Source organism: Pleurodeles waltl, chromosome 8 (genome assembly GCF_031143425.1).
Source record: "Pleurodeles waltl isolate 20211129_DDA chromosome 8, aPleWal1.hap1.20221129, whole genome shotgun sequence".
Taxonomy (NCBI): domain Eukaryota; kingdom Metazoa; phylum Chordata; class Amphibia; order Caudata; family Salamandridae; genus Pleurodeles; species Pleurodeles waltl.
This window is the reverse complement of record NC_090447.1, coordinates 552,022,125-552,166,303: the sequence shown is the minus strand read 5'-3', so window position 1 is coordinate 552,166,303 and position 144,179 is coordinate 552,022,125.

The following is a 144,179-nucleotide window of genomic DNA, read 5'->3' as shown; positions in this document are numbered from 1 at the left end:
GTTTTGTGATATTTGAATGCTTTACACTCTGTCTCCTAAGTTAAGCCTTGACGCTCGTTGCCAAGCTACCAAGGGTTGAGCTGGGGTTAATTTACTGAGACCTAGCTGGACCTTAGTGGAGGTTAGTGGCCTATTGCTAAGTGTAGGTATCTACCTACCCTTACCAATAACCCATTTTCCAACAACAACATTACATTGGACAATTCAAACTACACACACCACACCCACACATCCACACCAATATAAATCACACACACACACTACCCACAACCATTTACGACTCAAAACAATTGACAATAGAGAGAGAGAGAGACACCAAGAGCAGAACCAGAGCCACAGAACACCATCACCCATACACCATCCACGCAACTTACAACACACACCCTAACACATTACCCTACACACCCTCACACACCACACACGCTACACCCATGGCACCACAAAGACACCCAGGTTCTCAGAGGAGGAGCTAAGGGTCATGGTGGAGGAAATCATCCGGGTAGAGCCACAGCTATTCGGATCACAGGTGCAGCGGACATCCATTGCTAGGAAGATGGAGCTATGGTGAAGAATTGTGGACAGGGTCAACGCCGTGGGACAGCACCCCAGAACAAGGGATGACATCAGGAAGAGGTGGAACAACCTATGGGGGACTCCAGATAGCGGTACAGAGGACTGGCGGTGGACCCCTACCTCCTCCCCCACAACTAGCAACATGGTTGGAGCAAGTCTTAACAATACTGCATCCTGAGGGCCTGGCAGAAGTAACAGGAGGACTGGACTTTGGTAAGTCAACTCTTCACTACTTTCCCCCCCACACCTGCATGCCATCACATACCCCCACCCCTACCCTCACCCCCATCACCCTACCACCTCACATTCGCCCCACCATCACAACCCACCCATCCCAATACCAAGCCCTGCATGCATCACTAATGCATGGACATCACTCACAGCCCTGCATGGACATTAGAGAAAATCACCTAGCCTACAAAATCACTACTCACACAAGGCAAAGTTGACAGGGCAATCACAGCCATATAGGGCAACACACCCATGCACAAGATGTCACACACAGAAACAATAACACTGCATTTACACCCCCACAGGTCCCCCACCCAACGTCACCTGAGAGGAGGTGCCAGCAACATCCAGCCCCCCCCAGAAGAGGCCCACAGTGATGACAGGAGCTCTGGATGCCTAGATCTGGATGACCAACCTGGCCCATCAGGGATCTCCGGACAGTCGGTTACCCAGGCAGTCTCATACCACCACAGAGCTTCCCCCCTCAGGAAATACCAGCACAGCACCCACCCAGCGGGCCCATACCTCTGTCCCCAGAACATGTCAATCAGCAGTATGTCCACCACTACAGGGACCCCAGGCAACCCCACTAACACAGGACAATCGGGGACCTGGGGTCAGTGGCAGTGTACACACGGTTCAGGGGACAGAGGCACAGGACAACAGAGAAGCTGGGAGGACTGCTGTGTGACAGGGGGAAGACAGGCCCAGGAAATCGACTCTCCAGGAGGCACTCACCAACATCCTGGGAGCATACCACCATTCCCAGGAGACGATGGGCCAGATTTTGGACAAGTTGCAGGAGACCCAGCGGCTGCAGGATGAACAGTACCTGGGGATCAGGGAGGACCTGAAGGACATCCACTCCACCCTGGTCACCATTGCAGGGGTGCTGGCAGACATGGCCAACACCATGAGGGAGGCAGTGCCACACCACCGGGCCCCTGACACTAGCCACATCGACACACAGCCCTCCACCTCCTCTGCCACTAGTGGACAGGAGGCCCCGCCACAGGACCAACAGGCCACCAACACCCCTCCCGCTGCAAAAGAAGAACCACCCCACAAACGGTCCCTGTGATCCAGGCAGAAGCCAGAGAACATTGCCAAGACCCCTGCCAGGAAATAGGACTCTCATGATTTTCACCCTTGTTTTCCAGTCTGTCACCCTGTCCACCTTGAACTGCCATTGCTCCACTTCCTATGCCCCCTTGGACAATGCACCTGTGATACAAATAGACTGGACTCTATCCTGGACTTTGTTTACCATCACCCCAGCCCTTTGCACATACCCCTCTGCTTATTAGCACTTAAATAAACACTATTTGAATAAATACAAGTATGCAGTCTGTCAAATGAATTAACTATGTATTAGTTTAACAAGGTTTAAAAACTTCAATACAACTGTACAGTAATGTATACATAGGAATGACCTTTAGTTGGCTGCAGTCAACACACCAGGTGCCAGATTGGGGCACAGATATCTGAAAATAGAGATGCCAAAGGATACAGTAAGTGGCCATAAAATTGTGAGAATCTACCTGCCATGTACAATGTCAAATACAAAACTGTCAATGCAAAGTGAAGTTACAGTGTCTTACCTGTGTGTCACTGGAAGTATTGTTGTAATATCTGTTCTGTTGTCCTCATCCTCATCCTCTGCCTCCTCATCTTCACTGTCCATAGGGTCCACTGCTGCCACACGCCCATCTCCAGCCTCATCCTCCTACAGAAGAGGCACTTGGCGACGTAAGGCAAGATTATGCAACATGCAGCATGCCACGATTATCTGGCAGACCTTCTTGGGTGAGTAGTACAGGGATCCACCAGTTAGATGGAGGCACCAAAACCTGGTCTTCAGGAGGCCGAATGTCCTTTCTATGATTCTTCTTGTTCGCCCATGTGCCTTATTGTAACATTCTTCTGCCCTTGTCCTAGGATTCCTCACAGGGGTCAGTAACCATGAGAGGTTGGGGTAATCAGAGTCACCTGCAAATATCGAGGGCTACCTGTTAGCCAAACACTAACCCTTACGGCCAACACCATACCCATACACCAACACCAACTGAGTGGGAACCATAGGCTCACCTATTAGCCACTCCCGGTGCCTATGGAGTTAAGCCATTACATATGGGATGCTGCTATTCCTCAGGATATAAGCATCATGCACAGACCCAGGATACTTAGCATTGACATGGGAGCTGTACTGGTCCGCCAGGCACACTATCTGCACATTCATAGAGTAAAAGCTCTTTCGATTTCTGAACACCTGTTCATTTCTCCGGGGGTGGGGGGGGGGAACAAATGCAATATGTGTACCACCAATAGCCCCAATAATGTTTGGGATATGTCCCATTGCATTGAAGTCAGCTTTCACTGTGGCCAAATCCTCCACCTGGGGGAAAACAATGTAGCTGCGCATGTGTTTAATTAGGGCAGCCAACACTCTTGTCAGCACTATTGAGAACATTGGCTGAGACATTCCTGCTGCCAAGCCCACTGTCACATGGAAGGATCCAGTTGCCAAGAAATGGAGCACAGATAAGACTTGCACAAGAAGGGGGATCCCGGTGGGGTGACGGATAGCAGATATTAGGTCAGGCTCCAATTGGGCACACAGCTCTGTGATTATGGCCCTGTCCAGTCTATAGGTGAGGATAATGTGCCTGTCCTCCATTGTTGCCAAGTCTACCAGGGGTCTGTACACGGGGGATGTCTCCATCTCCTATTCATCAGCAGCGGCTGTAATCTAGGGGGCAAAACAGGGAGCATCTGGTCAGTATTCCACATTTCCAAAGACTACACTGCATGTTGTGACTGTAACAGTATATTGATGGATAGGCCCAAATGCTGCCTAGGTGTACTGTGACGCAGTTAGGTGCCATGGCCTGCCCCCCCGAAATAGCGACCGTCTGTCCTGTGTGGATGGACATATGGAAATGAGGTAATGCCGCTGACGTTGTGTGCCGTTGCGGGAGGCGGTCGAGCACCGCCGTGTAACTCCTCATTGGTTGTCATCAGGCCCTATGAGTTACAGTGGCCAATGGTGATGTACGCCGGTGGTGATGGTACGCACCGTTTCTATCTGTTCATTCACTTGCTACCTGACCTTCAACAGGAGAGGACCTACACTGCAAGTGCTGCTGTGACCTGTGTCTGGAATCGACCATGGCTCGTTTCACTGGGAAAAGGGCCCCTGCCTTCACCGCTGCGGAGTTGGATAGACTAGTGGATGGGGTCCTACCCCAGTACCGAATGCTGTATGGGCCTCCAGACCAACAGGTGAGTACACTGTGACCACAATGCAAGGGGCATGAATGCATGGAGTGCTGTGTGTGAGGGCCTTGTGTAGGGGCTGTTGGTGGAAGGGTTCTGGACAGCGTGCTGCATGTATGGTGGGCACTGTCTGTGTGTAAGGGGATGGGACGGCTATGGTGGGCCATGAGTTTTAGAGGCCGGGCAGTTGACTGATACCTTTTTGTATGTTTCTTTTCCTGCAGGTCAGTGCCCATCAGAAAAAGGGTGTATGTCGTGCCATCGCCAAGGACTTGCGGACCCTGGGGGTCTACGGCAGTCGGAGCACCCACTGTCGCAAATGGTGGGAGGACTTGAGATGCTGGGCAAGGAAGATGGCGGAGACCCAGCTGGGGATGGCCTCCCAAGGAGGAAGGGGTACCCGTCGACCCTGACCCCCCTGATGGCCTGCATACTGGTGGTGGCCTATGCAGAGCTAGATGGGCGCTAGAGGGCATCACAGCAGCCACAAGGGGGTAAGTACAGTTTCCCAATATACTACTTGCTCGTGGTGGGGTGGTCTCTGGGTGGGGGATGTGGGTGTGTGGGTGCCCCAAGGCCAGGCCGGACATTGCAGGGTAGGTCCCATGTTGGGCAGGGGCTGATGAACACCACCTCTTACCAAGCTAGTAGGCATCCACCTATTGGCATTAGGTATTCCTGTCCATGGTCTGGTGACTAGCATTGTGACTGGTAGTGCTTTGCCTAGTGCATAGGGCTGTTCCCTGTGTGTGTCCTGTATGGCAACGGTGGTGTTGTTGCTGCCATTGACCAAGTGCATCCTTTGTCTATCCCCCCTTTTTGTTTTGTCATCCTGTCCTTATGTGCATTAGCATAATCTGGAGGAGGACCAGAGGCACCGGCGACGGAGGGAGCTGCATCCTACAGGGCCCAGGAGGCCGAATCCACTGATGGTGAGGGTACCAGTTGGACGGAGTGTGAGAGGAGCACCACGGCGGAGACTGGAGGGGACAGTTCTGACAGTGATACCTCCACCGATTGAAGCTCCCTGGTGGTGGCGAACACCTCTGTGCCCGCCCAACTACAGGTACAGCCGCCACCCTGTACCAGCACCGCCCTCCCAGCAGCCCCTCAGTGTGTTTCTTGTTCCTGCTTACTCAGGAGGGTGGGCATCTCCTTCGCCCCAGGCAACTCTGGCCTGCCCCAGTGATCCCTTCAGCCCTGAGTGAGGAGGCTATTGACCTCCTGCGATCCATCTCAGTTGGGCAGTCAGCCATAGTGAATGCCATCCAGGGGCTGGCAGCCCATTTGCAACAAACAAATGCATTCCTGGAGGGAGGGCATTTACTTTGGCATGGCGGCCCAACAGAGATCAATCCAAGCTCTGGCCTCCTCCTTGATGGCAGCCATTGTCCCTGTTTTTAGCCTCCCCCTCCAACTTCCTCTGTTCTGTCCCAGTCCCCTGAACCCTAACCTATCCCAAGCACACATTCAGACCAACATGCACCCAAGAAAACACACAGGAGTGGCTCAGGCAAACCCAAGCACCACGCATCATCCCCCAGGCACTCACACAAACACCATCCAGAATCAGACATACCAACATCCACTGTCTCCACTGTGTCCCCCTCCTCCTCCTCATCCACCACCCTCCCAGGTAGCGTCTCCACTCACAGCTGCATGCACTACATCCTCATCCACTACCTCCATCACTATCACGCCCATCACTACAAACCTGTCACTAGCAGTCACCACCCCCACATCCATGCACACGTCCCCCGTGTCCTCTCCCACTGTGTCTGTGCCCCTCCTCCCAAACTACACAAACGCAAGCACTCAGACACCCAACAGCCATCCACCTCACAACAGCATCCAGCCCATGCACCTGCACCCAAACACAGCAGACTGACACCTCCTGCAACCACTTCCTCTTCCTCCACTCCCAAACCTTCTCCCTCTTCCCACCCCAGTGTCCCTAAAAGGCTTTTCCTCTCCACCGTTGACCACTTCCCTACCCCTCCCCAATCCTTCACGTCCGGCCAGGGTGGTCAGAACCCACGCGAGCACTTCAGCCACCCAGACCACGGCCACAGTAGTGTCGGCGGCTACTGCAGGTTGGAGAGGCTCCAGTGAACCAGTCATCAGCACTGGCAGTGTGCCTGCACCAGCTGCCAAAGGGAGGGGCAAGGAGGGACCACCAGCTGCCAAGGGGAAGGGCAAGGAGGCACCACCACCTGCCAAGGGGAATGGCAAGGCGGCACCACCAGCTACAAAAGGGAAGGACAAGGGGCCGGCAGGCAGGAAGGACAGGAGGCCTGGTGCTGGGCGGATTCTGAGCTCCCACCACCAACCATGGTGGTTCAGCCATCCAAGGATACAGGGGAAGGGCAGGAGCCTCCCACCACCACTGCCTGCACCGCCACCAGCACTGCCACCAGCAGCAGAAGCCCCAGTGGGCAGCCGTCCGAGGCTGCAGGGGAAGGGCTGGAGCCTCCCCCCACCTCTGCCTGCACCGCCACCAGAACCACTACCAGCAGCAGCAGCCCCAGTGGGCAGCCTTCCGAGGCTACAGGGTAAGAGCCTCCCCTCACCACTGCCTGCACCGTCACCAGCACCGCCACCAGCACTGCCACCAGCAGCAGCAGCCCCAGTAGGCAGCCGTCCGAGGCTGCAGGGGAAGGGCTGGAGCCTTCACCCACCACTGGCATCCCCGACACCAGCACCGCCACTGCCACTACTGAGCAGCCGTCACCGCTGAGGGCAGTGTGTAGTCCTGCCTCCATGGACTGTAGTGCGTCCTGGACCCTGCAAATCCTGTAGGTGTGACACCCAGGTGAGAGACTGTGACCTTGCACTCCCCAAGTGCTGCATCACAGGGCACAAGGTCCCCTCCAGAACCAGTGGAAGAAGCCATCCACTCACCCCCTCCTTTGCAGGATGAAGCACACTGGGCACAAGGCCCCCTCCAGAACCAGTGGAAGAAGACAACCACTCCCCCCCCTCTTTGCTAGGATGAAGCACACTGGGCACAAGGTCCCCTCTAGAACCAGTGGAAGAAGCCATCCACTCAACCCCTCCTTGCCAGAATGAAGCACACTGGGCACAAGGCCCCATCTAGAACCAGTGGAAGAAGCTATCCACTCACCCCCTCCTTGCCAGGATGAACCACACTGGGCTTAAGGCCCCCTCCAGAACCAGTGGAAGAAGCCATCCATTCACCCCCTCCTTGCCAGGATGAAGCACACTGGGCACAATGCCTTCTTCAGAACCAGTGGGCAAACCACCCACTAGGGAGACTGTGGCCTTGCATTCCCCAGGACCAAGCAGTGGGCAAACCACCCACTTGAGAGACTGTGGCCTTGCACTCCCCAGGACCAAGCAGTGGGCAAACCACCCACTATAGAGACTGTGGCTTTGCACTCCCCATGACCAAGCAATGGGCAAACCACCCACTTGAGAGACTATGGCTTTGCGCTCCCCAGGAGCAAGCAGTGGGCAAACCACCCACTTGAGAGTCTGTGGCCTTGCACTCCCAAGGACCAAGCAGTGGGCAAACCACCCACTTGAGAGTCTGTGGCCTTACTCTCCCTAGGACATCGCACAGGGCATGTAGCCCCCTCCAGGACCAGTGGTGTTGTACCATCTTTTGGCTGAGGTGACCCCCCATTCCCCTAAGGTGCCTGTGTATTTTCGACCTGATACCCCAGCAGTGTTCTCTCCGTGTTGTTGCAGGAGTGAGGTAGGGCCCTGGCCTATGTGATGTGGCCCTGTGACCCACAGACATTAAGGACTGGGCAGTGTCCCTCCATTTGTATATATGTATTTACTGTTTTGATTTTGAAGCACATATTTCTACTTATTTAACTTATTACACTCACTTTAATCAATTCCTTTTGTCCTTGCATTTTTCCTGAGGTGTACGGGGTAGATATGTGATGTTATTGCATCTGTTTGTGTGTATGGTGTTGGGGGTATTGCGTGTGTCACTCTCTTTTTCCTCCCCCCTCCCTTGTGTGCTATTCGGCAGTACTCACTGTGGTCGTCTTCACCGGCTTTGATGTTTGTAATGCATGAAGAGGTATAGCAGCGTGGGGAAGATGTGCAACTCGGGCTCCATGGCGTCGTGCTTCTTCCTTGAGTCTCCAGAGGTGAGTCCTTTGCCTTCTGTGTACTGTTTCCGCCATGCTTTTTATGTCGTTGGTACAGCCCCGGAAAAGTTGGCGGGTAGGTGTGTCATATTACTGTGGACGGAACATTGTCTTCCGTCTGGCTGTTGGTGGTTACTGCTGTGTTGCTTGTTGCTACCGCCGTGGCGGTTGTTGTGTTAAAGTGGCTGTATATCTGAGCGGTTTCCGTTGTGGTCTAATTCAATTTTTTTACCGCCCGCCTGTTGGCGGTATTACCGCCGCTTTATCACCAACCACCAGGGTTGTAATGAGGGCCTAAGTTTTAATGTAATATCCATTAAATCTTTCAGGCATTTAATTTATCAGCAATACCGCCAGGGTTTCTAATACTAGCCTAAACAAATTCACAGTTATAACTGAATTCTCAGTGCATGTTTCTACGTTCAAACTATTAGTACTTTGGTTAACATAATGCATATTTTGTCACATATTGATGACTTCTGTAACATGAGGGACAACATTAAATTATCAACTACATCAAGGGGTACCGTGAGAAGGATCAGGAGGGCCTGGAGGATGTGGAACAAGTGGATCTGGACCTAGTGGACAAGGGCCCAAAGGAACAGAAGGATCAGAGGTAGAAGGATTGAATGCCCTTTACTGTAATAATGAGGAGGGCTTTGAGGGCCTGTATGGACTGACAAAAACCAGAGGGATGAGGGCAACCATGGCCAGGAGTAGCAGACCCAAGTAGACAGAACAAAGAGGACCGGTACCAGGAGAACAATGGAGATATGGACCAGAGACACGAGGGCCAAAACCACAGATATCATATCAAAGAGGACCAAGGGCCAAAAGCAAAAGGAACAGGAAGACTACTGCCAGAAAGAACTAGGGCTAGCAGGGCCTGGAGACCATAGATTAGAATGACCAGGGTGCTGAAAAGGATGATAAAGTGTTGGCCCACTGGGACCAGGATTAGAAGATCCAGGAGATTCATATTCAGAGGGATTCTAAGCCAGGGTGACAAGAACTACATGAGTCAGGGTTACCCACAACATAGGAACTAGGAGAAACAGTACAAGCGGGATTAGGAAGCCCAGACCCAATAGGACCATTACTAGGGGTATCATGAAAGAAGGGCCCATGGTCAGATGGACAAGAACAAGGTAAAATAAGCAAACCAGGAGGAGTAGTTGGAGTAGTATGGGGCAGGAGGACTGGGAAGTTAGAGGGCTAGGGAAACCAAGTCTAGTGGAACTAACATCAGAAGACCTGACACAAAAGGGCCAGTCAAAGGAGTATCAGAACTAAGACCATGACTACATGGACCAAGGTGATTAGGATCAGAAGGATTAGGTACAGGCAAACGTGGTAACTAGATAAACAGAGGAGCTGGAGCAGGAGGACTGGTAGATGGGATTTACAGTGAGGAGGACTGGTAGCCAGTGAAACAGGAGACCCAAGAGCCAAACGACTAGGGTTAGGAGTGCATGGGAATGATGACCAGCCAAACCTGGACCAGGAAGAAAGGCCCAATAATGTCTTAGATTAGCATTAACCAGAGGTCTATCAACATTAGAACTAGGAAAGGCTAGGATGATCTGTGACAGGACAAGGTATTGCTGAGCCATGCAGGCAAGGAGCATGAGGATGGGGTCCAAAAGGATCAGGACCAGATTAAGAGGACTAAGAAGATCAGGACCTGAAAGACAATGGCCAGTATGTCAGGCTAAGCAGGCCAGGCATTAGGAAGAGCAAAAAGGCCAGTACCACGGGCACCAAGAAGACCGGAGTAAGAGGACTAGGTAAACTAAGAGGATCATGACCAGGAGGACCAGAAAAAGGTTGAGGGTCATTAAGATTAGGACCTAGCGGACCAGGGCTCAAAATACCAGTGGGACAGAGCAATCATTACAAGTAGCAGGACAAGGGTGAGAAGGATCTGAGATAAGAAGGATAACCAGCATCTGGAAGGCCAAGTGGAATGACAGTGATGGGTTGGAGGACCAGGGACAAAATGACCAGGCTCAGGATGGACCCGAACAAGGAGAACCTGGATCAGGGTGACCTGCATCAATGGTTGAAATACCAGTAGAACTAAATGGACAAAAAACAGATCCAGGACAACAAGGTCAATCTAAACCAAGAGGAGGCACACTAAGAGTATCAGGACATAAGAAGCAAGATGGACCAGGACCTGTAGTACCAGGCATACAGGTTGATGGTAAAGAGAACCAGGGCTGGATATCTAGGACCAAGAGGGCCACAAATGAACAGGGCCAAGAATGTGGGGACCAGGAAGGGCAATGATGGCCAAAAGGAAAAGTTCATGATAACAAGCACGTTAGGAGAAGGACCAAGACAAGGAGACTATACTGTAATAGCAGGAGGGTCAGGTCCAGGAGAACCCAGGCTATAAGGACAATGACCAAAGGGATCAGGGGCAATGGGCACAGAATCTCAAGAAGGACTAGGACCATGAAAACAAGAATTGCATGACCTTGGCCAGGGGTGCTAAGTAGCTGAGATAGAGACACAGCACCTCCACCCAGGTCCTCTGGGCGATTGTATTCATTCAGACAAATTGGTCAGGATCAGAAGTCCCCATGTCTCTCCCCTGCTGTCTGGCTGCAGCAGGGCTCCCCTCCAATGCAAATGCCTCTCTCAGTCATGGCTCCACTCCAACCTCTGGACTCAGCTCTGGTCGCCCATACCAATTGGGACTCTGGGGGTGCTGAGGCCTTGCCACTGGCCCACCTCAGGCTAAGGGCCTGGTGCCCACTGGTAATTAGGGACCCTTCCAGAACCTCCTGCATCACCAGGGAAGTTCAGCAGTCCAGATGGCAGCAGCCATGTTCTGCCAACCATGGCCGCCATCTTGCAAATGCACATCTGATCCGCAGGTTCTCAAACCAGAGCAAAGGGCCAGCTTTGGGGTCGCCTCAACAGCCCTCATGGGGCAATTCCATCCATCGGCTTCCGGTGGCCGTGTTCAGCAGGTTGTTGCCGCTATCTTGTTAATCCAGACTAAGGCCCACCATGCACTCCACATCCTCTCAGGGTTCAGGGCAGCTCCTCCATCGCTCTCCACGTATCAGTGGGGTCCTCAGCTTGGCACCAGTGCACCGATCTCTGAGGGCACCCAGGATTATGTATGATTCAGGCAGGCTTGGCCGGAGCTCAAAGCCGAGCCACCATCTTTCATTGTGGGTGGCTTCAGAACTGATTTGGGGTGTTTCTCGTTCAAATAGAAGTCAAGGTCTACCGTATTGATGGAGATATTAGAAATGGTAATTTGGGACCCTCCTTGTAATCGCTGAGAACCAGAGTGACCTTCAGGTGCATGTTACACCTGCACCTCATAGCCAGAATGGCACTTACCAAAATGGTAATACTCTGTCAAGTCCTATATTTATTTGTGCTGCTCCCATTCTGGATTATGCAGACATGGTTTAAGGCCATGAACACTGTTATAACGAAGCTATTATGGGATGGGAAAGACATAGGATTTTGCTCCCTCTCCTCTGCGACCACTTGAGGAGGGCGTGTTGGTCATACCAGATGTATAGATATATTATGCAGCAGCGCAATTGCAGTGGCTGGCTTCATGACTGAGAGGTAAGAGATGAGAGGAGAGGAGGCCCCTGAGAAGGAGGGAGCCCTTATGGCTCTGATGTTGCATAGGAAAATAGACACCATTGACCCCACCAAGATTCTCATGATCGTGATGAGGTGCTGGAAGGGGATAGTGCGCAGAACTGGGGATAGATCCATGTACACCCCAGCATTCCTGCTTGTAGGGCTCCCCACACCCAGAGGAAGCAACTTCTTTGGTCCGACGGATGACTGAGTGGACGGAGGCAGGGATACTCACCATAGTGGACTGTTATATGAATGGGGCTGCATAATTTTGAGGACCTGATAGCAGATGAGAGCCTGCTGAGGTACCAGTTTGTTCCGTAGGGAACCCTTATGGGCTCAATACAGACCATTTGGGGGAGGGCTAGATGGAACCGCAATCACATGATATTCTACAAACAATCCTCATGTTTGGGAGCAGCAGCAAACTAGTGTACTGGTTCTATGAAACTATCGTTTCTATGTCAATGACGTCCGTAGATGGAGTCAAGATGTACTGGGAGGTCAAACTAAGACATGAGCTAAGGGATGGACAACAGTGCTACAAAATACACGCTTCGTCTCCAGAAACACTAGGTTTAAAAAACACCCAGCTCAACTATTTGCATGCCACTAATCTCACTCCACATATGTTGAATGTCATAATGAGTACCACAGTACCATAGAAGCCCCCAATGCTTCTTTCTTAATGCAGGATTCTTACACATGGTATTGGAATACCCACCAATTGCCATTTATTGGCATTCAGTAATGCAAGAACTGGAATTGGTTACTGACTGCTAAAGTCTTAAAACATTAGATATTTGCCTGCTCAGTCTTTGCTCTAGATCGCTGGCTATCAAAGTGAGCTCCACGTTGATTGACCTGGGACTTGTACTGTCCAAACAGGCAATTGCTGTGCATTGGCAGTCACCTGTCACCCACCGCATAGGAGGTGTGTTGGAAATGGCATTTCTACAGGGTCACCCCCAAACTTTTTGCCTTCCTCCGTCTCTCTTTCTGACTTCATTTTTGCTGGCTTTAGGACTCTTCTCACTTTACCACTGCTAATCAGTGCTAAAGTGTGTAAGGAAATGCCTCCCTGGCATGGTTACCCCCTACCTTTTTGCCTTTGCTGATGATAATATTTGATTGAAAGTGTACTGGGACCCTGCTAACCAGGCCCCAGCACCAGTGTTCTTTTCCTAAACTGTACCTTTGCTTCCACAATTGGCACAGCCCTGGCACTCAGATAAGTCCCTTGTAAGTGGTACCCCTGTGACCAAGGGCCCTGATGCCAGGGAAGGTCTCTAAGGGCTGCAGCATGGCTTATGCCACCCTGGGACCCCTCACTCATTACATGCACACTGCCTCACAGCTTGTGTGTGCGGGTAGGGAGAAAAAGACTAAGTCGACATGGCACTGCCCTCAGAGTGCCATGCCAACCTCACACTGCCTGTGGCATAGGTAAGTCACCCCTCTAGCAGGCCTTACAGCCCTAAGGCAGGGTGCACTATACCACAGGTGAGGGCATATTTGCATGAGCACTATGCCCCTACGGTGTCTAAGCAAAACCTTAGACATTGTAAGTGCAGGCAAGCCATAATAGTATATGGTCTGGGAGTTTGTCAAACACGAACTCCACAGTTCCATAATTGCTACACTGAAATATAGGAAGTTTGGTATCAAACTTCTCAGCACAATAAATGCACACCGATGCCAGTGTGCAATTTATTGTAACATGCACCCAGAGGACATCTTAGAGATGCCCCCTGAATACCAATCCGACTTCTAGTGCAGGCTGACCAGTTCCTGCCAGCCTGCCACACACCAGGCATGTTGCTGGCAACATGGGGAGAGTGCCTTTGTCACTCTGTGGCCAGGAACAAAGCCTGTACTGGGTGGAGGTGCTTCTCATCTCCCCCTGTAGGAACTGTAACACCTGGCGGTGAGCCTCAAAGGCTCACCCCTTTTGTTACAGCGCCCCAGGGCATCCCAGCTAGTGGAGATGCCCGCCCCTCCGGCCACTGCCCCCACTTTTGGCGGCAAGGCTGGAGGAGATAATGAGAAAAACAAGGAGGATTCACCCACCAGTCAGGACAGCCCCCAGGACCTGAAGGAACCGAACCTCAGTGCAGGAGTGACCCCCAGGTGACCCTCTGCCTAGCCCAGGTAGTGGCTGTCCCGAGAAGCCCCCCTGTGCCTGCCTGCACCGGCTAGAGTGACCCCTGGGTCCCTCCATTGTTTCCTATCTAAAACCCGACATGTGCTTTGCACACTGCACCCGGCCGCCCCTGTGCTGCTGAGGGTGTGTTTTGTATGCCTACTTGTGTCCCCCCGAGTGCTCTACAAAACCCCCCTGGTCTGCCCCCTGAGGACGCGGGTACTTACCTGCTGGCAGACTGGAACCGGAGCACCCTGTTCTTCGTAGGCACCTGTTTGTTTTGGGCACCTCTTTGACCTCTGCACCTGACCAGCCCTGAGCTGAAGGTGTGGTAACTTTGGGGTTGCCCTGAACCCCCAACGGTGGGCTGCCTATGCCCAGGAACTGAGACTTGTAAGTGTCTTACTTACCTCACAAACTAACCTCTACTCACCTCCTCCAGGAACTGTTGATTTTTGCACTGTGTCCACTTTTAAAATAGCTTATTGCCATTTTAACAAAGACTGTATATGATATTGCTTTTATTCAAAGTTCCTAACTTACCTATGTGACGTACCCTTGCATTTTATGTGTTGACTTCAAATCTTGAACCTGTGGTTCTTAAAATAAACTAAGAAAATATATTTTTCTATAGAAAAACATAATGGCCTTGAGTAAGTCTTTGCATGTGTTACTCATTTATTGCCTGTGTGCCGTACAACAAATGCTTAATACTACCCTCTGATAAGCCTACTGCTCTACCACACTACCACAAAATAGAGCACTAGAATGATCTAATTTTGCCACTATCTTACATCTAAGCGGAACCCTTGGACTCTGTGCACACTATCTCTTACTTTGAGATATTATATACAGAGCCAACTTCCTACAAAGTGCATATGTTCTCTCCTTAAAACATGGTGACATTGGCTCATACCCAATTGTCTTATTTAATTTACTTGTAAGTCCCTAGTCAAGTGCACTACATGTGCCCAGGGCATGTAAATTAAATGCTACTAGTGGGCTGCAGCACTGGTTGTGCCACCCACATAAATAGCCCCCTAACCATGTCTCAGGCCTGCCATTGCAGGACCTGTGTGTAAAGTTTCACTGCCACTGCCATCTCGACTTGGCATTTAAAAGTAAATGCCAAGCCTTAAACTCCCCTTTTTCTACATATAAGTCACCCCTAAGGGTAGGCCCTAGGTAGCCCATAGGGCAGGGTGCTATGTAGGTAAAAGGCAGGACATAAACATGTGTGCTCTATATGTCCTGGTAGTGTAAAACTTCTACGTTCATTTTTACACTACTGTGAGGCCTACTCCTTTCATAGGATAGCATTATGGCTACCCTCACATACTGTTTGAGTGGGTAGATCCTGATCTGAAAGGAGTAGCGATGTCATATTTAGTATGGCCAGTAGGGTGATACAAAATCCTGCTTAATGGTGAAGTTGGGTTTTGTATTACTATTTTAGAAATGCTGTTTTTAGAAAGTGAGCATTTCTCTACACTTAAATCCTTCTGTTTCTTCCAATCCACGTCTGGATAGGTTTAGTTGACAGCTCCCTTGTGCATTCACTCAGACACACCCCAAACATAGGATACTCAGCCTCACTTGCATACATCTGCATTTTAAATGGGTCTTCCTGGGCTGGGAGGGTGGAGGGCCTGACACTTACATGTCAAAAGAGAGTAGCCTGCCCTCGCACAATGGACTACCACACCCCCTACTGGGACCCTGGCAGACAGGATGAAACTGAAAGGGGACCTTGTGCACTTTTCAGCCACTTTTTGAAGTCTCCCCCACTTCAAAGGCACATTTGGGTATATAAGCAGGATCTCTGACCCTGCCAACTCAGACTCTTCTGGAAAAGATACCATTGGAGAAGAATCCCTGAACTAGAATCTGCAACCTGCCAAGAGGAACTGCCTGGCTGCCCAAAGGACTCACCTGACTGCTTTTCTTGCAAAGGACTGCTGCCCTGCTGTTGCCCTGCTGCTGCCCTGCTGCCTTGCTGCCTTCTGGCTCTGCTGAGAAGTGCTCTCCAAGGGCTTGGACAGAGCTTGTCTCCTGTTCCTTGAGGTCTCAGGACCAAAAAGACTTCATCCTGCAAAAGAACTCCTTGTGCAGTAAATATTTGACACACAGCCTGCATCACGGTGAGAAAATCATTGCATGCTGAACCAGGTCAACGCAGCCCGACTTCGCAAGAGAAGATCAACGCGGCACCAGCATTGCGACCGGAACTTTGATGCACGGCCCACTGGATTGACGCATAGACAAGTCGGAACAACGCAGCCCAACTTCCTGAGAGGAATCGGCGCAGCGCCTGCAATGCGACAGAAAATTCCACGCATCACCCACTGGATCGATGCAGCTCCTGTTTCTTCGTCCTGCATGCCCAGGATTTCAACGCATCATCCCAGGGACGTCCGAAAACCCTGCAACTCGAAGAGGATCCAAGTCAGCTCACCGGAAATCGTTGCATCATCTATGTGCTCCCTGAGAAACCGACGCACACCTCCCCGTTTTCCACGCATCTCCTCCTCTGCGGACCCTTGTGGAGAATTTGGATGCAAACCAGTTACTTTGTGCTTGCAAGAAACACTTGTTACTTTTTAAAGACTAAAGACACTTTATATAATTTTTACAGTGATATTTCAACATATACTTATTGCTTCTTGATTGTTTTGACCTGCATTCATCCGGATAAATATTATATATTTTTCTAAACACTGTGTGGTGTATTTTTTTGGTGCTATACTGTGTTATTGCATGATTTATTGAACAACTACTTTACATATTGCCTTCTAAGTTAAGCCTGACTGCTCAGTGCAAAGCTACCAGAGGGTGGGCACAGGATAATTTGGACTGTGTGTGACTTACCCTGACTAGAGTGAGGGTCCTTGCTTGAAGAGGGGGTAACCTGACTGCCAATCAAAGACCCCATTCCTAACAAGGTGGAAGGAGGAGTTCCTGAAATTGGTGACAGCTGAGGAGGCCACTTTGTGAATGAAAGAACAAAGGTGACTTTGACACCACACCAAAACAGCTGATTAGACATCCCTTATTGCTGATTTCAATGGGTGAGAGGGGGAAGCATCTGGACCGCCATCGCCAGTGGGGGCTGCAACGCAGTCCAGCTGATGACAATCAGCTCGGGCTGGCATTGCTTTCAGTGGGGACAGGTGGCTGGGGTAGGAAACGACACATATGTTCCTGAAAAGACAATGGGGGTCATTCTGACCCCGGCGGTCATTGACCGCCGGGGCCAGGGTTGGCGGGAGCACCGCCAGCAAGCTGGCGGTGCCCCGCAGGGCATTCTGACCGCGGCGGTTCAGCCGCGGAAAACCGGCGGTCTCCCGCCGGTTTTCCCCTGCCCTTTAGAATCCTCCAGCAGTTCCTGTCAATATAGAGAGCTGTCCACAGGGCCAACAGACAACTATAAGTTTTGCAGGCAAAGGTCCCTCAGGAATTTGCCGGTATTGTCCTCTGCCATCCTTACACAGTTAACTAGGGCCTCAAAACTCAAATTCAGGCTCATAGTTTTCTTACTTCTGTCATGAGATTGGAATGAAGCATTTCAATTATACTGTGTTGGTCACTTTATAGTGGGCGTTATTAGATTGTTTCTATTTTGATGAAATCACCCTAAATAGTAGATGGCTCTATGTTACTGTGATAGATTTCCAATTCTGATTTTTGCTTTTACAAAGCATTGTTTTCAGGTGTTTTAGTCTGATGTGTTTAATTGAACTGAATCAGAATTTATAATTCCAGAATTCACTGATTTGCTGCAGGAAAGAGATGTTCTCATAACATGGGCAATTTGGTAATCCTATATCTGGGCACTGTACAGTCCCATGGCTTTGTGAGTAAGATTGAGTATGTAGCTTTAGAAGAGTAAACACCTTTTACTTGTAAAAGTTCTAATTATCTTTATCATGAGCCACATCTACAGGTAAATGGAAAGGAGTAGGCACATTTGTAGCGCACAAGACAGTTCCATTAGGGGCCTCCCAAGTTGCTATGTCTTGGTCCACAGTGTAAAGGAGTGAAAATAACTTGAAACAATTCACACATTTGGGACCTTTGAACCTATAAGTTAGTGCCTGCATTAAGTCAGAATTAGACTAAGGTGCTGTTAGACCTGACAGCCTTAGGGTAGTCACCCCTAACTTTTTGCCTGCCTCCCTCCTCGTTTTTGGATACTGTTTTTGCTGGTTTTTAGACTCTGCACACTTTACCACTGCTAACCAGTGATAAAGTGTATATGCTCTCTCTCTGTAAACATGGTAACTTTGGATCATACCTGATTGAACTATTTAATCTACTTATAAGTCCCCAGTCATGTGCACTCCAGGTGCCTAGGGCATATAGATTAAATGCTACTAGTGGACCCGCAGCACGGATTGTGCCACCCACTTAAGTAGCCCCTTTTCCTTGTCCCAGGCCTACCATTGCTAGGCCTGTGTGTGCAGTTTCACTGCCACCTCGACTTGGCATTTAAAAGTACTTGCCAAGCCTAGAACTCCCCTTTTTCTGCATATAAGTCACCCTTAATGTGTGCCCTGGGTATCCCCTAGAGCAGGGTGCTGTGTAGGTAAAAGGCAGGACATGTACCTGTGTAGTTATATGTCCTGGTAGTGTAAAACTCCTAAATTCGTTTTTGCACTACTGGGAGACCTGCTCCCTTCATAGGCTAACATTGGGGCTGCCCTCATACACTGTTGAAGTGGCAGCTGCTGATCTGAAAGGAGCAGGGAGGTCGTATTTAGTATGGGCAGAATGGTAATACAAAATCCTACTGACTGGTGAAGTCGGATTTGATATTACTATTCTAGAAATGCCACTTTTAGAAAGTGAGCATTTCTTTGCACTTAAATCCTTCTGTGCCTTACAATCCACGTCTGGCTAGGTTTAGTTGACAGCTCCTTGTGCATTCACTCAGACACACCCCAAACACAGGGTACTCAGCCTCACTTGCATACATCTGCATTTTGAATGGGTCTTCCTGGGCTGGGAGGGTGGAGGGCCTGCCCTCACACAAAGGACTGCCACACCCCCTACTGGGACCCTGGCAGACAGGATTGAACTGAAAGGGGACCTGGTGCACTTCTTAGCCACTCTTTGAAGTCTCCCCCACTTCAAAGGCACATTTGGGTATAAAACAGGGCCTCTGCCCTACCTCATCAGACACTTGCTGGAGAAGAAACCGGAACCAAAAACTACATCCTGCCAAGAAGAACTGCCTGGCTGCTCAAAGGACTCACCTGTCTGCTTTCTACAAAGGACTGCTGTCTTGCTGTTGCCCTGCTGCCTTGCTGAACTCTTGTCTGGCTGTGAAAGTGCTCTCCAAGGGCTTGGATAGAGCTTGCCTCCTGTTCCTTGAAGTCTCAGGACCAAAAAGACTTCTTCCTTTCACTTGGACGCTCCGTGCGCGAAACTTTCGACGCACAGCTTGTTTCGCGGCGAGAAAAACGCCGCACCCCGACGCTGATCGACGCGACGCCCTCGGGGCGATCGAGACTTCGACGCACAACCTCGCAAGGACAAAGCCGCTCGACTTTCCAGGAGAAATCGACACGACGCCCACCGTGAGTGCGAAACTTGGACGCACGGCCTCGCAAGGACAACGCCGCCCGACTTCCAAGGAGAAATCGACGCGACGCCTGCCGTGAGACCAAACTTTCGACGCACGGCCTCGCAAGGACAACGCCGCCCGACTTCCAAGGAGAAATCGACGCGACGCCTACCGTGAGATCGAAACTTCGACGCGCAGCCCCGCAGAACGACGCGCAGCCGGAAAACAAGCAGGAGAATCCACGCACAGACCCGGGACATCTGGTAATCCCCGCGATCCACAAAAAGAGACTGTCTGCGCGCCGGAAAACGACGCCCGACTTCCCCGCGTGGAAAAGACCGACGCAAGTCTGTGTGTGCTGAGGAGAAATCGACGCACACACCCCTTTTTCCACGCATCTCTTCTCCTGTGGCCCTCTGAGGAGATTTTCCACCAGAAACCAGGTACTTTGTGCTTGAAAGACACTGTATTGCATTCTAAAGGACTTAAGACACTCTATATCACTTCCCTGTGATATTTCTACAATTTTCCATTGCAACTTTATTCTTTTTGACCTACAATTATCCTGATAAATATTATATATTTTTCTAAACACTGTGTGGTGTATTTTTGTGGTGCTATATGGTGGTATTGTATGATTTATTGCACAAATACTTTACACATTGCCTTCTAAGTTAAGCCTGACTGCTCGTGCCAAGCTACCAGAGGGTGGGCACAGGATAATCTTGGATAGTGTGTGACTTACCCTGACTAGAGTGAGGGCTTTTGCTTGGACAGGAGGTAACCTGACTGCCAACCAAAAACCCCATTTCTAACATTGGTGATCAGCGGTGAGGATAGGACTTGTATTTGTGCAGTGACATACAGTAGCTAAGTATTTCACTACATACCCACAGTTGAAGGTCAACTTGGTTTTTATCTCTTTTTGAAAATCCGTTTTTTTTTCCTGACAATTTTCAAAAACTAAATCCTCACTCAACATGTCTCTGACTGGGTCTCAGACAGGGGACTTTGACCTAGTCCAGTTGGATACATACACGGTCAAACAACTAAGAGGATTCTGCAGGGCATTAAGGGTACCCACCCAAGGGGCCTCCAGAAAGGAGGACTTTCAAGTGGCGCTGAGGGCCTGGGCAGAAGCCCATTTAGAGGATGATGAGGAAGAGGAGCCAGAAAATGGCCCCTCAGAAGGATTTCCACTATCTATGGATGGTGTTACCACTGCAATTGTGCACCCTTCCAGACCAGGGAGCAGTGTCTCCATGCAAAGCCTGACCGCAGAGGAAAGGAGAGAAGAAAGGGAGTTCCAATTGCAAATGGCAAAACTGAAAATTGAGGCACAACAGGAGGAGAAGAGGGCAGAAAGAGAAGCCAAACAAGCTGAGGCTGAAAGAGCAGCCAAACAGATTGAAGCTGAAAGAACAGCCAAACAAGTGGAAGCTGAAAGAGCGTTGGCTGAAAAGAAACTATTGTTGGCTCATGAACTGAGTCTCAAGGAGCTGGAGATCAAGGCAAGACAGTCTGAATCCAGCAATAATGGTGGCAGCATACAGACAGGACCTGCTGGAGAAAAGAAGGTTCGTATACCCAAAAATGTGGTGCCCAGTTTTGTGGTGGGAGATGACATAGACAAATGGTTAGCTGCTTATGAAGTTGCACTAAGGGCTCATGAGGTTCCTGAAGGGCAATGGGGGGTAGCTATGTGGGGTTATGTGCCGCCATTGGGGAGGGACACACTTCTCACATTGGATCCACCGGATCAAAACACATACCCACTCCAGAAAGCCACTTTACTTGCCAAGTTTGGGCTGACCCCTGAGGGATACCGTCAGAGGTTCAGGGACAGCACCAAACAAACCACACAAACATGGGTAGATTTCTTTGATTTCTCTAGTAAGGCACTGAATGGATGGGTGCGGGGCAACAAAGTAGCAGATTATAAAGGTTTATATGACTTGATCCTGAGAGAGCATATGCTTAATGTTACTTATACCGATTTGCGCCAGCACCTAGTGGATAGTAAGCTGACTGATCCCAGGAAGCTTGCTGAGGAGGCGGACCTCTGGGTTAGCACCAGAGTGTCCAAAAAGGTACCTGGGGGGGACTCCCACAAAGGTGGTCAGGGTTCCCAACAGAAGAAAGAGGGGGGAGATAAACTTACAGATAAGGAACTCTCTAAAGGCCCCCAAAAGAATTCCCAGGGAGGGGGTGGCAACCCTTCCTTTTCCAAATTTGGGAAGAAACCAGGGACATTTGACAGGTCAGGAAAATCTAGCCCCAAATGCATGGAGTGTTACCAATATGGTCACTACAAAGGCGATCCACAGTGCCCCAAGAGGGCACCGTCCACTACCGGACAGGCGCCTGGGTTGACTAGTGTAGCACTCGGGGGGGAGATGGACCCCACTAGCTTTGGGGAGCAGGTAGAGATTTCCCTAGTGTCCCTGGGAGAAGGAGAAATGATGTCCAAGGTCCACATGCCTAAAAATACTTCCAAGTACCGGCAGTGGGTCCTCATTGATGGGCAGAAGGTGGAGGCTCTGCGTGACACAGGAGCCAGTATGACTACTATCAAGAGTCAGCTGGTGTCCACAGAGCAGATAATCCCGAATACATTCCACCAGGTCATAGTCGCTGACAACCGCGAGAGTCACCTACCGGTGGCTCGGGTTCCCTTTGAGTGGGGGGGGGTCTCTGGTACTCTGAAAGTAGCTGTGAGTCCTGCCATGCCTGTAGATTGTCTGTTAGGCAATGATCTAGAGCATACTGCTTGGAAAGAAGTAGAGCTCAGATCTCACCTGGAGATGTTAGGGTTACCTGAGTGGGTCTGCATGACCACCCGGTCCATGGCTGACCGAGAGGGAAGTCAAGGGCATCTGGAGCCTGGAACGATGGCCCAGGGAGCTGCCAAGAGGAGGGACGAGGGGCGCGGGAAACCGGCCCCAGAAGTTCCCACAGTGGCTGACGGGGCTCCTGAGGAGGAGACTCCCGAGCCAACTGGGGAAGACATTGCCACCCTAGGTGACTTACCGGAGCTTGCTGGCTGGCAAGTTGAGGGTGGACCCACCAGGGAGGAATTCTGCCAGGCGCAGAAAGAGTGTCCCACTCTAGAAGGGTTGAGGAAACAAGCCTTAAACCAGGCAGCAGGTGACGCCTCTGGCAATCACCACCTATATTGGGAGAATGATCTCCTCTACAGTGAGCCTAGGGTTCCGGTCTTTGGGGCAGCACGTGTGCTGGTGGTCCCCCAATGTTACCGAGCCTTCCTACTGGGTCTGGCTCACGACATTCCCCTGGCAGGACATTTGGGACAAGACAAGACCTTCAACAGGCTTGTCAACCACTTTCACTGGCCCAAAATGAGGACACACTCAGACAAGTTCTGCAGGGCTTGTCCTACCTGCCAGGCTAGTGGTAAAGCAGGAAAGAGGGTTAAAACCCCCCTGATTCCACTTCCTGTCGTTGGCACCCCCTTTGAAAGGGTGGGCGTCGACATTGTTGGCCCCTTGGACCCCAAAACTGCCTTAGGCAACAGGTTTATCCTGGTTTTGGTGGACCATGCCACCCGGTACCCAGAGGCAATCCCTCTGAGGACCGTAACTGCATCGGTGGTAGCCAGAACCCTGATGGGGATATTTACCCGTGTGGGATTCCCCAAGGAGATAGTGTCTGACAGAGGCACTAACTTCATGTCCGCGTACATGAAGCATCTGTGGGATGCGTGTGGTGTAACCTACAAGTTCACCACACCCTATCACCCCCAGTCTAATGGGCTTGTGGAGAGATTCAACAAGACCCTGAAAGGCATGATTGGTGGCCTCCCTGAGGCCATGAGGCGTAAATGGGACGTCCTCTTACCATGCCTTCTCTTTGCTTACAGAGAGGTCCCCCAGAGGGGGGTAGGGTTCAGTCCCTTTGAGCTTCTCTATGGGTACCCCGTCAGGGGACCCTTAAGCATTGTCAAGGAGGGATTGGAGAACTCTCCAAAGACACCCCCTCAGGACGTGGTCAGCTACATGTTGGCCCTCCGCAATCAGATGACCCGCTTCTGGAAAGAGGCCCAAAGTAACCTGGAGGCCAGTCAAGAGGTGATGAAACAATGGTATGACCAGAAGGCCACTCTGGTAGAGTTTCAACCTGGAGACAAAGTGTGGGTAATGGAGCCAGTAGAGCCCAGAGCTCTCCAGGACCGCTGGTCTGGCCCATTTGAAGTAAAGGAGCGGAAAGGGGAGGCCACTTACCTAGTGGACCTCCAAACCCCTAGGAACCCCCTAAGGGTGCTCCACGTGAACCGACTAAAAGCTCATTTTGAGAGGTCGGAGATCAACATGCTTCTGGTCACAGATGAAGGAATGGAAGAGGAGAGTGAACCTCTCCCTGACCTCCTCTCTGCCCAAGAAGGTGATGGGTCCGTAAGCGGGGTCATTCTGTCTGACTCCCTGACTCTAAACCAGAAAGGAGACTGCTATGAGCTGTTAGAGCAGTTCTCCCCCCTCTTCTCCCTTACTCCGGGACTGACCCACCTCTGTGTTCATGATATTGACACCGGTGACAGTCTCCCTGTGAAAAACAAAATTTACAGGTTGTCAGATAAGGTGAAGGCCAGCATCAAGGAGGAGGTCTCCAAGATGTTGATGCTAGGGGTTATTGAGAAGTCCAGTAGTCCCTGGGCCAGCCCAGTGGTGTTGGTCCCCAAGGCTACTGCCCCAGGCGCGAAGCCAGAACTCCGGTTCTGCGTGGACTACCGGGGTCTCAACTCAGTCACACGGACTGATGCTCACCCCATCCCCCGAGCTGATGAGCTCGTGGACAGGCTAGGCGCTGCCCAGTTCCTGAGTACGTTTGATCTTACTTCAGGGTACTGGCAGATCGCCCTGACTGAGGGGGCTAAGGAAAGGTCCGCCTTTTCCACCCCTGACGGCCATTACCAGTTCCGGGTGATGCCGTTTGGATTGAAAAATGCCCCCGCTACCTTCCAACGGTTGGTTAACGGGGTCCTGGCTGGCAAGGATGCCTTCTGTGCAGCCTACCTGGATGACATAGCTGTCTACAGTTCCAGCTGGGAGGAACACCTGCTCCACCTCAAGGAGGTGCTTCAGGCCCTGCAACAGGCAGGCCTGACCATCAAGGCTAGTAAGTGCCAGATTGGGCAGGGTTCCGTGGTGTACTTGGGACACCTAGTAGGTGGTGGCAAGGTGCAGCCACTCCAGGCCAAGATCGAAACTATCAAGGCCTGGCAACCACCTCGAACCCAGACTGAGGTGAGGGCCTTTTTAGGCCTCACCGGCTACTACCGCAGGTTTGTCAAGGGCTATGGTACCATTGTGTCCCCCTTGACACAACTCACGTCCAAGAAGCAACCTAGGTTGGTGAATTGGACAGAGGCTTGTCAGAAAGCCTTTGACGCCCTAAAGGAAGCCATGTGCACGGCCCTCGTGCTCAAGGCCCCTGACTACTCCCAGGAATTTATCGTGCAGACAGACGCTTCAGAGCATGGCATAGGGGCAGTCCTAGCACAGCTAAATGAGGAGGGCCAAGATCAACCGGTAGTCTTTATTAGCAGAAGGCTATTACCACGGGAACAGAGGTGGAGTGCTATTGAAAGAGAAGCTTTTGCTGTGGTCTGGGCCCTGAAGAAGCTGAGGCCCTACCTGTTTGGGACTCACTTCCTAGTTCAGACAGACCACAGACCCCTCAGATGGCTCATGCAGATGAGGGGTGAGAATCCAAAACTTCTGAGGTGGTCCATTTCCCTACAGGGGATGGACTTTACGGTGGAACATCGCCCAGGGGTTGACCACGCCAATGCTGATGGTCTCTCCAGGTACTTCCGCCTTAGCGATGAGAGCTCCCAGGAGGTCGGGTAGCTCTCCCCACTTTCAGCTGGGGGGGACACATGTTAGACCTGACAGCCTTAGGGTAGTCACCCCTAACTTTTTGCCTGCCTCCCTCCTCGTTTTTGGATACTGTTTTTGCTGGTTTTTAGACTCTGCACACTTTACCACTGCTAACCAGTGATAAAGTGTATATGCTCTCTCTCTGTAAACATGGTAACTTTGGATCATACCTGATTGAACTATTTAATCTACTTATAAGTCCCCAGTCATGTGCACTCCAGGTGCCTAGGGCATATAGATTAAATGCTACTAGTGGACCCGCAGCACGGATTGTGCCACCCACTTAAGTAGCCCCTTTTCCTTGTCCCAGGCCTACCATTGCTAGGCCTGTGTGTGCAGTTTCACTGCCACCTCGACTTGGCATTTAAAAGTACTTGCCAAGCCTAGAACTCCCCTTTTTCTGCATATAAGTCACCCTTAATGTGTGCCCTGGGTATCCCCTAGAGCAGGGTGCTGTGTAGGTAAAAGGCAGGACATGTACCTGTGTAGTTATATGTCCTGGTAGTGTAAAACTCCTAAATTCGTTTTTGCACTACTGGGAGACCTGCTCCCTTCATAGGCTAACATTGGGGCTGCCCTCATACACTGTTGAAGTGGCAGCTGCTGATCTGAAAGGAGCAGGGAGGTCGTATTTAGTATGGCCAGAATGGTAATACAAAATCCTACTGACTGGTGAAGTCGGATTTGATATTACTATTCTAGAAATGCCACTTTTAGAAAGTGAGCATTTCTTTGCACTTAAATCCTTCTGTGCCTTACAATCCACGTCTGGCTAGGTTTAGTTGACAGCTCCTTGTGCATTCACTCAGACACACCCCAAACACAGGGTACTCAGCCTCACTTGCATACATCTGCATTTTGAATGGGTCTTCCTGGGCTGGGAGGGTGGAGGGCCTGCCCTCACACAAAGGACTGCCACACCCCCTACTGGGACCCTGGCAGACAGGATTGAACTGAAAGGGGACCTGGTGCACTTCTTAGCCACTCTTTGAAGTCTCCCCCACTTCAAAGGCACATTTGGGTATAAAACAGGGCCTCTGCCCTACCTCATCAGACACTTGCTGGAGAAGAAACCGGAACCAGAAACTACATCCTGCCAAGAAGAACTGCCTGGCTGCTCAAAGGACTCACCTGTCTGCTTTCTACAAAGGACTGCTGTCTTGCTGTTGCCCTGCTGCCTTGCTGAACTCTTGTCTGGCTGTGAAAGTGCTCTCCAAGGGCTTGGATAGAGCTTGCCTCCTGTTCCTTGAAGTCTCAGGACCAAAAAGACTTCTTCCTTTCACTTGGACGCTCCGTGCGCCGAAACTTTCGACGCACAGCTTGTTTCGCGGCGAGAAAAACGCCGCACCCCGACGCTGATCGACGCGACGCCCTCGGGGCGATCGAGACTTCGACGCACAACCTCGCAAGGACAAAGCCGCTCGACTTTCCAGGAGAAATCGACACGACGCCCACCGTGAGTGCGAAACTTGGACGCACGGCCTCGCAAGGACAACGCCGCCCGACTTCCAAGGAGAAATCGACGCGACGCCTGCCGTGAGACCAAACTTTCGACGCACGGCCTCGCAAGGACAACGCCGCCCGACTTCCAAGGAGAAATCGACGCGACGCCTACCGTGAGATCGAAACTTCGACGCGCAGCCCCGCAGAACGACGCGCAGCCGGAAAACAAGCAGGAGAATCCACGCACAGACCCGGGACATCTGGTAATCCCCGCGATCCACAAAAAGAGACTGTCTGCGCGCCGGAAAACGACGCCCGACTTCCCCGCGTGGAAAAGACCGACGCAAGTCTGTGTGTGCTGAGGAGAAATCGACGCACACACCCCTTTTTCCACGCATCTCTTCTCCTGTGGCCCTCTGAGGAGATTTTCCACCAGAAACCAGGTACTTTGTGCTTGAAAGACACTGTATTGCATTCTAAAGGACTTAAGACACTCTATATCACTTCCCTGTGATATTTCTACAATTTTCCATTGCAACTTTATTCTTTTTGACCTACAATTATCCTGATAAATATTATATATTTTTCTAAACACTGTGTGGTGTATTTTTGTGGTGCTATATGGTGGTATTGTATGATTTATTGCACAAATACTTTACACATTGCCTTCTAAGTTAAGCCTGACTGCTCGTGCCAAGCTACCAGAGGGTGGGCACAGGATAATCTTGGATAGTGTGTGACTTACCCTGACTAGAGTGAGGGCTTTTGCTTGGACAGGAGGTAACCTGACTGCCAACCAAAATCCCCATTTCTAACAGGTGCTCATGTTGCAAAATCACATGGTTTGTGACCACAAAAGTACTGAGCATTATGTACAAATCCCTTTTATGAGTTGGACATTTCTATAGACTAGTAGATTTTTGCAGTTGTTTCTGAATTGCAAATAGGAGGGTTGATGAAAGGTGTTTCCTCCCTTTCCTTTCTAATTCGGATTGCAAACCATTGATGAGCTAATGACTTCTGAGTGGGGGTGATAATTTGCAAAGGGGAGGGAATCCTCTTAAAACAAGATGTTTGCAATTTTGTGTGTGGGTGGGGGGCACATAAGAGATATTTTACAAAAACTGCCAGCTAAACATTACAGAATTTCTAATATTTAGACAGTGGGCAGGTAAATAGTGACATTTTTCTCCTGTTTCTTTGGCTTCCAGCCCGGAAGGGTGAAATCTCTACTATTTAACCAATGGGCAGGTAAATAGTTAAGTTCTGCTATTAACACGACCACCAGTGGAACAGTTCAGAATCTCTTCTATTTAGCCAGCAGCCAGGTAAATAATGACACTTTTTGCTATTTTCATGGCCGCCAGCCAAAGATTGCAGAATCTTCTCTATTTAGCCAGTGGCTGGGTAAATAATGAAGTTTATCTTCTAGTTACATGGCCACCAGACAACTAGTGCAGAATCTCTACTACTTAGCCAGTAGCCAGCTAAATCGTGAAATTTCTCTGCTATTTTCAAGGCCACCAACCAAGTAGTAAATATTTTCTACTTTTTAGCCTGCAGGTGAGTAAATAGCACAAACAAAACACTATTTAGCTGGCGGCTGTGTAAATAGCTGCTACCAGATAAATGTGGCTGCAAAAGGAAATCATTCACATTAAATGCTTAATGTATTGATTTGCTCACTGAATTGTCAGGCTTGAGGTACTGCTTGGCTTTTTGTTTCTATAAGTGGTCCCCTTTTAAGACCCTCATTGCAACTATTATGAACAAAGAGCATCTGTAATAGTTCACCAAGACTTAGTGTAAGCATTAGGTAAAATATTTCCGAGGTGTGGTGTTACGGGAATAGTCCTGGTTCTACACTGAGGATGGAGAATGAATGTGAAACTCTGTGCAACAATTTGTGTATGTTTGCCCACATTTTTTATTTTTTTGCTGCCATCGTATTGTGTCAGGGCTTCACTGTCATGATGTGTCTGCACAAAAACTCAGAGAGTGTGGTATCACAACATATCTTGTAGTACAGAATGATGGTTCAAAACAAACTAGTGTTCCAAAGAGGAGTCAGTTATTTATGCTTAGAAAAGGGGCATTATAAAGTTGGAGCATTCATGGAAGTTTTGATAGTGGGATCAACCCTGATTAGTCAATGTTAAAAGGCATCAGGATGGACAACCTGTGTGGGGGGATCTCAGATGAATAATATAGTGCCATGATGAGCGTAGGTACAGGAATAACCCTTTTAGGGTGTAGGCCCAGATGTTCCTATACTCTAAATCTGAGTTTTAGATTCATAGTTTACCCCCTACTGAGGAATCCTCTTGTATAGCCTCCATTCTCAGAAGATGGACACAAGCTTATAACCAAAGCTATGACTACTTGGAACTCTTTACTGGTTTGGTGCAAGGTACTTTACTTGTTGGCCAAATGTGGTACTGCCTGAACCCCTATATATATATGGGAAATACACAGTGAACAGCAGCAGCAGTGGTTTAAGCACCTTTTTGTTAGTTTGAGAACGCTTTATTTGAATATTTTAACACGAAGTACATAGTAAACATCTCTATTAATTTAGACACTATTATAAAGGAATGCAAGACAGAAAAGTAAAATATGTCAAAGAGCAACGTTAAACAAGTAAAATTATGCACTGTAAAGCCATAGACATGTTGTGAAAATATGAAAGGCAGTACCTTACAAATATAGCAATTTATGTTTTATATTTTGTAAGGGGAAAGAAAAAGAGAAAAGAAAAAAGGACAAGAGAAAAAGGAATAAAGAGAAGTGGAAGAATAAAAAAGCAATAAAATCAGACAACCTCACTTGTAGCTAATCATTAGTGTGGTTGCCCAATAAATAATACAAGTAACAGAGTTGCAGTTGTGAACACAATGTAAGAAAAATTCATGGAGGCTGGAATGAAATAGTACTGTCCTGGATCTGACCGTACTTTCTGTTTAAATACGTGGTGAGAGGTGACCAAGATAGATCCTTTATAATTAGTTGTTGTATAGAAGTAGCAGACACTTTGTCGAGTCTGTGATGATAACAGAGTACGTTCCATTATCTGGTAGAGGTAACTATAGTAGCATTATTTCAATTAGACGTGATTATTTGGAAAGCAAAGACGTTATGTAAATCAACAAATGTACCCAATTTGCATGTGCCACTCTAAATAAGAGGAGAGCTGTCCAAAAACATAAGTTGAGTAGCAAATGAAAAAGAAATTGAGCACCTTGTTGAAATTGTTTCACACACCTCTAGCCAAAGAGTTGTAATTGATGGGCAATGAAAAATGTTATGCATGTATGTGCCAAGTTTTATTTTACAAGGCCAACATGTATTTGGTATGGTGAGACTGTATTTGTGAAGAGAAGTTGGGGTTAAAAACAACATTTTATAGAAGTAATATAGGGTTTGCATAGTGCTGGCAGTGCAAGAGGTGCAGTAGATTTTGGCCCAAACTAAATTCCCACAGTAACTCAATTTTAGATCTAGGAGGAGTGGGACGCGTGCAATGAAGGTATTTGTATTTGTAAAACGCTTTGACAGCTATGGGCATGTTAAGCTATTTTAGTGCCTTAAATCATACGTGAGGCAATAATACTTGGAGGACAGGAAACCTGGGCCCAGGTTTACTAATTTGTCAAGCAACGGTGCACAGAAACCACATTTGCTGCAGCGTGTTGCTTGGGGGAGAGGGACATCACAGATCTATATCTACTAAGCTTGATCTGCTGTCATACCTTCTACTGACAGCCAGAAAATATGTCTTGAGCAACTCACAGCCTTGCACCATGATGCAGAAGTGACTGGGTGCTGTCTCTAGACAAACTCACAAGGATCCTGTCAATGCTTCGCATATCAGAAAGGGCCGATCCACATGACTATTGGAAAACAAAAGTGATTGAAAAACATGCTAAAAATAATTTTCCAATAAGGCTCTCACATGTCTCTTTTATGGTCAGATTTATTCAGTGAATATAGTAAAAATTACATTGACAATATAGCCAACAAAACATACGTTACAGCAAATCAGTTGAATTAAATAAGTAACATGTTAAGCATATGTAAATTAAATTGTGTTATAGAAAGAGCCCTGCACTTGTCGAACTAGTTTGTAATGAAGCTAAATAAACCAATAGTGCAAAATGTGCCCATGTGCAAATATATAATAAAAAAACACATGAAACACTTCTAGCTACATATATCTCCAAATGAAAAAGTGTAGCGCAGACCAACAGAGATCCGTGCAAATGAAGTAAGAAAGCAAAACAAATGCTCCTGACAAAAATTCAAGCCCATTTATATGGAATCCAAACAAAAAATGTTATACAAAAAAATATTGTGACATTTTAAAATACACAACATTCATTGTCAACAGATTTAGGAAGGTGGAATTGTTACTGTAAAGTGAACACATTTCATTGCATATTCTTATTAATACGGAAACATTCATTATTAATATAATCTGTTCACCAGAAACACAATATCAGCTTTAAAATGCACTGCATCATTTCATGTCTTTGCACATCATTCCTTCTTGCACGTAACATGGAGATGGACGCTTCTTTATACACAATGAGAACCTTTCACGCCTGCCAATCTAGCCACTGAACCTTAGCCTTGTAAAAGCACATCCTTAGCTGGGAAAAAAGATACAGAGATGAGCACGACCGTTATTTGACAATGAATTCACATTAGTTTCCTGGTTTACCATGACAGAAACTCATGCACTTTGATTAATTGGGCGCATGTTAAATGTGTACTGTTAGCTATTGAAAAATTATGTCAAGTATTTTTTTTTAAATCTGTTAACTAGCTTTCTCAGCCATAGACTTTAGGATGTGTGCCATGCACTGTAGCACATATGCAATGCATTTATTTTAAGGAGGCATTTGTTTTTTGCCACGAATTCCAATCCTGGGGACAGATATACTAAAGGTTCATATAATGAAGTGTAGCAAGGCAAACAGCTGTGCTGCATTGCGAGACGAGGAAAGAGCTGACCAGTATCATATTTACAAATATATGGCACCGTTCAGCTCTTTCCCTGCACTGTCACTCTTGTGGCTGCCTAGAGCCAACGCAGGCACCCTTGCACCATGACGCAAGACTGCCTGCATTACGGGCAGGATTTTTTTGTGCAAGAAGGGATACTTTCCTGCGCAAAACAACCCACAATCCTTAGAGGCATATTCCTCTTTCCATGTGTGCTGCAGTGCGCATTATAATTTTCCATTCGTGAGACAACAACAACTCGTGACTACCAGGCTAGATGCTAATATACCACCCGGATTCATTATTTAAGGGTCAGGTATCTAAGCGACCTAACTCCAGCTATCTTGTAAAGGGGCCTAAAGTGTATCCTGCCACCAATGGGGGCCAACCTTTAACTAGGCATCCATTGATGAAAGCACACCCATGTGGTACCTATTGCAGACAAGTGTGGTCTCTCTACAATGAAGAGGTGTTGTTGACTAACCTCCAGAACTGGTATTTATTTTCTTTAGCCACATAGAATTTACAGCAGTGCTCCAACACTGCACACTTTCATTAGAATGCACGTCATGTTTTATGCACTGGTCCTGTTTTGTGCACTAGTGCACCAACTATTTGTCACACTTTTTTTTATTTTTATAGGCCTACCCGATGATCCAGGGCATTCCAAATCCTTTGATATCTCTCACCGTCCTTTTTGAATCACTTCTTTTTATTTATTTATTTTTCATCTTAAGATTGCACATTTGAACAAGGCATGTGGCAACCATAGCCAATACAGAGTGCAACACAGCAAGTCTGCATTTGTTCCATCAATTCTGAGGCATTAACAGTACCTACGATGCACCAATAATAAGTTCTGTAGTTGGTTTAGACTAGAGAACAGTAGACCATAATGTCTAAACAGTCAGGGTGGTAGAAATAGGAGTAGCAGGGTTTAGAGGGCGAGAGGTATGGGCATCTGGAGAGTAAATGCAGACCTTCTGTATTACACACCACAAATAGTCAAATGTCCCTGTGCTGCCATGCCCATGAATATTGTGCAATTGAGCATGTGGTCTACGAAATAAATGGATAGCAGGCTGTTGAGGAATGGTCCACAGTCCAGGAGTCTAATCAGTGTTCTAGACAGTAGGGCAGTGCTTACAATGAGGCCCCTAGTGGGAAGTCAACGAAAGTTCTGTGTTGATTTGTACTGAGGAAAATGATCTCCGTGGAGGCTGCATCCAGAGATTAGAGGGTATCCGGTTTCACTGTGAGTCATGAAATGGTCCCAAAATTAGTTGAATATTCATACCTGCTTATTATGGCGCAGATTCACTAAGAGTTCATGCAGCACAGCAAGGTGGGTTTCTGTGCTCCGGTGCACGAATAGGAGAGAGCAGAAATGTGCCATATTTATAAACATACGGCACAGTTCTGCTGTCTTCCAGCCCTGGCTCACTTGTGGCTGCCTAGTGCCAAAGCAGGTACGCTTGTGTTATATCACATGGGTGCCTGTGTTAAGGCCAGGATACTTTTTTTGTGCAGGAAGGGATACCTTTCTGCAAAAAACTATCCTTTAAGGATTATTCCTCTTTGTATATATGCTCCACCCATGTAACCACTTACCTGTCACCAGGTAATGCAATGCAGCACTAGGCACTTCCTTACTTTATTTTTTTTTTTAACAAAGCCATCCAAATCGGGCTTTGCATGGCCTAGTATATACAATTAAAATTTTGTGTTGGGGCTGCATCAAAAATGACTCAACCACGATGCAAACCGTAGTAAATCTGAGCCCATTTCTGTAAATCAGTCTCTCATGGCGTGCCATACTTATCATCTCTCTGAGCCAGTCATCACTAAAGAGGGAGCATTGCAGCTTTCCATCACCAGAATATACATATTTTTGCTACCACAAGTGAGGTCCCTAAACATTTACTTTGGGGTGATGTCATGTTCATTATGTCTGAGTCATCTTGCAACATCATTAGGTTTTGTGTCAGTTAGAAATTATGCCACAAGACGTATCCATAGGATTGTGTAATTGGCCAGCTAGTATGTCAGTTATGAACTAGACTAAAGTATCTATAAAATGTCACTGTCTTTCTGCTCACACCTCCAATCTATGAAAGTGAGGCTCAAGTTAGTTAAATGTAATGTTTGTGGGGAGCATTGTAGCTTAAAGAAACTAAACTTCAAGTGACCCTCTCTAAGGTCCTTGTCATGATACAGCAGTTGTCCCTGCTTTTTCTCTTTGAGTGTCTCTGCTATGGGAATGGAAGAAAAGGTTGATTATAACCCCATAAAGCCCTGAAACAACACTTCCATATTGCTTCCACATAATTTCACATATAAATAGGTCACAATTGGGGACAATGGCAGGTTATAAGGAGTAGATCGAAGTGCTGCATGGAAGCTATGTTCTAATTGTATGCACTTCCGTCTTTTTGCAAATTAGAGGCCATATTCAACTCAGGGAATGTCTTAACATGACCCTGTGACATCATACTTCTAATGACCCAGAGCCCAGTGTCAAACACTCTACCTAATGGAAGAAAGACCCAACTTTCTCATGTATGACTTTCTTCCATACTGGTGCTTTGGCATGTAAGGGGCATATTTAAGAGCCCCAAGTGCCATTCTAACACCACATTAGCGTAATTTGTTTTACGCTAATGTGCCCTTAGAAGGCCACAAATGCAGTGCTATATTTAAAAAGTGGAACAATGTATGCATTGCACCACTTTGTAACCCTTTGCTACATTATGCCTGCACCAGGCATATGTATGCACAGGGGGCTTTTCCCTGTTAGGGGGGTGAAAAAATGACAGAGGGAAATCTAACAGATTTCCTTGCATCATTGTTTAGGGACTTTTAACGCCTGCTCAGAGCAGGCATTAAAAGGGGGCATGCCATTGATTACAATGGACCCCTGTGTACTCTGCAAGAGCAGGGCCAAATGTTGGAGCTACTCCTGCAGAGTACATCAATAGTGTAAAAAAAATGATACTATTGCCCCCTTGCCATGGTCTGCAATATTTTAAATATGGCGCACACCTGGTGGCAGTAGGGGGGCGCTAAAGGGCACAAGAAAAGTGGCGCTGCACACAGTGCAGCGCCACTTTTCTTAAATATGCCTCTAAGTGTGCTAATACTGCAAGTAGCTTGTGTACTACTCTTCATGTGTGTAGTAGAGAGTATAATTGGAATGGTATTCTCTTGGGTTATGCATCTAACCTCTTTTACATAGATACTATCTATTTTTCTACTCCCACATGCTGGAGTATAACTCTTTGTGAGGACAAGATGCAACTGTTCTGTGTGCCATGTAGTATAAGTTCAGAAGTGGTATGCTGAAACCTCTTGTAGTAGTTGTACCTTATAATTTTGACATTTTAAGCCTCGACTTAGAGTTATTCCATATAAATGCATTTATTTTGAACCTAATTTCCTGTATGAGTGACCTTAGTGTTCTCAGTGCTAGCATACCAAAGACATAATTAAACCTGAGCACTATGTTCATCTTTATTACTTGCCCCTCATTACCAAAGCAACAGTTGGACCATCTTAAGAAGCCTGTTAGTGTTTTCTGACTCACAGGCTTCACATTGTCTGACACATTGTCTCTCACGCCTGATGGACCAATATGTCTAAATATCTTACCTTTTTTTGGGACCCACACAAAGGGGTAAGTACCCATCCTCTTAGGGGCATATTTATAAGCCCCTAGCGCCACTGGAGCATTTTTTTGTAACACTCCGGTGGTGCTGTGCCTTGTGCCATCTTTACAAGGCAGCGCCAATGCAGTTTTCTGTGGCAGAGGGGTGTTCAATGGGTGTTGTGTGCTCACACAGCACCCATTACATTTTGACACTGTCCCAAATTTACAAGGAAAGGTAAATCGGCATTTAGAAATATCTTCTATTTGCATACCAGTGGTGCAAATCCTTATCAACCCATGTATTTTCCTCCTGCATTCTTTTTCTGCCCTGTTTAGGAACAACAGAGTTGTTGAGTTGAACTTTTATCTGGTGTTGGAATGCAGTAGGTTTATTACTTTAAAACAAGGTGTGCCGATCAGTTGCCCAAAGGATCGGATTATAGCAACAATCAAAAACACAACACCTTTTAAGCATCACTTTTAAATAAAATTCAGTAATACCTTTCAAATAGTAAATAATCAAAATCAATAACATTGTATTGCAATTTTTGGTGTAAATGGATGATATATTTCACAAAGTAAATACATCTAATTAAGAACAACTATATTGCACAGTTTGCCAGTTTGCCAGCGTTACTATACATAATATATATATACATGTATACTTATATATATATATATATATATATATATATACATATATATTACCAAGTTGCGGTGGCACTAGGTAATTATAGTTAAGACCATGTTTCCGTATAAAAAGTGTTTTTTGACTTGCCTACATCTTTGGTACCATTTGATGAAGTTAACAAAATATATTTTTTAAAGTGGGCCAGTGATTCTTGTTGCACACAGAAAGTTTTGGGGTGATCTGTCAAGCAGGGCAGAGAAAAGGGAGGGGGTCAAAAAAGTTGTGTTTCCCATGTTAATTTCCATGGGTCCTTTAGACAAGACTACAGCCCAAATCACTGGATGGAATTACACCAAATTTGGCAGAAAGCTATCTTTTGGTTCGCAGATTGTGCTTTCACTTATTTGGTGTAAATCTGTTCAGTAGTTTTGGATATATTAAAGGGAAAATAATTTTGGATATCTCTGCCCACGAAGACCAAAAATGTCAAGCTCGTGCAGGAAAAGGCACAAATCTGATTGGCTGCCAACACTTCAAAAAAGGAAGTGTTGGCAGCTGACTCTGAGAAAAAAAATGCAAAAAAAGAAAAGGAGCCAGGGAAGGGACACCCTGACTTCTTAGGTCTGGTAGTGGGGTCCCAGAGGGGCCCTACAGAGCTAAAAAGCATTTTTTTAATGTACCGCAAAATCACGTTGATGTCTCTAATTCGCAGTGAAATGTTACCAACAAAACCAAGCACCGGCTCCTGCATTTGTTGGACCACCACCTCCTGGGGCAAAATGCTTTTTTTATGTGGAGTGCCCAATAGCCTCCCCCACAGCCCTGGGGACCACCACCTTCCTGGTGCAATATAGTAACATATGTGCAGGGGGGCTGCGTGGTTCCCCTGTGCACCCTCACCTTGCTGGGGCATTGTTCTAATGAATGCGGGGGGCCATGCAGCCCTCAACAGCCCCAGGGACCACTGCCTCCCATGGTCATTCAGGAAACTGTGTGCGGGGGTCGCATGGCCCCCCATGCCCTGGGGACAACCACCTCCCCGGGGAAAAATGCATTTATTATGTGGGGGAAGTCCAATGACCTCCCCAACAGCCCCGGGGACCACCACCACCCAGGGCGAAATATGAACACATGTCAGGGGGCTGCGTGGCCCCATGCCCTGGAGACCACCAACTCTTGGGGATATTGTTAAATTGAAAGTGGCGGGCGCATGACCTCCCGCATCCTGGGGACCACCACTTCCCCAGGTGAAAATGTTGTTATTATGTGGGGAGGCCCGATGGCCCCCACAGTTCCAGGGACCACCACCTCCCTGAAGCTATTTACATAGGAGGGGGGCCGCACAGCCCTCCTCGAGGAGCCACTGATAGCCCTGGGAACTGTTATACCCAGGGTCCGCTCCTGCTATGTCCCTCAGGGCCCACCCCCAGGACATAGCTGTTTGCCCTGGTTGGCTGCAGAGTTGACAGCTGCAGCCAAGGCACAGCAAACATAATTCCGCCTTCACTCAATCAATGAATCAATATTTGTAAAGTGTGGCTACTCACTCATGAGGGTCTCAAGGCGCTGGCTTTCTGACAGATGAACAGGTCCCACTGTCAGAAAGTGGAGTTTTAATCTGTCTTCTCTGCATGCAAATATGCGTGCAGGGACGACAGATGAAAACATTGGCCCAGTAACCAAGGAGCTGCAGTTAAAAGCAGCTGCCTGCTTGTTGGAGCAAAGGGACCAGAGGGGAGATCTCAAGACTCCCCCGGCAGTCTCAGATAGCCCATAAAGGGCCAAGAGCAGGGACCGCGGGGGAGGCCTCGAGGCTCCCCCTGTGGTCCCAGATAGCCTGTAAAGGGCAAGAACATTTTTTACATGAAATAAAAGGCTGCGGCATAATGGTGAAGGTCACAAATCTTCACACGGAGAGATGAGGGTTTGACTCCTGGTGTATCCTTATTCATTTCCCTTCTTTAATTTATTTTCAACTGCAAATGTTTAAAGTTCATACTGAAAGGTGATGTTACTGTTTTAAATTGCCAAATACATTTTTCTTTTCAATTTGGGCAGGCATATATCATTCTAAATGTAACATCCATCAAAACCTAAAAAACTCTCTATCTCCCTCTAACTCACTTTCTCTCTTTTAATCTTTCTTTCACTCACACACCCACTCAGACCCTTATGCACCACTCACAGACCCACTCAGGCACTCAAGCACCCACTCAGAGACCCACTCAGACCCTTGTGCACCCACTCACTACCCTACTCAGACCCTCATGCACCCACTCACAGACCCACTCAGACACTCACACACCCACTCAAAGACCTACTCAGACTCTCAGACTCTCACACACCCGCTCATAGACCCACTGGCACCCTCACCACCACTCACAGACCTGTGCAGACGCTGACGCACCCACTAACACATTGATGCATGCACTCTCACATCCAGACAGAGACCCTCACAGCCACCCTCTTAACACCTATTCTCACATCCAGAGAGATAGGCTTTGGCCAACTCCTGCCGTGCATGGCCAAAGAGCCATGTGTAGTATAGGGTTGGGTGGTTAGGGGGGTTGGCCGCAGGGACTGACTGCAGGCCAAGCCTCGCTGGCAACTCCTGCTGCGCACCCGCGAAGGCTGTGCATGGTGAAAGGATGGGTGCTCATAAGGGGCTGGTTGCAGGGCCTACCCGCAGGACAGGCCCTGTGGCCAACTGCCGCGACACACAGCCAAAGGCCTTGGGTGGCATTAGTTGGATTAACATATAGGCCCTCATTACAACCCTGGCGGTCGGTGATCAATCGGCGGTAATACCGCTAACAGGCCGGCGGTCCAAAAAATGGAATCACAACCATGGTGGAAACCACCAACACAGACAGCCACTTCAACACTCTGACCGCCACGGCGGTAGCAACAAACACTGCAGCAGACACCGCCAACAGACAGACGGAAGACAATGTACCGCCCACACTATTACAAGGCACCAATCCTCCAGCTTTTCCGGGGCAGTACCAACGCCCTCAAAAGCACGGCAGGAACAGTCTTTGGAAGGCAAACCACTCGACACTCAACGAAGAACCAGGACTTCATGGAGCCAGAGTTACAGGTCCTGCCCATGTTGCTGTATCTATTAATACACCACGAAGTAGAAAGAAGGCGGTGGCGATGCCACCGGTGAGTACTGCACCTAGCACACAGGGGAGGGGAGGAGGGAAAATAGAGTGACACACACACAAAATGCAACACCCCCACCCACAACAACACACACACACATATATCCAATAACATCACAGATACACCCCGTCACCCCCTGTAAGAACGCAAGGACCAAACAAAATGAATGTATCTAGTGTAATCTTCGAACAATCAGATAGCTCAAGAGAACAGCAAATAAGCAGTATACACAAATATTTACAGCAAGTACACAAGTCCGTACACTGTCCCATGAAATGTCCATGGACCAGTGGTCCCAAAAAGCATGGGTGAAGCCCACACATGACACCTGCCTCAAAACGGAGAGAACACTGCAGGGGCATCAGGTGGATAAAAAACAGGCACCTCAGGAGGAAGGGGAGGGGGGGCACCTCAGCCGGATGATGGTACGATGCCACTGCTCCTCGAGGGGGCTCCATGCCCACTGCTTGGTTCTGGGGAGTGCAAAGCCACAGTCTCTCAAGTCTCTCAAGTGGGTGCTTTGCCCACTGCTTGGTCCTGGGGAGTGCAAAGCCACAGTCTCTCAAGTCTCTCAAGTGGGTGCTTTGTCCACTGCTTGGTCCTGTGGAGTGCAAAGCCACAGTCCCTCAAGTCTCTCAAGTGGGTGCTTTGCCCACTGCATGGTCCTGGGGAGTGCAAAGCCAAAGTCTCTCAAGTCGGTGACATGTTCCACTGGTTCTGGAGGGGGCTTTGTGCCCAGAGTGCTTCATCCTGCCAAGGTCTGTGTTAGTGGATGCATTTCTCCACTGGTTCTGGAGGGGGATTTGTGCCCAGAGTGCTTCATCCTGCCAAGGACTGTGTTAGTAGATGCTTTTCTCCACTGGTTCTGGAGGGGGCTTTGTGCCCAGAATGCTTCATCCTGCCAAGAACTGTGTTAGTGGATGCTTCTCTCCACTGGTTCTGGAGGGGGCTTTGTGCTCAGAGTGCTTCATCCTGCCAAGGACTGTGTTAGTGGATGCTTTTCTCCACTGGTTCTGGAGACTGCTTTGTGCCCAGAGTGCTTCATCCTGCCAAGGACTGTGTTAGTGGATGCATTTGTCCACTGGTTCTGGAGGGAGCTTTGTGCTCAGAGTGCTTCATCCTGCCAAGGACTGTGTTAGTGGTTGCTTTTCTCCACTGGTTCTGGAGACTGCTTTGTGCCCAGAGTGCTTCATCCTGCCAAGGACCGTGTTAGTGTAGGAAGGTAGCCTCTTTATAGCCTTGTTACCCCCACGTTTGGCCTGTTTGTGAGTATATGTCAGGGTTTTTTTACTATCTCACTGGGATCCTGCTAGCCAGGGCCCAGTGCTCATAGTGAAAACCCTATGCTGTCAGTGTGTTTGATATGTGTCACTGGGATCCTGCTAGCCAGAACCCCAGTGCTCATAGGTTTGTGGGTTATGTGTGCCCTGTGTGGTGCCTAACTGTATCACTGGGGCTCTGCTAACCAGAACCTCAGTGTTTATGCTCTCTCTGCTTTTAAAATTGTCACTGCAGGCTAGTGACCAATTTTACCAATTTTCATTGGCACACTGGAACACCCTTCTAATTCCCTTGTATATTGTACCTAGGTACCCAGGGTATTGGGGTTCCAGGAGATCCCTATGGGCTGCAGCATTTCTTTTGCCACCCATAGGGAGCTCAGACAATTCTTACACAGGACTGCCACTGCAGCCTGAGTGAAATAACGTCCACGTTATTTCACAGCCATTTTACACTGCACTTAAGTAACTTATAAGTCACCTATGTGTCTAACCCTCACTTGGTGAAGGTTAGGTGCAAAGTTACTTAGTGCGTGGGCACCCTAGCACTAGCCAAGGTGCCCCCACTTTGTTCAGGGCAAAGTCCCCCGACTTAGTGAGTGCGGGGACACCATTACACGTGTGCACTACATATAGGTCAACACCTATATGTAGCATCACATGGCCATGTAACATGTCTAGGATCATGGAATTGTCACCCCAATGCCATTCTGGTATTGGGGTGACAATTCCATGCATCCCTGGGTCTCCAGCATAGAGCCTGGGTACTGCCAAACTAACTTTCCGGGGTCTCCTCTGCAGCTACTGCTGCGGCCAACCCCTCAGACAGGTTTCTGCCCCCCTGGGGCCTCAGCAGCCTGGTCCCAGGAAAGCAGAACAAAGGATTTACTCTGAGAGAGGGTGTTACACCCTCTCCCTTTGGAAATAGGTGTGAAGGGCCTGGGAGGAGTAGCCTCTCCTGGACTCTGGAAATGCTTTGAAGGGCACAGATGGTGCCCTCCTTGCATAAGCCAGTCTACACCGGTTCAGGGATCCCCCCAGCCCTGCTCTGGCGAGAAACTGGACAAAGAAAAGAGGAGTAACCACTCCCCTGACCAGCACCTCCCAGAGGGTGTGCCCAGAGCTCCTCCAGTGTGTCCCAGATCTCTGCCATCTTGAATGCAGAGGTGTGAGGTCACAATGGACAGCTCTGAGTGGCCAGTGCCAGCAGGTGACGTCAGAGACCCCTCCTGATAGGTGCTTATCTTTCTCTGTAGCCAATCCTCCTCTGTGGGCTACTTAGGGTCTCTCCTGTGGGTATCTCACCAGATAACAAATGCAAGAGCTCACCAGAGTTCCTCTGCACTTCCCTCTTTGACTTCTGCCAAAGATCAACCGCTGACTGCTCCAGGACGCCTGCATAACCGCAACAAAGTAGCAAGAAGACTTGCCAGCAACATTGTAGCACCTCATCCTGGCGGCTTTCTCGACTGTTTACTGGTGGTGCATGCTCTGAGGGCTGTCTGCCTTCACCCGGCACTGGAAGCCAAGAAGAAATCTCCCGTGGGTTGACAGAATCTTCCCTCTGCCAACGCAAGCACCAAACCTCTGCATCACTGGTCCTCTGGGTCCCCTCTCATCCTGACGAGTGTGGTCCCTGGAACACAGGAGCTAGGTCCAAGTGTCTTTGACAGTCCAGTGGCCCTTCTGTCCAAATTTGGTGGAGGTAAGTCCTTGCCTCCCCACGCCAGACAGTAATCCTGTGTACTGCGTGAACTGCAGCTGCTCGGGCTTCTGTGCACTTTTGCAACACTTCCTTCATGCACAGCCTAGCCCAGGTCCCCAGCAATCCGTCCTGCATTGCCCAACTTGCTGAGTTGGACTCCGACGCCATGGGACCCTCTTTTGTGACTCTGAGTTGACCATTGTCCTCAGATCTTCTAAGTGCCTGTTTAGGTGCTTCTGTGGGTGCTGCCTGCTTCTGTGAGGGCTCTCTGTATTGCTGAGCGCCCCCTCTGTCTCCTCCTCCAAGGGACGACCTCCTGGTCCTTCCTGGGCCCGGGAGGCACCCTAGCAAGGCTTGTTTGCGGTCTTCATGCGTGGAAACAACTCTGCATCCTCCAGCACGCCGTGGGACATCTTCTGACCAAAGGAGAAGTTCCTGGCACCTTCCGTTGTTGCAGAATCTTTGGCTTCTTCCACCCGGAGGCAGCCCTTTTGCACCTTCATCCGGGGTTTAGTGGGCTCCTACCCCCCCCGGACACTTGCGTGTCTCTTGGACTTGGTCCCCTTCCTTTACAGGTCCTCAGGTCCAGGAATCCGTCTTCAGTGTTTTGCAGTCAGTTGTTGTCCTTGCAGAATCCCCTATCTCGACTTTACTGTCTTTCTGGCGTAGTAGGGTAACTTTACTCCTACTTTTCAGGGTCTCGGAGTGCGGTATCTTGGACACCCTTCGTGTTTTCCTACAATCCCAGTGACCCTCTACACACTACACTAGGCCTGGGGTCCATTCGTGGTTCGCATTCCACTTTTGGATTATATGGTTTGTGTTGCCCCAGGCCTATTTCTCCCTATTGCATTCTATTGTGATTCCACATTGTTTGCACTACTTTTCTATCTGTTACTTACCTGATTTTGGTTTGTGTGCATATATTTTGTGTATATTACTTACCTCCTAAGGGAGTATATCCTCTGAGATACTTTTGGCATATTGTCACTAAAATAAAGTACCTTTATTTTTAGTAACTCTGAGTATTGTGTTTTCTTCTGATATAGTACTAAGTGATATAAGTGGTATAGTAGGAGCTTTGCATGTCTCCTAGTTCAGCCTAAGCTGCTCTACTATAGTTACCTCTATCAGCCTAAGCTGCTAGAACACCTCTATTCTACTAATAAGGGATAACTGGACCTGACACAAGGTGTAAGTACCACAAGGTACCCACTATAAGCCAGGCCAGCCTCCTACATTGGTGGTGCAGAGGTGGGATAAGTACTTGTAACTGCTTTACAACTTTGTCATTGGTGCTTTTCATGAGAAAAACATAGACAAAATATTTCAATATATACACATTGAACCAAAACAGTTTTCTGTTCTGCTCTAAAACTTTCTTCAAAGTTTCTGAAAAGTTCTGAAAACGTTCAAAAGATTTTAAAAAGTTTGAAAAAGTTTTTTTCTCTCTGCTTTCAAAAATTCTAAAACTTGTTCTCTCTCTGTCCTAATCCTTTTCTATCATGTCTGCAGGAGAGCTCCCTCCCAAAATTGTTCAAGCAACTTATGAGAGTTTAAACTTTAAAATTTTGAGGGGTCTCTGCATAGAAAGAGGTTTAAGCATTGGTAAGAATCCTACCAAAGACTTTCTCTTTAACCTTCTCCTAGAAAGTGACCAGAACCAGTCTGGCCCATCCCAGGAACAGGAAGTAGGAGGGGAGGGTGCCCAGTCAGACTCAGAGGAGTTCCCTGAGGAGACTGGGTAGGGCTGTTACAAAGACCTGCCACCTAGCAGGCCACCTAATGACACTGGTAGTGGGAATGGGCCACACATTAGTAGGGCACCTTCCACTCCTAGAGGACAGATTACTAGAGTCCAGCCAGTTAGGGACAGGTCTCTCTCTGCCAATTCCCAAATTTCCTCTGTATCTAAGCATTCCCAATCCTCACACCCTGAAGATAACTTAATGGAAAGGGAACTCAGAAAGCTGAGGTTGAAAGAGGCCAGGCTGAAGCTTAAACAGCAGCAGCTGGCCTTAGACAGGGAATCTCTGGATGTAGAGCGGGAAAGGCAGAGATTGGGGTTAGTTCAACGTAGAAGGACACAAAAGACACCTTGGTTTTATTGAATGACATCAATGAGTCAGGTACTACAGATATACTGATATGTCTAGATGTAGAGGCGCTATATACTAATATTCCGCAAGAGGCCACACTCGCCGCTGTAGAGGAAATACTCCTAGCTGACACTTGGACTTACAACACCCCAGTGAGCTTTATTATGCAATGTGCAGGTGTGGCCCTTCAAGAGAACTTTTTTCAATTTGAGAAAAGTCTCTTTCATCAGATACAAGGTACATCTATGGGGAGCACTTTTGCACCTAGCCTGGCTTGCCTGTATATGTTTACCTTTGAGCAACGCCACATCTTGACTCCTGACCAACCATTCTTTTCCAACATTAAACTGTGGCGCCGGTATATAGATGATATCCTGGTAATTTGGAAGGGCGAGTTGGATCGTGCCATAGCCTTCACCCAGTGGGTTAATACTTTGGATACCCATCTTCGTTTTAGCTCCACCATCTCTGACAAAGAAGTGTCCTTTTTGGACCTACGGATCACACTTAGGGATGGACTTCTTAACTCATCCGTATACCGTAAACCTACGGATCGTAACAGTCTTTTATTTTACAACAGTCACCACCCAAAAGCCCTACGAGATAATTTACCTTTCGGTCAATTCTTGAGGATACGACTTAACTGCTCAGATAAAAATGACTTTCACACACAAGCTAACACTTTATGTCGAAAACTTTGTGAACGTAACTATCCCTTACCTAATATTCGACAGGCAAAAAAGAGGGCTGAGAATATCCCCAGGGATATATTATTGACTAACAACACCCGCACTCAAACATCGAGATTAATCTGTGTTACTACGTTCACCCCCCTCAGTAACCAAATAAAAGGTATTGTCCGGAGGCTACTAGTGCAGGCGCTACATTAGAACGCCCTTTGTTTGCCTTTAAAAGGACTCCTAATATTAAGGACCTAGTGGTTCACACAAGACCCACAACAAACCGGCCCCTTTACAATTCTGGCCCTGGCCAATGGCTTAAAGTGAAGGGACACTACCCTTGTGGCTGCTGTAATGCTTGTCCCCTGACTGACAGTATCCAAGAAGTGGAAATAGGTGAACAAAAGACTTGGCAACTGAGATCCCATACCAATTGTCGTACTAAGAACTGTATTTATATGATTACCTGTCCGTGCAACTTAAAATACATTGGTATGACGACCAGGATGGTGAAAATTCGAATTAACGAACACCGTAGTACCATTAGATGTAAGAGATCCTCTACCAAATTGACCAACCATTTTGTTGAGAAGCAGCACACCCCCAATGATATCAAATGGATTGTGCTAGAAACCATGAGAGATAGCATTGACAGTACAAAGAAGCTTTTAGAAAAAGAACAACGGTGGGTTTTTAGACTCAAGACCCATCTATTTGGTCTTAATGATGATATTCAGTGGACCAGCTTTATTCATTAACAATAATACTTTCATTGTGTTTACAGTTGCCATTATTGATTTCTTCATACAACAGTTCACACATTTGGAGCCTTTCGTAATGGCTACATGGTGATTACTTATGTTTGGAGGTTTGGTGGTAATGTATTAACCTTTTTACCCCTCTTCACTTATTCGATTTTGTGAGAGGGTTCACTTTTGATGACTTGGTAATTAGACCACTTCAAAATGGCCGACACCTTTTTGGACCCATCCCCCTTTTTTGACAGTCCTTTCTTAGTTTCAGTCTCCCTTTCCTCCATTTATAAACTTCTCGGTATCAGTGATCCCATTGATACCGGGATATTGGAACAGGCGTAGGTGATCCGGCAGTGGCCGTCTCTTGTGAAAGTAAGTGCCCTTTTGCAATGCGCTGGCTAAAACTCCCGACCGGCATCCTCTTTATCCCGTCATCCCACGGACGAAAATCCGAGGTTTGACGCTGTTTCCTGAGTGCCCCCGTTTGGTTTGCGGTCACCGGGCTTAATGTGTTTGGGCGCCCTTACCGTGAAATGAAGACACACGCATTTCTATCTATGCGCGCGCTCCCCTCTCTCTCCCTGGTAAATGAGGGAGATACGTGTGAACTCTCATGCGGTCACTCCCTGCAGAGTGATATCTTCTTTGTGACAACGTACGCGCTGACAACAGCGCTGATTCAGAAGATTTATGTTACCTGCACATGTGCAGCCGATCGAAATCTCCTTGACAACTGTTCTATTTATATTGTTTCTGCGGGATGTCTTTAATTATGACGCCCCGGTGAGTTCTTTCCTTTTTATACTGCCTATGGTTTTGTCTGATGCCACGTTGTATTTTTTCCTGTGCTTCTTTGCAGCTTGTCCCAAATGGGCATTTTCTCTTTACATTTTAATGCCTGTGTTATACCACATGGTGCGAGTGTTGATTAATCCTGATGTCACCAATAAGGGAGTTATTATCTTTACAATGTGATTTCTTCCTGTATGATTTACACAACCTGTTGTCCTTTGACCTGACATAATTTGAGGTCGGATTTTATGATTCTCCAGAAAATAGGAGTTTCTTATTGAATAACTCATTTTTCTATTAGAGTTATAATTAATGTGTTGTATAATCAGATCGGTTGATTACCAAATTTTAAGAGTATTTCTTATGTCCTTTATGTGTGTATATATAGATCAGAGTGGATTTTTAGAGCCTGGACTACCCCGATGTGGCCCTACCATTAGTTTTTGGAGGGTAAGCAATGTGGATGTTTCATTGCCTAATTGGCTTTCCCACATTTTCTCTCTCAAGAAATGTTATCATCACTTTTTTACATCACTTGGCACTTTAGGGATCCCTCACTTATGTATGGGGTTTCACAACATAATTTACTGTGAATACATCGCCCTTATAAGCTATGTTATATTTTAACCTTGGTTTCTTTCTTTCTCAATTCCCTTAGGTTTTTGATTTTCATATTTGTGGGAATATCCACGATTTAAAGGATTAGGTATGTAATTAGGTCCTGACGAATCGCATAAGAAAAAAAGCGAGAAACATGTTGACCAACTACATAGAGTGACACAGGGGACCTCTTTCTTACTATTCCCTATTAAGAGACACAACAACTATACCTACCTGTTTTTTCATGGGGTTTGTGGACATTATTCCACTAACTCCCCGCTTACTGGTTTTAATCATGTCAGAGGTATCAGCATGAGAATAAAAATCATTAGTCGTTACTTCTAGCCATTTTTAACATTTTCCTATATACCAATCCTTCACTTTATTTTTTTTGTCAGGCTATACACGATTCTCAAAAAGATCTCCGGCAAAGAGCCCCCTTGCGGGGCCCGTCAGGCATTGCAGCGCCGGCCTGACAAGGAGCTGGGCCCTATGATGAAGCATGTCACTGGATGGTGAGTGAGGGCTCTTGCTTCGAAAAACTTCGGTTTCCATCTACTGATTGAACCATCCACTTGAAAGAAACCCTCAGTATTGTTTGGAACCGTGTGTAATCTTTTTTTTATTTATTGGGGTTAGTTCCCCATGGTGGCAACAGCAGTGTTTTTGATAGCAATCCTGTTAGAGAGCAAAATTCCAGAAACTTGCATAAGATGGTCCCTCCTTACAAGGAGGGGGATGACATTAACAAGTGGTTTGCTGCACGTGAGAGGGCCTGTATGGTACAGTTGGTCCCTCAAAGGCAGTGGGTTGCTATCTTGTGGCTATCTTTCACTGGTAAGGGTAGGGATAGGCTCCTTACTGTCAGAGAAAGTGATGCTAATAATTACAAAAGTTTTGAAGGATGCACTCTTGGATGGATTTGGCTTAACCACTGAACAATACAGGATTAAGTTCAGAGACACCAGAAAAGAGTCCTCTCAAGACTGGACAGACTATGTAGACTGTTCAGTGAAGGCCTTGGAGGTTTGGTTGCATGGCAGTAAGGTGACTGACTATGAAAGCCTGTATAATATAATCCTGAGAGAGCATATTCTTACGAATTGTGTGTCTGATTTGTTGCACCAGTACTTGGTAGACTCAGATCTGACCTCTCCCCAAGAATTGGGAAAGAAGGCAGACAAATGGGTCAGAACAAGAGTGAACAGAAAGGTTCATACAGGAGGTGACAAGGATGGCAAGAAGAAAGATGGTGAGAGATCTCAGGATAAGCACGGAGGTCAAGGTGAAAATAAAGATCCTTCTTCAAATCTTAAACACTCTTCCGGGGGTGGGGATAAATCATCTTCTTCCTCTTCTTCACAACCCACACACATTAAAAAGCCTTGGTGCTATGTGTGTAAAAATAAAGGCCATAGGCCAGGGGATAAGTCCTGCCCAGGTAAACCCCCTGAGCTTACCACCCCTAATACATCAAACTCTAGTGCCCCTAGCAGTAGTGGTAATAGTGGTGGGACTGCTGGCAACAGTCAAAATAAGGGTGTCGTTGGGTTCACTTATGGGTCCATCATAGAAACTGGGGTAGTCAGTCCCAAGACAGGTTCTGTCACACCTGGTGGCATTGGCCTTGCCACACTGGCTGCTTGTCCCCTTACAATGAATAAGTACAGGCAGACAGTTTCAATAAATGGTGTTGAGGCTCAGGCCTACAGGGACACAGGTGCCATTATCACTTTGGTGACTGAAAACCTAGTGCCTCCTGCACAAAACATCATTGGACAACAGTACAAGATTATTGATGTCCATAACTCCACTAAGTTCCTTCTCTTAGCTATAATTCAGTTCAGTTGGGGTGGAGTTACTGGCCCTAAGCAGGTGATAGTATCACCTAGCTTACCTGTAGACTGTCTCTTAGGTAATGACCTAGAGGCCTCAGGTTGGGCTGAAGTAGAGTTTAATACCCATGCAGCCATTCTGGGTATCCCTGAGGAATTGCTTCCTCTCATTTCAGCTGAAATGAAAAAGCAAAGGAGAGAAAAAGGCCTGAAAACTCAGGATCCTTCTCCAACAACAGGTAAACAAGGCATCAAAGTATCCCCTACCCACCCTACCATTCAGGATACCTTTCCTGTGGTGGGAGAAACCTCTCTTGGGGTGGCACCCGTACCAAGGGACTCATCAGCTAACACAGCTGTACTCCCTGAGGTAGAAGTACCTCTCTGTGGAATAACTAATATTGGTGAGAAAAAGTGCACCATTTTAGTTAACATGGAGCATCCCTCCAACCCTCCCAGAGAAACTTTAGTGCAGCAACCCTGCACTGCCTCACAACACTTAGGACAGCAGCCCTGCCCTAGCGTGGAGCTTATAGGAGAGCATCCCTGCCCTGCTCCAACTCAAGAGAAACAGCAAACCTGTTCTCTCTTACAGCCAAATCAACAAAGTTTTTGCCCAGCTATGGCTTTACTGAGACAGCATCCATGTCTGGCATTCTCATCGTTTGATATAGGTCCAGTGGACAATTCCCACTGATCTAAACTAAAACATACTAAAAGGAACTCTGAAAATATAACTTCACATTGCTGTCTAGCTAAAAAGCTTCAAACAGGGTGGTTCACATTCCCACAGGGAGGTAAACATATAGTGGATGATAAAGGGAGTAGCCAATCTATTACAGAGCTACTCTCCACTTATCACTACTTAGACAATAAATAGTCAAATGTCCAAGGTTAGCCTTATTGTCCTTCGTTTGGGGGTGTGTGTAGGTAGGTAGCCTCTTTCTAGCCTTGTTACCCCCACTTTTGGCCTGTTTGTGAGTATATGTCAGGGTGTTTTTACTGTCTCACTGGGCTCCTGCTAGCCAGGGCCCAGTTCTCATAGTGAAAACCCTATGTTGTCAGTGTGTTTGATATGTGTCACTGGGATCCTGCTGGCCAGAACCCCAGTGCTCATACGTTTGTGGCCTATATATGTTCCCTGTGTGGTGCCTAACTGTATCACTGAGGCTCTGCTAACCAGAACCTCAGTGTTTATGCTCTCTCTGGTTTTAAAATTGGCACTGCAGGCTAGTGACCAATTTTACCAATTCTCATTGGCACACTGGAACACCCTTCTAATTCCCTTGCATATGGTACCTAGGTACCCAGGGTATTGGGGTTCCAGAAGATCCCTATGGGCTGCAGCATTTCTTTTGCCACCCATAGTGAGCTCAGACTATTCTTACACAGGACTGCCACTGCAGCCTGAGTGAAATAACATCCATGTTATTTCACAGCCATTTTACACTGCACTTAAGTAACTTATAAGTCACCTATATGTCTAACCCTCACTTGGTGAAGGTTAGGTGCAAAGTTACTTAGTATGTGGGCACCCTGGCACTAGCCAAGATGCCCCCACATTGTTCAGGGAAAATTCCCCTGACTTTGTGAGTGCGGGGACACCATTACACGGGTGCACTACATATAGGTCAATACCTATATGTAGCATGACAATGGTAACTCCGAACATGGCCATGTAACATGTCTAGGATCATGGAATTGTCACCCCAATACCATTCTGGTATTGGGGGGACAATTCCATGCATCCCTGGGTCTCCAGCATAGAGCCCGGGTACTGCCAAACTAACTTTCCTGGGTCTCCTCTGCAGCTACCGCTGCTGCCAACCCCTCAGACAGGTTTCTGCCCCCTGGGGCCTGGGCAGCCTGGTCCCAGGAAGGCAGAACAAAGAATTTCCTCTGAGAGAGGGTGTTACACCCGCTCCCTTTGGAAATAGGTGTGAAGGGCCTGGGAGGAGTAGCCTCTCCTGGCCTCTGGAAATGTTTTGAAGGGCACAGATGGTGCCCTCCTTGCATAAGCCAGTCTACACCGGTTCAGGGATCCCCCCAGCCCTGCTCTGGCACGAAACTGGACAAAGGAAAGGCGAGTGACCACTCCCCTGACCAGCACCTCCCAGGGGAGGTGCTCAGAGCTCCTCCAGTGTGTCCCAGACCTCTGCCATCTTGAATGCAGAGGTGTGAGGGCACAATGGACAGCTCTGAGTGGCCAGTGCCAGCAGGTGACGTCAGAGACCCCTTCTGATAGGTGCTTACCTTTCTCTGTAGCCAATCCTCCTCTGTGGGCTATTTAGGGTCTCTCCTGTGGGTATCTCACCGGATAGCAAATGCAAGAGCTCACCAGAGTTCCTCTGCACTTCCCTCTTCGACTTCTGCCAAGGATCGACCGCTGACTGCTCCAGGACGCCTGCATAACTGCAACAAAGTAGCAAGAAGAATACCAGCAACATTGTAGCGCCTCATCCTGCCGGCTTTCTCAACTGTTTCCTGGTGGTGCATGCTCTGAGGGCTGTCTGCCTTCAAAGCAAAACACAAACGCTGTGGGATAGCGTAACTGGACAAAGGAAAGGCGAGTGACCACTCCCCTGACCAGCACCTCCCAGAGGGTGTGCCCAGAGCTCCTCCAGTGTGTCCCAGATCTCTGCCATCTTGAATGCAGAGGTGTGAGGTCACAATGGACAGCTCTGAGTGGCCAGTGCCAGCAGGTGACGTCAGAGACCCCTCCTGATAGGTGCTTATCTTTCTCTGTAGCCAATCCTCCTCTGTGGGCTACTTAGGGTCTCTCCTGTGGGTATCTCACCAGATAACAAATGCAAGAGCTCACCAGAGTTCCTCTGCACTTCCCTCTTTGACTTCTGCCAAAGATCAACCGCTGACTGCTCCGGGACGCCTGCATAACCGCAACAAAGTAGCAAGAAGACTTGCCAGCAACATTGTAGCACCTCATCCTGGCGGCTTTCTCGACTGTTTACTGGTGGTGCATGCTCTGAGGGCTGTCTGCCTTCACCCTGCACTGGAAGCCAAGAAGAAATCTCCTGTGAGTCGACGGAATCTTCCCCCTGCCAACGCAGGCACCAAACCTCTGCATCACCGGTCCTCTGTGTCCCTTCTCATCCTGACGAGCGTGGTCCCTGGAACACAGGAGCTGGGTCCAAGTGTCTTCGACAGTCCAGTGGCCCTTCTGTCCAAATTTGGTGGAGGTAAGTCCTTGCCTCCCCATGCCAGACAGTAATCCTGTGTACTGCATGAACTGCAGCTGCTCAGGCTTCTGTGCACTTTTGCAAGACTTCCTTCATGCACATCCCAGCCCAGGTCCCCCAGTACTCCATCCTGCATTGCCCAACTCGCTGAATTGGACTCCAACATCGTGGGACCCTCTTTTGTGACTCTGAGTCGACCGTTGTCCTCAGATGTTCTAAGTGCCTGTTCAGGTGCTTCTGCGGGTGCTGCCTGCTTCTGCGAGGGCTCTCTGTGTTGCTGAGCGCCCCCTCTGTCTCCTCCTCCAAGGGCGACCTCCTGGTCCTTCCTGGGCACTAGCATCACCCAAAATCCTCAACCGCAACTCTTGCAGCTAGCAAGGCTTGTTTGCGGTCTTTCTTCAGGGAAACAACTTTTGCATCCTCCAGCACGCTGTGGGACATCTTCTGACCAAAGGAGAAGTTCCTGGCACCTTCCGTTGTTGCAGAATCTTTGGCTTCTTCCACCCAGAGGCAGCCCTTTTGCACCTTCATCCGGGGTTTAATGGGCTCCTACCCCCCTGGACACTTGCATGACTCTTGGACTTGGTCTCCTTCCTTTACAGGTCCTCAGGTCCAGGAATCCATGTTCAGTGTTTTGCAGTTAGTTGTTGTCCTTGCAGAATCCCCTATCTCGACTTTACTGTCTTTCTGGGGTAGTAGGGTAACTTTACTCCTACTTTTCACGGCCTTGGGGTGGGGTATTGTGGACACCCTTAGTGTTTTCTTACACTCCCAGCGACCCTCTACACACTACACTAGGCCTGGAGTCCATTTGTGGTTCGCATTCCACTTTTGGAGTATATGGTTTGTGTTGCCCCCTAGGCCTATTTCTCCCTATTGCATTCTATTGTGATTCTACATTGTTTGCACTACTTCTCTATCTGTTACTTACCTGATTTAGGCTTGTGTGCATATATTTTGTGTATATTACTTACCTCCTAAGGGAGTATATCCTCTGAGATACTTTTGGCATATTGTCACTAAAATAAAGTACCTTTATTTTTAGTAACTCTGAGTATTGTGTTTTCTTATGACATAGTACAAAGTGATATAAGTGGTATAGTAGGAGCTTTGCATGTCTCCTAGATCAGCCTAAGCTGCTCTGCTATAGCTACCTCCATCAGCCTAAGCTTCTAGAACACCTCTATTCTACTAATAAGGGATAACTGGACCTGGCACAAGGTGTAAGTACCACAAGGTACCCACTATAAGCCAGGCCAGCCTCCTACAGTTAGTGAATGCTTGTCTCCACTGATTCTGGAGGGGGTTTGTGCCCAGTGATGCTGCACCTGGTGTGTGGCATGTTGACTTCATCTCACCTCGGTGTCACAGCCACGTGATGTACCCGGAACAGGTAGCACGATACTCCATGGAGGCAGACTCACACTCCATCCTGCGGTGACTTAGGCTGCCAATTGCTGGTTTGTGTCAGTGCTGGAGGTGGTATCTCAAGAGGCGTGCCCAGGGTCCAGGATGTCACCTGCAGACTCTGAGGGCTGCACACTGGGGATGGGGCTGACATCCGACAGAGTGGCATCGGCTGTGCACGTGGCAGTGCTGATGGTGGTGCAGGCGGCGGTGGCGGTGGCTGTAGCGGAGATGCTGCCAGTGCTGGTGGTGGCGCAAGTGACTGTTTGGGTGGATGGAGACACCATACCGTCTACGGTAGCCTCGGATGACTGATCCCTGGTCAGGATGCTGCAGACTGACGTTGTGGCAGCGGCGGTGCAGGTGACAGTGCAGGTGTCGGTGCAGGTGTCGGTGCAGGTGGCGGTCGGAGCAGCGGTGGTGACTGTGGTGCATGTGGCTGCCATCCCTGATGATTTGGTGGTCACCAGCCCCTCACCAGAGGTAATGTGCCCTTTGGCTTGTGGCCCTTCCCCTTCTTGACAGTTGCTGCAGGGACCTTGGCACTGTCCACTCTGTATTTGTGCGAGGCCTTGCTGGGTGGGTGGAGTGTGACTGTCCCCTGCTGGAAGCCGGTCCCTTTTTGAGCTTTGCAGGTGGTGGAATAGGGTGGTCCTTCTTTTCTGTTGGTGGCACACTGGCAGTTCTGACGGGTGCCCCGTTTGACCGTACTGGAGTAGCAGGGACCACAGCGGTTGCAGATTTGGTGGCTGAGGTGCTGGGCTGGCATCTAGACATCCTGACCCTAGGAGAAGGACAGGGGTGAGGTGTAGGGAAGAGGTTCCGGTAAGATAGGTAAAGTTTTTACGAGACTGGGACGGAGGTGGAGGACGTGGAGGAGGGGGACACAGTGAAGGCAGTGGATGTTGGTGTGTCTGCATGTGTATGGTGCTTGTGTGAGTTCCTGTGGGATGTGTGGTGCTTATGTTTTCTTGAGACACTTTTGTGTGTTGGTATGTGTGCATGTGGGTCTGATGGTGTGCTTGGGATAGGCTGAGGTAGGGGGGCTTGGGTTTGGGTAGTGGAAGTCGGAGGGGGGAGGCTGGACACAGGGACAATGATTGCCATCAGTGCTGAGGCCAGAGCCTGAAATGCTCTCTTTTGGGCCACCACGCCAGAATGAATGCCCTCCAGGTATGCATTTGTTTGCTGAAAATGCCTCTCGACACCCTGGATGGCATTCAGAATGGTTGACTGCCTAACAGTGAGGGATCTCAGGAGGTCAATAGCCTCCTCACTGAGGGCAGCAGGGCTGACTGGGGCAGGGCCTGAGGTGCCTGGGGCGAAGGAGATGCCCACCCTCCTGGGTGATCGGGCACGGAAAACACACTGAGGGGCTGCTGGGTGGGTGGTGCTGGTAGGGGGGGTGGCAGCTGTACCTGTTGTTGCAGTGGGCACAGAGGTGCTCGCCACCGCAAGGGAGCTCCCATCAGAGGAGGAGTTGCTGTTGCTGGTGTCCCCTCCTGTCCCCGTCGTGGAGCTTCCCTCGCCCTCCATCCCACTGGTGCCTTCACCCTCCGTGGATTCACCCTCCTGGGCCATGTGGGATGCAGCTCCCTCCATCTCCGGTGCCTCTGCTCCTCCGCCAAATGATGCTAATGCACACAAGGACAGGGTGACAAAACAAGAAGGGGGGAAAGATAGAGGAGACACATGGTCAATGCCAGCAACACCACTACCGTTGGCGGACACAACACACAGGGAGCAGCCCCATGCACTAGGCCATGCACTAGCAGTTAGTAGGAAAATCACCTGCCCATGGGGGACTGTGCCTAACACCATTTGCTGCACACCTGGAACCCACAGGAGTCTGACTAGTTGTAGATGCCCACTAACACTATTGGGGTTGGAGTACATCAGAGCCTGCCTAACAAAGGACCTACCCTACCAAGTTCGCCCTGGCCTAGGGGAACCCACAGCCCACATCCCCCACCCAGCCACCTCGTAAAGCACACAGAGTCAGCTGAATGAGACTGTACTCACCCCCTTGTGGCTGCTGTGATGCCCTCAAGCGCCCATCCAACTCTGGATATGCCACCGCCAGGATCCGGAACATCAGGGGAGTCATGGTGTGACAGGCACCCCTTCCATGTTGAGAGGCCATCCCGAGCTGGGTCTCCGCCGTCTTCTTGCTCCAGCGGCGCAGGTCCTCCCATATCTTGCGGCAGTGGGTGCTCCGTCTATGATAGACCCCCAGGGTCTGCACTTCCTTGGCGAAGACAAGCCAAATACTCTTCTTCTGGTGGGCGCTGACCTAGAGGAAAGGTACAGGATGAAAGGAAATTACTCTCCCGTCCGGGCCGCCATACTCATTGCCCACCCATGCCCTGACGCACATACACTCACCATTCTCACATGCAGGCCTCAGCCCCCCCCACATGTATCTTCCATCCACACCACTCCATACATTCATGGCCCACACTTCATGCTCACAGTGTACTCACCTGTTTGTCTGGAGGACCGTAGAGTAGTGTGTACTGGGGGAGGACCCCATCCACCAGTTTGTCCAACTCCTCCGCGGTGAAGGCAGCTGCCCTTTCCCCAGACACATGAGCCATTGTCCCTTCTAGACTGAGGTCACAGCAGCACTTGCAGTGTAGGTCCTCTCCTGTTGAAGGTCAGGTATCAAGTGAGTGAACAGATAGAAAATAGCAGTCACGTCCCCAGCGGTGTGTACCATCACCGCCAGCGTACATCGTCATTGGCTCCTGGAACCAATAGGGCCCAATGATAACCAATGCTAAATTGCACGACGGTCTTCGACCGCCTACCGCAATGCTGCACAACGTCAGCGCAGTTACCTCATTTCTCCTTGTCCTTCCTTACAGGTCAGGCAGCAGCCATTTCAGGAGGGCACATGGCATGGCACCTAACTGCGTCACAGGACATTTTGGCAGAAATACGGACAAAGTACGCCACACACAGATTTACTCACATTACTGTAAAAACACTTGTGCAACCTATGTGGTACATGACCCTCTGCTCACCATTCTCCTCCATAGAACCCACATCCGCTGCTGTGGGCAGATGATGAGATGGCGTCATCCTCCGGTATACAGACCCCTGGTGGACCTGTCAACAATGGAAGACAGACACATTATTATCACCTACAGACTTGATCGTTCCACAATCCAAGAACTGTGTGCCCAATTGGAGCCAGACCTGATGTCAGCTATCCGCCATCCCGCAGGAATCCCCCTCTAGTGCAGGTTCTGTCAGAGCTCCCTTTCCTGGCAAGTGGCTCCTTTTAAACTACAGTGGCCATGGCGTCAAGGATGTCTCAGCCAATATTTTCTAACATGTTGACCAGAGTGTTGTCAACCCTGCTGAAACACATGCACAGCTTCATTGTTTTCCCCCAGGTGGAGGATTTGCCCACAGTGAAAGCTGACTTCTATGCCCTGAGACATATCCCCAACAGAATTGGTGCTATTGATGGTACACCTGTGGCATATGTCCCCCCCGCAGAAATGAAGAGGTATACAGAAATCGAAAAAGCTACCATTCTATGAATGTGCAGATGGTGTGGTTGGCAGACCAGTACATCTCTCATGTGAATGCCAAGTATCTTGGCTCTGTGCATGACGCTTACATTTTGAGCAATAGCAGTATCCCTTATGTGATGGGCCAACTCAAGAGGCACTGGATGTGGCTAATAGGTGAGCCCAAGGTCCCCACACAGTATGAATAGGTGTCTGGGTATGGGGTAGTCACTAAGGGTTAGTGTGTGTCTAACAGATTTCCCTCAACATTTGTAGGTGACTCTGGTTACCCCAGCCTCTCATGGCTACTGACCCCAGTGAGGAATGCCAGGACAAGGGCAGAGGAACGCTACAATGAGGCACATGGGTGAACTAGGTGTATTATTGAGAGGACTTTCGGCCTCCTGAAGGCCAGATTCCGGTGCCTCCATTTAACAGGTGGCTCCCTATACTACTCACCGAAGAAGGTGTGCCAGATAATTGTGGCATGCTGCATGTTGCACAACCTGGCTTTGCGACGCCAGGTGCCATTTCTGCAGGAGGATGGTCCTGATGATGGTATTGTGGCAGCTGTGGAGCCTGTGGACAGTGAGGAAGAGGAGGCAGAGGAAGAAGATATTGACAACCGAACCAACATCATCATGCAGTACTTCCAGTGACACACAGGTAAGAGACTGGCACTGCTCATCTCATATCTGACTACTTAGGACATTGTATAAGTCAGCCTCTTAACCTCTGCGTATGGACACTGACAGTTCACCTTGGCTTTCCATTTCACAGATCTGGGTACCTCATTCTGCCTTCTGCTATATTTACTGCTGCCCAACAACTGTCATACATTGGTATGTGCAAATGAACATTTACATTTATAATTGTGGATGAAGTTGTAATTATACATTTGTGAAAGTACAGACTGACTCCAGATTGGTTTGTGATTCAAGGGTGTTTATTTATGGGCTAATGTGTATAGGGATATGTGGAAGGGGCTAGGGTGATGGTGGAGGAAGGTCCATAGTAGAGTCGAGTCTCTCGGTATCACAGGTGCATTGTCCAATGGGGCATAGGAAGAGGAGCAATGTCAGTTCAAGGTGGACAGGCCGAGAGAGTGGGACACAAGGGTGACAATCAGGAGAGTCTTATTTCCTGGTGGGGCTCTTGGCAATGTTCTCTGTCTTCTGCCTGGATCGCAGGGACCTTTTGCAGGTGGTTCTACTTCTCCAGGGGGTGGGGTGCTGGTGGCCTGTTGGTCCTGTGGCGGGACCTCCTGTCCATTAGCGCCGGCGGACGTGGAAGGCTGTTCATCGTTTAGGCTGGTGTCAGGGGCCCGGTGGTATGCCACTGTCTCCCTCATGGTGTTGGCCATATCTGCCAGCACCCGTGCAATGGTGACCAGGGTGGTGTTAATGGTTTTCAAGTCCTCCCTGATCCCCAGGTACTGTCCCTCCTGCAGCCGCTGGGTCTCCTGAAACTTGGCCAGTACTGTGCCCATGGTCTCCTGGGAATGGTAGTATGCTCCCATGATGTTTGATAGTGCCTCGTGGAGGGTCGGTTCCCTGGGTCTGTCCTCCCCCGGTCACACAGCATTCCTCCCAGCTTCCCTGTTATCCTGTGCCCCTGTCCCCTGAACCGTGTGCCCACTGACCCCAGGTCCCTGATTTGCTTGGCTTAGTGGGTTTGCCTGGGGTCCCTGTAGTGGTGGACACACTGCTGATTGACGTGTCCTGGGGACAGTGGCATGGGCCCACTGGGTGGGTGTTGTGGTGGTGTTTCCTGAGGGGGGAGGTTCTGTGGTGGGTTGGGACTGTGGCAGGGGAACCGACTGTCCGGGCTGGTCATCTTGATCCAGGCGTGCAGCGCTGCTGTCGTCACTGTGGGCCTCTTCTGTGGGGGGGACTGGATATGGCTGGCACCTCCTGTCCAGTGACGTTGTGTAGGGGTCCTGTTGGGGTGTAAATGCATTGTTATTGTACATGTGTGTGCCATCTCGTGCAATGAGTGTCTTTCCCTCTATTACTGTGCTTGCAATAGCGCCTTGGCTCTTGTGTGTGTGGTGATTGTGTGCCCTGGGTAAGTCTCCCCCTTGGACATGCTTTGGTGATGGGTGCCTATGCATTGGTGTAACATGCAGGGCTTGGTATTGGGACGGGTGGGTTGTGATAGTGGGGTATATGTGAGGTGGTGGAGTGATGGGTGTGAGGGTAGGGGTAGGAGTTTGTGGTGGCATGCAGGTAGAGTGGGAGATATAGTAGTAAAGATTTGACTTACCAGAGTCCAGTCCTCCTACTACTCCTGCGAGGCCCTCAGGATGCATTATTGCCAAGACTTGCTCATCCCATTTTGTTAGTTGTGGGGGAGGAGGTGGGGGTCCACAGCCAGTCCTCTGTACGTCTACATGGTGTCTGGATACCACGGAACGTACCTTCCCCCGTAGGTCGTTCCACCTCTTCCTGATGTCATCCCGTGTTCTTGGTTGCTTTCCCACTGCGTTGACCCTGTCGACAATTCTCCACCATAGCTCCATCTTCCTAGCAATGGATGTCTGCTTCACCTGTGATCCGAATCGCTGTGGCTCTACCAGGATGATTTCCTCCACCATGACCCTGAGCTCCTCCTCAGAAAACCTGGGGTGTCTTTGAGGTGCCATGATGTGGTGTGAGTGATGTGTGAGGTGATGTGTGGCGTGATGTTTTGAGGTGTGTGGTGTTTTGTGCATGGATGGTGTATGAGTGATGGTGTTGTGTGCCTCTGGATGCTGGTGTGGTTTTGCTTTTCTGTCTCTCTGCTTCTTCAAACATTTGCATTGTAAGGGGTTGTGGGTAATGTGGGTGTGTGTTTTATATTGGATTGAGCATGTAGGTGTGATGGGTGTATGTGTGTATTTTGAATTGTCCAATGTGGTTGTGTTTTGTAAGTGTGTGTGTATTTTGAGCGCGGGGTGTGTACCGCCAATGGTTTACCGCAGTTGAATGACCGCCTCGTTGATTCGTGGGTCATGATAGCGTAGGTGTATTCCTGTTGGCGTAATGGTTTGTGTTTTGGTACAGCCAATTTATCACTGACCTTTGGTGTGACGGACTTGTGTGGGTGTCTGTATTGTGGAGGATTTCTCACAGTGGGTCATAATACCCATAGAGGATTTCCACCGCCGACACGGTTTGTTGGCAGCCGTTGGCACGGAGGTCAGCAGACTTTACTGCCAGGGTTGTAATGAGGGCCATAGCATTGAAAATTACTATGGGCCTCATTACGACCCTGGCGGCCAACAGTAAGCTGGCGGTAACACCGCCAACAGACTGGCGGTGTTCCGCCAGCTATTATGACAGTGGCGCAATAGTCACGGGCATACCGCTAGCCCGTCTACTATACCGCCGGGCTTTCGCCTGCCCGTCATAATCCCCAGGGCAGGGGTGCAAGCACCGCTGCCCTGGGAATTATGAGTCCCCGACTGCCAGCCTGGCCACAGTGTTAAACACTGCCATGGAAAGGCTGGCAGTAAGGGGGACTTGGGGTGCCCCTTCGGGCCCCTGCACTGCCCATGCACTTGGCATGGGCAGTGCAGGGGCACCCAGGCATAGCCCTCTTGCGCATTTCACTGCCCACATTTTGGGCAGTGAAATACACGACGGGTGCTACTGCACCCGCTGCACATCAGCATTGCAGCCGGCTCTATTACGAGCCAGCAGCAATGTTGATGTGACTTTTCTGCTGGCCCAGTGGACGGTAACACTGTTACCATCCGCTGGCCCAGCGGAAAAGTCATAATAGGGAGCCATAAATACTGCAGGCATTGGCGGTATTCTGTCTCCCGCACCCTCAGCGGTCTTTTTAAAAGACTGCCGAGGTTGAAATGAGGGCCTATATGTCCAAAAAAAACATAGAAATTCACTGTAAAAAAACAAAGGGGCGTTATAGTTAGGAAATACAATTTAAAAAAAACATAGAAATTCACTGAAGAAAATTAAGGTTAGAGGGATGGTATAGTTAGGAAATAGAGTTGAAAAAAACCTTAGAAATTCACTGAAAAAAAAAGGTTACGAGGACCTTACAGTTCTGAATTTACTTGTTCAAAACCATAGAAATTCACCTGTTATTGTTAGAGTTATCTAAAGTAACTATCACTCATGGCTTAAGGTAACTATAACTTGTGCCCTTGCTATGCACTGCTAATTAGCCCACAAATTACAGCACTCATGACATCTTTGAAAACATAATTGATAAAGCCACTGGAACATCTGCAGTAAAACTATTGATCAGATACCTTCGCATGTACAAAGTGCAAAGCTTGTAAATGCAGTAATAACATCAATGAGATTAGCTTTTCCCCTGTCAAAAATACATTTATAATATCACAATATTTGACATGCAACTCAGACTATTGCATTTACTGCCTAAAGTGCCAATGCAATAAGTACTATATAGGTAGCACAATACATAGAGCCAAAAAACGTATGTTGGAACATATTTGAGACACAGTTCACAATATCCGGTAGCACAGCATTTGTATGAGGCTCATACCAAGAATACTGCACTATTTCAAATGACGGTTATTGACAGACTTGCACCTACTGTCAGAGAAGGAGACAGGGTTCTTCTCTAAAGATGTCTTGAATCCAGGTACATCATTAAATATAACACTTTGGTACTATTATTATGGACTGGAATTAGCAGTCCATTTAAGCTAATATAGGAATGCAAATGTTACATTTTATCAATCATTTTGCTTGTCTTCTGTTTTTTTGTCCTTTGAGTAGTAAGAACAGGTTTTTAATGATGATTTTAATGTTTTGATACAGGTGCAGTAAAACATCTATTAACTGTGAATTATGAAACTTGTTATGAACAAGAGAACACAAACAATTAGTGATCCGGCACTTGGGACGTTTGAATTTCTTGTTTTTGTTTTGGCCCTTTTTTATATGAATTTGTTTCTTGTTTGCCTTGAATGGATTCAGTCCATACATACCAATGTAGACTATGAAGAAGTGTTCTTTTTTTAGTTAGATTGGGGTTCCCTTAAGAGTTAGTGTGCGCCCACTGGTGCTAAAATATCAATCTTATGGAGACTGGGACTATATCAACCATTTGGCACATGCCCACTTGGGCTATATTTGTGGTACCTAGTAGTAGGCTGATATAATGTGCTGTAACAATTAATTTTTCAGTGTACTTTCAGCATAACATGAACTTATTGACAGTGTTGTAATATTTAAATTTAATTTGATTAGCCCCTTAAGTGAAGATGTTTACTTTATTGTAATTTTATTGAATTTTCTATGAGATGTCCATTGATAACAAAGGTATGTATTAATAGCTTTAGACTATTCTTTTATGGTCCAGAACAACACAGTTCATATTATGATGTGTATACGATGTAACAAGAAGAATTGCGCATTGGATTCACTCCTACTTTGTTCATTAATGGACCAAGAGATCTTTGATGTGGTGTTTACTTTTTACTTTCTACTTGTCCAAGATGATGGACGCATTACAACAAGTTGTCAGTTATGTCCTTTTATTTCATTATTTCTGTTAATGTATTGTCACTTAAAAATCACTGCATGTAACGTTTTTTGAAACTTAACTCATGAGCAAGGGGATGCTTCCCCGAAACGTACTGGATACTATATGGCTGCTGCAATAAACTACACTGTTTCATCACCTCATAAAGGCTTGTGTTTTGGTGTGCCTCATTTGTATGCAGCGAGTCTGAATATATATATATATATATATATATATATATATATATATATATATATATATATTTACTAAAAAAAAACAAAGCTTACAGAGACGTAATAGTTTGCTTCACATTTTATATACACAAAACCATAGAAATTCAGCAGCTAGAATTATCTCAAGTAACTATAACTCTTGCTCTAAGGTAACTATTATTCGCACCCCTGCCATGCACAGTTTTCTCATCAACAGTTTCACTGCAAATGTTGCAGTGATATTTACAATGCTGTCATGGAAGATGCTATGAATGATGCAATATGTAGGGTACTTAGCAGTGTATGGCAAGGGTGTGAGTTACAGTTACTGTATGGCAGCATTATAGTTGCTTCTAAGGTCTTTCTTTTTATTTCTGTTTCCTCACTATAATGTCCCTGTAACCTTTGGTTCTTTCAGTTAATTTTTAGGGTTTTTTTTGTGTTAAGTAACATGTAATTTCCTTACATTAATCCAATCCCTACCACGCATGGCCTTTGGCCATGTAGGGTGAGGGTTGTCAGCTGGGCCTGGCCTGTGGCCCCCCATAGGCACCCAACCCAACCCCACGCCACTCACAGCCTTTGGCCATACGTGGTGGAGGCTGGCCACAGGGCAAGTCTTGCGGCCACCCCCGCAGGCACCTAGCACCACTCCATGTAAGGCCTTCCACTGTACATGTAGGTGGGTTGAGTGCAGGGCCTGCCTGCACGGCCTTCGGTTCATCTATAACCATCCTGACCCTCACAAATACTAAAACCATAAGGCAGAGGTTGAAAAGCTGATTTAAGTTCAAACAGGTTGCATAAGAACTCCCTTATACTGTTTGACCCCTTACATTCGCATAAGACAGACCCTCTATTGGTCATTTATATCACCCAGTACAGTATAGTCCCGAGCAATAAACCACCCAGCACCGAATGAACATGCATTGAATTACTGAAGAGTTCAGTGGCATATGATGGCCAACGGAAGACTCTAATTTAGTCCACACTACGGGACTCAACTAGCCACATACTTTGACCGCTTCTTGACATCACCCATTGACAGTCATATATGGGATGATAATGAGAGAGAGTCTTTTTTTAGAATAAAAACATTCTACCTTATATTATTAACTTGTACGGAAGGTTTTTGTCGACCTTAACTAAACACTGCATTTAAACCTGGGTTTTGCATTTGAAGCTTGCATGACAAAATTTCTATCCTTTTCTCTCATTCTTTCCTCTTTTCAGTTTTGACCTGTTTCATGGCCATATGTATAACATTTCATGATGAAACTGTTCTATGGTAACAAACAAATGTCTGAAGAGAATATTAGTGCTTTGTTTCATTACCATTTAACCTATGAAAAGAATTAGTGCAATGTTAGATTAATCTTAAAACTGTTCCTTTGTGAATAGGCTTTGTTAGAAAGAGATGTGGGAATGGAAATGAAACCACTTAAAATCTCTGACACCATTTGTCCTATTCTCTTTCCCGGTGTTTTGGATATTTCTGAGACAAACTTTATCCTGCTTCAGTGTATTGCTGAGAGATTCTACTGAAGTTCTCAGTGAGATATGTGACTAGAAATTATATGCTTTTACAACGGAGATGAGAACTCTTTAAGGGCTTAGTTGAATTTTATTTTTCCTGTCACTGGATTAGATCAGGAATTCGATTTTATGGGATGTGCTTCATTTTTTGTTCTGAAAGTACCATTGCTTTAAATAATTCGCTAATAAATAGAGTGATGAACTAATGATTTAATAAAATGTTAAAAATAGAACCTAAACTCTCATTACCGACTCTACTCAAATAAAATGTGAATGTTTTTATGAATGTGCAGTTCATAATAATATATAATATCTACCTCCTAATAGTCCTCAGAGGCATTGTTTGTAGAACAACCCCTGTATCGATAGTCACAATTTCCGTCCAAGCAGATCTCCACACCAGTTCCCCTTCCAAATTATACCAGCTTAGAACCATAAACTTTAAATTACAAATCTCAGCATGGAAAACCAATTGTGTCGTAACCAACTTAGTGGGCTATGAGCATCAGAAATGCCAGAAAGGTACCTGTAGAGCTATTCAAAGCCGCCACATACCGAAAACCACAAACTAGATGCGTATCTCTCATACTTCTTCATCCATCACACTGCTAAGCACTGAGTCCCATAACAACATAATAGCACTTTTGTAGTTGTCATCACAAATGACATGGAAACACTTCTCACAAAGGATGAAAACAAATGCAACACCTTTCCAACCACACTCCCTAAATGGTATAGCATGCCACCTAGTATTTGGAACATGATATGATACCACGTTGTCTAAGAATTCTGATCTTCCCTCCGACAGATACTACGTCCCAGGAACGACTCCTACAATGGGAAGCTAACTTACAGACACCTCTAAAAACATGATACGACAACTAATAGATATTGCTCAGGAGGAGTATGAAAAATACCGACAGGAGGTAGATATGCTTAGCAAACGTATTGAGGAAACCAACTGGGGACACATCTCAGTAAACAATTATGAAATACTAAATAATATCATAGACCATCATGAACAAGAGATAATTCAGAGAAAACATAGAAAATTCAGACGTGACCTTACAGATTACCAATTAGGTAGAGTCTACACCTTTGGAAAACAATACGATAACATAAAGGATCCCAACCCAACCACAGAATCACCAAGTGACTCAGAAACTTTACCCTCCTCAGATGTCGAATCATTAGAAGAAAGGGAAATATGTCATCCTAGCAAACCCACAGTACATTTTTCGGAGGAAGTCAGAAGACATCGCCTAGGCACAACATTACACAACCTCACAAGACCACCTGGTACTATAACGGAAGAACCAAAATTGACCGGTATACAGACAAGAGCCCGAAGCAAGGAAGCGAGACATTGAGATCAAGCAAAGAACTAATTGTCAATTTATCTGACTTAAACGTATCACCTACTCAAATTGAAATTCTTAATAAGAGTTTATCTTTTTGCCCAACAAACCACTGGGATCTAGTACGAACAAAGATTGACCTCTTTAAGTTCACTCGGAAACTTAAACTTAAATCATTCTTTTCCACCTCAGTAACTAAACCTGTTTCACATCAGCCACCTCAACTTTCAAGCGATCTTACTGCTAAAGATCTAGAAGCAATATGCCTATTGAGTAACCTTTATAACGTGGGAGAACAAGAACTATCCATGACTGAAATAGCCGTAGAATTTGATAGTGATACCACATTACACCAACAATTTGGACTTCCTATTAAATCAAACTTTACTCCAGTCTTACCTGCAGGCAATTCATTCGATTTATTTTTTACAGCAATGACACAAGATCTCGATCAAGAATATAAAAAATACATCAAGAAACAACAATATTTGCCATCTAATACCAGTTATAAACACAGAATAGCAATTCATCAATTAAAAAGAACAATATGGTAGTCATTAAAGAGGCTGACAAAGCTGGTAACATTGTGATTCTTAACAAAAACGATTACTTACACAAAATCTATAGACAACTTAGGGATACTAGATGTTATAAAAAACTCACTACAAATCCTACACAGGAGATCCAAAAGAAGTTGAAGAATCTGCTAGACTACTGGCATTCCAAACAGATTATTTCATCTGAAGAAATAAACTTTCTTTTCATACACAATCCTACTATTCCTACCTTATATATACTCCCGAAAATTCACAAAGGAGGTAACCCCCCCAAGGGCAGACCAATTATTTCAGGAATCAACTCAATCTGTTATAACTTGGCAACTCTCATTGATATTAAACTACAACCTTTCATGCTAAATTTACCTTCCTTTATCAGAGATACCAAAGACATACTTCAAAAACTACAGAACACTGACTGGCAGCCACATTACATACTTGCTACTATAGATGTTGTTAGTTTATACACCTCTATCAGACATCAGGATGGGATCGAAGCAGTCAGCAGCTGCCTGTCCACAAGATCGGCTCACCACACTGAAAGAAATAAGATGATAATAGAAATGCTAAGGTTCTGTCTTCAAAATAACTTTTTCCTGTTTGAAGGACAATTTTATCTCCCGCTTCAAGGCACGACAATGGGTGCAAAATTCACACCGCTGTATGCATGCATATTTATGGGAGTAATAGAAAGATTCTGGCTCTGGAATGGTCGTTTTGAACAATTTTCCCAATACATTATCTTTTGGGGTCATTATATAGATGACATTCTGCTAATCTGGCATGGTCAGAAATCCTTACTTTAACTTTTTCTCAATTTATTAACACCTAATAAATGGAACATTGAAATAACGTACCAATATTCAAGAACTATGGTGGAATTTCTGGATCTCAAAATATACACTGAAAATGATAAATTGCACACTCGTATTCATAGAAAGAGCACTGCAGCAAATTCAATTCTACACGCCTCTAGTTGTCATCCGTCCAGTATTATACAGAATATTCCGGCAGGAGAATTTAGGAGAGCTCGATTGAAGTATAGTAACCCTTCTGACTATAAGGCAATCTCTTTGGAAATTATACAACGCCTGTCTGCCCGAGGGTATCATTCTTCAAGTCTCAAAAGGACAATGGAACATTTCACCAAATTAAATCGTGAAACGTTGTTGAACAAACTCAAAACTACAGACGATAATTCTGTTATACGTTTCATCACAGATTTACACAATGGCCATTATCTGATCCATAAATTACTTTGCAAGCATTGGTATTTACAGGAGAATAATCCGTCTATTAATCGACACATCTCATCTTATCCGCAAATAGGTTTTAGAAGAGCACCAAACCTCAAAGATAAACTTTGTTTGTCGTTCTTCTCTCACCTATCTCCAAATTCAAGTGCTACACAGCGACCAAAAGGCTCCCACACATGTACAAAGTGTTCCATCTGTAAACTTGGCCTGTCGAAATCTAACTCCATCCTGATTAATGGTCAACCATTCATGATACGTGATTTTATTAATTGCGAGAGCACTAACATAGTTTATCTGATAATCTGTCCTTGCAAGAAATGTTATATTGGAAGTACAATCAGAGCATTGAAGACTCGCATACAAGAACACTATCGTAACATTCAAAAAAATGATACCAAATTTCCCTTAGTGGAACCTTTTGTTCAACACCATCCATTTGCTAACACTTTCAATTTTTGTGGCCTTTTGCAATTGACACAGCATCCTAGAGGAGGTAACCGGGAACTACAACTTCGTCAAAATGAAAGTCGTCTTATCATACGATATGATACTGTACGATATGGACTTAATAAAGACTCAGAATGGCATTTTTGGTTACATTGACAACTCTTAATAGTACACCTGTACAAATTGTTGATATTTTGAACTCTAAATGTTTTCTGTTACAATGCTTTCCGTTTTTATCACCTTGTAGGAAGTTGGCTCTGTATGTGCTATTTCAAAGTAAGGAATAGCATGCACAGAGTCCAAGGGTTCCCGTTAGAGGTAAAATAGTGGTAAAAAGAGATAATACTAATGCTCTATTTTTGTGGTAGTGTGGTCGAGCAGTAGGCTTATCCAAGGAGTAGTGTTAAGCATTTGTTGTACATACACATAGACAATAAATGAGGTACACACACTCAGAGACAAATCCAGCCAATAGGTTTTGTATAGAAAAATATCTTTTCTTAGTTTATTTTAAGAACCACAGGTTCAAATTTAACATGTAATATCTTGTTTGAAAGGTATTGCAGGTAAGTACATTAGGAACTTTGAATCATTTCAATTGCATGTATACTTTTCAAGTTATTCACAAATAGCTACTTTATAAGTGGACACAGTGCAATTTTCACAGTTCCTGGGGGAGGTAAGTTTTTGTTAGTTTTACCAGGTAAGTAAGACACTTACAGGGTTCAGTTCTTGGTCCAAGGTAGCCCACCGTTGGGGGTTCAGAGCAACCCCAAAATTACCACACCAGCAGCTCAGGGCCGGTCAGGTGCAGAGTTCAAAGTGGTGCCCAAAACGCATAGGCTTCAATGGAGAGAAGGGGGTGCCCCGGTTCCAGTCTGCCAGCAGGTAAGTACCCGCGTCTTCGGAGGGCAGACCAGGGGGGTTTTGTAGGGCACCGGGGGGGACACAAGCCCACACAGAAATTTCACCCTCAGCGGCGCGGGGGCGGCCGGGTGCAGTGTTAGAACAAGCGTCGGGTTCGCAATGGAAGTCAATGAGAGATCAAGGGATCTCTTCAGCGCTGCAGGCAGGCAAGGGGGGGCTTCCTCGGGGAAACCTCCACTTGGGCAAGGGAGAGGGACTCCTGGGGGTCACTTCTGCAGTGAAAGTCCGGTCCTTCAGGTCCTGGGGGCTGCGGGTGCAGGGTCTTTTCCAGGCGTCGGGACTTAGGTTTCAGAGAGTCGCGGTCAGGGGAAGCCTCGGGATTCCCTCTGCAGGCGGCGCTGTGGGGGATCAGGGGGGACAGGTTTTGGTACTCACAGTCGTAGAGTAGTCCGGGGGTCCTCCCTGAGGTGTTGGTTCTCCACCAGCCGAGTCGGGGTCGCCGGGTGCAGTGTTGCAAGTCTCACGCTTCTTGCGGGGAGATTGCAGGGTTCTTTAAAGCTGCTCCTTTGGATAAAGTTGCAGTCTTTTTGGAGCAGGTCCGCTGTCCTCGGGAGTTTCTTGTCGTCGTCGAAGCAGGGCAGTCCTCAGAGGAGTCAGAGGTTGCTGGTCCCTTTGGAAGGCGTCGCTGGAGCAGAGTTCTTTGGAAGGCAGGAGACAGGCCGGTGAGTTTCTGGAGCCAAGGCAGTTGTTGTCTTCTGGTCTTCCTCTGCAGGGGTTTTCAGCTAGGCAGTCCTTCTTCTTGTAGTTGCAGGAATCTAAAATCTTAGGTTCAGGGAAGCCCTTAAATACTAATTTTAAGGGCGTGTTTAGGTCTGGGGGGTTAGTAGCCAATGGCTACTAGCACTGAGGGTGAGTACACCCTCTTTGTGCCTCCTCCCAAGGGGAGGGGGTCACATCCCTAATCCTATTGGGGGAATCCTCCATCTGCAAGATGGAGGATTTCTAAAAGTTAGAGTCACCTCAGCTCAGGACACCTTAGGGGCTGTCCTGACTGGCCAGTGACTCCTCCTTGTTATTCTCATTATTTTCTCCGGCCTTGCCGCCAAAAGTGGGGGCCGGGGCCGGAGGGGGCGGGCAACTCCACTAGCTGGAGTGTCCTGCGGTGCTGTGACAAAGGGGTGAGCCTTTGAGGCTCACCGCCAGGTGTTACAGCTCCTGCCTGGGGGAGGTGTTAGCATCTCCACCCAGTGCAGGCTTTGTTACTGGCCTCAGAGTGACAAAGGCACTCTCCCCATGGGGCCAGCAACATGTCTCTAGTGTGGCAGGCTGCTGGAACCAGTCAGCCTACACAGATAGTCGGTTAAGTTTCAGGGGGCACCTCTAAGGTGCCCTCTGTGGTGCATTTTACAATAAAATGTACACTGGCATCAGTGTGCATTTATTGTGCTGAGAAGTTTGATACCAAACTTCCCAGTTTTCAGTGTAGCCATTATGGTGCTGTGGAGTTCGTGTAAAACAGACTCCCAGACCATATACTCTTATGGCTACCCTCCACTTACAATGTCCAAGGTTTTGCTTAGACACTGTAGGGGCACAGTGCTCATGCACTGGTACCCTCACCTATGGTATAGTGCACCCTGCCTTAGGGCTGTAAGGCCTGCTAGAGGGGTGTCTTACCTATACTGCATAGGCAGTGAGAGGCTGGCATGGCACCCTGAGGGGAGTGCCATGTCGACTTACTCATTTTGTTCTCACTAGCACACACAAGCTGGTAAGCAGTGTGTCTGTGCTGAGTGAGGGGTCTCTTAGGGTGGCATAATACATGCTGCAGCCCTTAGAGACCTTCCCTGGCATCAGGGCCCTTGGTACCAGAGGTACCAGTTACAAGGGACTTATCTGGGTGCCAGGGTGTGCCAATTGTGGAATCAAAAGTACAGGTTAGGGAAAGAACACTGGTGCTGGGGCCTGGTTAGCAGGCCTCAGCACACTTTCAATTCAAAACATAGCATCAGCAAAGGCAAAAAGTCAGGGGGTAACCATGCCAAGGAGGCATTTCCTTACACAACCCCCCCCCCAAACGAAAGAGGATGAGACTAACCTTTCCCAAGAGAGTCTTCATTTTCTAAGTGGAAGAACCTGGAAAGGCCATCTGCATTGGCATGGGCAGTCCCAGGTCTGTGTTCCACTATAAAGTCCATTCCCTGTAGGGAGATGGACCACCTCAACAGTTTTGGATTTTCACCTTTCATTTGCATCAGCCATCTGAGAGGTCTGTGGTCAGTCTGAACTAGGAAGTGAGTACCAAAGAGGTATGGTCTCAGCTTCTTCAGGGACCAAACCACAGCAAAGGCCTCCCTCTCAATGGCACTCCAACGCTGCTCCCTTGGGAGTAACCTCCTGCTAATGAAAGCAACAGGCTGGTCAAGGCCATCATCATTTGTTTGGGACAAAACTGCCCCTATCCCATTTTCAGAGGCATCTGTTTGCACAATGAACTGCTTGGAGTAATCTGGAGCTTTTAGAACTGGTGCTGTGCACATAGCTTGTTTCAGGGTGTCAAAGGCCTGTTGGCATTCTACAGTCCAGTTTACTTTCTTGGGCATTTTCTTGGAGGTGAGTTCTGTGAGGGCTGTCACAATGGATCCATATCCCTTCACAAACCTCCTGTAGTACCCAGTCAAGCCAAGGAATGCCCTGACTTGAGTCTGGGTTTTTGGAGCTGCCCAGTCCAGAATAATCTGGATCTTAGCCTGGAGTGGCTGAACTTGGCCTCCACCTACAAGGTGTCCCAAGTAAACCACAGTTCCCTGCCCTATCTGGCATTTGGATGCCTTGATAGAGAGGCCTGCAGATTGCAGAGCCTTCAAAACCTTCTTCAGGTGGACCAGGTGATCCTGCCAGGTGGAGCTGAAGACAGCAATATCATCAAGATAAGCTGCACTAAAGGATTCCAGCCCGGCAAGGACTTGATTCACCAACCTTTGGAAGGTGGCAGGGGCATTCTTTAAACCAAAGGGCATAACAGTGAACTGATAATGCCCATCAGGTGTGGAGAATGCTGTCTTTTCTTTTGCTCCAGGGGCCAGTTTGATTTGCCAGTACCCTGCTGTTAAGTCAAAGGTACTTAAGAATTTGGCAGCCCCTAATTTGTCTATTAGCTCATCAGCTCTAGGAATGGGATGAGCATCTGTCTTGGTGACAGAGTTGAGACCTCTGTAGTCCACACAAAACCTCATCTCTCTCTTTCCTTCTTTGGTGTGAGGTTTGGGGACTAAGACCACTGGGCTAGCCCAGGGGCTGTCAGAGTACTCAATTACTCCCAATTCCAGCATCTTGTGGACTTCCACCTTGATGCTTTCCTTAACTTGGTCAGACTGTCTAAATATTTTGTTTTTGACAGGCATGCTGTCTCCTGTGTCCACATCATGGGTACACAGGTGTGTCTGACCAGGGGTTAGGGAAAAGAGTTCAGCAAACTGCTGCAGGACCTTCCTGCAGTCAGACTGCTGTTGGCTAGAGAGGGTGTCTGAGTAGATCACTCCATCTACTGAGCCATCTTTAGGGTCTGATGAGAGGAGATCAGGGAGAGGTTCACTCTCAGCTTCCTGGTCCTCATCTGTTACCATCAACAGATTTACATCAGCCCTGTCATGGAAGAGCTTAAGGCGGTTCACATGGATCACCCTCTTGGGGCTCCTGCTTGTGCCCAGGTCCACCAGGTAGGTGACCTGACTCTTCCTCTCTAGTACTGGGTAAGGGCCACTCCATTTGTCCTGGAGTGCCCTGGGAGCCACAGGCTCCAGAACCCAGACTTGCTGCCCTGGTTGAAACTCAACCAGTGCAGCCTTTTGGTCATACCACAACTTCTGGAGTTGTTGGCTGGCCTCAAGGTTTTTACTTGCCTTTTCCATGTACTCTGCCATCCTTGAGCGAAGGCCAAGTACATAGTCCACTATGTCTTGTTTAGGCTCATGAAGAGGTCTCTCCCAGCCTTCTTTAACAAGAGCAAGTGGTCCCCTTACAGGGTGGCCAAACAGAAGTTCAAAGGGTGAGAATCCTACTCCCTTCTGAGGCACCTCTCTGTAAGCGAAAAGCAGACATGGCAGGAGGACATCCCATCTCCTTTTGAGTTTTTCTGGGAGCCCCATGATCATGCCCTTTAATGTCTTGTTGAATCTCTCAACAAGGCCATTAGTTTGTGGATGATATGGTGTAGTGAATTTATAAGTCACTCCACACTCATTCCACATGTGTTTTAGGTAAGCTGACATGAAGTTGGTACCTCTGTCAGAAACCACCTCCTTAGGGAAACCCACTCTGGTAAAGATACCAATGAGGGCCTTGGCTACTGCAGGGGCAGTAGTCGACCTAAGGGGAATAGCTTCAGGATACCTAGTAGCATGATCCACTACTACTAGGATGTACATATTTCCTGAGGCTGTGGGAGGTTCTAGTGGACCAACTATGTCCACACCCACTCTTTCAAAGGGGACCCCCACCACTGGAAGTGGAATGAGGGGGGCCTTTGGATGCCCACCTGTCTTACCACTGGCTTGACAGGTGGGGCAGGAGAGGCAAAACTCCTTAACCTTCTGGGACATATTGGGCCAGTAGAAGTGGTTGACTAACCTCTCCCACGTCTTGGTTTGTCCCAAATGCCCAGCAAGGGGAATATCATGGGCTAAGGTCAGAATAAACTCTCTGAAACCCTGAGGCACTACCACTCTCCTAGTGGCACCAGGTTTGGGATCTCTTGCCTCAGTGTACAGGAGTCCATCTTCCCAATAGACCCTATGTGTTCCATTTTTCTTGCCTTTGGACTCTTCAGCAGCTTGCTGCCTAAGGCCTTCAAGAGAGGGACAGGTTTCTTGTCCCTTACACAACTCTTCCCTTGAGGGTCCCCCTGGGCCCAAGAGCTCAACCTGATAAGGTTCCAGCTCCATAGGCTCAGTTCCCTCCGAGGGCAGAACTTCTTCCTGAGAAGAGAGGTTCTCTTTTTGGTGTTGTGTTGCAGCTGGTTTCCCAGCTGACTTTCCTTGTCTCTTGGTAGGCTGGGCCATTTTTCCAGACTCCAGCTCTACTTTTTTACCCTGTGCCTTGCACTGTGCCCTAGTCTTGACACACACCAGTTCAGGGATACCCAGCATGGCTGCATGGGTTTTCAGTTCTACCTCAGCCCATGCTGAGGACTCCAGGTCATTTCCAAGCAAACAGTCTACTGGGATATTTGAGGAGACCACCACCTGTTTCAGGCCATTGACCCCTCCCCACTCTAAAGTTACCATAGCCATGGGATGTACTTTAGTCTGATTGTCAGCGTTGGTGACTGGATAAGTTTGTCCAGTCAGGTATTGGCCAGGGGAAACCAGTTTCTCTGTCACCATGGTGACACTGGCACCTGTATCCCTCAGGCCCTCTACACTTGTCCCATTAATTAAGAGCTGCTGCCTGTATTTTTGCATGTTAGGGGGCCAGGCAGCCAGTGTGGCTAAATCCACCCCACCCTCAGAGACTAATGTAGCTTCAGTGTGACACCTGATTTGCTCTGGGCACACTGTTGATCCCACTTGGAGACTGGCCATTCCAGTTTTAGCTGGATGGGAGTTAGAAGTGGTATCTTTCTTGGGACAGGCCTTGTCTCCAGTTTGGTGTCCAGACTGACTACAGTTTCGACACCAGGCCTTTTTGGGATCAAAGTTTTTACCCTTGTACCCAGGATTGTTTTGTGAAGAGGCTCTGGGCCCACCCTCCTGTGCAGGTTTTTGGGGGCCTATAGAAGACTCTTTACTATTTTTATTTTTGGCTGTCTCACCACCTTTCCCCTGGGGAGGTTTTGTGACCCCTTTCTTTTGGTCACCCCCTGTGGAAGTTTTGGACACCCTAGTCTTGACCCAATGGTCCGCCTTCTTTCCCAATTCTTGGGGAGAAATTGGTCCTAGGTCCACCAGATGCTGATGCAGTTTATCATTGAAACAATTACTTAATAGGTGTTCTTTCACAAATAAATTGTACAGCCCATCATAATCATTTACACCATTTCCTTGAATCCAACCATCTAGTGTTTTTACTGAGTAGTCTACAAAGTCAACCCAGGTCTGGCTCGAGGATTTTTGAGCCCCCCTGAATCTAATCCTGTACTCCTCAGTGGAGAATCCAAAGCCCTCAATCAGGGTACCCTTCATGAGGTCATAAGATTCTGCATCTTTTTTAGAGAGTGTGAGGAGTCTATCCCTACACTTTCCTGTGAACATTTCCCAAAGGAGAGCACCCCAGTGAGATTTGTTCACTTTTCTGGTTTCACAAGCCCTCTCAAAAGCTGTGAACCATTTGGTGATGTCATCACCATCTTCATATTTAGTTAAAATCCCTTTGGGGATTTTCAACATGTCAGGAGAATCTCTGACCCTATTTATGTTGCTGCCACCATTGATGGGTCCTAGGCCCATCTCTTGTCTTTCCCTTTCTATGGCTAGGATCTGTCTTTCCAAAGCCAATCTTTTGGCCATCCTGGCTAACTGGATGTCCTCTTCACTGGAGTTATCCTCAGTGATTTCAGAGTTGTTGGTCCCTCCTGTGAGGGAACCAGCATCTCTGACTATTATTTGTGGAGTCAGGGCTTGAGAAGCCCTGTTCTCCCTAGATAGGACTGGTGGGGGGGAATCACCCTCCAAGTCACTATCATCATCCTCTGTGTTGCCATCCTCAGAGGGGTTGGCTCTTTCAAACTCTGCCAACAGCTCCTGGAGCTGTAGTTTGGAAGGTCTGGAGCCCATTGCTATTTTCTTTAGTTTACAGAGTGACCTTAGCTCTCTCATCTGTAGATGGAGGTAAGGTGTGGTGTCGAGTTCCACCACATTCACATCTGTATTAGACATTATGCTTCTAAAAGTTGGAATACTTTTTAAGAAACTAAAACTAGTTCTAGAATCTAATTCAAACTTTTACAAACTTTTAAACTCTAAAAGAAATGCTAACAGGGACTAACACAAGGCCCTAGCAGGAGTTTAAAGAATTTAGAAAACTTTTCAAATTGCAAAAATCAATTTCTAATGACAATTTTGGAATTTGTCGTGTGATCAGGTATTGGCTGAGTAGTCCAGCAAATGCAAAGTCTTGTACCCCACCGCTGATCCACCAATGTAGGAAGTTGGCTCTGTATGTGCTATTTCAAAGTAAGGAATAGCATGCACAGAGTCCAAGGGTTCCCCTTAGAGGTAAAATAGTGGTAAAAAGAGATAATACTAATGCTCTATTTTTGTGGTAGTGTGGTCGAGCAGTAGGCTTATCCAAGGAGTAGTGTTAAGCATTTGTTGTACATACACATAGACAATAAATGAGGTACACACACTCAGAGACAAATCCAGCCAATAGGTTTTGTATAGAAAAATATATTTTCTTAGTTTATTTTAAGAACCACAGGTTCAAATTTAACATGTAATATCTTGTTTGAAAGGTATTGCAGGTAAGTACATTAGGAACTTTGAATCATTTCAATTGCATGTATACTTTTCAAGTTATTCACAAATAGCTACTTTAAAAGTGGACACAGTGCAATTTTCACAGTTCCTGGGGAGGTAAGTTTTTGTTAGTTTTACCAGGTAAGTAAGACACTTACAGGGTTCAGTTCTTGGTCCAAGGTAGCCCACCGTTGGGGGTTCAGAGCAACCCCAAAATTACCACACCAGCAGCTCAGGGCCGGTCAGGTGCAGAGTTCAAAGTGGTGCCCAAAACGCATAGGCTTCAATGGAGAGAAGGGGGTGCCCCGGTTCCAGTCTGCCAGCAGGTAAGTACCCGCGTCTTCGGAGGGCAGACCAGGGGGGTTTTGTAGGGCACCGGGGGGGACACAAGCCCACACAGAAATGTCACCCTCAGCGGCGCGAGGGCGGCCGGGTGCAGTGTTAGAACAAGCGTCGGGTTCGCAATGGAAGTCAATGAGAGATCAAGGGATCTCTTCAGCGCTGCAGGCAGGCAAGGGGGGGCTTCCTCGGGGAAACCTCCACTTGGGCAAGGGAGAGGGACTCCTGGGGGTCACTTCTGCAGTGAAAGTCCGGTCCTTCAGGTCCTGGGGGCTGCGGGTGCAGGGTCTTTTCCAGGCGTCGGGACTTAGGTTTCAGAGAGTCGCAGTCAGGGGAAGCCTCGGGATTCCCTCTGCAGGCGCCGCTGTGGGGGCTCAGGGGGGACAGGTTTTGGTACTCACAGTCGTAGAGTAGTCCGGGGGTCCTCCCTGAGGTGTTGGTTCTCCACCAGCCGAGTCGGGGTCGCCGGGTGCAGTGTTGCAAGTCTCACACTTCTTGCGGGGAGATTGCAGGGTTCTTTAAAGCTGCTCCTTTGGATAAAGTTGCAGTCTTTTTGGAGCAGGTCCGCTGTCCTCGGGAGTTTCTTGTCGTCGTCGAAGCAGGGCAGTCCTCAGAGGAGTCAGAGGTCGCTGGTCCCTTTGGAAGGCGTCGCTGGAGCAGAGTTCTTTGGAAGGCAGGAGACAGGCCGGTGAGTTTCTGGAGCCAAGGCAGTTGTTGTCTTCTGGTCTTCCTCTGCAGGGGTTTTCAGCTAGGCAGTCCTTCTTCTTGTAGTTGCAGGAATCTAAAATCTTAGGTTCAGGGAAGCACTTAAATACTAATTTTAAGGGCGTGTTTAGGTCTGGGGGTTAGTAGCCAATGGCTACTAGCCCTGAGGGTGAGTACACCCTCTTTGTGCCTCCTCCCAAGGGGAGGGGGTCACATCCCTAATCCTATTGGGGGAATCCTCCATCTGCAAGATGGAGGATTTCTAAAAGTTAGAGTCACCTCAGCTCAGGACACCTTAGGGGCTGTCCTGACTAGCCAGTGACTCCTCCTTGTTATTCTCATTATTTTCTCCGGCCTTGCGGCCAAAAGTGGGGGCCGGGGCCGGAGGGGGCGGGCAACTCCACTAGCTGGAGTGTCCTGCGGTGCTGTGACAAAGGGGTGAGCCTTTGAGGCTCACCGCCAGGTGTTACAGCTCCTGCCTGGGGGAGGTGTTAGCATCTCCACCCAGTGCAGGCTTTGTTACTGGCCTCAGAGTGACAAAGGCACTCTCCCCATGGGGCCAGCAACATGTCTCTAGTGTGGCAGGCTGCTGGAACCAGTCAGCCTACACAGATAGTCGGTTAAGTTTCAGGGGGCACCTCTAAGGTGCCCTCTGTGGTGCATTTTACAATAAAATGTACACTGGCATCAGTGTGCATTTATTGTGCTGAGAAGTTTGATACCAAACTTCCCAGTTTTCAGTGTAGCCATTATGGTGCTGTGGAGTTCGTGTAAAACAGACTCCCAGACCATATACTCTTATGGCTACCCTGCACTTACAATGTCTAAGGTTTTGCTTAGACACTGTAGGGGAACAGTGCTCATGCACTGGTACCCTCACCTATGGTATAGTGCACCCTGCCTTAGGGCTGTAAGGCCTGCTAGAGGGGTGTCTTACCTATACTGCATAGGCAGTGAGAGGCTGGCATGGCACCCTGAGGGGAGTGCCATGTCGACTTACTCATTTTGTTCTCACTAGCACACACAAGCTGGTAAGCAGTGTGTCTGTGCTGAGTGAGGGGTCTCTTAGGGTGGCATAATACATGCTGCAGCCCTTAGAGACCTTCCCTGGCATCAGGGCCCTTGGTACCAGAGGTACCAGTTACAAGGGACTTATCTGGGTGCCAGGGTGTGCCAATTGTGGAATCAAAAGTACAGGTTAGGGAAAGAACACTGGTGCTGGGGCCTGGTTAGCAGGCCTCAGCACACTTTCAATTCAAAACATAGCATCAGCAAAGGCAAAAAGTCAGGGGGTAACCATGCCAAGGAGGCATTTCCTTACACACCTTTTTATTCTTCCATCATCGTATCATCCAGAAATGAGCAACTTTTTATTTTTAATCCTTTGGTCTTTCTATCACTCTTTCACATTTTTTGCATCTTTCATTTCACCTGTAAATGACTTGTGAGTAGTTATCTAGAAATGACTTGGATGCCCCTCTAACCTATAGCCAATTGGTTTTCCAACTGATTTTTCCAATATGATCTTTTTAGTCACCGGATTTAAGAATCCCATTATATATATTTTTTGCCTTCCCAAAATGGCGCCCACCGAACAACGCTATTTCTTGATCTCAGAATAGACATTGGTACAAACATTCTTTTTCAAAATGGCGCCCACTAAATCACATTATTCTCCAATTCTCAGACCTTCGAATTTGAGGTATACTAAGTTTATCCGAGACTACTTTAATCACATCAACCATTAGGCAATCCGTTGTAGTTTCCGTAACTTCCAATCAACTTCCAATTCTAGGCATCTAGAAATGACTTGGATGCTCCTCTAACTTATAGCCAACTGTTTTTCCAATAATTTTCCCAATATGATCGTTTTATTCACCGGATTTAAGAATCCCATTATACATATTTTTTGCCTTCCCAAAATGGCGCCCACCAAACAACGCTATTTCTTGATCTCAGAATGGACATCGGTACAAACATACTTTTTCAAAATGGCGCCCACTAAATCACGTTATTCTCTAATTCTCTGCCCTTTGTATTTGCGGTAAACTAAGTTTATCCGAGATTACTTTAATAACATCAACCATTAGGCAATCCGTTATAGTTTTCGTAACTTCCAATGATTGTTGAAATATTTTCATTCGGGTATAATTTCTCATATCTTTTCAGTCTGTTTAAAGATGGCGCTACAGGGTTAGCCGTCTCTTTCCCCTCTCTTTAAAAGACCATTAAAAGCAAAGTAGGACTACTAGTGTGAAAAAATGTAAACGATAGCTTAAAATGAATCCAACATGGCGTGTCACTAAGACGCGAATTCGGCTAAAGGGTGCTGTTTCTTGATTCGAAAATCGACCACCGGTATTGGAGTGAGGGTTAAAACTTTTCTCTTTCTCTTTTTCTTCTTCTTTTCTTCCTTTACATAATGCTAGTAATCTCAATCCTTCACTCCGACTTTTTAGGGGGATGTTTGACACAACTAGAGTGTATTGAGGCAAGTCAGAACTCTGACCTAGTTCATCAACTTAGTACATAAATTTCGTTCAGCCTTATCTTCATGTATTTTTAGAAAGATTTTTACTTTTATTTTTTCTTTCTTTTGTTTATAAACTCTTATCTTTTCTTCCACTACTATACTTCCATTCACTATTAGAATTTTTTCTGTATTTCATATTTCCTTTTAATTACAGCAATTGATTGATGATTTTTGTTTTACTTTTGTCATTACAATTCAGACCATAGACGATATGATGTTGTGCTATATTTGACAACCTTACAACATGATGTGCCGTTTTACTTTATAAGGGTATGAATTTTGAATTGTGGGAATATTTTGTCTCTGCATGGATTGGAGAGCAGGATAATCAAATCCTGTGCTTTTGGTTGTTATCCTTTGATTACCAAATTTTGTTTTTAATTATTCTTCAACTAGGCGTGCCAGCACCAATACTAACTCACTTTCTCTTTGATCACGCGAAACGATTTTGCGCATATTTTTAGGCATTCTATCACCTTATCAAACGAGGTGCCTCACATATATGGATCCACTTAAATTTTAATCTAGGGATTTTCACAGTCACTAAATTTGGTTGTAAGGAATTCGCACTATCATTTATTTATACAATCCACTATATATGCTGGACTCGGATTCAGTCAGAATGCTTTGAGGACCTTTATGGGCTCTGCATGCCTCACTATAATGCCTGAACTCACCTAGCACTCGATTAATATAGCTTACCACTTGACTTGGTTTATCCTCTGATTCATTGCAGCCTTGAGAAAGCCCTAGGTGGACCGACCATAGAGGGCGAAACATGTGTCGGCTGTTCCTTCGTTTCACAAATTTAAAATCAAATTTTCCTGACAACTCTGGAATTGATGAATAAAGACTACTTTTTGAACACTGAAGAGACTGTATTGAGAATTTTTCTCTCCAATATATATAACCTCTGTGGGTTCTCATTCTCAACCAGTTCAAGATTCAAAGATCCGTGGTACTGTCAGTAAGGCTTTATCACTAGATCTTAAGGGTTTGCCTGGATGATAGTGGATGAGATTAAAAGAAAGGTAATTCTGACCTTTTCCATTCAGGGACTTATGGGTCAGACAACAAACCTTAACAAGTATTTGCAATGCAATGGGTCGTGTGTTTGCTCAAGTTAGAGCTATTAGCATTGTAAATTCCTAACTGGACGTTTCTTGCCACATAAATTGAAAATGAAAAGAGAAATAGTTGACATTAGCAAGCCGATTCAAAGTGCCACGACCCCCATGAGCGCAAATGAGAGACACAAAAGGAAACAGAAGTTCGCTCGGAGTCAAACATATTGGCAAATGTGCAATAACCATGTAACAGGGTCGATGGCCAAGGCAGCAACAAAACTGGTCCAAGGAGGGACAAAAGTAAAGCATTTACCAATGATAACAAAGAATGTTTGAAAGGCAAGCTGATGAGCTAGTGTTAGTGATGGATGTGGAGTGGGTGTGGTTAAAGGCCCCCAGAAATTACAACACATCAGAGCGCATGCGCCCTTGACCTAAAAATTATTCATTTATGAATCAGCAACCAGTGAAGCACATGCAAAAGCAAGGCTGAGACCATCTTGGCTGGAAGATTTCAGTGTTTTGCATGATTTGCAGTTTATTTATGACGGTTTCATTTATGGAAGCCAATTAGGCATTGTAATAGTTCAAGCAAGTTATGACCAAAGCTTGGATGAGAGTTTTCCATGCTGAATGTGGAAGGAGGAGGAAAACTCTCCATAGCACGTGCAACAAAAGAAAGCAGGTGCCATTGGTTGTAGCAACTAGTTCTTTCATTGAAGGGGCCTGGTCAAGGTGGACACTGTTAGAAATAGGGTTTCTGGTTGGCTAGGATATGCACCTAAGCCAGGCAGAACCCACCCACTCTAGTCAGGGCAAGGGAGTTACACATCCAAGATAACCCCTACTCACCCCCTTGGTAGCATGGCACAACCAGTCAGGCCTAACCCGGAGGCAATGTGTAAAGCGTTTGCACAACACACACAACACGTGTGACGCAAGATGTACACCACAAAGTAAACACAACACTGAGCTATGTAAAAATAAACTATATTACACAAAACATAATTAGACCAAACATTACACGTCAGTAATACCCTACTACCTTAGCAGTTGTCAGAACGTTATTCAAGTTACTAATACTCTGCAGGAATAAGCAGTTGTCACAGTAGAACAAGTAAGTACTCAAGATTCTGCAACATGAGCAGTAGTCAGGAACTACAATAAAGAAATAAATGTACTTGTCATGAACACTTCATAAATATCCATAAAAGTCATGAAAGCATATATCAGCAGGTCATGCCCATAAAGGGAACATCAACACCTACATGTGCCCTCGTAAAAACAGGTTTGTATAACAATTCTAGCCAGCCCAGCATAGGTAAATAGGAATTATTTTATGTCTGTGACAAAGTACCTGTTTTAGGGTGAAAGCGACATCTCCTGTGCCAAAACGATCACTGTGGGGGGCCCCAGCACTCCTGGGCACGGAGCGGGCCACACATTGATTCTGGGAGAGGAGGGCGGTCTGCACCCCCTCCAGTTTTAATATTGGGCCCCTCCTGGGGCCTGCGATCTCGTGGGTGGTTCCCCTCACCCTTCACTGGCCCTCCAGCCAAGGGGGGGAGCCGAAATAGGAGACCTGCTCTTTTCTCTCTCCTGGGGCCACCACTGCTGTCCACTCGCCTGCACCCAATTTGGTGCATGAGTGTATATCAGTCTTCCCGGGCCGCTGCGGTGATTGGCTAGGGTAAAAGCTTGTTGGTGTCCCGAGGGCGCTCCTTAGAGCGTGCTCCACCCCGGAGCACGATAGGAGCGCGCTCGCTCCTTTCTGTTCTCCTGGTGGTGCCCCGAGGCACCAAGGACAGCGCGACTCCGGGGCTCTGGAATCCCCAATAGCCGGGTCGCAGCCGTGATATGTTTCAGCAACATGCTATTTCAAGCACAGGGGCACATTACTTTAGCCCGGGTCACGGTAGTGAATTCAGGCCCTCACCACGATAAAAAGGAGTTTATGAGCACCAGGGGCTCCTTAAAGCTCTCACAAGGCTCTAGGACCCCTAAAATACAGCCCTGCACGCTGGGTAAGGTTAGGATGAAGCACTCCTCATGACTTTGATGGTGGCAGGGGTGAGGAGCCACAGCACCCTGCCCCTGGAGACAAAGAGGGGGGAAGCACACGGCTAGGAGGCCCAACAACAGGCCAGCACAAGGGATGCAGATGGTGGCAGTTCCTCCTAGTGACCAGGCAGATCACATGGCAGCACAGCAGCAATCAGTCCAAGGTGGGTCCTAGTGAGTCCATTCAACAGTGTCCTGTGTCCAGTTCCAAGAATGTCTCTGGAGTCCCATGAATGTCTAAATTGTGGGGAAAAATCCCCTGTACTTATACTCAGTTTACAGTGTCTTTGTCAATGGAGGAGAGGGGGTTCCAACCAGTTACAACTGGTTCTGGGGGTGCCCCTTTTCTCCTCCAGCATGGGCTCCAAACATCAGTGGGGGTAAACGACCCTATTGTGAGAGGCCAGGGCACAGCCTTTACAAATGCAGGTGTGCCCCGCCTCTCCCTTCCCTCAGCACAGGAAGACTATATAATATGTAGATGTACCTCTGTGACACCTCCACCCTCCCTGTGTACAGGCTGTCTGAAAAGTATGCACAAAGCCCCAACTGTCAGTCTGCCCAGACGTGGATTGGAGTCAAGCTGCAAAAACACCAGAGTCATAAGCACACATTAATGCGCACTTTCTAGAAGTGCCATTTCTGTGATAGTAATAAAAAAACACATACACCAGTAAGCAGCATTTCTTATCACTATCACAACCATACCAAACATGCCTATGCTACCCCTCATAAATCAGACAATACCCCTTACACATAAGGCAGGGCATTTCTAATGTAATCCTTTGAGAAGGCAGCACTCACAGCAGTGAGACACCAAGTTAGGCTGTTTGTCACTACCAGGACAGGCCACGCAACTGGCACACGTCCTGCCTTCTACATACATGGTACCCTGCCCATAGGGCTAGCTAGGGCGTACCTTAGGGGTGACTTACATGTAGTAAAAGGGGAGTTCTGGGCCTGGCAAGTAAATTTAGATGCCAGGTCCCTGTGGCAGAAAACTGCGCACACAGGTCCTGCACTAGCAGGCCTTAGATAGGTTTGAGAGGCTACTTCAGTGGGTGGCGCAAGCAGCGCAGCAGGCCCACTAGTAGCATTTAATTTACAGGCCCTGGGTATGGGGAACACCACTTTAAAAGGGACTTACAGGTCAATTAAATATGCCAATTAGGTATAAGCCAATCATACCAATTTTACAAGGAAGAGCACATGGACTTTAGCACTGCTTAGCAGTGAAAAGGTGCTCTGAGTCATAACGTCAGCCAACAAAGGTCAGCAAAAAAAAGGAGACAAAAGGCAAAAAGTCTGGGGAATGACCCTGTAAAAGGGCCAGGTCCAACAGACACCTACATTTTTTACAATTGATTTAGGAGTAGGGGCAATGCCAAGTTCAGATGGCCACCAGTTGGGTGACCAAAACTGTTGAGCCTCGCCAAACAACATAATTTCATTTTTGTTGGTATTTAGTTGGAGACAGTTCTCTCTCATCCAGGTTGCAATGGCTGACATACCTGCTGAGAAGCAAGCTTTAGCACTGTTCAGATCTTGGTCAAGGATGACAATTAGTTGTGTATTGTCAGCATATGACAGTTATTGAAAGCCATAATGTTTAATGAGGTTGGCAAGGGGGGGCATGTAGATTTTAAAAAGTGTAGGGCTGAGGCAGGAGGCCTGTGGCACCCCCCTTATCAAGTTTCAAGGTGCGCGATTTGAAAGCTCCAAGATTAATAGTCTGGGTTTGGTTGGTTAGGAAGTCCTTGAACCATAATAGGGCTGTGCCATGAATTCCTGCCTCCAGCAGTCTTTGCAGCAATCTAGGATGGGGAACAGTATTGAAACCTGCGGAGAGGTCCAACAGCACAAGGAATGATGGAATGGTTTTGTCTAAGGAGCATCTAATTACATGGGTCACTGTGACCAGAGTAGTCTCAGTACTGTGCATGGGTCTAAAACCCAACTGAAACGGATCCAGCAGCTTATTTCTTTCCTGGTGTTCCATAAGTTGCCAATTGATTTGACCTTCCAACAGCTAATGCAATAGAGGGAAAATAGAAATAGATTGATACTTGGTGAAATCCATACATGGCAAATTGGTCTTTTTTGAATGGCAGTGACCATTGCTGCTTTCCAAGCAGAAGGAAATTTCCCAGAAGAGATGGAAAAATGAAATAACGAGCAAATGGCCAGGGCTAGTTGAGAGTACAGGGATGCGGCAATGCGAGGTGGGAAAATGTCTAGAGGAGATCCTAACTTAGCAGTTGCCAAAACCTTCTGATTTGAGTCGGGCAAAAGTGGCTTAAAATTGCCAAAGGCAGGACTGTTGGTAGGAAGCGAGAAACAAAGATGGAATTGCTCGCTGTCTTGCCTAGTAGTTATTGGGAAGTTCTGATAAATGTTATAGATTTTTTCATCAGAATTATTTGCAAGCGAGTCACAAAGAGCTCGCGATTAAACAATCTATTGGGAGCAGTCTTCTGGAAGGAATTGAGGATGTTGAAAAGCTCCATTTAGGAGTTGCCAGCCTGATTAATTTTGAGAGAGATGTGCACCTTACGGGCTTTTTTATCTTGCAGTGGTACTTCGTTAAGGTTAGTTTATATGCCTCATTGCCACTGAGGTTACTAGGCTGACGCCATCGTCTCTCGAGGTTTTTGCACATAGCTTTTTCCATACACATTTCTGGTGTGAATCCTGCTCCACGGCTGGAATCAGAGGAAGATTTTATAAGGGGCATTTTTAAAAAAAGCTGCATTTGCAGCTAGGTGATAGAGCTTTATCTACTCCAGGATCTGCTGAAGTCGGTGACAATTTAAATTCATTAGAGAAAGCTTCAGGTGTAATTTTACGCCAGTGTCTAGTGCTGTTCATGGGGATCTGTGTATGTTCAGGTACCTTGGGTTTGGTAATCTGAAAACTTATCAAGAAGAGGGGTTGACAAATGAGGCAAATCAATGATTATGCGGAAACTTCCGCGGTCGCACATTTCGCTTTCAGTAAGTCTCAAGTTTGCAATCGATCCTCAATTGTAATTGTATCAGCACCTGCTTGCTAGAGCAACCAGAACACCCAAGCCACTCTTGAAGTGCGCAGAAAGAAATGCCGCACCTGTCTTTCTCGCTTCTTTCATCTTTCCCTGGAGTAGTTTCTCAATGGGCAAAGAAGTAATTTCCGAGTGGCATGACGTCACTGAAGTTCTACTGGTAAATTGTTCAGACGCATTGCTAGGCAACGCACGCTGTAATGTGTCACCTGGGTATGCCTTGCCTGACTGTTGATTCACCTCTGTCATTTCAATTTTGCTTTCTAGAGGTTGAAGACGTTCGGTGGCCTACTTTGGATGCCGGCCTGCTGTAGATGGATGCAATCCCAGGGAGAGTATGAATTTGAGGAGGTGACAGGTGTAGGTTCCGGTTCTGTCAGACATTTGTTTTCAAATGACTTCTCAGAGCATAGGGTGGTGTACACTCAGCAGAAAATCGAGCTAATGTTTTCGGCTCAAATAACGTTTTATGGATGTTTTAACTGAAACAGAGGGAGTTTGAACATGTATTTTCTCTGAAAGGAACATCTGATTTTCTCTCTGCTGGGAATAGGTCCTTTTTTCACTACGCTGCAATACATTTCACAAACAAAGGAAATATCTAGAATACACTAAAATCAGTCACCTTTTACACGTACAAAAACACAATAGCATATTTCTAGTGTACTAACTGGCTGTTTAAATAGTTTTCTCTTAGCTAGATGTTTTTCCAAATTCATGTTCCAATCTGTTTTGCATGAAGTCCCACATACTGATGCTAATCTGGGTTAGGTGAGGTTCTTACCTTATGACATTGACAAACACATAGACAAATGATTGAGGAACGGATTTGCTGAACTCTGCTACTTATGTTGACTTATTCATTCCTGATTCGATTATTGACTTATGCTACTACTTTAGAATACACTCTGATGCAAGTTTTGATGAGGTTATGTTTTTGGCACCTCTTAATGAATTAATACGTATTGTTGACTTGAATAAAGTTTGAACCAAGTTCAATAAATTAGTATTGTAACTAATAGGGAGTAAAATTACTAAGACGTTTAGTGAGTTGTGGTTATTCATGACTGGAGGGTCATGGGGTGTTATGTTTCTGATTCATTGTTGATGATGACTGATGTTAATTGAATTGCGTATTAATCATTAGTGTGACTGCCATTAGCCAAGCTAGGATACTCCATGCGAATCAAAAGGTTAATCGACCTATACGCGTCCCCTTGTGAGTTTACTTACTAAGGACCAGGCGCGCTAACAGTTTTTGGTAGCAGCTTGATGGCTAGTTTCCTTGGAGAACTAGTTAGAGGGTTATGGTAGTAGTTTAAGGTTGGTTAGTTATTCATTTTTGAGATTTCGGATTTGGTTTTCTGAAATGGCAATTGTAGCAAAGATGATGTCCCCGTAAGCCCAGAAATGACTTTCCCAGACCTTGGATCCTGCAAGTAGAGTTGGGTATGTTCACGGCGTTTTAGTGATAGTGTGATGCGCTTGCACAGCTTATGCAAATCGCTGGTGAATTGTGAAGTATGTGAGGGAAGTAGGGAGTCTGTGTACTCCAGCTGAAGTTTAGTAGGAGTGTGCGTACTCCGTAGTATGAGAGAAGGGAAGTCGTCGAACTTCATATGTGTGTGGCGCTTTGTGCTCAACAATTGTCCACGTGGTGGTTGTTGATGCATGGACCCTGCGCAGTCTAAGACTCCGGAGAATATTGACAAGTGTAGGAGACACTTGGTTATATGTTGTAATCTGTCTGGTTTAGTAGGTTGATCGGTCGTGGTCAACAAGTCAGTGTGAGAGGTAAAGTGAACAAGAGAAATTTTTCGACTAAGATTTGGCGAGTCCTATATGCACCAGGACAGACCCATTGATAAGTTGAGAGTAAAATGTGCGGGTCAAATTTATTTGCGAAAGTGAGAGACTGAGAAAGAGGAATAGCTGCATGGGCGAAAGAGCCATCAGTGAAAATCCGTAAGGTCTCTGAAACAATTGTGTTACCTTCCTGTTGTAAACCTGCAGATTTGTTTTGGTTATTGTTTTTTGGTTAGTGTTCGCAATAATTTGCATTCGTTTTGTGTGAATTGAAGTTTAGGAGGATGAATCGCAAGACTTTGTCAGCCACAGTGTTTGTGAGTGTGATGTCATTGGAGCCTCGCCGGGATAGATTGGTTAGCGAGAAGGGTGGCGAGCGGATTGGCGGCCGTCCGTGAGAGGCACTTGGTTGAGAAAGCGGGTGAAGAGAATATTGGGAGTAAAGGTAATTTCCTGATTTGATTCAAATATCCAAAAAGTAGAGAAGATTACGTTTTTCAAAGCGTTCAGGAGTGGTAGAGCCTACCCCACCGGAAAATTCTCCAGCTTATATTGTGATGGAGGAGCGAGGTGTCGTGCTATCTTTGGTTAAACCAATGGTGCAAATTCACAGAGAAACAGGGAGTTTTAGTGTTTCCAGAGCATGGCTACTTTAATTTGAGAGTCTTGAATCAGTTGCAGATGACCTTGTATAATACAAGAGCTCTTCCGAGACCAGCACAGTTTGAGGCATTAGCGGTTTGGGAGCTCAGAGCGAGACAACAGCAAGAGATAAAGTTTCAGAGGAGAATAAGAAAGGTGGAAAAGTCTTTAGCAGAAGTGAGATGGGATTGTGAACAGAAGAAGTGGAGAACAGTGACATTTCAGGAAGTTAAGTTGTTTTCTGCTATCACAGAGGTAGATGAGGCAGAAGGGAAAGAGGTGACTAGCAAAAGTGATAAGAGTTCGTCAGGGAGTAAAAAGAAGAAAAAGACTTACATAGAAGAGGAAGATTCAGATGTTGGGGATCTTATTACTCAGGTGCTGAGAGACCGAACTCCACCATGTGCGGTGCATGTGGGAGATCTGAGTACAAGTTCTACTCCAACTGCCCCAGCACAAGTGTTAGGGACAGCGGAACCAGTGCAGACAGATAATGGACAGGTACAAGGGGTAGTACAGAGTACTCCTAATGCATTATCAGCTTTGGTGGTCCAAGAGCAGATGCATCCGCCACTAATACAGAAAATGTATCCTGAACTACCGGCTCTTGAGACAACCTCAAATTTAGTGGTACCTACAGAACAAGTGGTTCCAAGACCAGTACGGACTGAGCCAACTCTGATACTGATGCCCCAGGCACAACCAGAGGGTATGCCGAGGTTTACACCAATGACAGGGACACAGTGAGGTGTGACTCCAGTGATGAATCATAGTATGGGAGTAACCCTTCCACAGAATATGGGTGCTATAGCAGCCCCAGATGCAATATTGCTGCGAATTACTGTTGGTCCAGCGGCACCATTGTTTGCTCAGCAGAAACCAACCACTGGAAAACAGGGTGAAATGTCACAAAGCCTCGTGAGGAGGGGGGTGAGAGAACATGTGCTGGTAATTTCTTCCATGGGACAGACTTTTGATGGATCCAGGCCACTGATGGATCTCAGTCCACTAGTCGCGCTTCCCAATACGGTAAATGGTCCGAGTGCAAGTCAGAGCTTGAAGCTCTTGACACCGCAACCTCCAGGTGCAGTGGCACAGCAGGTGCCACCACCAAATGCGAGTAACATTACATTACAAGGATTGACTGCACAGCAGCTGAATGAGTGGTTAGATAGTTTGAACACTCCACAGAATATGTCCAAGAGTGAAGAGCAAATTGATCGCTTTTGGTTGAGTACAGAAATAACGGAACTAGTCAAAGGGACAATGGGACTGAATAGGTTGGAATCCTATACAGGAGAAGAGCTGAGATACTTATGCCCAAGAATTATGAGAGAGGTGGGCAGGATACATCAGAGATTGGCAGATTGGTACCAGCAGACAGATAGATTTATGAAGCTTCGAAAATGTCTGTGGGATGACCTGAATACTTTACTAGAAATAGTGGTTCCAGCTGATTTATGGATGGAATGCGAAACAGCTGTAGATTGGCCAGCGAGTGAACCAGAAAGGGATAGGACTACAGGATTACCATCTCCTGAAGTGATGAAGCATTATTATAAGGTAATTGAATTCCTGAAGACGAGAATTTCGCCTAAAAATATTGATTAGCAGAGAACTGACAGGACAGTGCAGGAGGTGAAGGAGTCATTACATGCGTACTATGAGAGGTTGTTGAAAGCTTTCAAGGAGTACAGTGGCAAGGAATCAATCGAGCAAAAAGACATATTACACTTTGTGTTCAGGTTTGTGGAAGGCTTGCTTGAGACCTGAAATAGGTCAGATGATTAAGTCATTTGATTTGTTGGCAAGCGAAGCTGATTGATGAGGTGTTGCAGTATGCAAGATACTGTAGTGATGAGATTGAGTTGAAGCAGAAACAGCTGAAGGAGAAAGCAATGGTGATGCAGATTAAGGCAGCACAAACAGGAGTACAAGGGACTTTTGTTCAGCAGATACCACAGCAGCAGGGAACTGTCATGTTCCAGCTTCAGATGAGGTAGGGGCCGTGGAGTCAATATGAATCGTGGTCCGGATTTGAGTACTGTAGCGGTTCAAAATGATGTGCAAGGGATGAAGAAGATGTTACCGTGTCATCTTTGCAGAAACATGGGACACTGGAAGTGGGAGTGTCTGATGATGGTGCAGGATGGCGTTGTTCAGCAAAGTGGTGATGTCAATACATTTCAGAATGTGAAAGTCCCAAGAATGAGAGGACTTAATCCACATTTTCAGAATAATGCAAATCAGATGCAGAATTTTCAACCCATGCAGCAGGTGCAAATGCCACGTGCACAGTTGACACAGTTACAACCAGTGCAGCAGCAGGTGTCCATGGTACCTAGACAACAAATGCAAATACCTCAAGCCCTGATGGAGCAGCAACAGGTGGTGCTTACTAATCAGGTCACAGGTCCGAGACAAGACAGAAGTAGTAACACCGTGCACCAATTTCCATTGCATAGTGAGAATGAAATAAACGGTGACTGGTTGAGTGATAGTTCTGATGAGGAGCCATGCATGCTTGCAGCGTCCCTAGAGGTAGATCAGAGAGGACCTTTTGTGAAGGGAAAAGTAATGGGTCATAAGGTATCATTTCTGGTGGACACAGGAGCTACACGTTCCACAGTGAGGAGTGTCGAAGTTCCGAATTTACCTCTTTCGGGGGGGAACAGTTCAGGTTGTGGGAGTAGCGAATAAGCATTTGACAAACCCGATCACAGATCCAGTACAAGTTGAGATTGGCAACTTTCAGGGATTGCATAAGTTTGTAGTCTGCGATTCCAGTCCAGTACCCCTACTGGGAAGGGACTTACTATGCAAAACTAAATGTTTGATCTCTTGCTCAACTGCTGGGATAGAGATTCAGACACATAGTGACGACGAAGAAGAACTAACTCCGGTAAGGGAAAATGACATTACCACTGAAGAATACCCGTTGATTGAGCTTTTCCCAATGTTTACAGTAAAGGAGCTTCATTCAGATTTACAGGGAACAGTACAGGAAAATGTGTGGGATCTAACAGGCAAAGAAGTGGGTTTGATCAAGGGAGTGGAGCCGATTAAGGCTACTTTGAAGCCGAATGTAGTGTTTCTGCAGCTTCCACAGTATAACATGCCACAAGACGTCTTGATGAAAGTAGCACAGATAATTGGAGATTTTGTGAAGCAGGGAGTTTTGAAAGAAGTGCTAAGCAGCCCATGTAATTCACCGATAATGGGTTTGAAAAAGCCATGTGGAAAGGTGCGAATTGTGCAGGATCTTAGAAAAATAAATGACATAGTGGTCAAGTGTTGTCCAGTGGTGCCAAATCCAGCAGCGACGCATAATGGTTTACAGTAGTTTACTTGCCACAAGCTTTCTTTTCTGTGCCTCTTCATAAGGATAGTCAGATCCTCTTTAGTTTCAAATTCCTAGACAGAGTCTACAGCTGGTGCAGGCTTTCTCAAGGGTACAGTGAGTCCCCATCCTTGTTTAACCAAATCCTGAAAAAGAATCTGGAGTCATTGGAATTGCCATATCAATCGACTCTGATACAATACATTGATGACTTACTCATTGCCTCCAAAACAAGGGGCGAGTGTAAGTACGACTTGATTGCCCTATTGAATCATTTGGGAAAATATGGTCCTAAAGTGTCACCATTGAAATTACAGTACTGTCAGATGTCGGTGAAATATCTGGGTCACCAAATTGAGCAAGGGTCCAGGAGAATTTCCAGAGAAAGAATTACAATGATATTGCAGAGAAGTCCCCCGACTTCACAGAGAGATGTCAGGATGTTTCTGGGAATGCTAGGCTATTGTCGTCAATAGATTCCAAATTTTGCTGAGATTTCAAAGCCATTGCAACAACTGACCCTCAAAGATGTTACTGATCCCATAACATTGGACCAGGACCAGATGAAAGTGTTCACTGAGTTGAGAGAGAGTTTGGGCAGAGCTCCAGGGTTGGGTATGCCTGACTACACAAAGCCATTCACATTATTTTGTTATGAACGTGACGCTTGTTCTTTGTCTGTCTTGACACAGGTCCTTGGAGGTGCTTATTGCCCAGAAACCTATTTTTCAGCTACCTTGGACCCAGTTGCAGCAGCCTTACCCGGTTGTTCGCATGCAGTTGCCGCAGTTGGTCAAAGCCTTTCAAACTGTGAGGGAGCAGTGATGGGGTATCCCCTGAGGGTAATGGTCCCTCACTCGGTTGAGATTTTACTGACAAGGACGAAAGCACAGTATTTGACTGGTGCCAGACTGACAAGGTATGAGACGAGCATCTTAGGTACTCCAAATGTAAGATTGAAAAGGTGTAGGGTGCTAAACCTGGCAACCTTACTTCCAAGTGATATTGTTGAAATTGAAAAAGAAGAAGACATTGAGCATGATTGTCTCAAGGTAACTGAGTTGTGCACAAAAGCAAGACATGACATCAGAGATACTCAATTGGAAGAAAATGATCAAATTGTTTTTGTTGATTGTTCATGTCTCAAAGATGGTACAGGGACATTGAGAGCAGGCAATGCTGTGTGCACAATTACAGGTACTTTAGAAGCTTCTTGGCTTTGAGGTGTATATTCTGCACAAGTGGCAGAACTGGTTGCTCCCACTAGAGTGTGCCATGTGTCTGCAAGATTCAGAGTTACTATCTATACAAATAGCCAATATCAATTTGGAATTGTTCATGATTTTGGTCAATTGTGGTTGCAAAGAGGTTTCCTGACCTCTACTGGTTTATGAGTGAGAAATGGCGACATAATTAAAGAATTACTGTATGCAATGCAGTTGCCTGAAGAAATTGCCGTGGTAAAATGCAGTGCACATCTAAAATCACAGGACTACGTATCACTGGGAAATGGATATGCAGATCAAGTCACAAGGTTTTGCGCATTGAACTGTATATTATTCAAAGACAAATGGGAACTGATGTCTGAAGAAGACACCACATGTACAAGTTAAGCATTAAAGGTGATTGACACAATGGAATAATTGAAAAATTTGCAGAGTAATGTTGACAAGGAGGAGAAAAGAGGGTGGTTAAATATGAAATACACGCAGAGACAGGACGAGCTATGGGTATCAGAAGAGGGTCAAATGGTTCTGCCAAATAGTTTGTTATCACAAATGGCCAGATATTACAATGGTCAGGCACACATTGGAAGGGATGCCATGGTTTGTTTGTTCAACATCGATTGGTTTAACTCCAAGTTTAGACAAGCCACAGAAGCAGTATGTCATCGCTGTGTTATTTGTCAACAGTTAAATGCAGGAAAAGGGACAGTGGTAAATTTGAGCCACATTGGAAGAGCAGGAGGTCCATTCAGCAGAATGCAATTGGATTTCATTAAAATGCCTGCATGTGGACGTTTGAAATACGTGTTGGTGATTGTGTGCATTTTTAGTCATTGGACTGAAGCGTACCCTACAAGAAGGAGTGATAACCTCACAGTAGCGAAGCTGTTGCTTAGAGAGTTGATAATGTGGTTCAGATGTCCGATCTCTTTGGAATCAGATAGGGGAACGCACTTAAATAACGAAGTGATTAAACTTTTCTGTGCAGCACTAAACATTGAGGAGAAATTGCATTGTACCTATCGCCCTGAAGCATTAGGACTAGTGGAGCAGATGAATGGTACTCTGAAATCAAGAATTGCCAAGATGTGGGCAGCTACAAATCTGAAATGGCCGGATGCATTGCCTTTGGTGTTGATGTCAATGAGAAATACACCCAAACGAAAGACAGGACTGTCTCCCCACGAGATTCTCATGGGCAGGGCAGTGAGATTACCAGCAGTTCCAGCCCATGCACTTGTCAATATTACAGATGATATGGTGTTGGACTACTACAAGGGTCTGGCTGATGTGGTACGCTCTTTTTCTCAGCAGGTGGAGGCTGCCACACTGCCACCAATTAACGATCCAGGGCACAACCTGAGAGCTGGGGATTGGGTTGTCATCTGCAAGCACGTACACAAGACGATTATTTTATCTATATTCTATACTAACTTATGTGTGTTATTAAAGCTTGTCAGAAACTATTGTATACATTACTGTGCAACCGCTTAGGATATTCTCATGAAATACGCATTAGTAAATTCATATAATTCTTTCCCTCTGTGCTCCAAAGTGGACCATTTAACAATATTAACGTGTAAAATACACATATCTAGTTTCTATCAAAAATATACCACATACGTGATGTATATTAATAATCAACAAGATCAAAGACAGGTTTACTTGCTTCATACATTAGTGAAGATGAATATATAATTCTTCACTGCTATTAAGCCCGTTTGGTTCCTTGGTATCTAACAATAATATATATCTCGACTCTAACTTGCGTAAGTTCTTTTCCCTGTCTCCACCTCTGATATCTTTCAATATTCCATCTATAATGCTGTAACTCAGTTCATCCACTCTTCCTCCACGAAAATCATGCATATGGCGAGCCATCGGATAGGAATCATTCCTGTTAGAAATTTGAAGGATCCTTTTGTGAACCTGAAGTTTGGTGCTGCCTACTTATAATTTGGGACAGCTACATTTAAGAATGTATATTACATACTCACATTTGCATGTATATCTTCCTTTAATGGTAAGTACTATCTTATTTCTGATTGATAAGCTTTTAATGTTTTCACCATTTCTACATGCTTTACATCTCGAACATTTGTAAAAGCCATCCTGTGTATTAAGCCATGTTTTATAACTACGGACCCGGCGTGGTCTAAGACTCCGGAGTATATTGATAAGTGTATGAGACACTTGGTTTATGTTGTAATTTGCGTGGTTTAATAGGTCAATTGGGGCGTGGTTGACGAGTCAAGTTTGATTCAAAGTGTGTGAGTGAAATCTTCAATGGAGATTTGGTAAGTTTTAAAGTGCACTAGGACGAACCATTGACAAGTCGAGAGTGAAATTTGCGGGTCAAATTTTGCTTGCGAGTGCGGGATCTGAGGAGAGAGTAGCGGCCAAGGCTTCAAGTGAAATCTCTGTAAAGTTCTGAAGCAATTGTGTTACCCTTCCTGTAGTAAACCGCCAAATTTGATTTTGTTGTTAAGGTGTTTGCAATATATTGCATTAGTTTTGAGTGAGTAAAGAGTGAGGAAGACAAGCCGCAGGACTTTGTCAGCCACAGTGTGTGTGAGTGTGACGCCATTGGAGCCGCGCTGGGATAGGTCAGCTAGTAAGAAGGGTCGTGCACGGATTGGCAGCCATCCGTGAGAGGTAATTTGTTGAGAAGGTAGGCGAAGAGTGTTCTGGGAACTAAAGTCACTTCCTGATTAGATTCTAAACAAAATAAAAGACGCAAAGATGAAGTTTTTCAAGGCTTTAAAGAGTGCTTTGAGGGGAGATGTGTACATTACAGCAAGTGTGGGGGAGCCTACACCGCCAGAGGATACTCCGGCTTATGCCATAATGGAGGAGAAGGGAGTTGCGCCATGTCTTTGGCTAAAGCAATGGTGGAAATTAACAGAGAAAGATGGGTGTTTGGCGTTTCCAGAGAATGGAACCTTTAACATAGGGGTTCGAGAGAATTTTCGGAAAGCGTTAAATGAGCAAAAGCCACCTCCGAGACCAGCTCAGTTTGAGGCGTTAGCGAATTGGGAATTAATGGCCATACGACAGAGGCAACAGAAATTCGAGAGGAGAGTGAGGAAAGCGGAAAAGACTCTAGTGGAGGCTAGATGGGATAGCGAGACCAGGATGTAGAGGAGGGAAATAATAGACGGAGTTAGGATGTTTCCGGCAATAACTCACAAAGCCGAAACACAGGGGAGAAAGGCCACTTGTAAAACAGATGAGGGCTCTAATAAGCAAAAGGAAACTCAGAAGATTGGATAGATGCAGATGATTTGGATGATGATGAGTTTCTCAATCAGTTGTTGCATGATCAACCACCACCATATGCCATAAATGACAATAGACCAAGTACTAGTGCAGGTCCTGTAAGTTCGACACAGAATCAGGGATCACGAATACAGTATAGGCAAATAATGTTACCACATCAGCTCCGATACAGAATGGTGCTAGTGCATCCACTGCACGCGAGACGCAGATACAGTTGCAGCCACCACCAGTTCAGAGGCTCTACCCTGATGTCCCAGTATTAGAGACGACTACGAATTTTATGGCGCCGCCTGATCCAGTATACACAAGATCAAAGTTAGTGCAGATTGAGCCAACTCCACATTTGCTGCCCCAGACGCAGCAACAGGTGGTTCCGAATTATACTTCGGTCACAGGACCGCAATCAGTTACAGCACCTATAATGAATCAAGCTATGGGAGTCAATACCCCCCGGGATTGGGAAACAGACAGTCGCCAGCTGCTATATCTTTGCCAATTACCATTGGTCCACCAGTACCGCTGTATGCGCAGGCGAAGCCTACTGCGTGTGACCAAGGAGTAATGACTCAAGAGGTGATAAGAGGAGGGTACACAGGAAGCTCCCAAGGGATGACACCGGGAGAACAGACAGTGGAGAGGTCTAGATCCTTATTGGATTTCAGTCCGATTGGGGTTCCGTTAGAAACCATGAGACAAGCAGGCTTGGGCCTACTGACTCCACAGGTATTGAGTGCAAATACGTCACAAACTCCGCTGGTGCAGGCTGGAAATATCTTGTTGCAAGGCTTGACAGTGCAACAGTTGAATGAATAGTTAGACAAGCTTAACACTCCACAGACTACTCCTGCGACAGCAGAGCAGTCAGAAAGAGAGGAATACCTGAATTTTGTGAGGTTGGGGGTGGAAGCAGCTGAGCTAGTTGAAGGGAGCATGAGAGTGAACAGGTTAGAATCATACACTGAAGCAGAATTAAGACATCTGTGCCCGAAAATAACCAAAGAAGTGAGTAAGTTGCACCAGAGGTTGGCAAACCTAGCAGACAAATACGGCATAGACTTAGACAATACTAAGCATCTGAAAAGGAGTATAGGTTAGACTTCGAACCTAAAGATTTTGATCACATGAGGTCTACTGGGATAAAGGCACACCTTAAAGAGATCCTACAGAGTGCTCAAGTTTGGGGAGCTTTCGAGAAGTGGGAAGGCAGATGGGCGAAGAAGAGAGATAAGAGGAAAGGTAACTGCCTGGAACAGCAGCAGGCGAAAGCTGTGCCAGACACGAGAACAATAAAGATGTTACCGATGAGAGAGACAGCTGGTGGGGTTCTAGTTCATGTACCGTGGTCTAGAGGTGACATTTTGTCATTCACAAATGACTACCCCAGGTTGAGGGAAAAGCCGATAGAATGGTATCAGCAAACGGATAGGTTTGTGAAGCTTGCCAAATGTCTTTGGGAAGACTTGAACACCTTGTTTGAGATTATAGTTCCAGCTGATTTGTGGCTTGAGTGCAAGAGGAGTGGGAATTGGCCGACAGCGGAACTGCCAAGGGACAGGGCTACAGGAGCACCGTCTCCTGAGGTGATTGAGTTTTTGAAGCAGAAGGTGTCGCCGCAGAATATTGATTGGCAGAAAATTGATCGAATGGCACAAGAAGGCAAAGAGTCGATACATGCTTACTATGAGAGGTTGTTAAAGGTGTTCAAACACTACAGTGGCACAGAGGTCATAGAACCAAAAGACATGAATCACCTTGTGTTCAGGTTCGTTGAACGACTGAGGCCAGAGATTAGCCAGATGATTAAGAATCATTTGATCTGTTGGCAAGCAAAGCCGATTGATGAGGTGTTGCAGTATGCAAAATACTGTAGTGATGAGATTGAGTTGAAGCAGAGAAAGCTGAAAGAGAAGGTGATGGTGATGCAAATTAAGGCAGCCCAAGCAGGAATGCAGGGAAATAGAATACAGCAGATGGTGTAGCAACCGCAAGGAAACTGAGGGCCATATTTATACTTTTTGACGCACAACTGCGCCAACGCAGTTGTGCATCAAAAATGTTAACGCCGGCTAACGCCATTCCAAAGCGCTATGCGGGTGCCTTATTTATGGAATGACGTTAGCTGGCGGAGCTGACTGGTGTGCGTCAAAAAAAATGACCCACACCAGGCAGCGCCAGCGTAGGGGAAAATGGAGCTTGGGCGTCAAAAAATGGGGCAAGTCGGTCTGAGGCAAAAAATCTGCCTCAACCCGATTTGTGCAATTTTTTTTTTACTCCCACCCTCCATTGACATGACTCCTGTCTTAGCAAAGACAGGAGTCATGCCCCCTTGCCCAATGGCCATGCCCAGGGGACTTCTGTCTCCTGGGCATGGTCATTGGGCATAGTGGCATGTAGGGGGGCACAAATCAGGCCCCCCTATGCCACAAAAAAATAAATAAAAAAATACTTACCTGAACTTACCTTAAGTTCCTTGGGATGGGTCCCTCCATCCTTGGGCGTCCTCCTGGGGTGGGCAAGGGTGGCAGGGGGTGTCCCTGGGGGCATGGGAGGGCACCTCTGGGCTCCTTCCGAGCCCACAGGTCCCTTAACGCCTGCCCTGACCAGGCGCTAAAAAATGACGCAAAAACAGCTGGATGTCATTTTTTTTGACCCGCCCACTCCTGTGCGACATTTTTGCACGGGAGTTTAAATAAGGCGCACATGCCTTGGAGTAATTTTTTAGACGGGAACGCCTACCTTGCATATCATTAACGCAAGGTAGGTGTCCATGCTAAAAAATGACGCTAACTCCAAGATCTTTGGCGCTAGACGGGTCTAACGCCAAAGTATAAATATGGAGTTAGCTTTGAGTCGGATTTGCGTAAAAAAAAACAACGCAATTCCGGCGCAAACAGAGTATAAATATGCCCCTGAATGTTTCAGCCACAAACGAGAGGCAGAGGTCGGGGAGGTTTTGTGAACCGTGGTCCAGACTTGAATACTGTTGTGGTTCAAAATGACATGCAAGGGATGAAAAAGATGTCACCATGCCCTGGGTGCGGGGGCGAGGGACACTGGAAGCGGGAGTGTCCGATGATGGTGCAGGACGGTGTTGTTCAACAAAGCAATGATATCTGTGCATTTCAAAATGTGAGGGGTCCAAGAATGAGGGGTCCAAATCTGAACTTCCAGAATAACATGGTTCAGATGCAGGGTCTCCAGCCCATGCAACAAATGCAGATGCCACGTGTACAACCAGTACAGGTGCAGCAAGTACAACAGCAGATTCCCATGGTACCTAGACAGCAAATGCAGTTGCCTTTAGCTCCGATGGGACAGCAACAGGTGATGCTTCCTCAACAGGTCACAGGTCAAACAATGAGTCAAAATAATGCAGTACAACAGTTTCCATTGCATGGTGAGAATGGAATAAACGATGAATGGTTGGATGACTGTTCAGATAGTGAGGAGTGCAGGCTTGCCGCGTCCCTAGAAGTAGATCAGAGGGGACTTTATGTGCAAGGAAAGGTAATGGGTCACAAGATTTCGTTCCTGGTTGACACAGGAGCTACACGCTCTACAGTCAGAAGTGCAATGGTTCCGAAATTGCCGCTTTCATGGTGTACTATAAAGGTGGCAGGAGTGGCAAATCAGCTCCTGACTAATCCAATTACCGATCCTGTTCAGGTTGAGATTGGTACTTTTCAGGGGTTGCACAGGTTTGTAGTCTGTGATTCAAGTCCTGTGTCCCTACTGGGAAGAGACTTGCTGTGTAAGACAAAGTGTTCAATCACCTGTTCTACGGGGGCATTGAGGTGCAGACCAACAGTGATGATGAAGGGGATGATGGTCAGATCTCAGAACCAGAGATGGAGACCACAGATGAGGAGTACCCTTTGATAAGCTTCTTCCTGATGTTCACATTGACCGATTTGCCAATCGAATTGCAGGGGACAGTCACTGAGAAAGTGTGGGATTTGACAGGAAAAGAAGTGGGACTGACAAAAGGAGTAGAACCAGTCAAAGTAGACGTGAAGCCAAATTCCGTGTTTCCCCAGGTACCACATTACCACATGGCGCGAGATGTCCTTATACAGGTGACGCAGATAATTGCGGATTTTGTGAAGCAAGGGGTCCTAAAGGAAGTGATGAGCAGCCCATGTAATTCGCCAATAATGGGATTGAGAAAGCCATGTGGGAAAGTTCAAATTGTCCAAGATCTGAGGAAAATTAATGAGATAGTGGTAAAATGCTGTGTCATAGTGCCAAATCCAGCCGTGATCATGTTTCAGGTTCCATGTGATGCAGAGTGGTTCACAGTCGTGGACTTGTCCCAAGCGTTCTTTTCTGTGCCTCTTCATGAGGATAGCCAATTTCTCTTCAGTTTAAAATTCTTGGACAAGGTTTACAGTTGGTGTTGAATTCCTCAAGGGTTTTCAGAATCTCCTTCCATCTTCAATCAGATGTTGAAGAAGGATTTGGAATCATTGGAACTGCCTTTTAATTCGACTCTAGTACAGTACATTGATGATTTGTTGATTGCGTCCAAAACGAAAGGTGACTGCAGGTATGATACTATTGCCTTTCTGAATCATTTGGGAAAGAACGGACATAAAGTGTCCCCAAAGAAGCTACAGTACTGTCAGAAAGAGGTGAAGTACTTAGGCCACCTGATTGAGAAGGGGTCAAGGAGAATATCCAAAGAAAGAGTGACAGCCATATCACAGATGAGTCCCCCGACATCCAAGAGAGACGTTAGGATGTTTTTGGGAATGGTGGGCTACTGCCGCCAGTGGATTCCCAACTTCTCAATTATCTCTAAGCCTTTGGTGAGGTTGACCGTCAAGGAGGTTAAGGATGGCCCGGGTACCCTAACTATGTCCGAGAAAGAGATGAGGGCATTCATTGAACTGAGAGAATGTATGTGCAGGGCTCCAGCTTTAGGCATGCCTGACTACACAAAGCCTTTTGTCCTGTTTTGTTATGAACGTGATGCTTGTTCTTTTTCTGTCCTGACACAGGTTCATGGAGGTGCAAACAGCCCAGTAGCATATTTTTCAGCTACTTTGGAGCCAGTTGCAGCAGGCTTACCGGGTTGTCTGCGTGCAGTTGCAGCAGTTGGTCAAAGCCTTACTCAATGTGAAGGTATAGTGATGGGACATCCCTTAACAGTAATGGTCCCACACTCAGTAGAAATACTACTCACCCGAACCAAGACTCAGCACATGACAAATGCCCGTCTGACCAAATATGAAATGATTATACTGGGGTCACCTAATGTGTCACTAAAACGCTGTACTGTGTTAAACCCAGCAACTTTGCTTCCTAATGAAAATACAGATATTGATGATGCCGAAGAGGTAGAACATGATTGTCTTGAGGTAACAGAACTGTGCACCAAACCAAGACCTGACATTAAAGATACCCAATTGGAAGAGAATGATTACATTATCTTTGTTGATGGTTCATGCCTGAGAGACTCAGTAGGAGTGCAAAGAGCTGGAAATGCTGTATGTACAATAACTGGTATCCTGGAAGCATCTTGGCTCGAAAGAGTGTACTCTGCTCAAGTGGCTGAATTGGTTGCTCTTACTAGGGCATGCCATGCTGCTGACAAATTGAAAGTCACTATCTATACTGATAGCAGATACAGATTTGGAATTGTCCATGATTTTGTCCAGTTATGGTCACAGAGGGGTTTCATGACCTCTTCTGGTTATCCAGTCAAGAATGGTGAAAGAATTAAGGAGTTGTTGCACGCGATTCAGTTACCTCTTGAAATTGCCGTGGTAAAATGCAGCGCTCATGTGAAATCACAAGACTTTGTGTCAATGGGGAACGGATATGCATATCAAGTCGCAAGGTTTTGTGCATTGAATTGTATATCGTTCAAAGATCAGTGGGAATTGTTACCTGAAAATGAAAATGAGACATGCACAGGTTATGCAATGAGGGTGGTTGACATGATGGAAGAGTTAAAATTGTTGCAGGGACGTGCCAGCAGAGAAGAGAAACGTTCTTGGTTTAAAATGCAATGTGTACAAAGACCAGATGATTTGTGGGTTTCAGATGAGGGGAAAATGGTTTTGCCAAACAGTCTCTTGTCACAGTTTGCAAGGTTTTACCATGGTCAAGCACAGATTGGTAGAGACGCCATGACCACATTGTTCAAAATTGATTGGTTCAATCCAAAATTCAGGCAAGCTGCAGAAGTAATCACAGGTGCATCATCTGTCAGCAGATGAATGCTGGGAAAGGGACCGTGGTGAATTTGAGCCACATTGGGAGAGCAGGAGGTCCATTTAGCAGAATGCAATTGGATTTTATTGAGATGCCTGTGTGTGGAGGTCTGAGGTACGTGTTGGTGATTATGTGCATCTTTAGTCATTGGATTGAAGCTTACCCTACACGTAGGAATGACAGTCTCACAGTAGCAAAGTTGCTGCTTAGGGAATTGATACCACGTTTTGGGGTTTCCGATCTCTTTAGAATCAGATAGAGGAAGTCACTTCAACAATGAGGTGGTTAAGCTCTTGTGTGCAGCATTGAGCACTGAACAGAAGCTGCATTGTAGCTACCGTCCTGAAGCCTCAGGACTGGTGGAGCAGATGAATGGTACCTTGAAGTCGAGAATGGCGAAAATGTGCGCAGCTTCAAATCTGAAATGGCCAGATGCATTGCCCTTAGTGCTAATGTCAATGAGAAATACACCCAACAAGAAAACAGGACTGTCTCCTCATGAAATTCTCATGGGCCGAGCTATGAGGTTGCCCGCAGTGCCTTCAAATGCTCTTGTGAATATCACGGATTATATGGTGTTGGACTACTGCAAGGGTCTGGCTGACGTGGTCCCCTCTTTCTCTCACCAGGTGGAATCAACCACACTGCCACCGATAAATGATCCAGGTCACAATCTGAAAGCCGGTGACTGGGTTGTTGTCAAGAAACACGTGGAGAAGTCATGTTTGGAGCCACATTGGAAGGGGCCGTATCAAGTAATACTGACAACTACTACTGCTGTGAAGTGTGCAGGAATTCCAAACTGGATCCATGCCAGTCACACAAAGAAGGTGACATGTTCAACTGATGAGGAAATTGAGTTGTCGTAAATAAGAGCTGCAGAAAAGGAAGTCTCAGGGCCAGAGAGTAATCAAAGGGGAACTGAGACTGGAGGAGAGCCCGTTGAGGACGGCTTGGTCACTCAAACAGCAAACAAGATCCAGAAGGGTGATGGTGAGCCTATCTCAACTGAGGCACTAGGAGGACCGACCCAAAGAGAGGTTCTCCCAGAAGCAGACGGATACGGGTTTGAAGTCGAACCCCTGACAGACCCAGAAGGCAAAGGAGTTGAGGCAGAAGACAGTCAAAGTGTTCAGACTCCTCCTAAGCCACCTGCAGGTCCAGCAAGAGAAAACACCATAGCACAAGAGGAGGGCATTGAACAGCAACCTGAAAAGCCGAACGGTAAAAGGACACTGAGGGGAGATAAGTGGCCAGAAACGCAAACTGAAAAAGGGAAAGTGGTCATTAATAAACAATAGAGGAAGAGGTCGATACCACAAGGAAAGAAGATCTGAGTGAAGGAGAATTGCGGGGTGACCGCAAGTTGAAAAGAAACAGAACAGCAAACAGAAGATACGCAGGTCCCGAATGGGCTTATGCAACGTCAGCCAAGTGGCAACAAGAGTTCTTGGCTTTCTGTTTTGATCGTGAAGTTCCAGGTCAATATTATGGCACTTGAAGTTGGCAACAAATAAAAGAGACTGTGTTAAGCTGAAATTGAATAAAGGGAAACCTGAGAGAAGAGACTGATAAATTATTGGATATGACACTGTTAACCTGAATTGACTTTTGAAAAATCGATTGTGACAAGCTGCTAACTGGATTGACAAAAAGACCCTGGGAGTGAATGAGAAAGCTGTAAATACTTGCTGAAGAAAGACTTTTTGCTTAGCTTTATTGAACAAAAAAAAAAGGGAGAAAGTTATTAACCATCCTCATATTAGTTGTTTACACTTATAGTACTTTACTTTATGATTCTTTACAGCTCATGCCTAGGTCAGGAGATGATGTTGAGGGGAATAAGCGCTGTAAATATTTGGGTATTGCTTTGGGTGTTATGTGTGTGATATTCATTATAGCTTTGTATGTGGAAATGCGTTTGGTGGATGAGAGTGAAGCTAACAATGCTACAGTTTCTGAGACTGCTACACTAACACCATGGGAGAGGTTTGAGCAAGATACAAAATATCTGCATGCTGAAACTAATATAAAAGGGGAGCTGTCTACTAACGTTTTCTATCGCTTGCTAAGTGAGTATGTTGACGCTATGGATGCAAAGGTTTGTTACGTGTGTACGCAAATTCCTCTTTCAGTCCAAGAGGGGGTTACATACCACAGTTTGCCATTAACCTACGGGATTAGCTGTGGTCTGGTACTAACACGTTTCTATAACCAAGAAGAAGTGCAATATTTTTACTCAAACTAAGAACTAGTGTTCTCTTATGTGCCTATCATAGAAGATTTGAATAGTGTAGCTAAGTATTATGCTATAAAGCTGATTAAGGGATTCTTTGAGCCCAGAATGACAATTAGTACTTCATATGCGCACCACAATAATTTGACATGCTTGCTGAGTTTTTACATCACACCGAAGATCGAAGGAGGGTTTTAAAGGGGAAATTAGAAAAGGGCCTGCAGCAATGATAATTTCTTAGTAATAGCAATAACAGGATTAGGGAACAAGGGAAGCTAGCTTTAGATGCGAAACATGTAGGTAGGCTTTGCATTATGCGACCAAAATCATACTATGACAATGTGTTTGTGGGAACGAGTGAGTGTAAGCACATGTTTTTGTTTCAGAATAAATGGACTTTCATGCTAAATGGAATGGATCAAGCGATCCCAGGGGTTTATTACATTTGTGGACTTAGTGCTTATTACCGTCTTCCGAAGGGATGGTATGGGACATGTTATTTGGGAATAGTTTTCCCAAAGATCTAGCAACTAGATGATTTAAAGAAATTTCCGAAAATGACAGAATTACTTCGTGCTAGACAAAATAGAGAAACTGCTGCTGGTATAGTAGGAGACATATTTGGAGCAATAATTCCTTCAGTGGGAGTTGTTTTGAACTCCATAAAGATTCGAAAGTTGTCTACTATTGTGGATAACATGCTGACAAACTTCACAGGGGCTATACTCCTGATGGATACTGAACTTGCTGCGGAGAGGGCTATGACTGTTCAAAATAGGCTTGCTTTAGACATTCTTTTAGCGAAAAGTGGCAGAGTCTGTAAGATGCTTAATGAGCGGCACTGTTGTGCCTATATACCTGACAATAGTAATGAGATTAGAAGTATGCTTACTAACCTAACAAGAGATAGTGCAGATTTGAAGGAAGTGAAAGAACCAGGAGTCTGGGAAAAGGTTGGAGAAGGATTTGCACGTGTGGGAAGTTGGTTTAGTAGTCTTTGGCATGGGTTCTTGGGAAAATTAATACAGGGAATAGTAATTGTTTTGGCTTGTTTATTTGGATTATGGGTACTGAGCAAAATTTGCGAAAGGGGTAAAGAAAAATTGGCAAAACATAACGCGAGGAGAGAAGAAAAGAAAAGGGAAAAAATGGTTCAAAGCAAAATATGAAAGAGCAAAACTAAAAGAAGAAATTGAGATGAAGGAGATGAAAAAGTGAAAGGGTTGTTAAAGAATAGATTTGTGTGATGACAAGTATCATCAGAGGAGGGGTTGTTGGAGTGTAGTTATTATAATCAAAAATTAACATGAAATGTTTGTAAGTTAATGTATAATGATGTCGCATAGAAAATGTATTAACGTGCTTTTAACATATGCGCTTGAAATGTGCCCATGGGGAGTGGCCACCATTGTATACGGTGATAAATTAAATTGACTAATAATGAATTATTGATGTACTAATGTGTGGTTTTGTATTAGTATTAAGAGTTATATGTTAAGATTTTGCTAAAATTAATTACTAGGCCTTAGTTAGCATGAGTCGGGGCCTAGCTGCCGGTCTCATATTAAATGTGTTTTTCTAACGTTCAATGTGCTGACTTACTGAAGGACATGTAGCCGTACTTTTACAGAAGCTAGAAGATGTGTGTAACCGTAGTAATTTATTTTTCATGAGACCCGACTTGCTCAAGGAGACATTCTTGCTGAATGCAACAGTGTAAACTTGCAACAGGTACAAGGTCGCCTGAACTGGTAAAGACAATGGGACTGCTGACTGAACCTGCGAGAATAAAAGTTTGTACCTGACATTCTACCCGTTGGAGACGTCAATTACAAGAGCCAATGAACTATGTGAGAACTGTACTAAAGTGAAAATCCTAGTGAGGTGACAAACCACTTATTGGTTGGAGATAATGATGCACCAAAATTTGCCCAATTGAAAATTAGGAGACTGTACAACAAGATTAACATAGCACCGGGTCACAAGGAGAAATCAGCCATTTCCTTGCCATTATATAACCATTACGTGCCATTCTTTGCTAGTACCTAGCCCCTTTGTCACTCTGTCTTAAAGATTTTGCTGTTTGAATTTTCAAACCATCCTACCCTTGTCTTGCCCGTTTCATACTTTTCCTCCTTATGAGGGAAGTGTTTCTTATTACCTCTCTTGCAGAACTTTGCTGAGTTTCCTGGCTGATGGTGAATCAATTGATGTCCTGAGGACGAAGTCTGAATCTGTATGCTGACCCATAACGGAGGGTAACTATATGATAATGAAATTGTAATTGTTTATTCGCCTTTACTTTCTAGGTACCAACTGCTTCTTTTGAAAGAGACCATAGATAGTTTTCTAAATTTGTGTTGCTAAATTGTTTTCCATGAAGCCCAACATGCCAATGCTAATTTGAGCTAGTTAAGGGGTTCACTGAACAGACGCAAATAGACAAATGACTGAATCAGTGCTTTGTTGAAATAATGCGCTAATGATACTCTGCTAAAGCTAATCCATGTTGACGTCATGCTTTGTTCTAATGTTTATGATCTTTGCTTAGATGAAATCTTATTCGAGTTGCCATATTGTGACAGTGCTAATGTGTTTTCTGGTATTGAGACTAATAAATTTGCTAGTAGAGTGTAATCAATAGGGAATAAAATACCATAAATCTTACTAAATTGTGTGTGGTTATTCATGACTGAAAGATCATGGGGTGTTTCGTTTTTCATTAATGTCACTAACCAATTTGATTGATTTGCTGTTGTGAATATTGATGAGGTTATCGATCTATTGATTGACATGTTGATTAGTTATCTCGTCTTAAGGAGTCTCCAATCAGGGTCAAAAGATTCATTGGCCTAAAACGAGTCCCAGACTAAGTAAATTACCTAGGGCGGGACGCGTTATCAACCGCAATATATATACTTTTATCACATAATGTTGAATGATTGCCCTTCACGAAATCTATGAATTAATTTCACTGTATTGGTGTTTTGTTAGTGTTTAATGGGATCACATGATTTAAAAATGATGCCAAGATGGCGACTGTTAAGCTGATGAAGGCGGTAATGCCGAAACGCGTTCTTCTGTTAATAACTCTTGAAACTTATTGTGCCTGTGGAGTGCCGTCCTTCCGTACTTGGGAAGAAAGTGTGAAGATTGAGACGTGGTGGCACACGTCCTCCGACTGGCACCTCTGACGGTCAGGTGCAGGAACGGCACGCCGACACGGAGTGTTTATATATATATATATGTATATATATATATATATATATAATTTTTTTTGTTTTTTCGCTACACTTTTCTAAGTCACTTCTGCTTTCTGATTCTAAGTCACTTCTGCTTTCTGATTCTTACAGATCATGGCTGAGTTCAATAATCAAGATAGGAATGCTAAGTGCTGGAAATACCTCAGCATTAGATTGGCAATTATGTGTGGGATTTTATTTATTGTAGTGATTGTGGGTATGTCTGTTCTTGATGCGAAAGGAGCCATCCATACTACTGCTTTTGAAACTACCACACTAACAGCTTTGGAGAAGTTTAAGTCAGATGAGAAATATTTGCATGACTATACTAATGCTCAAGGAGAACTTTCTTCTAATGTCTTCTATTGGTTGTTGAGTGAGTATGTCGAAACGATGGATGCAAAGGATTGTCTTGTGTGTACGCAAATTCCTTCATTGGTAGATGAAGGAGTTACGTACCACAGCCTTCCACTAACCTACAGGAAAAGCTGTAGTCTGCTACCAACAAGATTCTATGATCAAGAGTATATACAGAATTTTTACTCTAATTAGGATGTAGTGTTTTCTTTTGTTCCTATCATTAGGTACCTGAGTAGAGTAGCTAAGGATCATGATATAGTATTGGTTAGAGGATTCTTTGAGGCTACATTAACGTTTGGAACAGCATAGGCACACAGGAACAATCTCACATGTTTACTTACACCTTTAGAGAAGAGCTTCACAGGTCATACTGATAATAGGAGAAAGGCGCTAAAAGAGAAATTAGAAAAAGGCTTAGAGAAGAGGACTTACAAGAATGATTATGCTTATACTGCAATTAAGACTCAAGGGAAATTAGCTTTAGATGCATTACATGTAGGGAAACTTTGTCTATATAGGCCAAAATCATGCACTGACACTTTATTTGTGGGAACGAGTAAATGTAGACATGTGTTTTTGTTTCAGAGTAAATGGACATTTATGTTGAATGGACAGAACCCTTCGTTTCCAGGTATTTACTATATTTGTGGACTCAATGCTTATTACTGTCTTCCAAGAGGATAGTATGGGACATGTTATTTGGGAATAGTGTTCCCAAAGATTTATCAAATAGAGGATTTGAAAAAGTTTCCGAAATTGACTGAATTAGACCATAAGAGACAAAGGAGGGAATCCTCTTCTGCGATAGTGGGAGATATATTTGGTGCAGTGATTCCTTCATTGGGAGTCATCTTGAATTTGATCAAGATTCAAAAGTTGTCTACTATTGTGGATAACATGCTGACAAATTTTACAGGGGTCATACTCATGATAGATAATGAATTGGCTGTGGATAGAGCTATGACTCTTCAAAATCGTCTTGCTTTAGATGTCCTTCTAGTGAAGGACGGCAGAGTCTTTAAAATGATTAACTCTAGGCATTGCTGTTCATACATCCCTAACAATAGTAAGGAAATAAGAGACTCACTTAATAACCTGACTAACTCAAGTAGTGATTTGAAGGAATTGAAGGAACCAGGTGTATGGGAAAAAGGAAGGGAAAGGATTTGCTTCAGTGGGGAATTGGCTTAGTAACATTTGGAATGGGGTATTACTAAATGTAAAAAACAACAAGTGATGGACGGAATGCTGAACATTGTCAAACACTCACCCCCAGTCATAGATCTGGGTTTAATCCATCGTTTTTTTGCTCACCATGCCACCCCAGTTTGGACCCAGCCATCTGCAAATCAGTCTTGACCCTGTTCCTCATGGGAACAGTCCAGACCGAACTGCCAAGCCAGGTCCTCACTGGACCGGAAACAAGCATCCTGGGACCGGTTTCGGGGTTTCACCCCTCATCAGCCAGGCTAGCTTGAATCCAGTGGCATGGGAAGCACGGGACCCACGTCTGGGCATACCCTTCCCACTTAGGGCGACAAAGCAAAAAACAACAAGTGATGGACGGAATGCTGAACATTGTCAAACACTCACCCCCAGTCATAGATCTGGGTTTAATCCATCGTTTTTTTGCTCACCATGCCACCCCAGTTTGGACCCAGCCATATGCAAATCAGTCTTGACCCTGTTCCTCATGGGAACAGTCCAGACCGAACTGCCAAGCCAGGTCCTCACTGGACCGGAAACAAGCATCCTGGGACCGGTTTCGGGGTTTCACCCCTCATCAGCCAGGCTAGCTTGAATCCAGTGGCATGGGAAGCACGGGACCAACGTCTGGGCATATCCTTCCCACTTAGGGCGACAAAGCAAAAAACAAAAAGTGATGGACGGAATGCTGAACATTGTCAAACACTCACCCCCAGTCATAGATCTGGGTTTAATCCATCATTTTTTTGCTCACCATGCCACCCCAGTTTGGACCCAGCCATATGCAAATCAGTCTTGACCCTGTTCCTCATGGGAACAGTCCAGACCGAACTGCCAAGCCAGGTCCTCACTGGACCGGAAACAAGCATCCTGGGACCGGTTTCGGGGTTTCACCCCTCATCAGCCAGGCTAGCTTGAATCCAGTGGCATGGGAAGCACGGGACCCACGTCTGGGCATACCCTTCCCACTTAGGGCGACAAAGCAAAAAACAACAAGTGATGGACGGAATGCTGAACATTGTCAAACACTCACCCCCAGTCATAGATCTGGGTTTAATCCATCGTTTTTTTGCTCACCATGCCACGGAATGGCATGGGCAGCAAAAAAAACGATGGATTTAGGCCCAGATCACTGTACTGGGGGTGAATGTTTGACAATGTTCAGCATTCCGTCCATCACTTGTTGTTTTTGCTTTGTCGCCCTAAGTGGGAAGGTATGCCCAGACGTGGGTCCCGTGCTTCCCATGCCACTGGATTCAAGCTAGCCTGGCTGATGAGGGGTGAAACCCCGAAACCGATCCCAGGATGCTTGTTTCCAGTCCAGGGAAGGCCTGGCCTAGCAGTTCGGGCTGGACTGTTCCCATGGGGAACAGGGTCAAGACTGATTTGCATATGGCTGGGTCCAAACTGGAATGGCATGGGCAGCAAAAAAAACGATGGATTTAGGCCCAGATCACTGTACTGGGGGTGAATGTTTGACAATGTTCAGCATTCCGTCCATCACTTGTTGTTTTTGCTTTGTCGCCCTAAGTGGGAAGGGTATGCCCAGACGTGGGTCCCGTGCTTCCCATGCCACTGGATTCAAGCTAGCCTGGCTGATGAGGGGTGAAACCCCGAAACCGGTCCCAGGATGCTTGTTTCCAGTCCAGGGAAGGCCTGGCCTAGCAGTTCGGGCTGGACTGTTCCCATGGGGAACAGGGTCAAGACTGATTTGCATATGGCTGGGTCCAAACTGGAATGGCATGGGCAGCAAAAAAAACGATGGATTTAGGCCCAGATCACTGTACTGGGGGTGAATGTTTGACAATGTTCAGCATTCCGTCCATCACTTGTTGTTTTTGCTTTGTCGCCCTAAGTGGGAAGGGTATGCCCAGACGTGGGTCCCGTGCTTCCCATGCCACTGGATTCAAGCTAGCCTGGCTGAAGAGGGGTGAAACCCCGAAACCGGTCCCAGGATGCTTGTTTCCAGTCCAGGGAAGGCCTGGCCTAGCAGTTCGGGCTGGACTGTTCCCATGGGGAACAGCGTCAAGACTGATTTGCATATGGCTGGGTCCAAACTGGAATGGCATGGGCAGCAAAAAAAACGATGGATTTAGGCCCAGATCACTGTACTGGGGGTGAATGTTTGACAATGTTCAGCATTCCGTCCATCACTTGTTGTTTTTGCTTTGTCGCCCTAAGTGGGAAGGGTATGCCCAGACGTGGGTCCCGTGCTTCCCATGCCACTGGATTCAAGCTAGCCTGGCTGATGAGGGGTGAAACCCCGAAACCGGTCCCAGGATGCTTGTTTCCAGTCCAGGGAAGGCCTGGCCTAGCAGTTCGGGCTGGACTGTTCCCATGGGGAACAGGGTCAAGACTGATTTGCATATGGCTGGGTCCAAACTGGAATGGCATGGGCAGCAAAAAAAACGATGGATTTAGGCCCAGATCACTGTACTGGGGGTGAATGTTTGACAATGTTCAGCATTCCGTCCATCACTTGTTGTTTTTGCTTTGTCGCCCTAAGTGGGAAGGGTATGCCCAGACGTGGGTCCCGTGCTTCCCATGCCACTGGATTCAAGCTAGCCTGGCTGATGAGGGGTGAAACCCCGAAACCGGTCCCAGGATGCTTGTTTCCAGTCCAGGGAAGGCCTGGCCTAGCAGTTCGGGCTGGACTGTTCCCATGGGGAACAGGGTCAAGACTGATTTGCATATGGCTGGGTCCAAACTGGAATGGCATGGGCAGCAAAAAAAACGATGGATTTAGGCCCAGATCACTGTACTGGGGGTGAATGTTTGACAATGTTCAGCATTCTGTCCATCACTTGTTGTTTTTGCTTTGTCGCCCTAAGTGGGAAGGGTATGCCCAGACGTGGGTCCCGTGCTTCCCATGCCACTGGATTCAAGCTAGCCTGGCTGATGAGGGGTGAAACCCCGAAACCGGTCCCAGGATGCTTGTTTCCAGTCCAGGGAAGGCCTGGCCTAGCAGTTCGGGCTGGACTGTTCCCATGGGGAACAGGGTCAAGACTGATTTGCATATGGCTGGGTCCAAACTGGAATGGCATGGGCAGCAAAAAAAAACGATGGATTTAGGCCCAGATCACTGTACTGGGGGTGAATGTTTGACAATGTTCAGCATTCCGTCCATCACTTGTTGTTTTTGCTTTGTCGCCCTAAGTGGGAAGGGTATGCCCAGACGTGGGTCCCGTGCTTCCCATGCCACTGGATTCAAGCTAGCCTGGCTGATGAGGGGTGAAACCCCGAAACCGGTCCCAGGATGCTTGTTTCCAGTCCAGGGAAGGCCTGGCCTAGCAGTTCGGGCTGGACTGTTCCCATGGGGAACAGGGTCAAGACTTATTTGCATATGGCTGGGTCCAAACTGGAATGGCATGGGCAGCAAAAAAAACGATGGATTTAGGCCCAGATCACTGTACTGGGGGTGAATGTTTGACAATGTTCAGCATTCCGTCCATCACTTGTTGTTTTTGCTTTGTCGCCCTAAGTGGGAAGGGTATGCCCAGACGTGGGTCCCGTGCTTCCCATGCCACTGGATTCAAGCTAGCCTGGCTGATGAGAGGTGAAACCCCGAAACCGGTCCCAGGATGCTTGTTTCCAGTCCAGGGAAGGCCTGGCCTAGCAGTTCGGGCTGGACTGTTCCCATGGGGAACAGGGTCAAGACTGATTTGCATATGGCTGGGTCCAAACTGGAATGGCATGGGCAGCAAAAAAAACGATGGATTTAGACCCAGATCACTGTACTGGGGGTGAATGTTTGACAATGTTCAGCATTCCGTCCATCACTTGTTGTTTTTGCTTTGTCGCCCTAAGTGGGAAGGGTATGCCCAGACGTGGGTCCCGTGCTTCCCATGCCACTGGATTCAAGCTAGCCTGGCTGATGAGGGGTGAAATCCAGAAACCGGTCCCAGGATGCTTGTTTCCAGTCCAGGGAAGGCCTGGCCTAGCAGTTCGGGCTGGACTGTTCCCATGGGGAACAGGGTCAAGACTGATTTGCATATGGCTGGGTCCAAACTGGAATGGCATGGGCAGCAAAAAAAAACGATGGATTTAGGCCCAGATCACTGTACTGGGGGTGAATGTTTGACAATGTTCAGCATTCCGTCCATCACTTGTTGTTTTTGCTTTGTCGCCCTAAGTGGGAAGGGTATGCCCAGACGTGGGTCCCGTGCTTCCCATGCCACTGGATTCAAGCTAGCCTGGCTGATGAGGGGTGAAACCCCGAAACCGGTCCCAGGATTCTTGTTTCCAGTCCAGGGAAGACCTGGCCTAGCAGTTCGGGCTGGACTGTTCCCATGGGGAACAGGGTCAAGACTGATTTGAATATGGCTGGGTCCAAACTGGAATGGCATGGGCAGCAAAAAAAACGATGGATTTAGGCCCAGATCACTGTACTGGGGGTGAATGTTTGACAATGTTCAGCATTCCGTCCATCACTTGTTGTTTTTGCTTTGTCGCCCTAAGTGGGAAGGGTAGGCCCAGACGTGGGTCCCGTGCTTCCCATGCTACTGGATTCAAGCTAGCCTGGCTGATGAGGGGTGAAACCCCGAAACCGGTCCCAGGATGCTTGTTTCCAGTCCAGGGAAGGCCTGGCCTAGCAGTTCGGGCTGGACTGTTCCCATGGGGAACAGGGTCAAGACTGATTTGCATATGGCTGGGTCCAAACTGGAATGGCATGGGCAGCAAAAAAAACGATGGATTTAGGCCCAGATCACTGTGCTGGGGGTGAATGTTTGACAATGTTCAGCATTCCGTCCATCACTTGTTGTTTTTGCTTTGTCGCCCTAAGTGGGAAGGGTATGCCCAGACGTGGGTCCCGTGCTTCCCATGCCACTGGATTCAGGCTAGCCTGGCTGATGAGGGGTGAAACCCCGAAACCGGTCCCAGGATGCTTGTTTCCAGTCCAGGGAAGGCCTGGCCTAGCAGTTCGGGCTGGACTGTTCCCATGGGGAACAGGGTCAAGACTGATTTGCATATGGCTGGGTCCAAACTGGAATGGCATGGGCAGCAAAAAAAACGATGGATTTAGGCCCAGATCACTGTACTGGGGGTGAATGTTTGACAATGTTCAGCATTCCGTCCATCACTTGTTGTTTTTGCTTTGTCGCCCTAAGTGGGAAGGGTATGCCCAGACGTGGGTCCCGTGCTTCCCATGCCACTGGATTCAAGCTAGCCTGGCTGATGAGGGGTGAAACCCCGAAACCGGTCCCAGGATGCTTGTTTCCAGTCCAGGGAAGGCCTGGCCTAGCAGTTCGGGCTGGACTGTTCCCATGGGCAACAGGGTCAAGACTGATTTGCATATGGCTGGGTCCAAACTGGAATGGCATGGGCAGCAAAAAAAAACGATGGATTTAGGCCCAGATCACTGTAATGGGGGTGAATGTTTGACAATGTTCAGCATTCCGTCCATCACTTGATGTTTTTGCTGTATTACTAAATGTCACACAGGGAATATTGATTGTAATTGCTTGCATATTAGGAATATGGGGATTATGTAAATTGTGTCAAAAGATTTAATTGAGAAAGTCTAAAAATAATCATAGAAGGGAAGAACGAAATAGAGAAAGAATCTATAGGTAAGATTTGAGGAGAAGGCAACATGCTGAAGAAACCGAGCGGTGAAACTGTAGGTGGTAAAAGTAGTGTGATGACATATTTAGTCATCAGAGGAGGGATTGTTAATGCAAATGTCTTAATTATAAATTATTAATGAATGTTTCTGTATTCTGAATAATGCAAAATGTGAAAATGGTTAAATGTAGAAAAATGATGTGCACATTTGAAACTGTGACCTCGGAGAGTGGTCGCCAAGGCCCATATTTATACTTTTTGACGCTAAACTGCGCTAACGCAGTTTAGCGTCAAAAAATTTAGCGCCGTCTAACGCCATTCTGAAGCGCCATGCGGGCGCCGTATTTATGGAATGGCGTTAGCCGGCACTAGCAGACCGGCGCTGCCTGGTGTGCGTGGAAAAAAACCACGTAGACCAGACAGCGCCGGCGTAGGGGGAAAATGGCGTTAGGGCGTCTTAAAATGGGGCAAGTCAGGTTGAGGCAAAAAAATCGCCTCAACCCGATTTGCGCCATTATTTTCGACGCCCAGACGCCATTTAAATGACTCCTGTCTTAGTAAAGACAGGAGTCATGCCCCCTTGCCCAATGGCCATGCCCAGGGGACTTATGTCCCCTGGGCATGGTCATTGGGCATAGTGGCATGTAGGGGGGCACAAATAAGGCCCCCCTATGCCACCCAAAAAAAATTAAAAAATATAAAAAATTATACTTACCTGAACTTACCTGAATGTCCCTGGGGTGGGTCCCTCCATCCTTGGGTGTCCTCCTGGGGTGGGCAGGGGTGGCAGGGGGGGTCCCTGGGGGCAGGGGAGGGCACCTGTGGGCTCATTTTGAGCCCACAGGCCCCTTAACGCCTACCCTGACCCAGGCGTTAAATAATGGCGCAAATGCGGGTTTTTTTTACCCGCCACCTCCCGGGCGTGACTTTTGCCCGGGAGTATAAATACGACGCATTTGCGTCGCCGTCATTTTTTTAGACGGGAACGCCTTCCTTGCATCTCATTAACGCAAGGAAGGCGTTCACGCAAAAAAATGACGCTATTTGCCCATACTTTGGCGCTAGACGCGTCTAACGCCAAAGTATAAATATGGCGTTAGTTTTGCGCCGAATTTGCGTCGAAAAAAACAACGCTAATTCGGCGCAAACGGAGTATAAATACGGGCCCAAGATTCACAAATTATATTAAAAGAACGACTAACATATGTGGAATATTGAAAATTTATTAGAATAACGTAGTAGTATGTCATATTGAGAGATATAACTTATGTTTTGCATTATATTGTAAAGCTTAACTTAGACAAAGTCGTGGCCTAGGTTTGCCAGGCCCCGTGCAGAAGCTGAATATTAACGTTCAATGAAAAGATGCTGACAAATCAGACTAACCATGAACTGCTTATTGTTTAAATTTGCTTAGCTGAAACCTTTGCATGAACCAACGGACAGGAGACGATGGAACTAAAATGTATCAACTACTTTGTAAAGCACTCAGAGCGTACTTTCCCAGGACTCGAACAAAAGAGACACTGACTGGAGAAGAAGATGCAACATTTTCGAAACCTGATGAGCTGGATGATGAGAACGTCGCAGAGTGAATCAATCAACAATATGAGAACTGTGTAATGTTAGAATTCAGAGATTTGAGTTGTAAAAACTAATGGTTAGAGTAAAATTGTGTGATTAATTGACCAATTAGGAATTGGAGGATAGTCTGAGTAACTTCGATATCACAACCTAACAGAGTGGAGGAAGACAGAGAGACGGATACAGAGAGGTGTTAGGTGCAAATGTAGAGAAGACCTTATTCCGAAATTGATGCAAGTCAGAAGAAGATTTGAGATTCTGTCATTGGGCTCATGCTCTTGAGAGCCTGATGTGATGCTGATCGATTGATGACCTGAGGACGAAGACTGATCTGTTGCTGATCCATACCGAAGATGGGTAGATATGACAATGTGACTGAATTAACTTTTGTGCCTTTTCTTTCTAGATCGCAACTGTGCTGTTTAAATAGTTTTCTCTTAGCTAGATGTTTTTCCAAATTCATGTTCTAAACTGTTTTCGCATGAAGTTCCACATGGTGATGCTAATCTGGGTTAGGTGAGGTTCTTACCTTATGACATTGACTAACACAGAGACAAATGATAGACAAACTGATTTGCTGAACTCTGCTACTTATGTTGACTTATTCATTCCTGATGCGATTATTGACTTATGCTACTGCTTTAAAATATACTCTGATGCAAGTTTTGATTCGGTTATGTTTTTGGCACCTTAATGAATTAATATGGATTGTTGACTTGAATAAAGTTTGAACTAAGTTTCATAAATTAGTATTGTAACTAATAGGGAATAAAATTAATAAACCATTTAGTGAGTTGTGGTTATTCATGACTGGAGGGTCATGGGGTGTTATGTTTCTGATTCATTGTTGATGATGATTGATGTTTATTGAATTGCGTGTTAATCATTAGTGTGACTGCCATTAGCCTAGCTAGGATACTCCATGCAAATCAAAAGGTTCATCGACCTATACGCGTCCCCTTGTAAGTTTACTTACTAAGGGCCAGGCGTATTATCATATGTTTGGCCAGCTGTGTCTGGGCGGTCAAACACACATGTGCAGTGTGCTCTGAGAGCGCATGCACAGGCTCCCAGTATGCCTGGGAGTGCCCTGGCTGGGCTCTCCCAGCCAATCCTGCCACTGCTCTGAGCAGCGTCAGGATTGGCCACAACGGAGGAGGTAAGGGTTTTTTAAAAATTATTTAAAAATTCATTTTTATTTACCCCCACCTCTTGAGCGCCACACCACCCCTTATGCTTGCTGCGACTAATAATGTGCAGGATATATTCTACTTCACTGATATTACAGAACACATTTACCGTGATCTTTCAATTCCTTCGGCGGGATATGATGGATAAAAGGAGCTTAGTGTTAAGGACACACCGACAACACGATGTTTCCAGAACGATGTTTATTACTTCTGACCTCAAACCCTGGTATCACCAAAGCTGCCCAGGTCCACCTCCAACCGTCTCTCCCCCAACAACATTCCTTATGTGAGATCACAGAATCAATGATCTCACCACATTCTACAGACGCATCCCTGTACACAATAAACCCTAGGTACATAAACATACCACTTAGCATGCTTGAATGTCAGTCTGCACTCAAGATCTCATGGAGGTTGTACGCTTGTTCAAGTGCACTGACTTTATCGTGACACGTACATCTGCACTTATATTTGGCTCAAATCGAACACAGAATCAAGTTGGCAGATAGGATTTCAGGGCTTTATTTTAGAAGGGATCAGTGCTATTAATTGCATATTAATGTATGTTAAAGTAGAAGCCGAAACACATATTTTTCAGGCATTCATTGTGAGGATAGCATTTTTTGTAATTGATACGCAATGGTCAGGCTGAGCTGAGACGCAAAGATAATGGAGGGCTACCAAAGCAGTATTTTTTTCTCTGTCGCACGGTAAGTTGCTATTTCTGATTGACTAAATACGAATTTTTTGAAATGACGAAAGATCGATGTAAAATGTGAAAACGATTCCAATCAATCTCTATTCTAAACATTAATTTTGCATTACATAGTGTCATTCGAATTGATATAAAAAAATACTCGAAGGATGAAAGGCTGGATTTTCAGAGTGATAGCTGCAAGTGAGCCGTGGACATGAGACATGCAGGCCAGAACAATAGTTGATCCGAGATCAACAGATTTGTATAGTTTTGAGGGAGATATAAAGAATGTTTTTATTGGAAATAAAGCTCATGGGCATCATCATAAAACATTTTTCAATGGGGCTAATTCATTGCATGCAGCAAACTCCTCTTTAGTTCATGTGAAGAAAGCAGGTTTCTGGGATGCTAAAGAATGTTTGTGCATTATTTGTTGTGTGGCATTTTTTGTGATGGTGATGTGTTCTGTTGTTTTTGTGCAACTGTGTTTTTCTGTGCTGCATTATTGCAATTTTAATGTTTTCCTGCACCGTTATTGCTGTCTGGTATTCTGTTTCAACTCTTATGTTGTTCCCTGTTATATTTAAGTTGTGTTTTTCATGTTCTTTGTGTATGCTATTGTGTTATGTTTATTATTTACATCCGCTATGTCAGCAAATACTGCCAGTCTCATAAGTTTTCTTACTTTTCTTCCAAAAGTCATTGGGAGGAGAGAGAGTGCCTGATATTAGATATTACAGAGTAGGGATAGAAGGAGCTAGACCTGTACGTAGGCCTCAAAGTGTATACTCTACTTCCACAGATGTAGTAAGTCTCCCCTTGGATAGTCATGTTTCTCTGGGTTAAATGGACTTCTAATGGAAACATAAATCTGGGCAAGGTCACAGGACAGTAAGCTGGGAAGGAAAGCTGGTCCTTTCACTGGCTCACAGCTATCAACTCATAACTAGGTTACTACGGGATGTGGGAAACAATGAAGCAGAATTCAAAACAGGACTTCTTACAGGTGTGATATGCAAATGAAACAAAAGCAAGTTTTCAGATTTTTACAGTCTTTACAATGATAGTAGCTGTGTGTTCGTACTGACTAAGGGTGCAACAGAAGAATCAGGAACTGCAACTGCGATTAGAGAACACAATACAATATTTTCACACATTTCAAACCAGAGGGCAGCAGCCACCAGTGTACATAAACATGGAGACAATCCAGCATCAATGTGGCCCAAAAGAGAAATATATTAGGTAATGGCTTTATTCTGATCATTGGATTCTTGAGCCAGTGCTCCAAGGGCAAAATCTTATTTTCCATGACTAAACAATATGAAGGACTTAGAATAGTCAGACAGAACTAAAGCAGGGACTGATGTTAAAACAGTTTTTGCAAAAGCAAAAGCAGTCACTGCTTCCTTGGGACAAGACAAACGATCAGACATTCCTTTATTTGTGGTATCCTGTGTGGGCTTTACTGTATCAAAATTCTCAGGCATTAATAAACATCCATTCAAAAAGCTGCATATTTGGGAAGCAAAAGTCGGATGTGGTTCATTAAGGATATCCTGACGTGGTATGTGAGCAAGTGTCTTTCTCCTGCTGACACAGCAATTCTTAGGTAACATACACTGAAAAGGGAAAAGGTGCATTTTCTCCCATGAGACTTTTGGAACTCTCTTGGATAACTGAGTAACTACAATCAATTATGTTTGCCTTGGTCCAAATAATTATTAGCGCCCAATTGGTCATCTGTTTAATGAGTGAGAACAGAACCACTATAGAAGATGAGGAAGTAAAGATACTTTTTGGGGTCTTGGAAGAATATGTATGGTGATTCTGTATTAGACTACGGGTGCCTCTTCCAAGGTAGATGTCTCTGAATGTAAAAGCAATTAGAACACGTGAATGTTGGGAGCTCCATTGAATATAACGGAGTGTTCTGGACTTCTAATGGCTGGTAAAAGCCTGGAGCTCAAACATTCCAATGTTTGTCTCACAGCAGCAGCTGTGAACAAAGGCCTCAATCCCTTCCAGCGCCCTGAGTCCTGTGTTATTTATTAGAACATTGGAATGTTGGTAAAAGCCCGCAGCACCAACATTCCAATGTTCGCTTTGTTCACAGCAACAGCTTTTATTAGTCCCCTCGGGCTCCGTGAATTTTTTTTTTTTTAATAGAACATTCTGCCCTGAGTGGCAGAATGTTCTAATAGCCTTAGAACCTGCCGTAGCGGGCTCTACCGGCTATTAAAGGCCCTTTCCCTTGTTAAATGCCCTCGCCTTCGGCTCGGGCATTTAACGCGGGAGCGGGCCTTTAATAGCCGGTAGAGCCCGCTACGGCGGGTTCTAAGGCTATATTAGAACATTCTGCGCTCTAATAGCGGAATGTTCTAATAGCCTTATAGTCCACTGTAGCTGGGCATTCAGCTCTGGCCTTTAACGCTGGAGCGCGCCTTTAATGGCCAATATTGCCCGCTACGATGGGCTATTACATTATTATGGATGTAGTTGATCGGGATGTATTGGGATGGACAAATATAGTGGAACTCATATAAACAGTAAAATGGATAACAGTAGACTGTGCGCAAGACAAAAGAGTTACGCAATTTGGAACAACACTGAGAGTGGGTAAAACAACACAACTCACAGCTCTTACATCTTGTACAAAGTGGTATGCATCGTTTCTGGGCTACTACAAAGGAGTGATGGGGTTTTGCAATTGCTAGATGTGGGGTGCAAATATATTAAGACAAATGTCTCCTACACCTTTTGATCAGAAGAGATGTTGAAGCATACACAGCCGTTGCTTCATAGGGCTCAAGCAGATCTGAAGGGGGGTAACAGTGAGAATATATCTTACCTCATTATCATTTTTGGACCGAAGGGAAGCAAAAACCGGCTGTAAAATGGAAGACAAATCCTATATTAGAACTGAAGTTCCAACCCAGTCAGAGGTAGGGAATTCAGTCAGCAAATTTAGAATAGTATTTTCATTTCTTGCAGGCACATTTAATAAATACCAACAGGAGCACCTAAAAGGGTAACAGTTGAAGAGGGCCTGACCAGGAAGAAATCTTGCTCAGAAATAGGACCTAACAATACTGTAATGGGCCAGGTAACATTGTCCGTACCCTTTGGTCACCAATGGCAACTGTATGAATCATTTGGCATGAGAGAGGAAGGGAAAAGAATTCAGAAATCTTAAGGGTAGACCCGTTGGCACTAGTATCAATAACGGGAATGGACCTATCACAAGTAGCAGCGAAGCTCGGCGCCTGTCTGCTCCTGTCACTATTTTCAGGGGAGGTGTGTCAATCATACCCTAGCAGGAGGAGGTAAATAAGGCATCACAGTGTCAGCTTATCATTCCGTACTTACACTCGCTGGGCTGTTCACAATACAGTGTAGGCTCTAAATCTATTCTTTATATTTTGCAGAATGGCATTTTAGCTTTTCCTGAGTATCTTAAGGTCCCTTTTTTGGGATTTTTTTAATTAGTCTTTGAGGACTTACTAATACCAATTCAGGAACGCCTGTAATGGGTCACATGAAATTTGGCTTTTTATTTTTCCTAGTTTGGATTTGAGCTCGGCAGTCTTATCTATATAGAAAATCTCTTGCCCCTTTCCTACTGACTACACTTTACTAATAGTTAAATTACCTTCATGTGGTTTTACCATAAAGGTGATACATAAAACATGGGCATCATTTAGGATTCGCAAGAGGTAGCAGCTGCTACCCCTTGATGCCTCTGGCACCTTCCTTGTGACCCCTGGCCTCAGAGACTGCGGAGCAACTCTAGGAATAAAAGGAAAACAGGACTTTGTAGCTCCATTTACCATTTATTATACCCGCAGAGTCCCTCCTCGTCGATCTCACAATCCTGAGGCATGATCTTGGTGATTTAGCGAATCCCCAGAGTCTGGTCTTCCTCTTGACAAGTGCCTACGTTATACTTCAGCAGTAAAAGACACATTTATTTTGTCCAAGAAAAATATAGCAAGACTGTTCTGGCCGTGATTTTTTTTGTTTCAGCTTTTAATATGAAGAGAAGAAAACAGGTGTTTCTCTGGCACCAGTCAAACGCGTTTTGGAGCCCTGTGGGTTTCAATATAACATTTCTAATTTGAAAAGCAAAAGCGTGCAAAGCTTTAATGCACTTACACCTGAAGTTCAGCATGAAAGGATTTCAAAACATTTTTCTGAACAAGTGGAAAAGCTACGTGCTGCAGGCTATGCGTGCAGAGAATACGTGTAAGTATTGGCATGAAGGAACGTGCTTTATCATATTTATACTAAAGACTATTATAATTGACTTCACTGGTTTTAATGTAGTTGAATACAAATCTGATCTAAACTGAAGTGCATCGGTAGAGGTATGTCAAGCCCTCTGGTCCATGATACGTGGGAGTGCCACAGGCCAAGACTAAAGTGTTCCTAGACAGCTGTCATGTATGAGTGAAGGGATAGCATGGGGAGTGCAGGGCAGGAATAAGGTGCATAGAGTAACCATGTAACCCCAAGTTAATAATACTTAATTTTTCCAACCTGGGACTTTCCTTTCACAAATTACTGTTTCCAGGATTGACAGTTTAATAGGAACAATAAAACTAAACGAAATCTACCTGACACAGAAAGCATTACAGTTGTTAAGTGTAGCACTGGGCCCAGGTATAGTAAAGGGTTGCGTTGTCCTTGTGTCACAGAATGTGACTCAAGGCAATGTATGGCATTAATTGGGATTTACTAAGCCGCGCAAAGACACCGCGCGTGGTTCTGCATGGTGTAGTATATTCAGAGTATCGCAAGGCAGCGCACATCACTGCCTTGCATTTCCCTGTGTTGAGGAGAGTTCCATGATCAGAGTGCAGGCTTTCCTACGCATCCACCCATGGATTTTGATGCAATCCCAGATATACTAAGGTCAGTAAGCCTGGGATTGTGTCAAGATGGTGCACCTCCCAGACACAGGTGTAACAAGGAGAAATATTTTTATTTCTCCTTGTTACTTCCCTTTTCCATGTGTGCTGCATTCTTCCTTTACAGATTATTTTTATGACGGAAGGTATCCCTCATAATGCAGGTGCCCCTCAATCATGGCTCCAGTGGAGGGAGACTGCAAAATGTGTCATATCTTAGTAAATATGATGCATTTCTGCTCTCTCCTTGTCATGCACTGCCTTGCTGCATTGCATGAATTTTTAGTGGTGTCCTTATGACGTAATCATAATGTAACCCCAGAGTCAGGGGCTCCCAGTGCTTAAAAAAGAGTGCTATTACAGGAGCAGAACAGAATTGCTAAAGAGCATGGTTAGCACTGTATGGGTCCACATACTGATACAGGAGGAGCATTTGCATGCGTTGTCATAGCTCTGTTGAACAGTCAGGTCTTGGTAACCATTATTTATCACTAGTGTTTAAGGTCCTTGGGTAATGCTGCCCTGCATATTGAGGGCCATATTTGCAAGCGGGCTGTGCCGTCGGTGCATGAAGTTTTGTGATGCATCGGCGGCGCAAGCTGCAGGGCCACATCTCAAAGGCCACGCAAAGCCACTTTGCATGGCTTTACATGGCCTTGTAGATAAAGAGTAAGACAGTGAAAGTCACAGCATTGCTTTCTTGGTGTCATAGAGGCGTTCCATGGGTGTTGCGGTGGGTGTTCCCACTCAACACCCATGGATTTTCATGTATTTCCATATTAACAACGTTTTGCAAACCCGAGAACGCTTTACCAGCCTACGCCTTCCCAGGGGAGGCGCAAGGGAGGCACAATGGTGAGAATAATATTTCTCCCTGTTTTTTCCTCTTTCTATGTGTGCTGCATTTTGCAGCACACATAGAAAGAGGAAATCACCTCCAGTGATTGTTTTTGTGCAGAAATGTTCCCCTTCCTAAACAAAACAATCATCCCCACAGCGCAGACACCCTCGCACCATGGTGCAAGGATGCCTGCGTTGGCACATGGCAGCCCATTGTACACTAACGCAGGGGGAGAGGACACAAGTGTGCTATATCTTGTAGATACAGTGCATTTCTGCCCTTTCCCGGTGGTGCAGGACAGCACAGCGCAGCAAGGAACACTTTGCGCCACCCTGCACTATTGGCCTCGTAAATTTGGCCCTGAGTGTAAAGTATTCCTATTTGGCTCACGGGAGAGTGGTGTCTTGGAGCATTTAAGCGTTAGTCTAGGAGGTAATGTGATTTTGGAACCCTGATTTGGTATAACAGAAAGAAATAGCACTCCTTAAAAGTTACTGTCTAGTTGGGGCTATGTAGTTGAAATCTTCATATAACAGCATGGAGATCAGCAAAGATAATTATAGCCACAAAAACAAAAGGTCTGCTTCCTTGTGAGGTAGGGATATAACCCCAAATAGTTTTATAGTGATTACACAGTAAGGCACAATAGTAATGTTTAAATGGGTAACTATGCACAATGTTATTGCACAGAGCAAATATTGTGGACCTCATCTTTAAGGCTGTTTTCACAAGTGAGTCAGACTTAGGGACTGATTTAATTTTTGGCGGCAGGCCTCTTCTTTATGAAAATTAAAAAAACAAAGCACCCCCCTTGCCATATAGGTTTCCCCTGCGGTGAGGAGGGCCTTAAACACTTTTTAGTGCCCCCTAGCACCAGGTTTTTCCTGGTAGTGACAGGCATTGAAAAATGAAAGTATGTCAACCCATCTAAACTTAGTGGGTGGAAATACAGCCAAATCTCCAATGGCCCTTACTCCATCGTGCTCCTCGGAGGAGTTCGACCACATTGGATACGGAGTAGTCTGCTGTTGTCAAACTATGGTCTGTCTGAATTTAAACTGGGTGGTAAGACTATGGTGTTGGAAGAGAGGGACCTCTGGCGCCATGACAATGTAGTTCACTCTCCACTATTACATAAATCAGCCCATAGTGAGGTCAATTACATGAGTAACATTTCTTTGGTTGGTAAAGAAAGAGGTTTTGAAATATTTGATAAATATATTTTTGGCAGGTTTGGCAGTGTATTTTCCCATGAATATGTTAAATCCCTATGAAAAGTTGAAGTAGTCATTCTCCATATGTTAAAAGATTAACCAGCTGCCACTGGGCAATAGCAGAAACAAGGATTATCAAAGCAGCATCCTACTTAAGATATATAGGTGTTGACTAAATTAGATATTGTGGGCATTCATAGCTTTCTTGCTATTTTATTAATCTTGTGCTTAATATATTAAAAAAAACGTAAGTGGTGTCACTTCCTGCAATGTAACCAGTGTCAAAGTACATGCAAGATCACTTTCTGTGATATCATTTTGTGTGTGTGTGGGGGTAAGGAGGTTGAAGAGTGGGGGATGTCACTTCTGCTGCCCCTGTCTTGGCACTGTGGTGCAAAAATAGCATGCATGACATAAAATGGGCAAATGTTTCCCTGTTTGGAACAGTGGTTCCAAAATGTTTTACAACCACAACCACAGCCCATTTTTTTAACTGACTTTAGACAGGGCGTTTTTAATGTAACTAAAGCATCATGTGGTAGAAATGGGCACTAAATTTGCATAGACATAGGGCCACACTTTTAGGCAATGCTGTGCAGCAAGCCACCTTGCTGCTCTGCACTGTGTGAAAGGACAGGAATGTGGCATATTTTACATTATACTGTCCTTCCTTGTGCTGGCGCCCTTTTGGCTGCCTAGTGCCATTGCAGGCACCTGTGTGCCATGGTGAAAGGGTGTCTGTATTGTAGGAAGGATTGTCTTTGTTCAAGGAGGGGCACCTTCCTGCACAAAAACAAAAATTAGAGTCATTTTCTTCTTTCAAAGTGTGCTGCAGCATACATAATGCAGCACACTTAGGTCCACATTTATACTCTGTTTGTGCCGAATTTGTGCCATTTTTTTGCCGCAAATCTGGCGCAAACTTAACTCCATATTTATATTTTGGCGCTAGACATGTCTATTACCAAAATATTGGAGTTAACGTAATTTTTTGCCTGTGGAAAACTACCTTGAGTCAATGAGATGCAAGGTATGCGTTCCCGGGCAAAAAATGCCTTAAAGGTCCTAGTGCCTTATTTATCCTCCCATGCAAAAATCATGCACAGGAGGAGGAGGGCCTTAAATATTAGCGTTAAGCCTGCTTAGCGCCACTATTTAATGCCTGGTTATGGGCATGCGTAAGGGGATCTGGAGGCAGATTTCCCTGGTCGGGGACCATGGATATTGCCCATAGGTGCCCTTCCCTGTCCCCAGGAAGACCCCCACCCACCCCTGCCCACACCAGGAGGTTACCCACGGATGGGGGGACCCACCCGGAGGTAAATCCAGGTAGGTATTTTATTTTCTGTTCTACGCCGCTCGGGGGCCCTGACTTGGGGCCAACTGCACAATGCTGGCTCCAGTGGCCATGCCCAGGGGACATTTGTCCCCTGGGCATGGCCATTGGGGTGGTGGGCATGGCTCCTGTCTTTACTAAGAAAGGAGCCATGTCCATGGGGCTTGTGCGCCACAAAATGGCGCTACACTGCTAGAGGCAATTGTTTTGCCTCTAAAAAGTGTAGTGCCATAATTTGGCGCACAAGCCCTGGTTCCCCCTATGCCTCCCAGGCCCTGTTAGTGTCCTTTTAAAGGACGCTAACAGGGCCTTAGTGCCGACTAGTGCCATTCCTTAAATATGGCTTCCCATTGGCATCTAGGAATGGCACTATATTTTTTGCTGCAAACCTGCGCTAACGCAGGTTTGCGGCAAAACGTATAAATCTGCCCATTAGAATGAGGAAACAAGAAGAAGAAATGAAGATATTTCTCCTCATTGTGCCTCCCCTGGGAAGGCGTAGCATTTTGACACATTCCCAGGTTTACCAGTCTTGGTAAATCTAGGATTATGCCAAAATCCATTTGAGGATGCGTGGGAACACCAAGCTCCACCCAAGGAACGCCTCCCTGAAGCATAGTAACACAAGGCAGTGATTTGCACTGCCTTGCATTACTCTCAATTTATCAAGCCATGCAAGGCCATACAAGGTGGCCTTGTGTTGGACTGATAAATCTTAAATAGGTTTGGTGTCATCCTTGCGCTCCCTTGGATGGCGCAAGGGTGCCGCAAAACTCTTGTTAAAAATGCCCCATACAGTTTTATCCATACAATTATATAAAGCACACAAATGATAGTGTGTGGAAGTTGGGTTTCAGTGAATATTTATCATTTATGCATCACCATGTAAAGAGTGTTCATTTGTTTTGATCCTGTTAAAATCTCTGTTTCCAGCACACTGTAGAAATGTGTTTCCTATTTTGCTTTCCTAAATTTTGAATGCATACAGTTCATTCGCTGATACTTAAAAAAAATTGTGTGTTCCAAAAAAGACATCCTCCGTCTTTAATTTCACACTCCCTGTACTCCAGCAATATTGTCACATACATCTCTTTAAAAACTCCACTCACTTTTTAGTTAGAAAGAAAAAAAAGACCAATTCCCATTTTAAATGAATAAGCAGCATTTTGTCAGAAGACACAGCCTGACATTTGACCTCTTTCTTTGAAGCACTGGCAAATTTAACAAGATAAACATATAGGGGCATATTTATCAATGGTTTTGCATTGCCCTTGCTTCATGCAAGAGGAAACAGGGTGACCCAAAACCTAAAATGACATTTACAAAGTCATGCTAGGCCTCCTTGCACAGCCCTGTGTGGCTTGGTAAATGGTGAGTAAAGCAAGCATCACAAGTTGTTGCCTTGTGTTACTCTGCCCCCAGGGAGCATTCTATAGGTGGATAGTGAGTTTTCCCATGCATCCAACCATGGATTTTAGTGCGTTCCTATATTTACAGAGACTGGTAAACGTGCAATGCGTACAAATTCTACGTCTTCCCAGGAGAGGCTTATAGAGGAGAAACATGTTAATTTCTCCTTGTGTTTTCCTCTTTCTACGTGTGCTATATTCTGCAACACACAAAGAAAGAGGAAAAAGCCTCAGAAGATTGTTTTTGGGTAGGTAGGTGTCCCTTCTTGCACAAAAAATAATCCTGCCTGCCCCAAAGGCATCCTTGCACCATGGTGCAAGAGAGCGTGAATTGACGCTAGGCAGCATTTTGCTCACCAACACAGGCAGAGAGCAGGAATGTGCTATATCTCGACAGATGTGGTGCATTTCTACCCTCTCCCTTTCACATAGAAAAGCACAGAACAGCAAGGAGTCTTGCTGTGTGGCACTGCACGAAATAATGATAAATGTGGTGTAGAATTTACAGGCAACTCATTTATCGTTCAGACTTTCCTGACCCACCAAAAATCTGCTTGTGAAGTTGTGACCCACCAGTGGGTCACAACACACAATTTGGGGAATGAGTCACTACATCTTTAGAGATTCTAGTTCACATTCTAACCCCATTTACCCTCAATGACACTGTTAAAAAGGAGGTTAGTTTGCCTATCGACTAATGTTAGTTCATACCCTGAGAAGGAGGATGGGTATATAGATCACAAGTTTCAAGCCACTATACTCCATTTTCGGGCCTTGCATTATGAAAATCTCTGGTTAAAACCTGGTAGGATTTACAGACTTCTTGGGGTGGTGGGGAAAGGTTCCAGAGCCAATAGAGTAGCTCTGGTTACATAGACATAAGCAATATTCCTCCAAGTTGACTGCATTTTCCTTGGGGTTCCCACACAGTGTAACTCCTAACACTCTGGACTCCTTCCTTTCCTACCCATTCTTTATCTTCTCGTCCCTTAACGTCCTATACACAAGCCTTTCAAATAGACAAATATTTATGTTACTCCAATAAATACACCATAAATACAAACATAGACTCTCATTTAACAGTTCAAATAAAACAAACTGAGCTGCTTAACTGCCTGAGCGCTAGGACATCATCTGCACATGTACCCCAACAGAGAAATATTTGTTATACCTTTGGTGTAGCTTATGTCTTAATACAGAGGCCTGTTCCAATCCCAAGGTCTCTCCTGAACAAGTCATTGTGAATCAGATGAACAGCATCAATGTTCTTAGTATGCTGTTTTTTTGGAGTGAATACATTGTACTTATAAAAAACCAATGAATCACAAAAAATCAAGCATGTGATCCCTTAACAGTTGCCAAGAAGAAGGAATTGCTGATAGTAGGCAACAGAATAATTTATAGCCCTTTATCAGAAGCTTTTAGAATCAGGTCACATGATCAACCAGTTGTTATTTTAAGAGGCAGGAGAAGATATGAGATCACTAGAACCAGCACAACTGGGAATAACTGTCCTTCAATTGTTTCTAACCATAATGTTTTGTGACTTGCTATTCTACAGACATATCAAATGTTCAAAAACATATCTAAGGGCTTAACTATGAAAAAAATAGTTTTTCTGCAAGGCAAAGGTTTCCTGTTCACATATTACTATGACCTAATAAAAATGGCTACAACCTGTTACATAATTAAACAGTGGCATTAACATAATTACACTTGATAGCTGTAATTCCTTAGGGATTGCCATAGACAAAAGACTCAATTTCCAGTCACACATTAACATTATGGCTGAAAAGCATGTTTCCAAATGTAATGGGATATCAGATTGTCCATCCCAGAACAAGCTCTCATGATCCTGGTACAATTCTTAGGCCTTTCAAAACTCAATTTGCTCTTAACTAGCCTTTCAAAAGTGCACCTATCTCCACAGGAAGCATGTTTGTGTGCAGTAGCTAGATTTGTCACCAGAAGCATAAAATCAGACCACATCACCATCCACCATCCAATTATGAATATTATTTCTTAACTGTGTTTCATATTTTTTCTCTTCCATTTGTGTGTGGCATGTTCCTAGGTATTCAGGGGCATATTTATACTCCGTTTGCGCCGAATTTGCGTTGTTTTTTTCGACGCAAATTCGACGCAAAACTAACTCCATATTTATACTTTGGCGTTAGACGCGTCTAGCGCCAAAGTTCATGGAGTTAGCGTCATTTTTTTGCGTGAACACCTTCCTTGCGTTAATGAGATGCAAGGTAGGCGTTCCCGTCTTAAAAAATGACTCCCAGGCATGTGCGTGGTATTTATACTCCCGGGCAAAAATCACGCCCGGGAGTGGGCGGGGCAAAAAACCCCGCATTTGCGCCTCTTTTGAACGCCTGGGTCAGGGCAGGCGTTAAGGGACCTGTGGGCTCAGAATGAGCCCAGAGGTGCCCTCCCCTGCCCCCAGGGACACCCCCTGCCACCCTTGCCCACCCCAGGAGGACACCCAAGGATGGAGGGACCCACCCCAGGGACATTAAGGTAAGTATATATATATATATTTTTTTGTGGCATAGGGGGGCCTGATTTGTGCCCCCCTACATGCCACTATGCCCAATGACCATGCCCAGGGGACAGAAGTCCCCTGGGCATGGCCATTGGGCAAGGGGGCATGACTCCTGTCTTTGCTAAGACAGGAGTCATTTCAATGGGGGATGGGCGTCGTAAAAAAATGGCGCGAATCGGGTTGTGGCGATTTTTTTGCCCCAGCCTGACTTGCACCATTTCTGGACGCCCATACGCCATTTTCCCCCTACGCCGGCGCTGCCTGGTGTACGTCGTTTTTTTTAACGCACACCAGACAGCGCCGGCGGCTAACGCCGGCTAACGTCATTCAATAAATACGGCGCCCGTATGGCGCTTCAGAATGGCGTTAGCCGGCGCTAATTTTTTTCACGCAAAACTGCGTTGGCGCAGTTTTGCGTCAAAAATTATAAATATGGGCCTCAACGCTTCAAAGTGTACAAGCCTTGGCTGGGGGTTCATCTCATACATCACTCTTCTCAAATTTTCTATTATTTTGTCTCAAATGGAACATGCCATGTCAGGGAAACTTGAAACACTCATCTTTTGCTGTGATCTTATTCCATTATGTGATCCAAACACATGTGAAGTCTGACATTTGTACCTGTACCATATGTGGGTGTGCCCTGCTTGGAGTAGTCTCCTCACCCTTACAAACAGGTGCATCATTGATTTTGAACATAGCTTTTATTTTCCTAAAGAATTTAATTTTCGTTACTCACAGAAAGTAAACACAGAATTTGTCAGTCTCAAAAGAAATGACCAGCAGTTTCCAGAAAATGACAATGCAGGACTCAGTGACACAAACACCCAATTCCAGTGCGAATCCATGGAACCAACAAATTGCAGTGCAACATCAAATGTCGTAACAACAATCCTAGCGTAACACAAAAGCTGGATAACCAACCTTAGCGCAACACCCAAAGAGGTACCGCACAGCACAGCGTACAGGGATTCTCCCTCCACTCCGATCTGCTTCACATAAACAAAATAGCAAAAAGAGCAATGATCCTTGTCTGCTTTACCTAAAGAAAAAAGAATCAGCATTCACTCGAAGGGAAATATGGAATAGAACCTTCCTGGTGCCATTAAGCATGCAAAGTCAGTTCTTGACTGGCAGGAACTTATCCAGACTAGTGTGGTCTATTCCTGTGCACAAAGCATTAACCAAACACCAATTTCAATTAGTATGATCTCACAAAAGAAGCTTTTTGATTCCCTATCTTTAGTGTGGTCGTGGTGCCTCACAGTTCCACACCTCTACCTTAACAGACATATCAAATACCAGTTAAAAATACTTATCCTAGGATCTTGGATTTTAACAAATCTGATACCCTAAACTTGAACTCTGAACAATAAGCACATTAATCAAAATAAGCACAAGCGATAAACATGGAAAAGATACTCACATCTTCAAGTTCAACACAAAGGGGGTCATTCCGACCCTGGCGGTAAAATCCGCCAGGGCCGGGGACCGCGGATGCACCGCCAACAGGCTGGCGGTGCATCCCTGGGCATTCTGACCGCGGCGGTACAGCCGCGGTCAGAAACGGGAAACCGGCGGTGTACCGCCGGTTCCCCGCTGCCCTGGGGAATCCTCCACGGCGGCACAGCTTGCTGCGCCGCCATGGGGATTCCGACCCCCTTACCGCCATCCTGTTCCTGGCGGTTTTGGCCGCCAGGAACAGGATGGCGGTAAGGGGTGTCGTGGGGCCCCTGGGGGCCCCTGCAGTGCCTATGCCAATGGCATGGGCACTGCAGGGGCCCCCGTAACAGTGCCCCACCAAGATTTTCAGTGTCTGCCATGCAGACACTGAAAATCGCGACGGGTGCAACTGCACCCATCGCACCCTTTCCACTCCGCCGGCTCCATTCGGAGCCGGCATCCTCGTGGAAGGGGGTTTCCCGCTGGGCGGGCGGGCGGCCTTCTGGCGGTCGCCCGCCCGCCCAGCGGGAAACTCAGAATAACCGCGGCGGTCTTCTGACCGCGCAGCGGTATTCTGGCGGCTCCCGCCGGCCCTGCGGTTACCGCGGCCGGCGGGAGTCAGATTGACCCCCAAAGTCTAGTCGTACACATTAGGCATCACAACTTCAAAATTGCAAACTCCTTGACTCTCAACAACACACATTCAAAACAGCATACCCAAAGGCGCACTGCCCTACTTATGCTCCCACTCGTAGGATACTGCAACTGCTTTCAGGAACAATGGAATACCATCAATAATCCAAACGGGACTATTGAAAATCAGGAACACTGGTTCACTCAGGGCAAACTTTTAAGTTCAGAAGTGAATTTAAATCATTCAAGCACAGTCGGAAACCATCATCTACAACCAGATTTTTTATGCACTTTTCTATGTGCAGATTTCAGGCCATTTAGCACTATCAGATAGATCAGATTTTCAGACTTTACCTTGGTCAACAAATCAAATGCATTCAATATTATGTGAAGCACATTAGGGTGTGCATTGTGCAGCACACACAGAAGTGCCAAAGCCCCATTAGTGATTGTTTATCCCGCACATAAACAATCACACCCCTTAACACAGAAATCCTAGCATGATGGTGCAAGGATGCCTGCTTTGGCAGCAAAATTTAGCACCAGCCCAGGGGGAACCGGAGGGGTGCACCGTATTCCCTTAAATACGGCACATCCCTGCATTTCTATAGTGACGCAGTGTGGCGCTGCCAATTTTGGTGCAGCACCGCACTGCGCCACCTTTCTTTAAATCTGGGCCTGTGTTCGACAATTTGATCTCTAGCTTGTCTAGAAAAGAAATATTTACGTGTTGCAAAACAAGATGGCAAACAATGCTAGTCATTTTCAATTCAGGTTCACATTAGCTATAGTGAATCTAAACAGGATTTTACATTGTGTCTCTACAAATAACATTTGTGTGTCTATGCATTAGTGTCGCTAATGAAAATCATTTTATATTTCAAAAACAAACTCCATGATTTTCCTAACTAATGTCAACAAAATCTAGATTTTATTGGAGCTAAACAGAACATTTTTATATCCTTAATTTGACCCTCATCATAAGAGAATGTGACCATTTTTAATGATTGTGTTTTATCCTGTGTCTGTCCGATGATGAGGGAGCCCTTCCCTTGTCCTTATGCTGTGTGCTGTCATTGTACCCTCTTTGAGCCATGGGAGTTTGTAGAATGAACCAGTTGAGATCTTCAGAAACTTTAAGAGGTCGAAGCATTTAACATCGTTCACCTATGGGGCACTTACTCAATGTCCCTACCAGCCTGCCCAGAAAACTTTAGTATGTGTCAATAAATTGGCAACATGTACCCGCCTTTCTCCAGCCATTTTCTCTTGTGGCTACTTATTGAGTTTGCTACATTTCGGTTTGCACTGTTCTACTGGACCTTTTCACCGCATTGCATTGCATGGAAATATCTGTCTGAATCATTTCTTTATCGCCACAAATTGATGAAAGGGTAGACCTGAGGAGAGTATTCTTACTGCATCTGTAGAACTCTGTGAAGTCATGAGTGATTGGATGTAGGCCCGGGGGCCGTTGCAGGATTTAAGAAGATTTTGTCTGTTGTTCGGAGCATTCCTTTCTTGATTCAAGGGCTGAACTTCCCTTCCTTGTTTTAATATTCTTACTTCCGACATAAAGAGTCAAATCATAACGTGTTGCAGCTTATAACTTTTACATCACTCTTGTTTACTGAGATGCAAAAATTATTCTTGCAATGCTGCTGATGGCTAGTTATGTTAAGGAAAAAGCAAACAATGCCTATCTCCTTCTCTATCAAAATGTAAGGGGCATATTTATACTCTGTCTGCGCCGAATGTGCGTCAAACATTTTGACGCACATTCAGCGCAAACCATGCCCCATATTTAAACTTTGACGCCCGAGCTCGCGGATGACAAAATTCCGCTGTGTGCGTCATTTTTTGGATGCGGCAACCCGTCTTGCGTTAATCATATGCAAGGTAGGCGTTCCCATCCAAAAAATTACGGCCGGGAGGCGGAGCCAGAAAATGACGCACAGCCCAATTTGCGTCAAAATTTAACACCTGTGTCAGGGCAGGCGTTAAAATGGGGCAAACACACCTGTATTTAATCAGAACACACAGAAGCAACAGCAGAGCAGCAGACCGGAAAAAAGGGAGACATGGAGATGCTTCTCATCCAGCGTGCACGCAGACGCAGAGCCCAGCAGCAACAACAGCAGCTACCACAACACCAGCAGAGACCCCAAAAGCAGCGCAGAAGGCAGGAGAGGATATTCCGCCCCAGAACAACCCTTCATGGCCTCAGGGAACATGACATCATCCAGAGGTACAGGTTGAAGTGGCAGGCCATTCAGCAGCTGCTGCGAAACATAGAGCCACAGTTGGCACCCACCTTGCTGACACCCCGCACCCTCCAAACAGAAACCAAGCTGCTTGCCGTACTTCACATGCTGGCAAGTGGCTCTTTTCAAACAACTGGTGCTCTGGTTGCCGGAATATCACAGCCGTCATTCTACCTCATTAGTGGCTTTCGACACGTCCTTGGTGCAATCGACTGCACACATGTACGCCTTGTGCCACCTGCTGCAACTGAACACCTCTACCGCAACAGGAAGCACACACATTCCATCAATGTGCAGGCCATAGTCGATCACCAAGGATTGACCACCAACATCGTGGCTAAATATCCTGGGAGTGTCCATGACTCATTCATCTTCCGTCACAGCACCATCAATCAACACTTCCAGGATGGACGGTATGGCAATGGACTACTTGTTGGTAAGTACAAAAACCTTCTTATATACACACTGCACAGCAACCCTCTAGGACACACAACACATACACCACAACAGCAACATGTCGACAGGATCACACTGAGGTTGTGACGTCGCTAGCCATGTCTCTCAGGTCACCATTGAACCTGTCACACATCTGAAATCAGTGTACAGCCTAATGTTAAGACGTCAAGGATCACACCGTTTGGAATGTGCTGCCTAAATGTCACCTTGCAAATTGTAAGCGTCTCAATTATGTTTACATTAATCCATTGCATAAGTCTAAAGGTATGGGATGTCCAGGGTACATTGATATGAACGTGTTAACAACACTGTCAATTTTAACCTTTGTATGGAACTATCATCTCACCCCCAGTGAAGACACAGGGACACCTGTATCACAAGTCACAATGCTAGGGAGGGCACACTGTACTGCAAATCCCAAATCCCAAAACATACTGCTGACAATTGGTCAGCAGGCAAACACTCGTCCAGCCAAGGAAACAACACAAGCCTAGGATGCGACACAATAACACAAAAGAGTCACAGACAACACAAGACAACTACTGCCATGCAAGGTGATTTCAATGCGCTAGCTACATCAACATGATCCCATTCATTTTCTCTTGCAGCTGATCAGGGGTATGGCATCCAGCCATGGATAATGACACCTATTGGCATCCCGAGTACTGCAGCAGAGCGTGCCTACAATGACGCACATAGGAGGACACGCACCATAGTCGAGAGGACCTTCGGCATCCTCAAGTCGAGATTCCGGTGCCTCGACATCACTGGTGGTAGCCTCCTATATTCCCCGGAAATGGTCTGTAAGATCATTCTAACATGTGCCATTCTGCACAACATTTGCATAAGAAGGAACATTCCCCTCCTGGAACCAGAGCCACACATGCCTGAAGAGGAGGATGGTGGCCTGTAACATGAGGGGGAACAACAAAACACGGCCTCTGGTTTGCGTAGGCGGCAACATATCGTCAACAATTTCTTTGAAATATAATCACCATCACCACTTTATGAACTAATTTAAATAAACACCTATAATAATCACCATATCATGGTTTGGCTATTCATTTTTGCACACCTTTATCTCTAACTATCAGAATAAGAGTGTTGCCTCATGGAGCATTGCTGATATACTGATTAGGACACTGAAAATCCCAGAGCAAATGTGATGCGTATCATACAACAGTCACATACACAAACACCGTAAATGACATACATCCTGTACATTTCACCTTTGAAGGACAATAGCAGAGGACCACACCTATTTCACACATACATGTTGGAAACATGGTTCATCGCAGCATATGGCTCACAACTAAGACACCATCACTCAATAAGGGGAAAACAAGCCCCATACATGAGGTAGTTGATGTGCTTTTGCATCAGTAACAGGAATGTATAACCAGACCCTTGACAGCAGTAAGTCCAACTGCATCCAATCTTTGCAAGGACTATCTGTGACTAGAGTTCCATGTAAGCAGAACACAGACAGCACAAGTGCCACACATATGAGCAGCATTGCGCACATGACATTCCATGTACATGTCAGCCCATTTCCTAACACCTGACACACCCATGCTCCTGGTCACAACCCACCTGTCTGAAGAGGTCCTTGGAATAGTAAGATGTGTACCCCGATATTCCCTCCTCCACACACACAGACTGACAATAGCAATCCAGTGTGCTACACCCTTTCCTATGGTATACCATTGTCATAGTACATCTAACTGCATGGACGTCAGGTAAATTAATACACTGGCTTCTAGTTTCTAAGCCCTGTTAGCACCTGTAGATTGCTTCCCGTGTGAAAACGTCTGTTGGCCATTAGAATGCAAATCTCACCTACAAGACTTGTGATAAACTGATGCAGCCCACACCTGTGATCACCTCCATGCACACCACCCATTTGAACATGCACTGCCCCTGCTGATGCCTGGAACAGCATAGGAGTTGCCATTTTGTCAAATACACCGTTAAGCATTGCTAGTAATGAAGCAGTGTAACACAGCCTTTGGGTTCATGTGTCACCTTCAAAAACACAGGACATACACAGTTTTACATGTTAACTGTCTAGTTCGTCCTCCAAACAGTCTTAGTCAGACCACTGATTATGTAACTTGTGTAATTGCTGGATCCTGATTCATCCTGTCAGCCTGACTGGCATCTGTCTGTGCATCACCCTAAAGTTTCCCTGTGGCTACATATGTACCACACTTGCTTTAGCAAACCTCTCATTCCTCAAAGGGTATTTGGTCATGTGCTTCATCAATGCATACCCAAATACATTGTATAGCATCATCTGCCTTTTAATTGTACCATATGAGTTAAATCCTCTGTGAATAGAAAAATGTATGGCCCATCCCTTATCTGGGTCTCATTTATGCATGACAAAGTGTGACAGTGTCCCAGGGCCATATGCAGGGATTGGGTACGGGGCCTTCAGCCGAACCAGCAACCTCTGATAATGTCCATGAAAAGTCCACACATATCAGGACCCTGAAAGTTCACACATAGAATTACATTGCTCACAACATATTGATGGGTCGTGTGTGGTGATTAGCTGCAAGAATAATCAGCACAGAGGCTATGATGTTCCCAGATGCAGTGGGAATTGCAGAGGCCAACCTGTGTACAAATGTTGTAATGACACCTGCCGGAACATGACACCTGAGACATTATCTCACTCAGCACACCAAGGTTGCCCTGTTGACAGTCTCATTACACGTCTACAGTGACAGGGTGGGACCATCCCCATGTAGGTTCTCATGTCCTCATCCACTATACTCACATTGATCAACAAAGGATACTTAGTAGATACAGGAATAGCTGCCACTGACTCATGATGAGACCTGGACCTAACTGTGACAACATACACCCCTAAAATATACAGGATCAACATTGGGCCACACACATGAACAGGACACCTCTGTGCAATTGATCACTGGAAATATGTGGACACGTGCTGCTTCGTCAGCTGGTCCACCACAGCCTCTGGAGAGTTGTGGCTCAGTTATATGACCTCAACTGTGGCGTCATCATACATTTGTGGTTCACCTTTGGCTGTCTGGGCCAACTGCATGTTCTGTTTGGCTGTCTGGGCCACTTCTTCAATGCATGTGTCTGACTCAGTGTGGGATTCACCACCAAGTGCCTAGCAAGCTGTTACCAAAAATCTAGGACATAGGATGGTGAAATTGTGGACCATTGACATGAACAAGCTTCTGCCATCTATCTGGTGCATGCTTTGTCATTTGAGGTGTCTACGTTACCCAAAATCTTGGAAGTGCACATAACGGATGTTGCTACATGTATGACTAACACATGTCCTCTCTCATTTCCAAAATGACTTGCATCTAAGGTATGGACACATTAACTTTACACTCATACAAGCATCTTGTGATGCACACACACTCGGTCAACAACTACATTAGTTGCCACTGCACACACATTGAGCCATAGGCATTGAGGAATTGTGCTTATGTGTGTCACCTTGCTATCCTCTCCTGATGCCAAACATGCACAAATTGTGCAATACATATATGTAGGCCACACATATGGCCATCTAGTGCGTCAGCCAAACGTCAAAATCCTGTTAATGAAGTAGCGGGTCATGGTCCGCTGCAGTATGATGTCTCACATGTGAACATACACCATCAACATCATAGTGGGTGCAATCAGCCTATCTCTGATGTATCCCAAATGTAACATAACATAAAAACTGAAAAAATGCCCAAAACAAGTAGATGCACTGAAATTTTGACGTTGCTAGCGTTATGCTTCATTTTATTTCCACCAATACAGATTGTGCGTCATATTTTTTGACGCACAGGAGTGAAAATTAGGCCGCATCCAAATAATTGTGCAGACAATTTACTAATATTTGGATGCGTCCTAATTTTCACTCCTGTGCGTCGAAAAATATGACACACAAACTGTATGCGTGAAAAAATATGACGCATAACGCGAAAAACGGCGGCCATTTTATGCAGGAAGTGATGTAATAGGATATCCTGTTTACAGATTATGTACAGTGGGTGTACTTTCACTTTCACTTTGCAGTCTGTGAATCTTCTAGACTGTGTGGCTGTTTTCAGAGTGGTGTCCAGTGATTTTGTGCTTTTGTGTCCTGTGTGCTATCTCAATTGTCTTTTTGTGAAATAAATATTGTTGTTTTATAGTGTCCTAGTGTGTTTTGTTTATGTTTGTCCAGTATTCTAGTGTTTTTGTTGTTTGTGGGAGTCTGTTGTGGGTAGTGCTAGTTTGGGGATAGTTGGGCCCTATTAGTGGTTAAGTTTACTTTTCTTCTATTTTTGTACCCCTACTTTCCCCCTTTTCCCCTTTCTACTTCTTTATCCCCTATTCCCCTCTTCATTATGAGATTTCTGGTAGGCCACGTCTTGGCAGGATGGGTGAGGAGGAGTAGGGGGGCTTTATATGGCTTGTGTGCCATTTCCTACCACTCATGATCGAGGAAGGGGGCAGGGTGATACCGGGGTATCACACTGAGGCGCGCAGAATGCGGTGGAGAAAGGTGCTGCATCACCTGCAGCGTGTGTATGCCAGCCAGAGGAGTGACCACCAGCTGAAGCACTGGTGGGCTGACCTCATCACCAGGTAGCAAGATCTGCTGGACCACCTGGGAATAGTGATTGGTAGCCCCTGTTGGTGAGTACTAATCATGTAAATGTGCACGATTAAATGCTCTGTAGTGACATCAGATGATTTGTACAATATCTGCCCGCTAAGTTGCTGACTGTGTGAAATGCTGGGGAAACATACAGGGCAATTGATGCACTATGTGAAGGATCACAATTGCTAGCTGTCAGGAAGCACGTGCTCTGCAAACTTACAGGAGACTTTTCTGCTAAGTAAATTGGTGCCGCCTTTGTGTCAGACAACCAAACAAAATAGGAGCCAATCATGTCTATATAGGTCACATTTGCCAGAGAAGTAAAGATGTACTAAAATATTGGCTAACTTTGTTGACGCAATAGCTGGACTGACTTTAGAAACACTACATGATGCAGAAAATGAGTGCTGGCTTAACGTCAATTGATGATAGCAAAGTGGCCCAGACATATGTCTCATGTGAGTCTGGTGAGTGTGGAAGGAAAGTGTTCATGGAAGTTCTATGAATGTTAGGGATTATTGTGGTCCTTCATCTTTTTGGATACATGTCAGATATGGATTTGAAAAAATCGTGAAAAGGCGTTAGGTGCCCTCAGCTAACATCTTAGACTGGTATTTGGAGTTAGTTGTGCCTCATTCCAATTATGGATGGCAGTCCAAAGGTATGCACATGTCTCTCTTGGATGCACAGGATGAGACAATTACACTCCATTATTATTTCTGATCACTAATGACGGAGCATGTTTGCCACCACATGATAGTTAGGGCCACTGCCTGTGTGCAGATATGTGTGTGTAACTGTCACAGGAGACCCATGCTATGTACATGTTGGCCGTGATATATCAGATGCAGTATCATCATGTATGAATGGCTGTCATTTCCTTGTTCAGCTTACACATTGTATATGTCTTTGAAATTGTTGGTCAGTGCACAGATTTTGAGCACATTTCTTCCTTCCATGCCTTACAGGTGGGCCAGCACCCTACACTGTGGGAGAGGTGGCTACATTTGAGGAGCCTGACCACTCCAGTAAGTGTTGATATGTCTGTTATGTTTTGTGTTTGCTGGTGATGTGTGATGGACTCCTGTGTGTTGAACACATAGCAAGGTGTGATGCACTGGCCAATCATTTGTCTTGTTCCATGAGTGGGATTTCAGTTTCTCAAAAGTATTGAGTTGGCCAATGTTTATCGGATTGTAGGTCATTCCTGTAGGCACCACAATGAGTACTGGGGTGAGTCATGTGGATAACACTTGTATCAACAAGAGTCGCACTGGGACTCAGCTCAGATTTAGTCAGCCTGTCAGACCCACATTCTCCCAGATTGGTACTGCAAATCGCTTTCCAACAGACGTCTGCTTCCCTATTCACCAAAATACTTATTAAACTGTAGGTAGAACTTCCTAGCAGCATGTACTTCCACATGTAGTGCCACAGGTATGTGGAACTTGAGTGCAATGGCCTAGGTGTGCAGGCTAATCATGATCATGGGTGTTCTTGATACTCTGTGTCTGGTGTAAGTCATGCCTTACTGGAAGTATATGTTGTGTACCAAGCTGGGCATTTCATGACATGTGTGGTGCTATGATTGGTCAAGGGTTTGCAGACTCCTAATTGTTGATAGACCTTACCTGTGGTGTGTGTGTAGAGCCAAACACGTGTGGAGTTTTCTATACACTCCTGGGTGTCCATATTGTTTGGAAGTGTTCTTTGTTTCTCCACCCCCCCTCTAACACAGGCATGGGTTTGTGAATAGGGTACCTAGGACTGATGCTACCAGTATGTTACACATACATGTGAATAAGTGACTGTTTGGTGGGAACCTAGTATACACACTCAGATATGGCACATGGGTACTATACTGGCAAGTCCAGTTACAACTTGCAGACCATGTTGCTTTAGTTTTGCATTCCGTATACTGACATCTGTAGCCCAGGTATTGGCGGAGGATATGCAGCATGATTGTTAGCTGATAACTGGCAGAACTCAGATGGCAAGTCAATGCCAGTTGTTACCCATCTCGTAGGTTTTGGATGTGCTATGTGTGATGTGACCTTTGTAGACTGCCCTGCCATGTACTTCCTCAGGGACATTCAATGATCTGTATGGTGATATGAGCTGTTACAAGTACAGTAGATGTATTGTCTGATTTACTTGTTGTGCCATTTCAGACAATGCAGTTCCTAATGTCAATTATTTGCCTTTGTCTTCACAGCTGCAAACATGACACCAAACCAGGTCCGTGAGTTCCAGCGGCGGGCCATGAGATACCAGCATATCCTGCTGGTAGAGTCGGGGTTCAGGAGGATGGCCCGTCGATACCGCCATGAACGGGCCTCCGGAGCATGGAGGGCTTTCCCACAGGGTTGCCCTACTTTGCCCACCACAGCTACCACCAGCACAACCACCAGTTCAACCCAGGTGGCACCACCCACAGCTGGTACTGTTGTCCCAACGTCTGCTGTAGTTCCAGGCCCCAGCATTGCAACAGCTTCAGGACAGCCCACTGGCCTTGGCTCTACATGCCCACAAACCTCCTCCGCTGGTACCCAGACTGCCCCAGCTCCAACAGTTGACCCTGCAGCATTCCACGAAATGGAACGTAAGATGGACCGTGTGTTGCGGAAGATCAGTAATCTGAGCCGGGATGTTCGCCATATTAACAGGCGTGTAAAGTCCATCAAGCGGTCCCTCCGGAGGGCCAACCTCTAGACTTTGTAGACAATGGACATGATTCCCTCCCCTCCCTCCGCTTTCCTTGTTCTCATACTTAGTGGGCTTAGGGGGCTTAGGGGGCTTAGTGTTAGGTTAGTATAGTCTGTTAGTTTAGTTAGTGTTAGTGGGTGGGGGTCCTGCTGCTTTCTATTTTTACTTATTAAGTGTGTGGGTGGGTGGGTAGGGGGCTATGTTGGGGTTCTTGTGTGTTTAATTAAAAAAAAATAATAGTAAAATAAAAAAATCCAAAAAAAATATATTTGTTTGGGATAGTATAGTATGTGTTTAGGTTAGTGTGTGTTGTCCTCCATGTGTCCCGTCTCATAAGGGGGGTGGGGGATTGATGTTTAGAACGTTTCATTACATGTGATAAGTAAGTTTAGGTTAGGTTAGTTAGGGACAGTTGTGGGTAATGAGTAGTCAGGGTAGATTAGGGTAGGTAAGACATTTCCCTCAGTTTCCTCTTATTTGATTACAGTTTAATAAATATATAGCTAACACTTCACAGTATGTGTTAATTGCTACTTGATCATGGCCTTGGCATTGGTGTACATGAATTGTGTTCTATTACGTTTGTGTCCTATGCTACAAACAAATCCCAACTGAGATGTAAGATTGGCAGCTGCCCCAGAGCTACCTTGCAAAGATTCCACCATTCCTTGCAACCACCAATCACAGTTAATATGGATCCCAACGTGTTTTTGTTGATAAGTATGTTTTCTACGTCACAAACAGTGCTTCCAGACTTGGTATTGGTGGAACAGTTTTAGGTCTGGCTGCAGTGTGATTTTCAAGGACACCCTTATAAGATCTTATATAATACTCTTGTAGTATCGTCTTGATGACTCACAGACATCATTTGTGACACTGTTCAGCATGATTACTTATTTGGATGTAAACTTAGACACCTTCATTCATGCAGTTGTTTGAATGTTTGCTTAGATTTGTGGGCACTGTTATATGTGTTAGTATTGCATGGTGACAACATTTTGCTGGCACTATTTGATGACTTAGATATCCCTTGAGGAAGCATTATTCTGTCCAACACAGCTTGATGGTGTAT